Raw genomic sequence first — 144,179 nt, 5'->3', positions numbered from 1 at the left:
GACACTCTAACCACAATCATTTTACTGATAAGATTGTGGCAATTCAAAGCACAGAAAACCGCAAATATTTATTTCAGTTTGCAAAAATTTTGCAACTCCGCACTAAATCGCCACTTAATTGGCAATAAAGCTCTCAGTTGATAACTACGGAAGTGATTATAAAGAATTATATAGAAGAAGTCTATTTCTCATATGGGATGTAATGCTATAAAGAAGAAGAAGCAGAAGGATGAGACTGAATAGTAGAAAAAGATGTTGTTTGTTGTTTAATCTTTCTTGAAAAAAAAACAATGATCAGCTTTACCCACTTTCTAGTAGTTATTTTTACAAATATGACGTTTGATTATGATTATGATGCAAAGGACATTTATGTGATTCATTAATGAATGTTTGCCCTTTACTGGCATAAACCAGATTTGCTGGTATGTCTGAAACATAGTATTTGGAAACTTGCAATCAGAAGACACAGTGTGTTTGTTTGACAAATTGAGACATGAATTTGCGAAAAAATACGCATTCTAGTGAGACTCGAACTCACGACTCCGTGTACGCTAGACCGGCGCTTTAACCAACTAAGCTACAGAACACCTTATGATTCTGCGGAATAGAAAGCCAAACTGAATCCGAGTACTAGGGTGCCGGTGCCATTAGTGGACTACCTAAGCTATAAAAAATCTTAACAACATAACGAAAAGCCTTAGCAGAGATCTTTTGGCGTCAACAGAAAGATTTCAACCTCTACTATATGGGAAAAATATAAAAAGAGTGATAAAACTATTTTTTAACATAAAATCTCTTGAGCCACTATTGGTACACGTGTTCCAGTAGTTGCGCTAGTGCTCCAGTAGTAGACGTTTGGGAATTATACAAGGAATTTTAAACAAAAAGGCAAATTTTTACACAGGTTTAACATTTTTCCCTTCGAGCAGCAACTAATAACTTTCGAATGAGGCATTAAGAACATCTCTGGGACTTTTCTTCATTTTTATACATCCATTTTAAAAACTGCTTCCTTCCGTTGATCCACTACTGGAACACGACGGCAACTATTGGTACAAGGGAGCAAATTTTTTGCGTAAACTTAATTATTTATATGAATTTTTGATGAAATAAAATGCTGAAATTTGGCAAATCGACTAAACTAGAGGCGATCTATCCACCAAAAATAGCACATGTCGTTTTTATCAAAAAATGTACGTTTTATTCCTTAGTCCAATCTACTGGTACATTACAACCATTGGTACCGGCACCCTAACTATAAACACATCTCCTTTCGCAAATCCATGTCTCTTTCGGACTTAGATGCCAAACCACCAACACGCTCACGTTTGTATCTCCCGATCGCAAGTGAGAGCGAATTGTTTATGGATACTGAGTTCTTACGCTCTACCGCCGCATACCTATAAGCCGAATACTTGCCGGCACGAAATTAAGTATGCGTTGAGCTCTCAGTGCGGTCGCACGCTCTACGACCAACTGCGCCAGGAGGACGCAACTCGGGATACATTAATGAATGTTTGCCCTTTACTGGCATAAACCAGATTTGCTGGTATGTCTGAAACATAGTATTTGGAAACTTGCAATCAGAAGACACAGTGTGTTTGTTTGACAAATTGAGACATGAATTTGCGAAAAAATACGCGTTCTAGTGAGACTCGAACTCACGACTCCGTGTACGCTAGACCGGCGCTTTAACCAACTAAGCTACAGAACACCTTATGATTCTGCGGAATAGAACGTATTTTTTCGCAAATTCATGTCTCAATTTGTCAAACAAACACACTGTGTCTTCTGATTGCAAGTTTCCAAATACTATGTTTCAGACATACCAGCAAATCTGGTTTATGCCAGTAAAGGGCAAACATTCATTAATGTATCCCGAGTTGCGTCCTCCTGGCGCAGTTGGTCGTAGAGCGTGCGACCGCACTGAGAGCTCAATGCATACTGAATTTCGTGCCGGCAAGTATTCGGCTTATAGGTATGCGGCGGTAGAGCGTAAGAACTCAGTATCCATAAACAATGGATCATTGAAGGTAGTTTTTGTCAGTGCTCACCGCATCAAAACAAAGGCGCCACTGTATATGCAATTTAACATTGTGACAGCATTGTTGTTCTGTCAAACACACAAGGCTACGGTGGCGCTATCTATGCTTTCCATAGCGGCCGTTTTGGTTATTTTAATGATCCATTCGCTCTCACTTGCGATCGGGAGATACAAACGTGAGCGTGTTGGGGGTTTGGCATCTAAGTCCGAAAGAGACATGGATTTGCGAAAGGAGATGTGTTTATAGTTAGTACTCGGATTCAGTTTGACTTTCTATTCCGCAGAATCATAAGGTGTTCTGTAGCTTAGTTGGTTAAAGCGCCGGTATAGCGTACACGGAGTCGTGAGTTCGAGTCTCACTAGAACGCGTATTTTTTCGTAAATTCATGTCTCAATTTGTCAAACAAACACACTGTGTCTTCTGATTGCAAGTTTCCAAATACTATTTATGTGATTATCGTTTTAATATTCTATGTTACATTTATTGAAATTCTAACCAGGAACACTAAAACTAATTACGATTTATTACTTATTAATCATATTGATTGATAGGAGTCTGCAATCAACTTTCATTACCAATTTAGAAGAATGAATAATCTAAATGCTCATCACAGCTCCTGAACATCAATGATGTGAATTGATGTGATGAGAATGTATATTATCCTGACCAAACTGCAATTTTCTTTTCAAATTTGTAAAATATTTTGCCTAAGAAAATTATTCCGTTTTTGTCAACTGAAAATTGCCGATCGTGTTGATAAGAACGGAACATACCTGTACTTGAAATCAAATATAAAATTATACTTCCAATGCGGCCCGCATCTATAACGAAATAACAAGATTTGGATCGTAATATGTTGCAGCTTGTACACCACAGCATTATAGCATGTTCTTTCAGAAGAATGTGGGTCAGTGTCAGCCCGCTTTCTTTAGGCCCTTCTTGCGGCCTGATGAAGTTTTTGTTGGTGGGGCTATAGCAGTGCAAAAGGTCCAAATAGCATTCAAACGTAAAATGTGAAACCCACAGGGGCAAACTTGGTCGGAAAAGCAAAACGCAATCGTTGTGCGTCAAACCGTTTCCGTGCAGAGCTTTGTTGAGCAGGAAGTGTGAGGAAAAAGTAACGCCGCGTTCATTCTCGATACGTCCGTCAGTGAATAAACACGGTTTTATAATCAAAAGCGAAGTTAGCGTGCGCGATCCAAAAAATTGCCACAACTTATTCAGAAGTGGGATCAGCCCTAGTCCGAAAAGTTTTCGCGTTCCGGCTGACCTGAAAAGTGCGACAAATCGTGTTTGCGTGTATCGAGTTGTTGGGTACGAAAAAACCGGATTCGAGCGTCAAAACGAATCCATCGAAAAGCGCGTGGGAAGTTAGTGCCGACCAGTGAAAACGGGAGGCGTAATACCAGCCCCGTCCGGAGACAGCGATTTTGGACCTTCCAGCGAGCAAGCGAAAATGCCGCGGCGAAAGGTTGGCCGAAAGTCTCTTGGGCCGGAGGAGGACGACGACGAGAGCAGGGAGGAAGAAGAGACAGCGAAGGAGCAGATTGCGGAAGAAGAAACAAATGACGGCAACGTGCTGCTGCCATCTCGTGCTGCCGTAGGTTTCGAGCGATGTTTTCATCCGGAGGAGCTGAAGCAGCTAATTCCATTATTCAAGGAAGGCGGTGGAGTCTCGGATTGGCTTCAAACAATCGACCACTATCGTGGTATGTATTCGTGGTCATCTAAAACGACATTGTTGTACGCATCGTGCCGACTTTCGGGTGCGGCGTACCAGTGGTATCTCGGCGAGCGGCCATCGATTCTGGCGTGGGACGATTTCAAGGCGAAGATTTGTGTTGCTTTCCCGGACTACGAAGACGAGGCCGATGTGCACCGACGAATGGCGAAGTGCGTGAAGGATGGAAAGGAGTCGTACGACAACTATGTGTTCAGGATGAATGCCATCGGACAGAACGGAAAGTTGAGTAACTCAGCCATCATCAAATACATCATCAGTGGTCTGTCATTTGATCCGCTGTATGGGAGCATCGCTACACGGAAGTACGCAACCATCTACGAGCTGCTCGAACACATTCGTTACTGCGAGTCGAACCAGGAGATGTGCAAGCGGCGGAGTTATACAACAAAGGTAAACTTTGCCAAGGCTGCTACAGTGACGGGAGGTAGCAAGAAGCAACACGAAGATTCCCGTTCAAGCAACGATGGCGATGGACATCCGAAACGGAACTCGAAGGATGAATGTTTCAACTGCCACGGTTCCGGACATATATCGATAAATCGTCCGCAGCCCCAGCGGCGGCCCCGGTGCTCGGTGTGCTACAAAGTGGGTCATGGTGAGGAGACGTGTTACAAGCGACGAGGTGAACCAAATGCAAGATCTAGCGGCGAAGTAGCTGTACCGAAGCCGTCGGTGAGTACCAACAACCAGGTGTACCTAATTGCGACCGGGAGCAGTGGCGACAGCGGTGGCGTTGGAAAGTTTTTGGAGGTTGATTGTCAGTCGTTGGTCCCAGTGGAGCTTGATATTGGAGACCAGCTGCAGACGATCGAAGCGCTTGCGGATTCCGGATGCCCGGTGAGTCTTATCAAAACTAGTTGTTTCCCAGACAAGCAAACGTATTGCAAAGATAATAATGAGGCTCTAGTAGGGGCGAACGATTCGCAAATTGAAATAGTAGGGTCATACTCGACGAGAGCGAAGATTCGATCAGATGTTTTTGTAGCTAATCTAACTGTGGTCGCTAACAATACGATGAAAATGGGCATGATCTTGGGTCGAAAGTTTTTCGAAGAGAACGATATTCGTGGTTTGATATTTGAGCGCGATCGAAGTGTAAAAGCAAGCTTCGATATTGAAGCGATGCAAGATGTTTTTGACGGCGAAGACGAATCGTTGTTCGTGAACGCAAACTGCACTTTAGATGTGGGTGACTCAGATGAAACCAGATCGTTAAGCGGTACAGTGTGTAAACTTTTCGAAACTGAGTACTTGTCTCGCGAGAAACCGATCGAACCGTTAGTGAAACACTGTGTTGAGATAAAGCTCAAGGATAACCGATATTTTAATTCAACTCCTCAACGATTAAGCGAGTATGAGAGAAAGGAACAAAACAAAAGCATAGAGGATTTACTAGCAAAGGGTATTATTCGTGAGAGTGAATCGCCTTACACCAGTCGGGTAGTGTTAACGCGAAAGAAGAATGGAGAGTATCGTCTCTGCGTCAACTATAAACCGTTGAACAAACTTGTCGAACGTAACCATTTCCCGCTCCCAATAATTGAAGATCAGATTTGTAAGCTTCAAGGTCGAAAGTATTTTACCTCGCTTGATATGAAAAACGGCTTCTATCATGTCGATATCGAGGAGGACTCGAGAAAATACACGTCGTTCATAACGGAAAGCGGTCAATATGAGTTCAACAAACTACCGTTCGGTTACGCGAACTCGCCTGCCATATTTTCGCGGTACGTTTCCAAAGTTTTGGACCCGTTCATAAAAAGTGATGAAGTAGTAGTTTTTATCGATGATATTATGGCAAGCTCGGAGACTATTGAAGAGCATTTAGATTTACTGAAGAGGCTTTTCCGTGTGTTATCCGATAATCACATTCGTTGAACGTTGTATTTCTTGGTTACGAGGTAACTTTCAATCAAATCCGGCCGTGTAATATGCATATCGAAAACGTCGAGAAGTTTCCGGTACCGACAAGCGAAAAAGCATTGCAAAGATTTCTCGGTTTAATGAGCTACTTTCGAAAGTTCATCTATCGGTATAATCAGATCGCGAATCCGCTGTATGAACTGGTGAACAGTCACGATAAGAACTTTAAGTTCAAGTCGCGACATTACGGAGCGTTTGAGAAGTTGAAAGACGCTCTAATTTCAAAACCCGTTTTGAGCATCTACTCGCCGGCGTTGGAAACACAGCTGCATACTGACGCGTCAGCTAGCGGTTTCGGTGGAATACTAATGCAGCGACAATTGATTGATAATGAATTCCATCCGGTAATGTTCTATTCGCGTAAAACGACTGCGGCAGAGTCGGTTTTACACTCGTTTGAACTCGAAACATTGGCTATCGTGTACAGCGTTAAACGGTTCCGCGTTTATCTTTTCGGCATTCCGTTCAAGATCGTAACGGACTGCAATTCGTTAAAAGCGACATTGGCGAAGAAAGATGTCAACTCGAAAATTGCGCGATGGGCTTTGTATTTAGATCAATTCGATTTTGAAATTGAACATCGCGCCGGTACGAAGATGCAGCATGTGGATGCATTATCTCGAATGCACTGCTACGCTATCGATCGCGAAACGGATTCCATATTTGATAATGCGCTTTATGTTAACCAGATACGGGACTCAAACATCGTCAGAATAAAAGCTGATTTAGAAAATCGTGGAAGCAAGTTCTATGAAGTCAGGGATAATCTGTTCCGGAAATACAAAGACCGTCTTCTGTTGTATGTTCCTGTTAGTATGGAGCAGTCGGTGATGTTCAAATATCACAATGGTTTAGGGCATTTCGGTATCGACAAAATAAGTGAACTGATAAAGCGGTCGTATTGGTTTCCGCAAATGCAGTCAAAACTCAAGGACCATATTTCCAAATGTATTACGTGTATCGCGTTCAATCCGAAGCTGAAGAAGTTGGATGGACCACTGCTTATCGTCGACAAGATAAGCATTCCATTCCATACGATTCACGCAGATCATCTCGGATCGTTAACATTGACCAAAGGAAAGAACGTACATATTCTCGCGATCGTTGATGCATTCACGAAGTTTTTGAAGCTTTATGCGACAAAGACAACGAACTCTCGCGAAGTAATGAAGCATCTTAAATCGTTTCACATTGCATATTCGGTACCCGAGGTTTTAGTTACCGACAGGGGAGCAGCGTTTACTTCTAAGCAATTCGCGTCGTTTGTGAAGGATCATGGTATACGTCATCAGCTCGTAGCAACCGCGTGCCCGCAGGCGAATGGGCAAATTGAGCGATACAACCGAACACTGATCCCGTTGTTGAGCAAGTTAGTCGAAGAACGTTCACAAGATTGGGACACGGTATTGGTTGAGGCGGAATATTTGCTAAACAATACGTATAACCGATCGATTGGTGATGTACCCTCACGATTGTTGTTTGGTGTAGTTCAAAAACGAAATGTTCCGGCAGATCTTACGGCTTACGTTGATGTATTGAACGAGAAATTTGACCGGGATTTGCCTGCAATCAGAGATGCAGCATCACGAAATATCCGTAAATTGCAAGAGTACAACAAAGACCAGTACGATATGCGGAGTAAAGCGGACACTCTGTATCGTGAAGGTGATCTCGTTTCTGTTCGGACCGTTAAGCAAGTAGGAGAAAGAAGCAAGTTGAACCCCAAATTTAAAGGGCCCTACGTCGTCAAGAAGGTATTGGATCGTAATCGGTACGTAATATCGGACATTGAAGGTTATCAGGTTTCGAATCGTAAATTCGAAGGTATTTTCGATCCGAGTAACATGCGATTGTATCAGAAGAACCCAGAGGAAGAAATCTCTAAATTTTCAGATTCCGAAGAAGAGTACGAAGACGTTGAGTATCTAGATCAGTCGGAGATAGGAAGTTATGTAGATGAAGAGGATCTAGATGAAGAAAAAGCAATCTAAAATGTAAATAAAACGAAAATGTAAACATTAGAAATAAGAGAGAAAAATGTAATTTTTTTTTGAACGAGAATGAGCGCAAACGATAGACAATCTGTCGAGGGCAACAGAAAGGTCAGGATGGACGAGCTATAGCAGTGTAAAAGGTCCAAATAGCATTCAAACGTAAAATGTGAAACCCACAGGGGCAAACTTGGTCGGAAAAGCAAAACGCAATCGTTGTGCGTCAAACCGTTTCCGTGCAGAGCTTTGTCGAGCAGGAAGTGTGAGGAAAAAGTAACGCCGCGTTCATTCTCGATACGTCCGTCAGTGAATAAACACGGTTTTATAATCAAAAGCGAAGTTAGCGTGCGCGATCCGAAAAATTGCCACAGGGCTGGGAATCAAACCCATGGCCATCCGCTTATGAAGCGAACGTGCAGCCAACAAAACCCTCCACCCTCCCGAAAAAAATATAGTCTAATTCTCGCGAAATATTACTAAAGGACCTATGCACAAATGAGAGATTCTCTCCTCTCTCGCTCTCTTTCGATTATAACAGTGGAATACTAAGGCTTAAGGGATCACCAGGATATATTAAATTCTTCACAGATGGTTCAAAAATAAATAATCTGACAGGGTCTGGAGTATACGGACCGAAAACCAAAATCTCTGTCTCGCTTGGACAGTGGCCTACAGTATTTCAAGCAGAAGTCTATGCAATCAAGGAATGTGCGCAGCTGTGTCTGGAAAGAAATTACAGACATGCCACCATCTGTATTTTCTCTGATAGTCAAGCAGCGCTTCAATCTTTGAAGGCTTTCACTTGCAACTCAAAACTTGTGTGGGAATGCATTCTTGCACTGAAATCCCTAGCTGAACGCAATCGAGTTAAACTATATTGGATCCCATGACATACGGGTCTAGAGGGTAACGAAATTGCCGATCAGCTAACAAGGAATGGATCAACCAATATGTTCATTAGACCAGAGCCATTCCTTGGCATTTCAAACTCTGCACTAAACACGGAATTGAACAACTGGTTGTTCGGTCAAATTAAATCAAATTGGAATACAGTTTCCAATGCGAATCAGTCCAAAAGGTTTGTAACAATAAACACGACACAAACACAAAAACTTATAGGTCTCAACAAAAGGGATCTCAGAACATACATCGGTCTAATAACTGGTCACTGCCCAAGCAGATACCACTTATACAAGATCGGTGTCGTCCAAAACACAAATTGCCGTTTCTGTGACGAGACGAACGAAACCTCACAACACCTTCTCTGCTCTTACAGTGCACATATCCATCGTAGGTTCAAAATATTTGGCAAGCACTACTTACAGCCAGCTGATATTTGGAACGCATCCCCCAGTTAGCTTTATTAGGTGGTGGGAGGTGGTTAGCTTTATTAGGCTGATCACGCCAGATTGGGGGAACTACAACACTGCAACCTAGGACTTCTGTCCATCAATGGCAGATGGTTCAAAGTTCAGTCAAATGCGCAAAGTATTCCGGAGGCACATTTGCTACTAGAAAACATTGTGTACATAGAGTAATAGGGTATATCACAATAGTCCTAAAAAATGGACGCAGTGATCCCACACCCAACAGAAGAAGAAAAAAAAGAGAGAATAGCATAAGGGAAGTTTTTCACTACAGATCCATAGGCAATGTCCTTGACTAGCGTTTCATACAAAAAACGCAACAGAAGAGGTTAATGTGACTCAGTTATTGATCAAAGAGAAAGTAAATAAAGAGAGCCTCTCATTTGTACATAGGTCCTTTAGTAATGTTTCGCGAGAATCAAACAATGATTCGATGTAAACCAAAATTACGGTATACGCTGTGTGAATATTGTACATCCCCGATGCCTGTAATCATGTTTCAAAAAACTAATTTATTGTAATTCAACGAGCACAAATGTGTTTATGATTCCACAAGTTTTTATTAGTTGTGAATAAAACTTTTAATTTATTTTCATCGCATAGCCCTTGCCAGATGCTTTAACAAAATATATGTATATTGAAGGTGAAGCATATTTCATTTAATGGAGTGTAATGTATTTATCTCAAAATGTCATCTATCCAATTTGCAAAATATTTTAATTGACGACCCTTTTTTTTTCGCGCACTCTGCAGTTGGAAGACAAAGGATGTGGTGGATTTCTATGCCTCTTTTTGTCACCTCCATCTATTCTTCGGTGACGCACCAAATGTGAAAAGGCAACGGAAGAGAGGGGGTTTATAAAATGTGTATAAAATATCATTACAACCACCGACGTTCACATTGAGCAGTGGCACCCACAGATTCAACGCCACCAATGACGATGTCATGAAGGACTGTTCCACGCGATGTCAAAAAGGATTCTCTTCCATGAGATTATGAAAAAATCACGAAAAGGCAAACGTTTGCATCGTAGAACCGCTCGCGTCTCACCACTCAAAAACACGATGAACGAGAATGATAAATGGAAACGTGCCAACAAACAAAATCGCCCTGGGCATATTTCAATACAAATTTTAAGGACGAAGGAAATTGAGCTAATTTTAATTTTATTTATATAAATTAATCCGAAAATCATTCATTAAAAATCCTTTTAAAAACGTGCGTCACATAACAACAGAGGCGGCTTTTCCTCTTCATTCACAATGTCACACTTTGCAACAGTCAGGAGCAGCCTGGAGGACACACGTTCCATAACAGTCGTGGCAGTCGACCATAAAAAGTCGGTATCACGTGTCGCTATTGAGAAGAGTGTTGAATCCTGACACCCCTTTTGTTGATGCTTCTTGCCTAACGAGCCTATAGGTGTGGGACTCAGATTGACTCGTAAGGATCGCAAGTATAATGTTGGCGACACCGCGTATTTGTTGGCAAAATATAACCATTGTGTCATTATTACAGCGCGCTAATGGCGAAACTGCTGCGGAAACTTTTTTCATCTAGATTTTCACATTTTCGCCACAAGCGTTTGGGTTATCTGCTTATGCTGTTGAAGGGTTGCCTATACATTGGTATTTTGAGACACACACAGGAACCCTAATGGAAATGCATTATAGTCGGTCCTAGCTGAAGGCTAAGTGAGTCCTTGTACTTTTTTGTACGTGCTGCACACAAGATACGCATTGAATTCTGAGAAATTACCGATCCTGGAAAAAAATCAATTCAATTCATTCAAAGCAATAGTTGAGAAGAATTTGAATTAGAAATTGAAGTGTATGAAAAATATATATTGAAAAATACATTAACAAGCATTTGAGAGCAAATACATAAGTCGATTTTTACAGGGTGGTTACTATATCCTGTCAGTAAAATAAGTAATCATACAAAAAAGATGGTTGTATGAATTTTAATTACCAATGCATATCCAGTTTTGGACATCTATAACATTTGTCTTCGCTATACATAGATAACATATTATTTTTTTTACCTCAATTTCCAGCAACGAGCGTTGTTTCAGAAGCATTACAGTTAACACGCACGTTATTCAGAAGCATATATTTTAACCAAAAAAGACATATTTTTTTCGCTAAAATTTTCCATAATCTGTCTTATGCTATTCCCTAGTAAGTCTAGAAGATTGTGATAACATGCTGTTTCAATCAGGCAGTTTTTTCAGCGGAGTTTAGTATAAAATACATATATGTGGAAAACGTGCGTGCTAGGTGCAATGCCTTTAAAACAACACATATGACTAAAAACTAAGGTAAATGAAAAAATATTTAATCTTTACTTTGTTAAAACAAACTTTATAGATGTGCAAAACAGGATGTACACCGGAAATTAAAATTCATACATACATCTTTTTTCTACGGTGATTTACTTTACTGACAGGAATTAGTAATCACCCTGTAATGACCTCGTTTTTTGATATATTTTTTTCTTTCTACACGTTAAAAGTAATATTGAACGATTGGAACAAATCATTTTTTTTATTGGAAAAGTTGCTTTGCATATTTATGAAGAAACGTAAGCAAAAAATGGTATTCTATATAATTACCGCTGTATATGACAGAGCTTCAAAAGTAGATTATACAAAAGTGGCATTCTAAAACCGACCTTATTCCAATAATTGAGCTTTCTAGAGCAATAATATTTATTTTTTTGAAATCCGTTTTTCGTGCTGTATGAAGTAAACATATTTTCCGAGAGAATAAGCTTTTCATCATATTTTGTTTGATATAAATTTTGTTCAAAACAAACCATCGAATCTTCAGAAGACACTTCAAAAATGTAATTTTGTGCAAGTTTATTTTTCTATGCTTTAAAAACCTTCTTGTATGTACATAGAGACTGCATATTATTATATTTGTTTAGCTATTTCAATAGTTGATGACATGACGAAGATTTGCGTTGAAAAAGCTTTAAAAAATATAAACTATGCTCTGAGATGGACCGTTTTGAATGTTTGCGACTACTTTTCGATACACTCCTTATGGCTCGGATGTACCTTCACCTTAACATAAAATCGTTGCCAAAGCCTTTAAAAAACGCATTCTTAAAGTCATCAAATTTATCGGTCGTCTATGCACATTAGGGCGATTCAAAATTCAAAAAAGTTTGAACCTACCTTACTATCCGACCCTTGCGATATAAATAGTGTTCTGTGGAATTTTCAGCTTTTATGGTAATGATTCTAAGATGGCTCAAAAACGATGTAGGTTTATAAGGAAATTACTATGGAGAAATTTTGAAAAAAATATATGTAGCTAAATGATAGCAAACAAATTCATGAGTATTGTTAATTCAGGTGAAATTGATCAGTAGGGTGAAATTGATCAATGTGTCACACGATTTTATTTCTTCTTAATGGAGCACAAATATCAATGTAACATGCATAGAATGAACTTTGTTGGTTGTAATCATCATCCAATTGTGTTTTGTGAAGTTTTCTGCTTTAAAGAATGTTTATTTCTATGAAAATAATGTAAAATTTCAGAATCATGTACGGTGTAGCTTTCACAAACATGCATAAACTTCTAGTTCTAGACAATGATTTGAACATGGTATCAACCTGAAAGTTTGTGAAGATGCTCAAAATATATTCCAAAACCAGATTTTATCATCAACATTTGTATCAATGTGCTTATTTGGCTGGAATGATGAAATTTCTGGTAAACATAATGAAATTCCTAAAGAAATTGCCTACATTTAGGCTTTTTCCGCGTAGTTCTTGAAAGTTAATTATTCATTATTTCCATGAATATTGTATTGTCAAGAATCTTACAACCATAATCGGATTCAGGGAGCTCAAATTCAGTATGTAGAGTTGTTTCAAAAACTATTAATAATCATATTGTCAAGTCACTCCGAGATGGGATTCCTTGATTTTCTATTTTAGAGATGGTTTTTAGCACTAAAATTAAAGATGTAAGAAAATTTCGATACACGAACCAATTAGAGTCACCGTCGTACTAGTTTTCCAGCATTCATTTTTTTGGCATTGTCATCATTATAGAAAACAGACAAGAAAAAACGTTAAAACTGATCAATTTTACCCGAAATTACGGTACCGTAATCCGGGGTAACATTGATCAGCGGGGCAACATTGATCGGCATGACCCCTCTCGTTAGAAGTTCGAATCATCATGAAACATTTTCAAAGCTGAATAGTGCCAGTCTTTCTTACATTCATTAGCCAATAAAAATAGAGGTTTGTGCGAAAATTAAATTAAGTTCATGCTTAAATTTGGGACCTTTTTAAATCAATGATTTTTATCATTATGGATGACACTACCGAAGAATCATGTCTTACATAATTTCTGCAAATGGTAAGAGCAAGGAAAATGTGGGTATTACTAAAAATGGCATCGCCGAAAACGATTCCGTTGTCAAATCTTTCATAAGTTTATTCAATTAAGCTACATTTACGAACTACTATTAAGAATGCAGAATTTCCTTAGGAAATTGCCTACCTTTAGGCGTATTCCGTAGTTCAAAGTGTTTTTCTTTTTGAAATACCTCAAAAAGTAAATGGCTTGTAAGAGTTTGGTCTTCATATTCGGCTTCAGGGGCCATGATTTAAGTGAGTCACGACATTTTCAATATTACCGAACGTTGTTTACGTGGGTGATTAATGTTACCCCATATCAGCTAAATATAAAAATCACTTTAAACATTTATTTAAACATACTTAAATCTCTTGAAACCCAAAATACAATATATAGTCACGAGCGGTGGGTTCCAGTACTTGTTTTAAAAATATAAAACTTGCGACATTTGGGGTTTCAAATGAAAAACTTGAGAAATATCCCAAAAAGTGATCAATGTTACCCCGGATTACGGTACCTCTTTTCCCATCCAACCGGCCAAAATTCACGATTTAGATCTAGGCAACCGCATTTTTTTGTCATCTAAAATCTAAAATTATTCAAAATGAATTGCTAATGCAGGCGCAAGAGCCAAAATAGTAAATTGTAAGATAAGTACAGTTCATCCACTTTTGCTCGAAACGGAGTGAACTTTATCAAATGCAACTTTTTCTTGGAGTGTTTAACACATTCAGATAATAAAAGCTATCGCTATGGTGAGCACGGATTTTTCTTGATGATGACGGTCTGCCGAGCACCATGAATCAATCAATTTTGGCAGCTTTGAACCACGCGGACAATTTTTCAGTCAAAGACCTCCAAATCATTGCATTGAACTTTCAATAATATGACTGGCAATTCAACACATATATGAACACTACGTTGTGGAAAGACAAATGTTCACGGTTGTTCATAAGAAAAGGTTTTATGTGTACGTGGTATATGAACCGCCCTAGAGGTAGGAGTGAAAACTTATATCTTTGCTCGTAATATGTCCTTCATTATTCATTAGTGTCATAATCTGTTATCACGGGAAACGTAGATTGTGCAATAAAACTATTGTCCTTTACCAAGCTGATTCCCTCGTTAATCCTATCAACCATTTGCCACGTGTTTGGGATTATGCGTAGAAGGTATATTGGTACGGGCGGCGTTAGTTTGCTGCGTATCGAGAACGATTGACTTTACGATGGATAAGATTTTCTCAGCCGGGTAAATGTGAAGGGTGTGATAGCTTGATTGCTGACATATCCTCACAATTGCACGTGACAGTAGCAAATTCAACATGCGACATTACAACCCATCGAATTAATTTTCCTTTCTCATCAACGTCGAAGATGACGTATGCATTTCACTGGGCACCATTGCTAAAGTACCTACATTTCAATTTCAGAGAGCTAATCTGCTTCGTAGCAAATCAACTCGTGGTAAGATTGCTTAGCTGTACTAGCGTTGAATATGTATGATAAGGATAAGTGATATGCCGTAAATGATGGGTGCGGAGGCAAATTAACTAGGGCTTGAACTTGATTGATGATTATTGGAGTGCTACATACATTTTTCGAGTGTAAATGTCATACGAAACATGTGTTGTACATAGCGTAGGTTAGTTGATTTGATATTGATGTCAAATGAGAACAATTTCTCGTTCGCGGAATTATGTCACATCAAACCAATGGAAGATGATTTGTTACAGCCATGCAATAGAATCTCCTCTATTTGAAAGAACGGAACGGAATACGCAGCAGTTTAAAATTAATATAGCAAATTAAACCAACTGTCACCCCACACGTAACAAATCAGCGAATCGAATGCAGCTTGTACTTACAAGCTGTGTAATACACATAAGAATAGGGTGGCAGACCGAAATTCAACTCTATAGATAAATAAAGAAGAAAAAAAATACCTTAAAATTCTGTTTCGCAATAATAATCGAATCAAACTAAATGATTACTTTGGTTGGTATAGTTTTATTATTCCATTATTATACGATTTTCATCTTCAATCCACCACCCTATTTTGCTGGCATGAAAGAAAGACAAGCGAAAGGGTTCTGAATTTCGCGACTGCTTGCCACGGTGTGTTTGCAAGATTTTATCCCATTAGCGAGATAAAGTGTGCCACAGGTTTCGCCTATTGAGGTAATTGTAAAGCCGGTGTGTAGAATAGCTATACATAGTGTTGCAGTTGTAAAATATAAAATTTTATGTTGGTAACAACCCTCCTCAGGGATTCAAAACGACAGTGCAAAGTAATAAACATTAAAAACACTTGTTTTCCTTGTTATTTTTAGAGAGGTACAAATTCTAGAGAAAGGTGAAGAGTTTTCAATAAAATCAATAAAATTTGTTGTTATTTTGTTTGATGACTATCTACTCATGCAAACTTTGTACTGCATCCAATGATAAGATCATCATCATGATTTTAAGCTAGGATGGCCCATAAAGATCAAACTACAGAAACCTTAAACCACAGACAAACAGACGTAACAGCTGGAATTATTACCTATGTACAACATTGTCACGTGCTAGGTCACGCGCCCAATGCCTTAAAATACAGATCAGACTCGATAATACGGAGACTCGATTATCCGGGATTCGATTATCCGGAATTTTAGACACGATTATCCGATGTATGCTTTTTTATATTCTTGTTTTTCAGTTTTTATGCATAAATTTGAGATAATGCAGTATTGTAATATACAGTATGGATGGTCTAGGAGGTTTGGACGTACGTAGGATGATTGTGCTACTTTTCCCCGAATGTCGTTTCCCCGAATGTCGGTTCCCCGAACGCCAGTTCCCCGAATGACCCGTTTTCCCGAATGCCATTTCCCCGAATGGACCGTTTCCCCGAAAAGTGGCTGCAGTTCAAGTAGGGGCTAGAATAGGTTTCTGTGGCAGGATGGTGTATTAGAAAGAACGATAAGTAATCAAAAGAAGGAGATATTTGGTCATTCTCGTCTATACACATGTTGCCAAAAATGCTGAGAACGGTAAAACTCGTAAGAACCGCTAATCAAATAAAGAAGGGTGCATACCAGATGACCAGTACGTTCACCACCCTGAAATGTATGAAGATATAATAAATATGAGTGCCAAAATCTTTTCGGGGAAGTGGGCTATTCGGGGAAACGGGATATTCGGGGAACTGGCATTCGGGGAAATGGCGTTCGGGGAAACGACATTCGGGGAACCGACATTCGGGGAAAAGTAGCCCAACCACGTAGGATAAGGGGGTTTAAAAAAGGTTTTTTTTTGTATATGTTAACTAGCATTGTTTTTTTTTCTAGATCCCTAAAGTTCCTAGAAATAATTTCTGGCTACACCACTGCATCATATAAATAAAACATCGAAAAAAGATAATATTTAGGTTCTTTTATCGCAGGTTTTAATTTTTCTATTAGTGATTCGATTATCCTGAGGATTAGATAATCCGAAGTAAAAAAAAAATCGATGCTCCGGATAATCGAGTCCGACCTGTACTGTGTTTGGCCAGCCGGTAACTAGGTGGCGCAAACGTAAAACACGAAAAAAGTTATGCGTGCGCCACGAATGAGTCGTCGGCCAACTACCAAATGTTTGAATTGAGCGCTATTTTGAAGTACGATGAAAATAATTCGAGTGTTACGTCTATGCTTAAAGTTACGTCCCCTCAAATTGCTTCAGCTACTGTTAAATTTAGGTGATTATAAAACGAAGCCAAACTTTGAATTTTCAAGTGCACAAAACTGGCGAATCTGACAACAATTCGCGTTGAGAACCAATCAAATTGCTTGCGTGCTGGTGGTGACCAATGGGATAAATTTTCAAATCGGAACGCTGTTGGGTTCTCAAGTCTTGTGCTCTTGAAAATTTGAGGTGTGGCTTCGTTCTATAATCACCTTATACAGAATCCGTCAATTTTAAAGGTGGGAGCTGAACGAGCATGAAGTTTGTATGGAGAAAACCGACAAAATACCTATATGGGGAAAATGGGCTCCTATTATTTTATTGACCATTGATTGGGCTGTAATCAATTATTTTATTTTCATTAGGTCAGAACAAAATTGATCTTTTTTCTTTTTTACCCCCTCCCCTTTCAATTTTTTCCAAAAACCGGAGGGGGTAAATTAATAATATATCTCAGTTTTAGAGCTATACAGCCATTCCATTAAAATCAGATTTAGTGGGTCACCGAATTTGATTTTACGGCAACAGACCCGGCAACGAATAAAGGACAACGATTGGAAAGTTGGATCTTGGAACGTGAGAACTTTGAATGAACCCGCGCATGTTGGGCTCCTGGCTCGTGAACTGCGGAATGTCGGCGTGAACGTGGCAGCTATCCAGGAAATACGCTGGCCGAGAACCGGAGAACGCGAATTCCTAGCGGTGGACCCCATCGCCAACACTTCATTCAAGTACCACATCTACTACAGCGGTGGCGACAGAGCAGAACGTGGAGTTGGCTTCATAATGATTGGGAAGCAGATGAAGCGAATTATTCGGTGGAAACCGGTAAGCGACCGAATCTGTGTGTTGAGAATGAAGGGCAAGTTCTTCAACTACAGCCTGATCAGCATATATGCGCCAACGAACGATAAGCCCGATGACATGAAGGATGAGTTCTATGAGAGCCTGGATAAGGCCTACGGAGAGTGCCCAAAACAAGACGTCAAGATAGTCATCTGCGACGCAAATGCGCAGATCGGGAAAGAAGATTTCTTCCGACCCGTCATTGGAACGGAAAGCCTTCATTCCGTTACCAATGATAATGGCCTGCGGCTAGTAACCTTCGCTGCTGCTAGAGGGATGGCAATCAGCAGTACATACTTCGCACGAAAGAATATCCGCAAACACACCTGGCAACACCCGAGTGGCGATGCCTGCTCCCAAATAGACCACGTGCTGGTTGATGGGCGACATTTCTCAGATGTCATTGATGTCAGGACCTTCCGAGGCCCTAATATCGACTCGGATCATTATCTCGTTGTAGCAAAAATTCGGGCGCGGCTATCCAGCGTCACGAGTTCCGCAACATACAGAACGCTACGCTTCAATATACAACGCTTGTCGACTGATGGGGTAGCTGCGCAGTACCGTCAGCAGCTAGATGAGCAGTTGGGAAGAGTCAACGTTGCTGGAGACGTCGACAGCCTGTGGGACCCTATCCACGAAGCTGTGACAACAACGGCGCGGGAAATGATCGGCACTGGTCAACGACGAAGACGGAACGACTGGTTCGATGAAGAGTGCCAGAGGGTGACAGACATGAAGAATGTCGCCAGAAGCCGTATGCTTGTGGCCGGTACCAGACAGAACAGAGAGCGGTACAGGGCAGCGAGAGCCGAAGAAAAGCGAATCCACCGCAGAAAGAAAAGGCAGCACGAAGAAAGTGTGGTAGCTGACGCACAAGAAAGCATGAACCGGAATGATATGCGGAGATTTTATGCAACGGTCAATGGTGCGCGGCACAATACCGTTCCAGTGCCCGCCATGTGCAATGACCGAGAAGGGAATTTGCTGACCGATAAAACGGCGGTGGCTGCCAGGTGGAAGGAGCACTTCCAGCAATTGTTGAACGGTGAGAATGGAAATGTAGCGAGGAACAGGATGAACATTTATGATGACGATCAAGCTGTGGACCCACCGACCATAGGAGAAGTTAAAAAGGCTATCAGCGAGCTGAAGAACTGTAAGGCTGCTGGGAAGGACGAGATCCCGGTCGAGCTTCTCAAGCACGGAAGCGAGCAGCTTTCCCAAGTAACACAGAAAACATCTTCTTGGTCAGCTATCTGAAAATGATGTTATACTTAGGTGTTAAAGATAAAATCCAATACATCTTCTGTTTTAAACCCGTTCAGGCGATGTTTTAGAAAAACATATCTATTCGGCAAACGCAGTAAATACATTTGTGTCATATTCCTGATCCATGAATGTATATATTACTAAATAAAAGCACTCCTTAAAACTTAACTTCAGTCGATTTAAATCAAGTTATAAAGTTGCTTTTGGATACATATTTCGTACATATCTGTTTGATTGTTTTGATGAAGATGTTATAATAATGCATTCTCCTGTCAATTGAAAAACATATTTAGCATTTGTCTCTTTGACTCTCAGTTTCTCTACGAAGATGGATGCAGAGATATGTAGCAAAACACACTCTATAGCATATGATTAAGCGAAACGGTGAATAATGCAAGTAGGAAAGGAAAATGATTCACAATATAACAAAAATAATGCGCTCCTAAAAACTTTGTTAGGTGTGTTTTTTTCCAATGACAACAAGCGTTTAATCTGAACGCCGATTTATGTCATATTTGATGAATGCTTTAAATTGTTATATTCATTGTTTTGAACACGTACTAAATACGTATTTAAACTTTATTCAAACACATAACTTGTATCTTCTATCCCTTCTTGCCATGTTACAGAACCGATCATAAAAATTAATAAATGTTGAGCTTCTATTGCAAGCGATTTTTAGCACGGCAGGCCACATATGTGTTCGATTAAGCAAAAAGTTTGATGTATTTTTTTTAATATTATTCACAAAATACGCACTCTTTAATTAAAACATACAAACCAATTGTATTGTAATACCCATTACAAAGTGTTTTTACCTACCCTGTATGCATTTAGTAGAATCCTCCATTTTTCGCGTTTGTTCATTCAGTCGAAAATTTTACTCGATCGGTAATTTTTAGAGCAATTCTCGCTGAAACCAGGCCGCCATCGGCACCCATCGTTAGAATTCCAATTTTATGTCACTGATCGCTAGCTTTCGATAAAACTTAAGGGTGGTCCTTTTTGTTTTCTCAAATTGGTGGACCCCTCGTACGCCAGCTAGCTAAACAGTTTGCAAAAAAGCCCATTTTTTGATAAATCTTGGGTATTTCTTCACGTGATATGTCTCATATTTCCCTTGGAACACATACCAAACTTAATGGCATCGTATAGAGAAAGGATATAGCTTTCATTTGAAGTTAAAAAAAATCCGGCGGCCATTTTGAATTTGGCCGCCATCTTGAATTTTGTTAGAAAAATCGTTTTTTCACCATTAGCGCACCGCTCGTTTTGAATTCTGAGATCACCATCAGAAAGCTGAGGAAAAATTGCGTAAGATAGGCTACAGAAACTAGGTGTGCAATGATATTTACCCTATGAAATGAACGATTTTCTAAAACATGTTCCACGTTTTTGACGTATATGGCGAGTGCAATCAATGCAAACATCATTTTTTGTACAACAAAGATACAAGTTTTCAATAGTTGGTGTATTTTTCGAGTCAGATGAAGAATAGGAGTATTATTTAGAGTGATAAAATCTGGCGGCCATCTTGGATTTTGACGCCATCTTGATTTTGACTAGTAGAATGAATTTTTCACCTTGATAGCACTCAGCATGTCGAATTTAAAGGTTACCAATAAAAACAAGGTTACGTATACTCTTCTTCTTATTATTCTTCATTTTCCTGACGTTACGTCCCTAGTGGAACCGAGCCTGATACTCAGCTTTATTAGTTATAAATACAGGTTATTAAATAGGAATTTTCTTTTATAATACGATTTTTAATAACAGAATATTTCTTCGACATATCTTTGAATTCAGTTATTATGAATAAATAAATTTAATGAATAAAAACCGTCCAAAAACATTGATTGAAATAAACAATTTTTTTTTACCATATGCTTTTTTGTCATCGAATGAAGTTTATAAATTGTGCGTTGGGACATTAGTATGTTTTGTGGTAATATCTGTAGTTTTAACGTAAAACATTTCCAAAATGCATTAATTTAGACTGGAAATTAAATTTTTAAGCAAAAAAAATCCTTGATTTTCTGAATCATAAAGTATTATTTTTACTAACACCCAACATGCATGTGAAAAATAGCGAAATTGAAAGGTGAGAAGCAGGCTTTGTTCTAATGTGGACGTAATGCCGAAACTCAGGTGAATCATTTTGAGTTTGGAAAATCTGGTGGCCATCTTGGATTTCGATGCCATCTTAGTTTTTAGCAGTAGAATGATTTTTTACCATCTCAGCGCTCTTCATGTTTAATTAATTATAGATCTCCGTTAAAAAACAAACAGATTCTTTATTTCTTATCTTATTTTAGCTGTTCAACAGATTGTTCATTTCTATCAATGGTTTTATACCAAATAAATGAAAGAATTAATGCTATTTTTCAACTCGCAGATATGCAGAACAATCATTCAGGTGGCAAATAAGCGTTAAAAAATTCTACTTGTTAATTTATTTTTGAAGCTTAGGGGCTGGCTCTATTCCAGTAGGGACGTAACGTCAGGAAAAAGAAGAACAAGAAGAATAGTAAGTGTAACGGTGGCATTAAAATTCAACATGTTGAGTGTTATCAAGGTGAAAACTCATTCTACTACTTAAAACCAAGATGGCGTCAAAATCCAAGATGGCCGCCAGATTTTTTCACTCAAAATAATACTCCTATTCTTCATCTGACTCGCAAAATACATCAACTATTGAAAACTTGTATCTTTGTTGTACCAAAAATGATGTTTGCATTGATTGCACTCGCCATATACGTCAAAATCGTGGAACATGTTTTAGAAAATCGTTCATTTCATAGGGTAAATACCATTGCACACCTAGTTTCTGTAGCCTATCTTACGCAATTTTTTCTCAGCTTTCTGATGGTAATCTCAGAATTCAAAACGAGCGGTGCGCTAATGGTGAAAAAACGATTTTTCTAACAAAATTCAAGATGGCGGCCAAATTCAAAATGGCCGCCGGATTTTTTTTAACTTCAAATGAAAGCTATATCCTTTCTCTATACGATGCCATTAAGTTTGGTATGTGTTCCAAGGGAAATATGAGACATATCACGTGAAGAAATACCCAAGATTTATCAAAAAATGGGCTTTTTTACAAACTGTTTAGCTAGCTGGCGTACGAGGGGTCCACCAATTTGAGAAAACAAAAAGGACCACCCTTAAGTTTTATCGAAAGCTTGCGATCAGAGACATAAAATTGGAATTCTAACGATGGGTGCCGATGGCGGCCTGGTTTCAGCGAGAATTGCTCTTACGGAGCACGAATTGCAATTGCGCATCTTATTAATGGCGCATGAAAATATAAGAAGTACAGCCTTCAGATTCACCAAATATCTAACACGGCACATAGAAAACAATACACCATACATGCACAAAAGTTACTTTATTTTTTGAAACTCTTAAATTGATAATCCCGGCGATGTTTCTTGCAGTAAGACATTTGTTTTTCATCACGTTACTTGCACTACTTGAAATCAATGGTTAATCTGTTTTTGTTTTTATTTTTGAGCTGTCAAAACATTTCAAGCAATGCAGAATGTGAGCTTGTATTCTAGCACGACAAATTACGTCTCGATAACATGGTTATTACTTATTGGTCATAATGATGTATGGTATAACTTTGATATAACAAATCATACTGCTATGAAAAGTACGAAATAGGTATTGAAAAACATCCACTTCAACTAAAAGAGATGTTTTAAAACCTTCAGTTTCTGCGCTTTTTCGGTTATAAAGGTGTATGAAATGTAGTATTGATCATTAGAACCAGAACATCGGCGATGTATGAAAGATGTATTTTGACCTTATTTATGACAAATTGTGTTACTTGGGTTACCAGTCGATCCACCGAGTACTTCTGAAGGTATGGGAGGACGAAGAATTGCCCACCGGCTGGTTGGATGGCCTCATCCGCCCTATCTACAAGAAAGGGCACAGACTGGAGTGTGCCAATTACAGAGGAATTACCCTGCTGAATTCGGCGTACAAAATTCTGTCGCGCATCCTGTTTAACAGACTGAGACCGCTCGAGGAATCCTTCGTCGGCGAATACCAAGCTGGTTTTCGTGAGGGCCGTTCGACAACAGACCAGATGTTTAGCTTGCGAATGATCCTAGACAAATTCCGGGAGTATAACTTGCAGACTCACCATCTGTTTATTGATTTCAAGGCGGCGTACGACTCAGTGAAAAGAAATGAGCTTTGGCAGATAATGTCTGAAAATGGTTTTCCGGCGAAACTAATTAGGCTGATACGTGCTACGCTGAATGGTTCGAAATCAAGTGTTCGGATCGCAAACGAGGTGTCAACCTCGTTCGTGACGTTAGACGGATTGAAGCAGGGAGACGCACTTTCGAATTTACTGTTCAACATTGCACTTGAGGGTGCTATTAGGAGATCTGGCGTGCAGAGAAATGGCACTATTATCACAAGGTCGCACATGCTCCTTGGCTTTGCGGACGATATAGACCTGATTGGAATCGATCGCAGATCAGTGGAAGAGGCCTTCGTGCCTCTGAAGAGGGAGACAGCGAGGATAGGCCTGACCATCAATTCTGCCAAGACGAAGTACATGGTTGCAGGTAGAGATAGAGTCAGGCATGGTGGTGTAAGTGCTGAGGTAGTGTTTGATGGGGATGTGTTTGAAGTTGTTGAAGAATTTGTTTACCTTGGAACACTTGTGACATGTGACAACGACGTTTCCCGCGAAGTGAAAAGACGTGTTGCGGCTGCGAATAGGGCCTTTTACGGACTACGTAACCAGCTTAGGTCCCGCAGCTTGCAAACCGAAACAAAATTCGCCCTGTATAAAACATTGATTCTTCCGGTGGCTCTACGGGCACGAAGCGTGGACGTTGAAAGAGTCAGACCGGAAAGCTCTCGGTGTTTTCGAGCGTAAAGTGCTGCGGACAATACTCGGTGGGAAACTCGAAAATGGTGTGTGGCGCAGACGCATGAATCACGAGTTGTATCAAGTGTACAAAGATGCGAATATTATCAATCGTGTAAAATACGGCAGACTTCAGTGGGCTGGTCACTTAGTGCGAATGTCGGAAGAAAGAATTGCGAAAATAATATTCAGCAGGGAACCAGGTAGAGGTCGGCGGCTTCGGGGAAGACCACGAATACGCTGGCTGTACGCAGTGGAAGAAGACCTGGCGACCCTAAACGTTCGGGCAAATGGAGAAGTTTCGCCCAAGACCGACGAAGATGGAGCTCTACAATACGCCCGGCAATGGCGTGATGCTACGCTGTAGCCATCAAGGTAGGTAGGGTCACCGAATTCTGTTCCTTATCCGAAATAAGGATACACGTGTTTTTGATTTTTTTGATTAGGGTGACCATTTCCGAAATAGGGTGACCAGAAAAATTGCGACTTTGCACCATTTTTTATTTTTAAAAAAATCATAACTTTTGAACCGCTTGACCAATTTTCAATTTTCTTGGACGAAATGAAAGCTAAAGATTTTGACCTTTCAAGAAAAATATAAAATTTCACCAAATTTGGTTTTCTCCATAAAAAAAAAAACAATAATTTCCGTTTTTTCGAGTTTTGAATTCCTCGGGACCAAAGGGGATATTGCTGTTCTCATTTTTTCTTGAAAGTACACTAAATTTTAGGTTTACTGTCAAATTTTCAGCGATGTATGGTTTTTATTTTTTGAGATATATTTGTTTGAAAATAAAAAATTAGTTATTTTCCATCGGCACACACTGTAGGTCTCAGCGGAATAGATCTTTTATTTTAAAAAAAATCATAACTTTTAAACAGCTCAACCGATTTCCAATTTTTTTTTATAGAATTTCAACTTTTCAAAAAAAATATAAAATACAGATTTTTTTTTACATAAAAAAATCAAGCTTTTTTGGAATTTTTTATATGATTTCATGTAAAAATAAACTTTTTCAGAGTTTTATATTTTATTCTGAAAAGTTGAAATTTTAAGCTTTCATTCCATAAAAGAAGATTGGAAATTGGTTGAGCTGTTCAAAAGTTATGATTTTTTTTTTGAATAAAAAATCTTTTCCGCTGAGACCCACAGTGTGTGCTGATGAAAAATGACTGAGTTTTTATTTTCAAAGAAATATAACTCAAAAATGGGGTTTAGGGACAAAATGTCGAAAGCCAAAACGTCGAATGCCAAAATGTCGAATGCCAAAACGTCGAATCCCAAAACGTCGAAAGGGACAAAACGTCGAAGGGACAAAACGTCGAAAGCAGTCATTTTGGATAACTAGTGTTGCTAAGGAAAAAACGGTTGCGATGCGGACGGCGTTGGAAACAGCAAAATTTACAATTTTCATCGCAGTATGCATGGAATTTTATTTCAGAAAAATGTCACTCTTACATCCATTTCAGACGAAGACAGAAGAACTTTGTGAAGCAAATTGAATTTGAAGTACAGAAATGACCAAATCAACCAAGTCAACCATGATGTTGAGGATATAGGTTCGTGGGTTAAGTTTTATTTTCAGCAACGGATTCTGCAGATCCCCCCGTTATGTTAATAATCATGATCCTTTTCTTTCCCTGTGAACATCCTTTTTCAACTCTTCTTCTAGTCTTTTCCTTCCGATAAAAGCGTTCAACGGTTACATTCAATAAAACTTCTTTATTTTAGTGAAACAAGGCGCGCGAATTGCATGTCTATCGATTGGATTCTTACTGTCTAATCTATTGCTGTTGTTCAAACTGATCAGTTTCGTCTATCTTAGAGTTCCGTAAATGTGACATCATGCTATTGTTACTTTAGTGTTTGTAGTTCATGTTGTTTAGTATATAAATTAATATATAACATTTTGTGTAAAGTGGGATGATATTACCAAACATGATAATTTCAATAACTTAATTTCATTTGAATGTTTAACATTTCCAATGTGTTGTAAACTAATTACTAACAAATAACACATAATTAGTAAATTCTTTATTCTTTAAAAACTTACTCATTCTTTTGTCGAATACGTACAACTGAATCGATTATCTGTTCAGAAACGTTAGACGTTGTTTTTTTGGTGTAGAGAATTTATACAGTTTTATAATTTAAGCGATAGTGAGACAGTACCAAAATAGAAAGAACAATACAAGTATTAATTGAAAAAATTATGAAAACCGAATACGAAACAATTAATTTAATTAGAGTTTATTGATATTTTTATTTCAAAACACGCTAAATGTTTGACTAATATTAACACTTTGATGAGACACTCTAACACATGTTTTGTAACTTGATGATTTAAACTTAGATATTGTTTAAATCATCAATTTCAACAATTTGGCCAAGTCTTGGTAATTTTCAATTTGAATTTTTAATATACCATCAAATACCAACTAAAAATTACGGTACCACGGTAATAACATTGGAAAAAAAATTTCACTGCCTTAACTGTTCAAAACACTGTTTAATTTTTGAATCTTACGATACATTTTTATCGATTTTCTTGATATTCGTTCATATCTTTGAATAGATAGATGTTTTGTCAGACATTCGGTTTTTTGTCTGTTCCATGTTTTATCCCTCCGACGTTTTTTTCTTTCGACGTTTTGGCATTCGACGTTTTGGCATTCGACATTTTGGCATTCGACGTTTTGTCCCTTCGACGTTTTGTCCTTTCGACGTTTTGGCATTCGACGTTTTGGCATTCGACATTTTGTCTTTCGACGTTTTGTCACCCAACCCAACCCAAGAACAATAAAGCTGCTGGTAAGGATGGTATCGGAGCTGAACTCATAAAGATGGATCCGAAGAGGCTGGGTTGGGTGACAAAACGTCGAAAGACAAAATGTCGAATGCCAAGACGTCGAATGCCAAAACGTCGAAAGGACAAAACGTCGAAGGGACAAAACGTCGAATGGACAAAACGTCGAATGGACAAAATGTCGAATTCCAAAACGTCGAAGAGACAGAACGGCGAAGGGACAAAACGTCGAAAGTGCAGTATGTCGAAAAGAATAAAAATTCAAGTTTTTCTTGCAAAACGTTGACCTACTCAATCAATAAGAAATGCGGAGGTAATCGATAAAAATTTAGCTTCAATTCCAAACGCTTAACAATGTTTTAACAGTTAAGACCGTGGAAAATACTTTTCTGCCGATGTTATCATCGTAATTTTGTAATTTATGACTGGTCTTGGGGAGAATAATAAAAATATCAAATTGAAAATATTCAAAACTTATTATTCAGTGTTTATACGATATAAATATAGCCATTCTCTGCAAAAAAATCCTGCTGTTAAATGTATATAAATCAATTGAACAATACATACTAAATAAATGCTGAATGCTCATCAGGATGAAGAACATCTGTTTCGGTAAAGCAAGTTATTAAATCGATTCAATTGTACCTATTCGATAAAAGAATGAGTATTTTTTGAAAGAATAAAGAATTCATTAATTGACAAAAATTAAATTGTAAATATGATAAAAATAATGTCGAAGGTTTCCTTCAAAGAATGAGTGTGTTTAATAAAAATGAATAATTTATCAACAGATAGCTTAAAACAGTAACAAATTAAAATTACCTGCGAACAATTGTCACCTGGTACACCGATTTTTTGAGAAGTTATTTAACTGTAAAATATCTAATTTAACTTAAATGATGTTCAATAAGCAGTTTTTTCTCTGAAACATACTCTAAAAATCCCTTCCATAAATTTAATAAAAAAAAGTGTTGTAAAATACCACAAATTAAGTCTATTGATTAAGCCTATTGAGGTAAAAAGATATTGTTTTAATAAAAACAAAATAATCTATTGCAAAATTCTTACGATCCAAATATAGAAAACAGGTGTAATCCTACATTTCGAAACATATTGCTATGGTGGAAATTAAAATTTAGTTCACCCACGAATTGTAGAAAAAAGGAAAACTGTAAGCTCACCGGGGCGAGTTTAAACGGCTAAAGTAAGATGAATTGGCACGGTATCATACTGAAATATAATGAAAATGAGAATTTTGGAACACCAAATTACCAAACGAAACACACTTTTAGCGATGAAACACCTACTCAAATCTATAGAAAACATGTTCAAAACTTTTGCATTTCATTTTGCCCCACCAGTTTTTACTTGCCCCTGTGCCCCTCACACTGTTATCGAGTTCTCTTCATTAGCCTTTTTGAGCATCAAAAGGTGCAGCGAATTTGCTTCTTGAAGTGCTTCACTGCTTCTTCTCTGGTCAGAAATACCGTGCTGCATCAATACCCGGACGCCTAAGGAGATACAGATATTCAAATGCCTGTAGACAATTGGGTAGTCAGTATTCGTTCATGAATTAGTATAAAACGATAACTGTTAGGGTGGAATTTGATAATTTACACAAAATTTACAATGAATTTTATGAGAATATTGCGAAAAGAATATTAATTCTGGACCAAGTCGTGTTCACAAATTCGGACACTTGAATCAAAATTCGGACATCGATGTATCGAAATCCGGACATTCAAATCAATACAACTGTATTTCATATAAAACCATAAAAAAATGAAACTTACCTTGATGTTACGAGACATAAATTCAAGGATTTGTAATAAGTATTGCTGCTCATTTGTTATAGGCTCCTGGAACAGCTTTATACACTGTTTTTGAAGACTCCAAAATATAAAATGATGTGCGCATCGTTACCCCATTAATGACCCATAATTTGCACTCATTTGTAGTTTCCAATTTCCAGAATCACAATAATATCACTTTTAAACATTCCTTCATGCTTTTCTAGTAATTATAATGTTGTTTCAGTTGTTAAAACTTGTTAAATTTAATGCTTGACTACTGTGTCCGGATTCAGAACCACACGAATCAGTAGCCGGACAGTCTTGTTTTAATAGAGAAATAGGTTATTCTTCATTAATTTCACAAAACTATTCAATGTAACGAGAAGAAATCTTCAACAAATCACAGCAAAGCATGTATCAAATTCAATTATTACGTAACAAATGCCTAATGCATTGAGAAATTACGATAGTATAGTGCGTAGAATTCTCCCGGTTTCCGAAAATTTTCGAAACAAACGCGTCAGAGTGAAAATGATTTTTGTTTTTGTATTTAACAATATTTTACAAGGCTAACTAGATGTTATTTAACGTTACATTCGACAATGGTTGTTGAAATTCATCGTAGGAATGATATCGTTTCGTTAATACAGATATTTAACATTAAAATATATGAATTTCACTAGACTGTCCGGATATTGGTCCGTCCGGATTTTGATTCATCACGGTAGATGTGAAATTGACATCTCACTGAAATTTTTTCTCCATGCTAACTTTGATGAAAAGTGAAAATTTCCCTGTTTCGAACGCCGTTCGCATCGCAACCATTTTTTCCTTTAGCAACTATAGTCCTGAAAACCTTTGCTAGAAAAATAACTGCTTTCGACGTTTTGTCTTTTCGACGTTTTGTCCCTTTCGACGTTTTGGGATTCGACGTTTTGGCATTCGACATTTTGGGTTTCGACGTTTTGTCTTTCGACGTTTTGTCCCTAAACCTTGTTCTTGACGTCTCCTCCAGGCGGCGTTTTTTCTCCCGAAAGAGGCGGGTCTGCTTTTGCCGTTTCCGTCTATAGCGTTCCACGTTCTACCGGGTCCCTTGCTGCAGCATGACCGCCCGCGCTGTATTCTTCTCCTCCAAACCCTCCTGGCACTCCTTGTCGAACCAATCGTTCCGTCGACTCCGTCCCTTTACGTCGCTGTGGTCTTCGCCGATTGTCCCGGTTCGTATTATCTCGTTGATTATTCGTTGCTTGATTTTTTTACGGCTGGCTTGCAGGGCCACCCCAGTAAACACAAACTCGTATACGATAGCGCATAAGAGTACATATGTGGAGGCGATATACGTACATGCGCCATAAGACTGCGTGCAAGATGTACGTATATCGCCTCCACATTTGTACTCTTATATCCCATCATAAACGATGGTGTGTTTACTGGGACCAATCCCCTAGATTTCCGGAGGACCATTCCCCCTAAATGTTCGGAGGACCATAGTGCACAGTTTAGCTTAGAGTCCTTCTCTGGCACTCGGACGATGATCAGCCGCCCCTGACATGGGGAACAGACGCTTTTGTGAGCCGCTCCTAACATGGAGTACAGACGCTCAAGGTTTGCAGAAGCAAAAGCAAAAGCAAACCCCCCCCCTTCCCTGTCAGCATACGACCAAAGTTCCCACCGGTGGTTGGTTACCCGATCTTCCCTTAGGTTAATCGTACCCCGGCCAGGGATCTATGACATTTGGTCTAAATACATTTGGTCGAATGACATTTAGTCGAATGACATTTAGTCGAATGACGTTTGGTCGAAAGTACATTTGGTCGAACGGACATTTCGTCGAATTAACATTTGGTCGAAAAGGTTTAGTTGCAACAGAAAACATATGATATTTGGTCGAACCGACATTTCGTGGAAAGGATAGTGGTGAATCTTAATAGTATGAAAACAAAGGTTTACCTTTTTAGTGTCGCTTGATTAGGAATCACACCCATCAGGAAGATCATAATCATGCTCATTCACAAGCTAATTTTCATCCGTCGGGTAGCCGTTCGAATCTTTTAATTTCGAATGTATCTATCCACGGAAAATCCTTTGCCGATATCGTAGCAAGTAATTTGAACTCCTCCCCTGTTCGTACTATGAGTACCCATTCTACTTGTTTCAAATCAAATGGAAAAAAAAACCCTACCGCCACAGGTAACTCCTACTCCGCTTCTTCGTCTACCGAAAATTCTAATGGGAAATCATCAGATAATGTACCCACTTCAAGTGACATGTCTGCCTCTGATTTTAGATTTCTAACTGAACAATTGAATCTAATGATTGATGCAATGTTCAAAGCCACCACTATGACTGAAGCAGTCCAAGTTGGTGTTAAATTTACAAATCAAATTGTTATTGGATTACGTTTTTCTAATAGATCCAAATAATAATTTAAATATTTTAAATTGGAATGCTCGTTCTCTGAATAGTAAAGAGGACGAGCTGTTTAATTTTCTTACAGTTAATAACGTGCACATAGCAGTTATTACCGAAACGTATTCAAAACCTGGAACTCAAAAGAGATCCTAACTTTTTTGTTTATCGTAATGATCGACTTGATGGGGCATGTGGGGGAGTTGCAAGCATCATTCATAGACGTATAAAACATAAACTGTTTTCGTCATTTGAAACTAAAGTTTTTGAAACTTTAGGTGTTTCAGTTGAAACACAACTTGGAAAATATACTTTCATAGCTGCCTATTTGCCTTTTCAATGCTCTGGACAGCAAGTTAATTTGCTCTTAATTTGCGCAAACTGACTTGCGAAAATTAACTCGCAATAAGTCAAAAATTTTTGTCATTGGTGATTTTAATGCCAAACATCGGTCATGGAATAATTCTCAAAGTAATTCAAACGGCAGAATTTTATTTGATGAGTGCTCTTCAGGATATTTCTCAATTCAATACCCTGATAGCCCTACCTGTTTTTCCTCTTCTATAAATCCTTCTACGTTTGATTTGGTCTTAACCGACTCTAGTCATCTTTGTAGCCAATTAGTTACTCATGCTGATTTTGATTCTGATCATGTCCCTGTTACATTTCAAATATCCCATGAAGCGATTCTCAATCCTATCAGCTCCACTTTCAATTGTTTACGAGCCGACTGGAATATATATGAAACGTATGTTGACTCTAATCTTGATGTTAACATTTCTTTAGAAACTAAACTTGATATTGATAATGCTCTTGAAATACGATGAAAAATTTGTAGCCTGAGATATTTTCGTGAGTTATGGCTACGCGTCGGTCCCCCAAGGAATTTTGGATTATCTCCGGATCCAGATGACCAATTATCAATATCGACACATATTCTTAAACTAGAAGAGTTTTTTGAGGGCTTGTGAAAAAATGGTGCAAAAATATTGAGAAACAAAAAAGTTATCGCGATTAGAATATTTTTTTAGCGGTAAAAAATGAAGCTGCCGGTAGAGGGGTTAAAGTAAAGACTTCCGGTTTGTTTCAGTCTCTTCTATATTGATTGTAGATCTTCAAATCAGTTATGAGGAAAAAAACATCGACTATGGCGACTTAAGTACCTATGTGGTCAAAAATGTGTTTTTCACGTATTTTTGGTCGATTTTTTCATGCAAACTTCAAGCTTGATTAGCCCCCCTTAGAGTTGTTGAATTCCGCACAAATTTTCACAGTAACTTCTGGGGTCCACAAATTTGCGGGGTGTAACTTGGGATTTTTAAACTTTGATTTTTCTCATATAAAAATAAACCACCTATTCTAGACTCTACACAACTCTCAGTATGCTTATGATGATTTATAAATATAAGGCCATTTTCAATGTTGCATAACTCAACTTCACTACAATTCAAGTAAAGTCCTACAGTTGAGGTCGACATACGCGTAATTCGGATTCAAATTTCTATTTGAAATAAAATCTTACAGTACAAGAAGTACCGTTTTGACTCATATTCCGAACACTTAAGGCCAACAGGGACTTCAAATGCATCTGATTGGCATAAATTAGCTGATATTTGTGTAAATTTTAATTTCATCGCAAAGTCTACCTGTTAGCTGTTGGGTGTACCAATAATTATGTTGATTTTATTAGTTTTAATATTGTTTTTACGTAAAAGTATGGAACAACATTTTGACTCAAATGCCGAACACTGTGTTCGTTCTGTCTCATATTCCGAACACTCTGATTCAAATTCCGAACAGCACGAATAAATCGTATTCAAATGAATAATTTGGCAAATAAATCAATCTGAGCTTGTTCTATTGGTCTCAAACTAGAGAATCATCACTACTCCTGCGGTATAAATTATATTGGAGACGTTAAAATTGAATTGCAATTGACTGCCATTTCCTTGTTATTTGGTGACATATTTCAGCGAAACATTTCAACCAAGCCGCCATACAAAAACCGAGTGTTCGGAATATGAGTCTGTTCGGAATTTGAGACAAAACGGTACTAAAATTGATTTTATGTTCACTTATAGGTGTTCCTTTACCAAACTCAAGGATTCATTATTAACATTTAATTTACCTGATATAAAATGTATGAATACGTGCCATTTGTTTGTAGGTTATGATTTTACATGAGATTATGCTACCTGGGAATAATCAAATCTAAGTGGAGTTTGACAAAAAAAACTGTCTACTGATGAATTCAAACTTAACTTCAGGGAGATTGGTAATATAACATTACTTAAAAAAAAACCTTTCCAAAGTGCAAGAAATTTGAACCACTTAGTAACTGTCACTCAAATGTCATTCTCGAAAATATGCCTGCAATTGAGACAAGTATTTATTAGTTTTATTAAATTTCTTATGTTGGTTGAGTGGGTGACGTATACAAGCGATTGGCAAAAACAGAAATTGCGAAAATTTATATCGTAACGAGTTACTGAACAGATGTTATGGAGTTGTGCATTGACGAGACCAGAAAATCCTTAAGTTGCCCATTGCTTTACTCCCCTTCTCAACAAATGGCATTCGTTATGATGAGTGATAAACAGGGAAAAGTGCTTTCAATTCAACAAATGATACCGAAAACTGAATGTTCTGAGGTAATCACACATTTCTTCATGCTTCGAAGGATAAAAGCAGCTAATGTCGGCGAACCAGTCGGCTTATTGAGCATTGGTCGTCATCGTAAACGGAGAAGTCCTCACAGTATAATAACATGCTCAAGCCAAGCCTCTATGGATATACAAACACTTAGCATTGATTAGGGTTATGACATTGAAATAGAAATCTGTCGAGACGAGAGAAGGATCCTATTGTCTGGCAGTATTACTTACAATTGTTTCATATGTCGCCACTTCCTTTTCATGGCATGATGTGTTTGGTGAAACCAGCACTGATTTCACCCCAATGTATTCACACAAATCGTCCTTGCAATTTCTCATTTCAAATGACCATCGCATAGAGCAAAGGGTGGGTGGCAAGTTTGATAGACAGTGTTTCATTATGTTGCAAATGGGCTCTTTCAAAGTGAAACGAGAAATGCACATGAATCATATGCGTTTTAGTATGATTTATGCCACGATAATTGGTATGTAAGTCAACCGCACAAACATGGAGTGGTTAAGGCCGCACGGGACGTCATCATAATCACCCTATCCATTTCAAGAAGCAAATCCCAAAAACCACTCCATATATCGATGCGAAAATGTATCACTATGATTCTATATATGTAGTGCACAACCCGATAAATTTTCAGCTTCATCGGTTCATTAAAACTCGAGATTTGCTTCCACAAAGTATTGATGATAATTGTTAGAGTGAGACGAAAGATAGGGAAAATAACACGGTCTCCCGTGTCCCCTTAATAGGTGGACATAAATCTTTTTCTTCACCTATACTTGGAGACTATCGGTCAGTTTTACGGTCAATTAATTTTGTGAGAAAGTAATACGAAGTGATTGGCAGGATTACTGGCTCAAACATTTTGTTACATGAATAGGAGATTTTGTAATTCACCTTGATTTTTCAAAACTTGTCTTCTTCATGTCAATCATATTATTTAAAAAATATTTCCTTTTCGATTCTCTTCCCGGTTTTGAAAACAAATCGTCAACAAGTCGTCCAGTCATTTGTGTTTATTATTATACAATGGGGCTTTTCTTAGCCTAGTGGTAAACTTCATGTCTACAAAGCAAAACCATGCTGACGGTGTCTGGGTTCTATTCCCGTTCGGTCCAGGTACTTTTAAAATGGAAAATTCTTTGACTTCCTTGGGCATAAATTATCATCGAACACGATACAAGAATAAATTGGCGATGAAAGCTCTTAAATAAATTAAAAGACATTAAAATTAGGTTGCAATTTATTAGCAAACCTGCAAATTTAATGACAAATTCAAGTTAAAATTTCTGCAAATTTTTCATACGAATTCTAGTGATCAAAAAATTATTCTTTTCGGAATTTGAGACAAAACGGTAATATCCTTAAAATCGAGTGTTATATTCCTTTAGCAATACATTTGCTGCATCAACAACAGATTATCAGGTATGGAATCACTGTGGGCAGTTTCCATATGGAATGGCGGCCAGTAATAGTTTTGCCATCTTATGTTATATTTATGAGTTTTGTGATGCAAATTTGATGTTATGTTTTCAAAAAAACAAGTTTTCGAGGCAAACTTTTGAAAAAGGGCCTATAGCGAAATACACCCCAACCTCTTTTTACGACCGTTATCGGGGGGTCGTAAAAAAAATCGGTCGTAAAAAAAATCAGGGTTATAATTATGTTTTTCAAAAATGCAACGTCTAGATGCGGAAATACTGATTCGACATATTCGGCAAAGTTGAAGCATGGTTTGAGAACTTTCCATAATGGCCGTTCAAGTTTTCATATTTTGGTAATAGATGGCAACACTGATCGATTGTTATCAAAAGAGCCAATTTTATGGGGGTGTGATATGCAAATACCAAAAAAATTTAAAGATAACAATACCGAATGTTCACCAAAGTTGAAGGAAGTGTTGCGTGCCATACAGTCAGCCGAATCACAAATGTTCATATGGCTGGCAACACTGTTTAGGAAGAATAAAGTAAAGATCAAAACCATTCAACTTGAGCGGAACAGAAAAATATAATGCTTAGCAACATAGCAATACTCTTCATCTGTAATCCAGTTTTTCATGAAGGGTCGAAAATTGTTTTCGTAGCTGGCAACACTGCTTAAGTGAAATTGCGCCACCAGGCAGTTGCGGATATCTCAGGATCCTGACCACTTAGAAAGATGGCGTCTTCAGCAAAGTTGTTCAGTAGCTCAAGCGCTATCATTATAAAAGTTATGAGATTCGAAACTTTGCCACCAGGCGGCGCTAGTGAGCAAAGAATTTTTGTTTTGCGGATAGCTCAGGATCCTGGCCACTTAGAAAAATGGCGTCTTCGGCAAAGTTGTTCAGTAGCTCAAGGACTATCATTTTTCTACCCAAGAGATTCGAGATTTGGCCACCAGGCGGCGCTAGTGAGCATAGAATTTTTGTTTTGTGGATATCTCAGGATCCTGACCACTTAGAGGGATGGCGTCTTCGGCAAAGTTGTTCAGTAGCTCAAGCGCTATCATTATAAAGGTTATGAGATTCGAAATTTTACCACCAGGCGGCGTTAGTGAGCATAGATTTTTTGTTTTCCGGATAGCTCAGGATCCTGACCTCTTAGAAAGATGGCGTCTTCGGCAAAGTTGTTCAGTAGCTCAAGGACTACCATTATTCTCGCCAAGAGATTCCAGATTTTGCCACCAGGCGGCGCTAGTGAGCATAGAATTTTTGTTTTGCGAATAGCTCAGGATCCTGACCACTTAGAGGGATGGCGTCTTCGGCAAAGTTGTTCAGTAGCTCAAGCAATATCATTATAAAGGTTATGAGATTCGAAATTTTGCCACCAGGCGGCGCTAGTGAGCATAGAATTTTTGTTTTGCGGATAGCTCAGTATCCTGGCCACTTAGAAAGGTGGCGTCTTCGGCAAAGTTGTTCAGTAGCTCAAGGACTATCATTATTCTAGCCAAATGATTTGAGATTTGGCCACCAGGCGGCGCTAGTGGGCATAGAATTTTTGTTTTGCGGATAGCTCAGGATCCTGACCACTTAGAGAGATGGCGTCTTCGACAAAGTTGTTCAGTAGCTCAAGCAATATCATTATAAAGGTTATGAGATTCGTAATTTTGCTACCAGGCGGCGCTAGTGAGCATATAATTTTTGTTTTGCGGATAGCTCAGTATCCTGGCCACTTAGAAAGGTGGCGTCTTCGGCAAAGTTGTTCAGTAGCTCAAGCAATATCATTATAAAGGTTATAAGATTCGAAATTTTGCCACCAGGCGGCGCTAGTGAGCATATAATTTTTGTTTTGCGGATAGCTCAGGATCCCGGCCACTTTTTTTTTCTGTTCGGAACATAAACCACTGCGACCAAGATTTGATCTATTGTAGTATATTCCGCGTCCTTTATTTAGTGCATGTCGTGTTACCTTATCACTATTGAGAAGTAATAAAGTATTCGGTTTTCTTACAGTTGTAATTCCTAACTTGATCGCAGGAAAGCATTCTAATTGAAGGGTTCCGCTATTTATACCCTTTGAAGAATGTGGTGGGTACACTCTCCACAGGTGCGCCCCTTTATCAGTCAAAATCGGATCCCTTGATAAAGCCAAGAAATTACACCGATATTGTCCATGCATCAGAATCCTAGTCCTTACTTCTTCAAACTAAAGAACTAAATAAATAAAAGATTAGAAAACAAATTGTTGTATTCGACTCATTTTTTTTCCTTGTCTCAAGATCATTCTCGGCAACCGGGAAAACCGAGACTTGTCACTTTCAGCAAGGTTTACAATTGTAATAAGGACTAAAAAATGTTCCTTTGATTACTATAATATCCTGTTATCTTCGTTTGAAGCAGTCAGGACTAGGGTTCACTGGTAGATCTTTACCCCATAACGCACCACGAAAAGGTGGCGTCTTCGGCAAAGTTGTTCAGTAGCTCAAGCGCTATCATTATAAAAGATATAAGATTCGAAATTTTGCCACCAGGCGGCGCTATTGAGCATATAATTTTTGTTTTGCGGATAGCTCAGGATCCTATCCTGGCCACTTAGAAAGATGGCGTCTTCGGCAAAGTTGTTCAGTAGCTCAAAGACTATCATTTTTCTAGCCAAGATATTCGAGATTTGGCCACCAGGCGGCGCTAGTGAGCATAGATTATTTGTTTTCCGGATAGCTCAGGATCCTGACCACTTAGAAAGATGGCGTCTTCAGCAAAGTTGTTCAGTAGCTCAATGACTATCATTATTCTAGCCAAGAGATTCGAGATTTTGCCATCAGCCGGCGCTAGTGAGCGGATCCTGATATACCTAAAAACAAAAGTTTCATGCTCATTAGCGCCGCCTGGTGCCAAATTTTGAATCTCATAGCTTTTATAATGATAGTCCTTGAGCTACTGAACAGTTCTGCCGAAGACGCTATCTTTGTAAGTGGTCAGGATCCGGAGCTATCCGCAAAACAAAAGTTCTATGCTCACTAGCGCCACCTGGTGGCGGAATTTTGAATCTAATAGCTTCTATAAGTATAGCACTTGAGCTCCTGAAAACTTTGCCGAAGGCGCCATCTTTCTAAGTGGCTAGGATCATTAGATAACCGCAAAACAAAAGTTTCATGGTTATCAGCGCCCCATGGTGGCAAAATTTTGAATCTCATAGCTTTTATAATGACTACTTTGTCGAAGGCGCCATCTTTCTAAGTGGTCAGGATCCTGAGCTATCCGCAAAACAAAAATTCTATGCTCACTAGCGCCGCCTGGTGGCAAAATCTGGAATCCTTGAGCTACTGAACAGCTTTGCCGAAGACGCCATCTTTCTAAGAGGTCAGGATCCTGAGCTATCGGAAAACAAAAAATCTATGCTCACTAGCGCTGTCTGGTGGCAAAATTTCGAATCTCATAACTTTTATAATGACAACGCTTGAGCTACTGAACAACTTTTCCGAAGGCGCCATCTTTCTAAGTAGGAAGGATCCTGAGATATCCGCAAAACAAAAGTTTCATGCTCACTAGTGCCGCCTGGTGGCAAATCTCGAATCTTTTAGCTAGAATAATGATAGTTCTTGAGCTACTAAATAACTTTGCCGAAGACGCCAACTTTCTAAGTGGCCTATCCGCAAAACAAAAGTTTCATGCTTACTAGCGCCGCCTGGTAGCAAAATTCTGAACCTCATAGCGTTTATAATGATAGTCCTTGATCTACTGAACAACTTTGTCGAAAACGCCATCTCTCTTAGTGGTCAGGATCCTGAGATATCCTCAAAACAAAAATTCTATGCCCAAAAGCGCCGCCTGGTGGCCAAATTCTGAATCTCATAGCTTTTATAATGATAGTCCTTGAGCTACTGAACAACTTTGCCGAAGACGCCATCTCTCTAAGTGGTCAGGATCCTGAGCTATCTGGAAAACAAAAATTCTATGCTCACTAGCGCCGCCTGGTAGCCAAATCTCGAATCTCTTAGCTAGAATAATGATAGTCCTTGATCTACTGAACAACTTTGCCGAAGACGCCATCTTTCTAAGTGGTCAGGATCCTGAGCTATCCGGAAAACAAAAAATCTATGCTCACTGGCGCCGCCTGGTGGCAAAATCTCGAATCTCTTATCTTTTATAATGATAGTCCTTGAGCTACTGAATAACTTTGCCGAAGACGCCATCTTTCTAAGTGGTCAGGACCCTGAGCTATCCGGAAAACAAAAATTCTATGCTCACTAGCGCCACCTGATGGCGAAATCTCGAATCTCTTGGCTAGAATAATGATAGTCCTTGAGCTACTGAACAACTTTGCCGAAGACGCCATCTTTCTAAGTGGTCAGGATCCTGAGCTATCCGGAAAACAAAAAATCTATGCTCACTAGCGCCGCCTGGTGGCAAAATCTCGAATCCCTTAGCTAGAATAATGATAGTCCTTGAGCTACTGAATAACTTTGCCGAAGACGCCATCTTTCTAAGTGGTCAGGATCCTGAGCTATCCGGAAAACAAAAATTCTATGCTCACTAGCGCCGCCTGGTGGCAAAATTTTGAACCTCATAGCGTTTATAATGATAGTCCTTGAGCTACTGAACAACTTTGTCGAAGACGCCATCTGTCTAAGTGGTCAGGATCCTGATATCCGCAAAACAAAAGTTCTATGCCCAAAAGCGCCGCCTGGTGGCGAAATCTCGAATCTCTTGGCGAGAATAATGATAGTACTTGAGCTACTGAACAACTTTGCCGAAGACGCCATCTTTCTAAGTGGTCAGGATCCTGAGCTATCCAGAAAACAAAAAATCTATGCTCACTAGCGCCGCCTGGTGGCAAAATTTTGAACCTCATAGCGTTTATAATGATAGTCCTTGAGCTACTGAACAACTTTGTCGAAGACGCCATCTCTCTATGTGGTCAGGATCCAGAGCTATCCGCAAAACAAAAGTTCTATGCTCACTAGCGCGGAATAATAGTAGAATTGGCACTTGAAACAAGGGTAAAAAGCTCTATTATGAACAGTAAAAAAAAAGATATTGGGATGGGGCCTTGCGGAAGGTGTCAGGATTCGATTCCCGGTCGATTCAGGATCTTTTCGGAAATTTCTTTGACTACCCTGGGCATATAGTATCATCGTACCTGCCACACAATATAAGAATGCAAAAATGGCAACATGGGCAAAGAAAGCTCTCAGTTAACAACTGAGAAAGTACTCATAAGAAGCTGAGAAGCAGGCTCTGTCCCAGTGGGGACGTAATGCCAAGAAGAAGAAGAAGAAGAAGAAGAAGAAGAAGAAGAAGAAGAAGAAGACGAAAGGATATAAGGAATGGAACAATTCATAATACTTGGCGCTTTTTAGATAGTTTACACTTACAGAAGAAATAGCATATTTGCTGTAGGAATAACTTGCTGCTTAAATATCATATGCTTTTCGACTCTTGATGTCGTAAGCGTTTTATCCTTGCTGCTTTTGCCAAGAAACGCCAAGTCAAATATTGGAAATGACAGAAAAGTACTGTGTTTGGACTTGATCTTAGAAAGCCAAGGTTTCCTGGTCCATACTGTAGTTCTTATCAGTGTTGTGAAAAATTCAATTTCTAACAACTCACGCCTGAGATTTTTCATGCGTGAGTTGTCAATCACGCAACTCAGCAGTCAAAAAATCATAGATGAGTTGGCTCACCTTTTTGACTCATTGTCTCGTATTTCCACAGTTTACTCACGCACGGCAATAAATTCTTGTTAGTCTGGTAAAATTATAGTAATCCTTTCTAACGTAAACAAAAACATTCGGGTTTCACGAGTTTTTACCGGGTTTTGTGACTGAATCATTTTTTACGGTTTGAGTTGATTTAGTTGATTTTGCATCAATATCTTAAGCGTGAGATTTGCGAAGCAGATCTCCAATGAGTTTGCTCTCACGGGAGAGCGTATTGATTGACATTTGAGTGTAAGTCTATCAACACTGGTTCTTATGTAGGAACTGCTAATATTTAGAATTAAGAATTCTGAATCAAGCAATGCCAATGTTTTGAGTGTAAAAAACGAATTTGAACACTAAAGTGATCCATAACTGTGTGTTATCTGAAAGTCGCTAACAACTTCAGAAATATTCAATGCTTAAAATCATTGTACTGTTCTTTGGTAAGGTCTATTCTTGAATATTCGTCAGTTGTTTGGGCGCCGTACTATCAAATTAACATATTTCGTATTGAAGCAATTCAACGGAAATTTCTGCGCTTTGATCTGCGACATCTCCCATGGAACGATCCAATTAACTTGCCCAGTTATGAAGATCGTTGCAAGTATCGTGGTTTTGCCTAATGGTGGAGAAGGACTACGAATGGATACCGGTGATGCATCACTTTGTAATTATAACACTTTGCTTTAGTTCTAAAGATGGTCACGGAAGGTGAACCTTCTTCATCAATGTCCGAAGTTGGAATCGTCTTTATTCAATCATATACTTCAAACGTAAACATAACAATCAAGAAAAGACCGAAAGTTCCTGGTTCATAGTTTACCAAAACTAGGTTAAACAACATCGGCACCAAATTCCAATGTGTCAAATATTTATAAACTTTCGCGTGGTGTTGTTCCACACATGCTACGTTTGAGTAACATGTTATTGAACAAAACGCACTTCAGCGACTTCCTATGAATTTGATCAATTCATCTACTAATATTGAATACATTACTCAACACCTTCCCCTTTTAGGAGAATGATGTTATATCATTCTATGACCAAGTACTTTTTGTCTTAAATTTTTATTAGTCGATTTTTGTGTACAATTTGGTTTTGATTTGTAAGCATATTTTCTATAGTAACATTTGGGTCTATAATATTTTCAACAATGTATGGTCCTGAATATAAAGCATCTAATTTTTTTCTATTTTCGACTGTCAACCCTACTTTATCTCCTACTATTATTTCAATCGGTTTTACATTTTTTTGATTTTGTATCGTTTTCAATTTTGTTTGTTCCAAATAGTCTTTAGCTCTGTTGTAAGCAATTTTTAATCTGTGTTGAAATTCTTGATTGTAATCATCTACGTTATAAATTGGATTTATTTTTGTTGATAATAGTTCCTTATTAATTTTTTCTGATCTGCCAAATACTAGTTCAAAAGGTGTATAATTTGTTGAGAAATTTGGCGTTGTATTATAAGAGAAACAATAATAATTTGTCCATTCATCCCAATCATTTCTGTGTTCATTGGAAAAGATTCTTAAATATTCGTTTAAACATTTATGATTCCTTTCCAGTGAGCCAATTGTTTGGGGATGATATGCTGTTGAGGTGATATGATTAATTTCAAAAAAATTGTTTATTTTTGTAAATAATTCGTTTTTATATTCTGTCCCTAAATCTGTTCTTATTGCCTTTATTGTAGTTCCATATATCAACATAAAATGTTCAACTATTGCTTTTGCGATTGTATGTGCTTCTTTATTTGGTGTTGGAATAATGACTATGTATTTACTAAGATCACATTGTATTGTGACTGCGTATCTATTGTTGTTTATTGTTTTGACAAATGGTCCAACGGTATCTATACTTATAATTTCAAATGGTTTAAGTGGTGTAGTTGTTTTAACAAATTTTTCACAAGTTTTTTGCTGGTTTTTATTCATTTTACACGCGTTACATTTTCTTACGAACTCTGCGATTGTTCGTTTCATTTGCTTCCATTCATATTCTTTCCTAAGTTTTTTATATAATTTGTTCTGTCCTATATGACCTCCGGTTGGTGTGTTATGGTTTTTCTCGAGAATCTCGGATATCATATGGGAATCAATAATTATTTTTGGTCGTTCAAATAGTACGATGTTTAGTTTTTTGAGTATTTTGCTTGCAAGTTTCTTCAATATATCGACGTCTAATAATTTCATAAACGTTGTGTTAACATCAAGACCTATTTTGTGCATGCTTTTATTTTCAGCAGCTATTTCAATATCTCGAACCATGTACTCTAATGCGACAGGTTCTTGGAGACAAATTCTGTACTCTCCTACTAATAGAAGAGATTTCTTGTAGTTTTTATTCATAATATATACTACACATTGTACGAATTTCTTGTTTCTTTTTATAACTTCGATTTCAAGCTTTGGAATACCTCTAACCTCCTCATTTGACAACGAGTCATACATCTTGAGTTGATCAGGCTGCAAGGTGACTGTTTGATTTGGGTTTGGGTTGTCTTGTTCTTTGACCATGCTTCTAGTTAAAACGAACATGGATTTTAAATCATCTGAATTCAACTTTATTCGTGATAAAGCATCAGCGACTATGTTTTCTTTTCCTGCCATATATTCAATTGTAAAATCGAATTCTTCAAGATCCAATCGGATTCTGGTTAGTTTAGAAGTTGGATTTTTCATTCCAAACAAATAAACTAATGGTCTGTGGTCTGTTCTAATTTTGAATTTACGTCCATATAAATATGATTTAAAGTAATTTATAGACCAGTGTATAGCAGCTAATTCTTTTTCAATTACAGCTTTGTTCTCTTCACCTTTTGTAAAAGTTCTACTAGCAAATGCTATAGGTAGATCTTTTCCATTGTGGTTTTGAGACAAAACTGCACCACATGCGAAGGATGAAGCATCAGTGGTTAAAGTAAAATTTTTCGAAAAGTCGGGAAATTGTAAAATTTGAGGTGAAAGTAGTTTTTTCTTCAAATTTTCAAATGACTCCTGGCATTCTGATGTCCATAAAAATTTTACATCTTTTCGTAATAATTTATTTAACGGTCGTGCTATTAAAGCAAAATTTTGAATGAATTTCCTATAATAGTTACAAAACGCGACGAATCTTCTAACTTCATCAGCATTTTGTGGTGCTGGATATTTTTCGATGATTGAAAATTTTGCGTCATCAGGTGTTATACCTTTATCTGAAATTTTGTGACCTAAATATGTGACTTCACTTTTGAAAAAATCACATTTTTCAGGATTTAATTTTAAATTATACATTCTTAAACGTTCGAAGACATTTTCTAGATTTCTAAGATGATGATTTTCTGAACAGCCTATCACAACAATATCATCTACGTAAATAAATGCACATTCCGGTGATAGTCCAGCCATTGCAATAGTCATCATCCTTTGAAAACTATTAGGAGAAATATTTAGTCCAAAGGGTAATCTTGTATATTGATAATGACCATCGCTAGTGGAAAAAGCAGTATACTTTTTTGAATTATTTTCCAAAGGTATCTGGTGAAATCCAGACATTAAATCTAATGTAGTAAAATAGCGTGCTCTACCCAGTTGATCAAGAATGGTTTCAATCCTTGGCAGTGGAAATTTATCGGGTAAGATTTTTCTATTCAATTGACGAAAATCTATAACTAGACGCCATTTTTTACCAGAGTCAGATTTCTTTGGTACTAATAATATGGGTGAGTTAAAATGCGAAACAGATGGTTCAATGATACCATCATCGAGCATTTTCTTAACTTGGCTATTTATTTCAGTTTGTTGGGAATGAATCTGTTTGTAGTTAGGAATGTAAACGGAGGTATTATCAATTAATTCTATTGATTGTTCGTAAAAATTATTTGCTGTTAGCCTATCCTCTGATATATGAAATACATCATTATAGTTCATCATAAATTTGTAAAGATTTTTCTGAGTTTTGTGTGAAATATTCCCAATTTTCACTTTAGTAATTAATTCTTCAATCCTATTACTATGCTTAATGTTCGAATTTGAGACGTTCATTATTTTATAACAACTTAGTTGTTCTAAAGTAGGTTTGAAGGGTTTTACTACTACATGCTCATTTAATGTATTAATAAATTTTACGTAAGGATTTTTCTTATTTATAATGGAGTTTCCTATAAAAATTCCATGCTGAACTTCTTGTGAGCAAACAAGTAGTTCATCTTCTTCATTATCTGGAACGTCAATTCTTTTCACCATTTCACATCTTCCAGGTATAATAAATTTTCCATCTACGTTATCTTCTATGGGAATGGTAAAAACTTCGTTACTTATACTGATATTAAGCAACCATAAATCATAATCTATTGTACAACGATTATTTACAAAAAAATCTCTTCCTATTATACCATCTGTCGGTATTGGAAAGTCGTTTTCAACTATGTGAAAAATTTGATCTATCATATGTTCACTAATATTTATTGTACTTTTGGTACTACCTAGAGAGGCTATTGTACCTTCACCTATACCTACTATATTACAATTTTGGTTTGGGAAGTATGTTTTGGTGGGCTTAACACATTTCGCTTTGATCACTGATATATCAGAACCACAGTCTACAATAAATGTACACTGAGTGTCTGACAGATCAGTTTTGAGCAAGACAAAATTTGATGCTGAAACTCTTATTGAGTACGCCCGTACTGTACCTCTAAAAAGGATTGTTTGTCACTTGTTGTTGGTTTGATTGGTTTGTTGATTGTTGTTGACTAGAATTTTCCTGTGCAACATACACACGAGAATTTGTACCTCTTATACCTCGGTTATTTGATTGATGACTGTGGTTTCTATCAGGGAAACTGTTTGTTTGCGGTCGTGGCTGATACTGGAAACGATTTGCAGTATTTGTGTTTCGTCCCCTATAAGTTGATCTTCTACCTCGATAAGTAGAAGTTATCATCCTAGGCTGGTGATTTGAAAAGGTTGGACGTGGTTGATAACGTGGTTGGTGGCCATTGGTCCAGAAAACTTGTTTCTGTTGACTTTGATCAGCCTCCAATTCAGTTACCTTGGTGATTGCAGAAGTAAGGTTTTCAAATTGTCCGGCTTTAAGTATTAGTTGGATTTCGGAGTTCTTTACTCCATTGGTCAACGCTTTTACGGCAGCTTTAGATGCTAACCTGGTTGCGGATGCTAATGGAACGTTTTCTGTTAAATAAGTTTTTTCCAACTCCAAAGCGAGTTTTTCAATTTTGTCAGTAAAATCTACGATAGTGGAAGTCTGTCTAGTTGCGTTCAATTTTGCAACTACAGCTTCAGGAGACTGCGTAATTCTGCATCTCTGTTCCAAACTTGTAATGATTTCGTTGACAGTTGCAGGAGCAGCATTAACAGCTGATCGTGCTTTGCCTTCCAATCTTGAGAGTATCACCTGAATGGCGATAGCTCTATTATTATCGTTTACCATCGTATCAATAGCTCTCAAGGCGGCGGTCGTACCTTCAAGCTTATCTGCATTGCCATTGAATTGAGGCAAAAGCGTAGCAATAAGCTTCACAATTTCCATATTATTTGCCATGGTAACTTTTCGACTCCCTTTTTTAAGAATTTCAATTGCAAGTACTACTTGTGCTACTTGTTTGAACTTCAACAGATGAATACCTGTATCAAGCCTGGTATCAATAAAAATTTTAATCTGGCTGTAAATATCACGTACAGCTTTGGTTAAAAATCTTTGTCTTGTTTGATCAATTAATTGAAATAATTCTATAAGATTGTCATAAATTTGTCGACTTTAACTTGCTTTAGCTTGCAAAGTACTCTTTAGATATTTTCGGTTTGGACACTTTTTTAGATTTCTCAAAATATTGGAAAGTTTTTTAATTAATGGATCGATATCTTCATCCATTGAATTTTAAAACACGAAAAACCATTACACACTTTGTTCAAAGATTACCGGTTTTACACATTTACAATTTAACACCTTTAACACAATGATTTATACTACGTCAAACGCATTTTACAAATTTACAACATATTACTTAACACTATCTATTTCTACTAACCTTTGATTATAATTATCCACTCCATTACTTTGTATGTGTAGTTTGATGCGCTCAATCCTGGATCAACAACAGCCGTATCAGCAACAGTAGCGGGTTTACAGTTAATCATTCTACCACTCAACGGCTCTACCGTGGGTTGTGCGGGGGACTCTGCTTTGTTGATGCCTTTGGTTCGCAATGATGTGACGCTATCCATAAGCGCAGTGTGGTTGAATTTGACGATATTGTTAACTTTCGCGCACTTCGCGATGACATTACGATTTTCACACTCTACCACATTCGCTATAGCGATTGCAACAGCTAATTTAAATGATTCAGTTCAATGTTCAAACGTTTTGCACTTTATTTGCGGTGCTTAATGCTTTAAGAGTTTGCTTCTTACAGCATTTCCACATCATTCTCACTAATTTTAATGTTAATAAGGCACTCGTTATAAATAAAATTATCCACAGTTTTATATCGTGCTGGTTATGAAGCTGTGTGCTAATTTGCTGATTTTCAATAATAGTGACTTGCTGGTCACCTAACTGTTTAACGTGTGTGTTTTGGTCGTTACTTTCCGTATTTCCCATTTCGTTCGTTTAGGTGGCACTTTTTTCGAACGAGGCCGGACAATGGAATCGCACTTTAACTGTGTCGGTTACAGGTTGTGGAAGGTAATGTTTTCTCTGGCAATGTTCTTCGCTTCACTTTCTTACGCGAACGTAATTCTTCTTGCTTACCAATGAGCAAACAGATGGGCGAATTTAGCCTTATCGGTCACTTCTTTCTGCTCGATTATTAATTGCATTACTATTTTACACATTAATGCCATTAGTACAAGTCCAATAATCAGTACCACACACGGCACTTTGCCTGAAGGCCGCCAATTATCGGTCATGACGAATATATTTTTTGGTTACCGATTAATGGCACATTTTTGCTCACTGTTACACCAACTTCACTTTTTCGATAACTACGAAGACTGTAGGCTTAGGGCACGTGTCGCCATATCGTGGTTTTGCCTAATGGTGGAGAAGGACTACGAATGGATACCGGTGATGCATCACTTTGTAATTATAACACTTTGCTTTAGTTCTAAAGATGGTCACGGAAGGTGAACCTTCTTCATCAATGTCCGAAGTTGGAATCGTCTTTATTCAATCATATACTTCAAACGTAAACATAACAATCAAGAAAAGACCGAAAGTTCCTGGTTTATAGTTTACCAAAACTAGGTTAAACAACATCGGCACCAAATTCCAATGTGTCAAATATTTATAAACTTTCGCGTGGTGTTGTTCCACACATGCTACGTTTGAGTAACATGTTATTGAACAAAACGCACTTCAGCGACTCCCTATGAATTTGATCAATTCATCTACTAATATTGAATACATTACTCAACACAAGTTAATCGGCTTATAAGCGGTTTCTTCACCACCGCTTAGGCCTTAAACCTGGTTTAATCGTATGGGTAAACGTGGTTTACAGCTTAAGCGAAGGTGAAGAAATCGGCCCTTAGAGTTGTTGAGTGTTCGCCGTGAAGTTTCAAAAAGTCTCTTTGTTTCCGACCTTCTCCAATCGAGAATAGATTGCGCTCAACTATTATCTCTCCTCAATATAAATGTTCCATACCGTCAACTTCGATCGAACTCCATCCTATTTTTGCACGGTGCTCGCACAAACTACGGGCATCACGAACCATTTAAAAGTATGTGCCAATTGTTCAACCGTTGTATCAATGAATTTGATTTTCATCTTTCCCGTTCAACTCTTCGTAAAAAAAATTCATCTGGTTCTAGCAAGATAGGTTTATATTAGTCATAGTTTATTAAGTAGATTTAAGTAATCTTTGTATCAGTTGGAAACAAATGTAATAGTCTGTTGATACGAAAAGAAGAGGAGGTTTTGCGCCTATTTGAGAAAGAGCTCAATATTGCTCAGCTCAAATGGGCTTTTCCCAGCTCCAAATAAACAAATAAACAAAGCGTGTAGGCATGGTAATTGTAGACAGATTTGAAGAGAAAATATTTGAAGAAATCTGTTAAGAAGTTTCTGGATCGATGGATAAGTGCCACTAATTTAAAGGAGGCTTTGAATGATTTCTTGAGAAGAGTTTGTGAGAAGTCTTTGCAAAAAGTCTCAAAAATATGCAAAAATATAACTGATAAAGTGATTATATTGAAAGCAAAGTATTTGATGCAATTACTCTGAGGAATTTCTAGAGTGCCAACAACCCGGAGTAATATAAGAAAAAAAATCTTGGAGGCAGCTGTAGGAATTCCGAGATATTTTCCTCGGAAATTTCTAGTAAATTCCTTAAAGATTGTTTTCCTTTGAAAATTCTTTCATAAATTGCCTATTTTACAAAATTCTTAGAGGATTTATACAATAAGAAACTCAGGATAATCTCGGGTTTCTAACTGTCCAAGGAAAATGGATAAACTGTATTTCTACGAAGCTATACCGATTCAAATATTTAAAACACTACCACATTACCAACGGTCTCCTTTGCCATCACTAAAGCAGCTCGCTGAAATAATCCTTAAAGCGCCAACAGCTGTCGCCTCAATCGTGTTCAAACAAAACTTATATTCCACTCTACCTTCACAACACAGACTCCCGGTTGATGTTTCAGTACAAATTTAACAAGCGTGTCATTCGGTAGCGAAAACACGAATCGAATCGACTTCTCACTCAGTAGCCATACAACATCTCCCCCATCGAGCTCAAACCTACCCTCCAACACAACCTGTTCGCAATATCAGTAGGTATCACGCCACGTATTCAAAATGAAGCCGTCGCGTAAAACACGACGGCGGGAAAAGTTGATTTAATTTTCATTCCTCCAATTAGGCAGAATATCAAAAAGACATAGCCCGAACAATATCCTAGGATATTGAAACTTTCATGCTTATTGGCCTTTCCTCATTTCCGACAACTGCTAACAGTTGCGTGTTTTTGCACTTAATAAATTAAGTTCACCCTGTTCAGTCCGGTCATGTTCCAAAACCTTTGTTAGTTTATTGATTTGATATAAACAAAGGAAACGTTTGACTTAGAGAACAGCACAATTGGACCAGCCGAAAACCCCCTCTTTCCACTTCCAGCGGGAGAAATTGATATAGATTTACATTCAAAGCGAATGAAACAAATTGCGTGCAAATTTTAGAAACAAAAATTCTCCATTCTGGTGTAGCGATGGTATAAACTATGCAACCGGTCAAAGCACTACTAAATGCTGCTTTCTGTGGGGGAAAAGGGAACGATTAAAATGACGGGTTTGCTAAATAAATAACAAACTTCTGTTATATTAAACGTTATTTATGTAGCTCGCCTGTATTTTTAATTTATGCAATTAATATTCGTGTGACGCCATTCTTAGAACAATACAACAATTTGAGCAGGGGACGGACCTGGTGTAGTGGTTAGAACACACGCCTCTCACGCCGAGGACCTGGGATCGAATCCCATCCCCGAGATATAGTCACTAAAAATTTCAGTGACGACTTCCTTCGGAAGGGAAGTGAAGCCGTTGGTCCCGAGATGAACTAGCCCAGGGCTAAAAATCTCGTTAATAAAGATAGAAAAAAAAAAAAAAAAACAATTTGAGCAAATGCTCGGTACCGCCGAAAAACAACCGCTGCACTGTGTTTTGTTTTCTCGATTTCATGCGCTTTTTGAATAGCGCCCATACCGTTGATTCTAGCGATATAGTTTGTTCGGAGAAGTTTCTTGGTATATTAAAGCGCAACTTTTGAGGAATAAAGTTTTGTGATCAATCCACCTAGCAGTGAGATAGAAAAACTATTTTTTCAAAACATTTAGATAGGCATATGGTGTCTTCGGCAAAGTTGTAGAATTGGCAATTTGAAACAACTTTGTCGAAGACACGATTTTTCTATCTCTTATACTTTTTGAGATATATGCCGTTGTATGTGAATGACCCCTAAAAATCATATTTTTTATCATAACTTTTTTCCAAGATTTTTAACATTTTTTGTGTTTTGTACAAAGTTGTTTGTCATAGTAAAACCCGTGTTTTTGCTGAACATATCATTACCCTATCTTTTGAAGTAACAAAGTTATTCATGAATAACTCTTTTTTCAAGGGGCAGTTTAGGCCTCTATAACTGGCTTCGGCGCAAAATGGCGCAGACACCTCTTACAAATCATGAAAGTATCATATCTCCCCTTTCGGCAGTTGATAAAAACTTTTGTCTATAAGCGTCTTTGCATGGGTTTTTACTATCAAACAAATAAGCCTTATTTAAATGAATTCGACTGATAATTTTTTAACTTTAAGAGATAGAGAGGTGCGATGTTCAGCAAAAACACGCGTTTTAAGATGTTCAACAACTTTGTAGAATACATGAAAAATGTTAAAAATTTAAGTATAAAGTTATTAACAAAAATGATTTTAAACGAGTTTTTTCATACAAATTTGTGTACTTTATGTTAAAAAACCGTAACTCTTTTACACGATTTTTAACATTTTTCATGTATTCTATAAAGTTGTTGAACATCTTAAAACGCGTGTTTTTGCTTGCACCTTTCTATCTCTTAAAGTTAAAGAATTATCAGTCGAATTCGTTTTAATAAGGCTTATTTGTTTGATAGTAAAAACCCATGCAAAGACGCTTATAGAAAAAAGTTTTTATCAACTGCCAAAAGGGGAGATATGATACTTTCATGATTTGTAAGAGGTGTCTGCGCCATTTTGCGCCGAACCCAGTTATAGAGGCCTAAACTACCCCTTGAAAAAAGAGTTATTCATGAATAACTTCGTTACTTCAAAAGATAGGGTGATGATATGTTCAGCAAAAACACGGGTTTTACTATGACAAACAACTTTGTAGAAAACACAAAAAATGTTAAAAATCTTGGAAAAAAGTTGTGATAAAAAATATGATTTTCAGGGATCATTCACATACAACGGCATATATCTCAAAAAGTATAAGAGATAGAAAAATCGTGTCTTCGACAAAGTTGTTTCAAATTGCCAATTCTACAACTTTGCCGAAGACACCATATGCCTATCTAAATGTTTTGAAAAAATAGTTTTTCTATCTCACTGCTAGGTGGATTGATCACAAAACTTTTTTCCTCAAAAGTTGCGCTTTAATATACCAAGAAACTTCTCCGAACAAACTATATCGCTAAAATCAACGGTTTGGGCGCTATTCAAAAAGCGCATGAAATCGAGAAAATAAAACACAGTGCGCTGTGTTTTTTATATCGGAATTTTATTGTCTGTATAGTTTTTCTCTTTAATTTGGAAATGGAAACAAATCAATTTACGGTAGCTTTTCGCTGTTATTGTGTTTATTTATGCTCGATATAAAATTTTCAGCTTGGTACAGCAAAATGAAATAGGCGTGGGTGTTTCTCCGCAACTTTTTTTAGCTTCTGTTTTGGTAGGTTTGCACAATTTTCTATCATTTTCAAAAGATAATAATAAAAATAAAATTTGGTTACCTTCATCGTTTAAACTTCTAGATACAATGCATAATTTGCACACTAGTTATGTTACAATATGAAACAAAGTTCAAAACGTTGTTAATAGAAGTCGATCAATTAAACCAGCAAGTCTTGTTCTTTTCTTCGGCACTACGTCCCCCACTAAGACAGAGCCTTCTTTTCAGTTTAGTGTTTCATGAAAACTTCAGCAGTTGTAAGAGATTAGTTTGCCAATTTGCATCCGTACGTCGTGTGACAAACACTCTTATTGACCAAGGAAGTCGACTAACTACCCATTACTACTGCTGATTGAACTCACCTTCAGCAATGTGTGAATAGTAGTTTACGCAACACGTTGCAGAATGATGGTTTTTACAGCACGAGTCGTAAATTTATCCAACGAGGCTTGCCGAGTTGAATAATTACGACGAGTGCTGTAAAAATCGACTTCTGCAACAAGTTGCGTACTAGTAGTTTACGGAACAAGTTGCAGAATGATGATTTTTACAGCACGAGTCGTAAATTTATCCTACGAGGCTTGCCGATGGCTTGCGTAATGACTATTCCCGCACTGCATACTTCAGTGCAGGAAAGTAGGCAGTTTTATGGCAGTTTTATGGCAGATTGGCGTGATGAAAAACAGCCTGTTACGATGAGAAATTGCAAAAATAAAATTACCGTACTCAATCTACAATTTACAGAATAACTGATGTTACGGTAATCATCTAGCTTTCGACAGACTGAATTTCTGTGAACTGGCGTGGATCTGACAAAACAGTACCGAAACTTCTGTAATTTTTCAATCTCATAAATATTTGTAAAATATTTTACGGAAATTTCGGTAATCGATGTGTTAGATCACTGAGATCGGTAATTTGGCTAGATGTCAGTTATTTGTCTTTATTTTTACTTTTTCTGACATTGCTGTGAAATTGACGGCGCATACGCATTCATTTTTTTTTTTCGAATTCAAAGTGTTGCAAGTGTGTTATTACGATGAGGGTAAATAAAAATATTTTGTTTTTATTATTGAGATTTTCAGCTCTAGGCTGGTTCATGTCATAAAGTAAAAATAGTTTTCGGATGTTCAACGTTAGCAGAATTATTTGCGGCTCGTGCATTGTCGACAACAGATTTTTCAGATCTTTGTGCACCTTTAATAGCAACCCATGTCTCTCCGGCAGAATCCCATGCCGTTCCTAGCAAAATTGAATGTGCTGCCTGAATCGCCATACTCTTCATTTTAATACGATTCATTTTATTCAGTCCTCCAGCCAAGTAAAAAAATGTGATTAATTAATTTCGTCGCTTTTTCATTTTTCACATGAGAAGTTAAATCTCAGACAAAACATCATGAGGACCGAAACTACAGATTTTTGGTGATCGATTACACAGCGTAACAAAAAGGACACTTTTGCGTGTGTCAAGGATCAATTTACCGTTTTGACTCATATTCCGAACACTTAAGGTGATTATAGAACGAAGCCACACCTCAAATTTTCAAGAGCACAAGACGAGCACAAGACGAGAGAACCGAACAGCGCTCCGCGTTGAAAATTTATTCCATTGGTCACCACCATCAAGCAAGCAATTTGATTGATTTTCAACGCGAACTGTTGTCAGATTCTCCAGTCTTGTGAACTTGAAAATTCAATGTTTGGCTTCGTTTTATAATCACCTTAAGGCCAACATTGACTTCAAATGCATCTGATAGGCATAAATAAACTGATATTTGTGAAAATTTTAATTTCTCCGTAATGTCTAACTGTTAGCTGCTAGGTGTGTCGATAAAATTGTTAGTTTAAAGTTGGAACAACATTTTGATTCAAATGCCGAACAATGTGCTCATTCTGTCTCATATTCCAAACACCTTGATTCAAATTCCGAACAACGCGAAAAAATCGTATTCAAATGAATAATTTCGCAAATACATCTGTCTGAGCTGGTTCTTCTTCTTCTTTCTGGCGTTACGTCCCAACTGGGACAAAGCCTGCTTCTCAGATTAGTGTTCTTATGAGCACTTCCACAGTTATTAACTGAGAGCTTTCTTTGCCGATTGACCATTTTTGCATGCGTATATCGTGTGGCAGGTACGAAGATACTCTATGCCCTGGGAATCGAGAAAATTTCCATTACGAAAAGTTCCTCGACCAGCGGGATTCGAACCCACGAACCCTCAGCATGGTCATGCTGAATAGCTGTGCGTTTACCGCTACGGCTATCTGGGCCCCTGGAATGAGACTGGTTTCGAACTAGAGAATCATAACTACTCCCGAGGTATAAAATAGATTGGAAGACGTTAGAATTGAATTGCAATTGACTGCCATTTGCTGGTAATATGATGACATACTTCAGCGAAACATTTCAACCACCGCCATACAAAAACCGAGTGTTCGGAATATGAGTCTGTTCGGAATTTGAGACAAAACGGTGTGTGCCTCTAGTAGATTTAGGGTCGCTGAATCTGATGCCGTTCTCAGAAATGTTCCAGCACGTCACAATTTTTAGCTACAGGTCGTCAAAGTTATATAAAACACTGGTTTCATTGAGGTTTACATAATATTTAAAGTATGATTTACCAAACTTTTTTGTGGTCTAATCCACCAAGCAAGTGAAATAGGATATGAACTTTTATTTCAGATATAATTTGGGTAAAAATATTTGTACGTAACTCGTTAAGCAACGATTTGTCGTTTCGATTGTGTTGTTCATACATATGGCCCTCTGTTAAAACAAATTTTCAACTTCTATTCATTTCTCTCGTCGCTCGCTTGCGATTCTATCCATCTTGTCATTTCATTACTTTCGTTACTCGATTTCACTCTGAGTATAGCCAAAAAAAATTCATAATATTCAAATCATTTAACGAAAACGATTAAATTTAGAATAAATCGATTTTTTCAACATGCTGGCAGTCTCCATACTAAATTCTTCGTTTCTCATATATGGCAAAATACAATACTTTTCTAAACCATCAAAAAATAACTTTTAAGCATCGAAAGTATTATGAACTTTGTTGATAAAGATTGTTATAAGGGGGTTGGGGGCAAGAAGGACTCCTTAAGATATATAGGTTCAAGTCATGGTTAATTAGCACAATTTTTGAAGATTATTCCAGTGTATGGGGCAAGCTCACCTCTTGTTCTAAATTATGTTATCGATAGATTTCATAAATATTAGAAACACATGATGATTTGAGATTTTTGTAATTGTCCTTCCTTATGAGGTTTTTAAATGAGGCACGGTGCAAGATTGCCACTCGTATGGGGCAAGAAGACCACCAGAGTAAAATGCCGCAAATTTTGTATATTATTATTTCCCCGCCTAAACGATTAATTCTAGAGTAAGTAAAGATAAAAACTGGGGGATAAAAGTTGACTTATAGTTGAACAGTAATTTTACGAAATTAATTTAGTTCTCATCTTATTTGACTGTAACAATAATAGCAAACAATTTCAGAAACCATTTTGAATGTCCAAGATGGTTTATTTTAATTTTATTTAGTAGGAAACATTGATTTACTGCAATATTAAACAAGAAAAAATAAAAGTTGATTTAATTTTATATTAGAAAATTGCGGTGTCCTTCTTGCCCCATAAGACATACTGTTTTTAAATATGTAAAACTTAATTTCAAAAGGACTTTTTCGAAAAAAAAAATCCTCACAGCTATATTAAACAATTGAAAATCATCAATACTGTGCGGAAAAATCAATATGTTTTTTATTTATTGGGAATCAAACCTTGTTTTCCACTCTTACATTTTTATAATATTTCGCATTTTTTCCGTTGATGAGTTACAAACATTTTTCTAATTTTTTTTACTAAACTACCTTATTGCCGGTGATTTCAACATTAATTGGAAAAATAGCAGTGACAGTAGAAACCTTCGCAGTGTAATGGAGTGTTTTAATCTAGACCAAAAAGTAAAAGAAATGACAAGATGTACTATAAGATCACAGACTATTATAGACTTAGTTTTCTGTAACGACGATCAGCTGAATGTTACTGTTGATCACGATAACAAGATTTCAGATCATGAAACAATAACAATTCAGTTTAACGAATGTTTCCAACCAGTAGAGAACCACATTACTATTAAATGTTGGAAGAAGTATTCAAAAAGTGCATTTATTGCATTACTAAGAAATTGTATGCCAAATCACAGCGAAAGACAATTAGACGAAAAATCTGAGGTATTGAAAATTGTATTGAAGGAGAATATAAACAAACTGGTAGTTGTGAGAAACATAAAATGTAGAAACCGGAAAAAATGGTACACATTAGAATTAAAACCCTACAAGAAGCAAGAGATGTCGCGTACAAGAAAGCTAGTGTAAGTTGGGATGAAGTTGATTGGCAAAGATACAAAGTTTTGAGAAATGAATATACATATTCGATTAGAATAGCAAAAGCAGAATACACGCAGAGAAAAATAGAGCAAAATAGAAGAAACAGCAAACAACTCTGGAAAACATTGAAGTCGCTGTGGAAGAGTAAAGAAAAACCGGAAAGTAAAATTAGTTTCAATGGAGTTGATGTTGATAACGATCAAGACATTTGTGAAAACTTTAACAGCTATTTCGTTAACAGCGTACAAGAAATAAATGAAAGCATAGATGATGTTTACGACTGCTTTGGAAACTATGAAGGTCATGTCACAAATTGTTGGAACGTTTTTCATCGAGTTTCTTATGAAACTTTGATAAAAGCTATTGCCAAGATTGGTAGTTCATCGGGCATTGATAATGTAAATTTACAGGTCCTTAAGGATTCTTTAGAAATTACTGGAGAATATTTACTAGGAATAATTAATGATTCACTTGAGCAGGGCAAATTCCCTAGTAGTTGGAAACAATCCACAGTGATTCCGATACCAAAAGTATCCGGTACAACGAAATCTGAGGAGTATAGGCCGATTAACATGTTACCTATTTACGAGAAGGTGTTAGAGATCATTGTCAAAGACCAATTGCTGGAGTACCTGAACGAGCATAAAATTATAATAAATGAAAAATCAGGATTTAGGCAAAACCATTCATGTGAGTCTGCATTAAATTTATTGTTGTACAAATGGAAGCGAATGATCGAAGAAAAGAAAACTATTATTGTTTTGTTCTTAGACCTTAAGCGAGCATTTGAAACTATATCACGGCCGGAAATGATAAAGACTTTGGGTAAATATGGTATGGGAGGAAATGTCCTCAAATGGTTTGAGTCTTATTTAGCTGATCGCACTCAAGTATGTCAATACGGAAATCATATTTCTTCGCCAAAATCAGTGCCGCTTGGAGTTCCACAGGGTAGCGTTTTAGGACCGATTCTGTTTATTTTATATATCAATGACATGAAGAAAGCTATTCAGCATTGTGATATTAATTTATTCGCAGACGATACTGTCATTTTTATTGCAGATAAAGACGAAAAGATAGCAATTAATAAAATTAGAAGTGATATAAAATTATTGAATAAGTGGTTGAAAATAAAAAAGCTTAAATTAAACGTCCAAAAAACTAAGTCGATGGTAATAAGTAATAGGAAGCAATTAAATTATTCTGAATTAAAAATTTGTATCGAAGGAGATGAAATTGAGAGAGTTGATGTTTTTAAATACCTTGGGGTCCTAATTGACCAAAAATTAACATTTAAAGCGCATATAGATAACGTAGTAAAAAAAGTAGCACAAAAATATGGTTTGCTGATCCGTTTAAATAGTCAACTCACGTTTTGGAGCAAAATATTTTTATATAAAACCTTAGTGGCCCCACATATCGATTATTGCTCTTCAGTGCTATTCTTGGCAAGTAAAACGCACCTGAATAGACTGCAAAGACTACAAAATAAAATAATGAGATTCATTTTAAATTGTAACAGGTATACTCCAATATTAAACATGTTAGAGGCGCTTCAATGGCTTTCTGTGAAAGAGCGTATAATTTTCAATGTGCTTACTATTATTTTCAAATTGACCAATGAACTCTTGCCAGAATACTTGACGAATATTATCATACGAGGACGAAATATACATAACCATAGAACTAGACGAAGAGATGATTTACGTGTTGTGCCGTTTACTATGACAAGTACTCAAAAATCGATTTATTATAATGGAATTAGAATTTTTAATGAATTACCGATTGAAGTTAGAAATGCAAGATCTGTCTCAGAATTTAAAAGAAATTGTGCAATGTGGATAAAGAATAAGTATAGATAATTAGGTGAATTTGTATGTATTTAATGTATATTATCAAAAGATAAATAAATGGATTATTATTATTTGATCTAAGTGTGTATCCTTACCATAAAATAGTATGCTGTGAAATTTTGAGCTTTCTAAATGGTGATTTAAAGGTGGCCCAAAGACGATGTAGGTTTATATGGAATCCACGTAATACAGTCTCACATAATTAACATTATTATTACTATTATTATCATCTTTATTGGCGAGATTTGCAGCCCAAGAATGGCTCATCTCGGAGTATTAACATTCTTTAATTCATTTAGTAGCTGGTTCCAGTAATGAATTTCGCTTATACATATGATGTTACCGAAATAAGATGTGTTGTAATTACACACTTAAAATAAATCACAGTATCCTGTGAAATAAATCACCGAATTTGAACTGTAAACAATCAATATATAGATTTACCTGTGAAATCTACTATTTTACCGACAAAATCCATGAAATCAGCTATTTTACCGGAAAAAAATCGACAAAATCTAATGTTTTACCGGAAAAAACCGCGAAAGAAACAATTTTACTGTAACCCTGTGAAATACTAACGAACAGTTCGGTAAAAGTATTATTTTCACCAAACTTCTGTGAAATCGTGTACAGTCGCTCTGGCAGGCATGAGCTTCCATTTATTTCAGTTTTTGCACACCACTATCAAGCAGTGAAAGCTGGTTTAGTGGTAATAAGGCTGCTTCCTGATCGGTAGGTCGGTAGTTCGATTCCAGGGCGAACCTTGTTCTGGTTTTTCTTTATGATTTTGTTCAATGATTTTACAGATTGTTCGGTGATTTGATTTGCTGTTGAGATTACGGTTAAATTCCACCGTTATCCGTATTTTTTTTAAGTGTGTAGGAATAAGAAAATTAAGATTTCTGTCACTTTGAAAGCAATCTAACTTTTCAAACAACTATGCTGGAAAAGATCTAATAACAATTTTAAATAAAACAGGAACAGCTTAGCAAACTCGTAAAAAGGACAACCTAATTTCTGTGACTGTAGATGACATATTTTAGAGTAACCATTTAGATAAAATACACATCAATTTAGAGCTACTCTTAAACAATTCAAGAACCTCAGCGACATTCAATAGAAGTTCCGCGGCACACATAACATGAGGCAAAAAAGACTCTTGAATAGCTGCAAGCATGCTTGAAGATAACATAAGCTGTCGAAGACCAATATCGGTTTTCTTACACTGGATATTTACATGAGAATCCCATTCAAGATTCTGTTGTACAACGAAGCCAAGAAGAGTGGCTTCCGTCACATAATCAATGATATCATGTCTCAAATATATTCGGGTAAAATATGCTCAGATCAATATTTTGAAAGAAGACTTTGTTTTTGTCTGCATTTATATGAAGAAAATTTGTCTGTGACCAATGAGTCTTTTTAGGTCTAAATTATTAGCTCAGACATCGCAGCAACAGAAAGTTCAGTAAAACATAAATATATCTTATCAAATATGAGGACGCTGCAATATTGTAACACGGTTGGAAGATCATATGGAAAAGAGAAGAAATCCTAATATTGACCCTTGAAGCACTCCAAAAATAATAGGAATAGGTAATGAACAATATGCACTCTTTGAGGTCGACCAGACAAATAAGATCGCACTAAATTTGATGCATTTTGTAAGAAGTAGAACTGAGTGGTTAGCTTATTTATAACTTTTGCTTGCACAATTGGATTGTTACGAAATCTTATTTTGATTTCGTCCAGTGTCGATGTTGAAATAATGTTTTTTGTTAAAATCTTTCTACTAACATGTATTTTAAGCAACATAATTATTGAAGAAATCAAAGTAAATTTTAATTAGAGAAAACGCATGTCTTGATTTCGAACAAACATAATATTTATTGAATTTAAAAAGAAAATACCTTAAAACAACCAAACCAGCAACCTTGTATCAAACAAAGGTGATGAATTAAAAACAACAAATTAAAGTTTAGGAACAACCTTTTTTTTTGGGTTGAATATTATTAACAAAATTAGTTGTTTCTAACTTGTCTTTTTTCTCTCCTTGAAATACTCAATCACATGCTTTTCGACGCGTTAAGTACGTTTTCACTTATCTACATAAAAATTTCACCGTTGCTGATCTAGTGCAATATTATACAATCCTGCCGTAATCCATAATAATACTTATTTCGCATGGAATGGAGACAAAAATAACTATCTCAGTCATTCTAATTGACAGTTAAGTACCGCATGTGATAAACCAAGCCTTAGCCGAGTGGTTAGAGTCCGCGGCTTTAAAGCAATGCCATGCTGAGGGTGTCTGGGTTCGATTCCTTGTCGGTCCAGGATCTTTTCGTAATGGAAAATTCCTTGACTTCCCTGGGCATAAAATGTCATCGTACCAGCCACACGATATACGATATACGAATGGTAAAATGACAACTTTGGCACAGAAGCTCTCTGTTTATAACTGTGGAAGTGCTCATAAGAACACTAAGCTGAGAAGCAGGCTCTGCCCCAGTGAGGACGTAATGCCAAAACAAAAGAAAAAATAACTCACGATCGTGGAGAATTTGGATTAATGAAAAATTTATTATCCGCAGGTGTTATAAAATACACACAACGAATACTTATCCGTTATCTATGCTAACCTAAAGAATGTTGAAAGGGTTAAAGACATCCCCCAGAAAGTTTTGATGAGAACCGGTGCATTCGGATGGCAAATAATTCATCCAGTTGTCATGTTTCCATGTACTCGGAAAATTAAAGTACCATATAAATCAATAAACCGTTGCCTATCTACAATGTATCAACGCACATATGATTTCAATCAATAAATTTTGACGAACAAGGTCCATCCCAAAACAGCGGAAACGTCCAACTTGTTTTCGTTTTCCTTTGCCAACCTTGATAATTGAATCCTAATCGGACTTGTTTAAATTTAAGACGCATTCGTACGAACCGTGTCTAAATGCAACGGGCAACGAAAAAGAAACATGTTTTCCTTCGGTTGCGCATAAATCAAATTATGTTGGTCAGTTGGAGCATGTTTCGTCTCACTTTTATCCCTTGGTCCCTAAAGGCAACCGACAAAGAACTTGAAGAAAAACGGTTGCACGTTCGCTGTTAGGGAACCCCTATCTGTTCGACATGCAAAAAGATCCTATGAGTATGAAAGTGTTTGCGTTGGCTCTGTTTTTGGTTTAAATTCGCACTTTTTAATAACAGTCCTGTCCGGGCGCTGGCTATCTAACGAAATAATATTATACCGATGCTAATTTAGCACTACGTACAAAACGCCACTAAACCTTGTAATTTCGCCCAACGAGGCTGTTATATAGGTGAGTGGTAAATGAGTCTCACAACATGTTCATTCGCAAAGATAGCGTCTTAATCCGAAAAACAGGCATTGATTAACATTCTTCTGGCGAATGAGGATATTTCTGCTGAAAGTAGAATCCTGCAAAGCAAGTTGAAACGATCAGTTTGCAGTGATACCTCGAGGTGTGAAGGTTGATACATTATGCTTGGCAGCATTATTCGCGATGAGTTTGTTAGCAAGATCAGTAATAATCCTGGCTACGCGCAAAATTCTGGAAAATAGTTTGAAAAAGGTTGTTGCAGTAATATGAGTGAAAATTATATGTTGAGCTGGTGTACATTACAAAATTTCGATGGAGGAAACTAATATCTAGTGGCCAAAAATTGTCTATTTACCTATAAACAAAATAAGAAAACAGGCACGTAATGGATTCTGTTACTGTTTCCAACCAACAATCAAATGCTGTTCTTAGATACGTGCCATTGATACTATGTGATCTTTCTGGCTGGTTACTAGACCACCTTGAAGATGTGCCTCTGCTTCAAATGTATAGGAGGAGTTGCCCCACATCCGAACAGCACCAAATACCGGACATTGTTGAAAAATTGAGAAATCATTACCCAATTATGATGCTGTTCTATTAGAGCAGCGAAGTAAGTGAACTATCTCAGAAAGCAGTGTTTGCTTAGAATAACACCTCGCCTTTCCCGGAAATTACAAATGTTTGAGATTCGATGAAAATCGACGTATCGCCTTATATTTGAACTTAATAATCAATTATATATACAAAATAAAAAATAAAAACAAAATAACTTTAAATAAACAAAAGATCAAAAACCTTCACATTTTGGTTATGTGAATACATCTTACATCACATTTGAAATACCTGTGGAAAAATATGATCCTCCAGTTTCAGACAACTTGATTTGCTGAGGGATATGTTATATTGTTATGTTTGCACTAGAGTGTCCATTTTCCGGCCGTTTTGCTCGTCCCGGGATTTATCAAATTTTCAATAAAACTAGCATTTCTGTTGGAATGGAAGTACAAATGTAACAATACATTTTTTTTTTCAATTGAATAAACAGATAATGTAACATAAGTTAATTATAGGAAATCACATTTCAGATAAGTCTTTCTTATTCTGCTAACAAAAATTAAAACTTAGCTTGACTAATTACGGGTTTGCCATGGATTTTTCTTGAATTCTCTATAACACTTATGAATGGAGGTATGATAAAAACTTTAATCACACTTTTAAAGCAATTTGCTTCAAACGTTTGAAAAGTCATAAAAAATTTAGAACTAAAGAAACTATTGAAGATCATTGAAGGTATTGTAGACCATGCTAAAAGTTAATTACTGAAAATTATTAACAGAAGTTTACTGCCGTGAATCGCAAGTCAGTCCCATCTGCATTTTGGTAAAAATTAAGTTGATATCAGTTTTTATTATATCTTCTAATGATCTTTCAGCTGCACTGACAAGAAATCACTTTTTGTTCGGTAAAATTAGGAAAAACAACAAGTCAAATTGTCCCATAATGGAAAGTAAACGCATATTAGTCCCACTGTAAATTTTCACATCGTGTAACACAAAAATGAAACGTTATTTGGTCATCTTTATATTTTTCTTGAAAAGGTAATGGAGTGAAAAGCAAAAGTTTCTTTGTGATCGAAACATGTTCCAATCTCCTGGAATTTTTTGAATATTTGTTTAAAAGCCAAATTGAAAACTTCCCAGTCAATTTTCTCGAAGCCTTTTTTATACAGTACTGACTTGTGATTTGCGGCAACTTAGGTGTACTTTCAAATTTGTTATCTCAGCATAGGCTTATAAAAACGGCTAATGTTGGAAAGAGAAGCATTAAAACTTTGCAACTAGATAAATAAAAATATGTGTTTCTTACTTGGTAAATTGATCTTTTCATGAAAATAATTACTCGTTTATTCTCTTTTTCATTTATTGAGGAAAAATGTCATTGTTTTTCATTGAAATTCAGTGATTTTCATCAAATTCTACGTACATTTCGGGAATCCCGGGATTCTCGGGATGTCAAAAATAAAATCCCGGGAAACGGGAAATCCCGAAATTTGTCAAATTCCAGGATTTTTTGTCGGGATGGACACTCTAGTTTGCACTAATGTTTACAAATACATTCTCTTTTCATTGTTTTTGATGACCAAGGTATAATAATTGCAATAAAAATGAGAAGATTGAACATTCGGAACAACATCGTTCATTTCATTTATTTAGTTAACATATAAACAGATAACACTGAATTAACAATTTCACGCCACAATACTCGGATCGTGGCCGCATCTCTCCATCCTCGGTTCTGCCCCACGCTCGCCAAATCGATACGCACTTGATCCACCCACCTAGCTTGCTGTGCTCCACGCCTTCTTGTACCAACCGGATCCGAAACGAACACCATCTTTGAAGAGTTTCTGTCCGGCATTCTTGCAACATACCCTACCCATCGTATCCTTTCAGCTTTGGTCACCTTCTGGATACTGGGTTCGCCGTAGAGTTGGGCAAGCTCGTGGTTCATCCTTCGCCGCCACACACCGTTTTTCTGCACACCGCCGTCCTAAGCATCCGACGGTCGAAGACTCCAAGCGCTTGCAAGTCCTCCTCGAGCATCGTCTACGTTTCATGCCCGTAGGAACTACCGGACTTCAGTGTCATTCAGATGTTCGTCGAAGTGCTACTTCCACTTCTCGATCACCTCACGCTCGTCCGTCAAAATACTCTCATCCTTATCCCTGCACTTCTCGGCTCGCGGCACATTTTTTTTTATTTTATTTTATTTTTTAGTGTCATTCCAAACATTACATTCATTTCTTATATCTAGGTGTTCTGTGTTATCAGACAGCACTATCATCCTAATTTGGTAAAACAAGTTTAAGATTTTATTAACATTTTGTTAACAACATATTACATTTCATTTGCCGTAGCAGTTCAGATTTTGTACAGGTGAGTTGATTTCACCTGCTTATAAGAGTAAAAAAACACGTTTTCAATTTACTTAACCTAACTCTACCTAAACATATAACGCATTAATCGTGGCAATACAAGATTGTAACGATTTTTGCCTGAAATTATTAATTATTTTATTTGACATTTGTTCCAATGTTTCAACATTGGATATTCTTTGTAGCTCATTGGTACTATACCAGGGAGGAAGCTTCAGAATCATTTTCAAAATTTTATTTTGAACTCTCTGCAGAGCTTTCTTCCTGGCATTACAACAGCTAGTCCATATTGGTACAGCATACAACATGGCTGGCCTGAACATTTGTTTGAATATCAAGAGCCTGTTCTTACGACAAAGTTTTGATTTTCTATTAATAAGGGGATAGAGACATTTTACATATATAGTACATTTGGCTTGAATGCCCTCAATGTGATATTTGAATGTTAAATTCTTATCTAGCATGAGCCCTGGATACTTAACTTCATCTGACCAATTTATTGGAACCCCTCTCATCGTGACAACATGTCTACTTGAAGGTTTCAAATAAAGAGCTTTTGGTTTATGTGGGTATTAGTTGAGTTTAAGAAGCATTAGGAGAAATCTTCTATTTTTGCAAGTATGAAGAAAAAATATCCAAACTTTTTTGCAATCGACTACAGATGACACGCAGACTTCGTCCTTTGGCGGAGAGGCCTGTGTCATCCGCAAACAAAGATTTTTGACATCCCTGAGGTAACTCAGGTAAGTCAGATGTGAGAATATTGTATAATATTGGTCCCAAAATGCTGCCTTTGGGAACACCAGCTCTTACAGGAAGTCTTTCAGACCTGGAGTTCTGGTAATCAACCTGAAGTGTACAATTTTACAGATAACTTTGAATTATTCTAACAATGTATGTTGGAAAATTAAAGTTTTTTAATTTAACGATTAAACCTTCATGCCAAACACTGTCGAATGCTTTTTCAATGTCTAGAAGAGCAAAACCAGTAGAATAGCCTTCAGATTTGTTGGAACGGATCCAATTTATTACATGTCCATGGCGGAATCCGAACTGTTCATTGGCAAAAATTGAATTTTCGTTGATGTGGGCCATCATTCTGTTCAAAACGACCTTTCAAAAAGTTTACTGATGGAGGAAAGCAAACTGATTGGACGATAGCTAGAAGCCTCTGAAGGATTTTTGTCTGGTTTTAAAATTGGAACAACCTTAGCATTTTCCCATTTGTCAAGAAAACATGCTAATTGAAAACATTTGTTAAGTATATCAACTAAAAATGATAAGCTACTTTCTGGAAGTTTCTTGATGAGGATGTAGAAAATTCCATCATCGCCAGGAGCTTTCATATTTTTGAATTTTTTAATAATAGTTCTCACTTCTTCCAAATCAGTCTCCCAAGCGTTTCCGAAAACGTTCTTTTGATTGAGAATATTTTCGAAGTTCTGAGTAACTTGATTTTCAATTGGACTAGTAAGTCCTTTTTCGCAATTGGTTAGTAATAATTTATTTTCCTCTTTCAATGCCGGTATTGGCTTCTGGGTAATTTTTTTTTTTTCAAAATTGTAGATAATTCCCAAAAGGGCTTAGAGCCAGGGTCCAATTGAGAAATCTTATTTTCAAAATTTTTGTTTCTTAATTGTGCAAAATGTTTCTTGATTTCTTTCTGCAAATCCTGCCATATAATTTTCATAGCAGGATCGCGAGTGCTTTAAAATTGCCTTCTCCTCACGTTTTAAAGACGGATAAAGAGTTTAAGATCATCGTCTATAATCACGGATTCAAATTTTACTTCACATTTTGGAATTGCAATGCTCCTGGCTTCAACAATGGAATTTGTTAATGATTCAAGAGCATTGTCCATATCATGTTTTATTTGTAAAGAAATGTTAACATTAAGATTAGAGTCAATATACGTTTCATATATGTATATTCCAGTCGGCTCGACAATAATTGAAAGTGGAGTTGATAGGATTGAGAATCGCTTCATGGGATATATGAAATGTAACAGGGCCGCCATGATCAGAATCAACATCAGCATGAGTAACTAATTGGCTACAAAGATGACTAGAGTCGGTTAAGACTGAGTCAATCATAGATGGATTTCTAGAAGAGGAAAAACATGTAGGGCTATCCTTGAATTGAGAAATATCCTGAAGAGCACTCATCAAATAAAATTCTGCCGATGGAATTACTTTGAAAATTATTTTAATTTAATTTAATTTATTTATTTCGTCAAGCATAGGTAGACTACATACAATAATTACAATACTTTCTTACATGCTATGGATTACTTCTATTGTTCTTTAGCTGTGTTTTAAGATGCTCTTTGGACATAGTAATGCCAATGAATTCGCAATGTACATTATACTGACGCATCATACGGTTTATTGGTCCGTTTTGAGCATAATGCGTTCTGCATGATTTTTCTGGAAATAATTTTCTTGTTCTTAAATGCCGAGAGGGTGTGTAGAAGTTTAGTTGAGAAAGAAGTGCAGCAGAGTCTACACGGTTCGAAATAATGTTGTTTATAAAGAGAATCATTGCGAATTCCCGGCGTTGCTTAAGTGTTTCCAAGTTGATGAGCATGCAGCGTGCTTCATACGACGGAAGTGGCAGTACAGTCCAACTCAATTTCCGAAGGGCGTATAAAAGGAATTGCTTCTGTACTGATTCTATGCGTTCTTCGTGTACGACATGATACGGGTTCCATACTAGGTGACAGTATTCCAAAATTGGTCTTACATATGTAGTATACAGTAGTTTAATAGTATATGGGTCTTGAAAATTGTTGCTGAACCTCTTAATGAAGCCAAGCATGCTGTTTGCTTTGTTTATTATGGAATTATAATGTTCTACAAAAGTGAGTTTAGAGTCTAGGATTACGCCCAAATCCCTTACAATTTTACACTTCTGCACTACTTGATTTCCTAAAAATACTTCAATTGGTGGTGTTACATATTTTCGACTAAATGCTATTGAATTACATTTTTTGATATTGAGCTGAAGTAAACTTTTTTGGCACCAAGTGAAGAATAAGTTAATGTCATTCTGGAATTCTTCTGCTTCGCTAGAATTACTTACTTCCATGACCGATGTTTGGCAATAAAGTCACCAATGACAACAAAATTTGAAAAGGCAAATAGGCAGCTATGAAAGTATATTTACCAAGCTGTGTTTCAACTGAAATACCTAAAGTTTTAAAAACTTTATTTTCAAACGACGAAAACAGTTGGTGTTTCATACGCCTATGAATTATGATTGCAACTCCCCCACATGCCCCATCAAGTCGATCATTACGATAAACAAAAAAGTTAGGATCTCTTTTGAGTTTAGATCCAGGTTTCAAATACGTTTCAGTAATAACTGCTATATGGGCACGATGCCGTTACAACATCGTTATACTTAGGTAAAATATTTCATCATATGATAAGGCATGTTTTGCTAGCCGTCCAACAAGATATTTTCAAAGGAAATCCCCCATGTCAAAGCCCAACATTCAAAATAGGGGTACCTAAGGCAGTAAATACATGTAGATTAAATCACTCTAAAACTTCAAGTAAATCAATACATGATAGATATTTAGATATAAAGATAATAGCCTGAGCCATTTAAGACCATATAGGACCATTGTAGCCAAATGGTTATTCCGTAAGGTTCCTATAGGAAGCTCATGGGGACACATAGGGAATTCCACATATTGGTAGCGTTCGACGGCCCAAAGTTCATGATTTTTCATCCACTATTTATTTATTTATTTGACGTCCAACAAATATTATAAATTTAAAAGATATCTCAGGAGCCTGACCACTTAGAAAGATGGGGTCTTCAACAAAGTTGTTCAGTAGCTCAAGGACTATCATTATTCAAGTCAAGCCATTTGAGATTTTTAAATAATGATAGCCTTTGAGCTACTGAACAACTTTTCCGAAGACGTGGTGGTCAGGATTCTGAGATATCTGCAAAACAAAAGTTTCATGCTCATTAGCGCCACCTAGTGGAAAAATCTCGAATCTTTTGGCTTGAATAATGATAACTATTGGCTTATTAAATAACTTTGCTAAAAACGCCATCTTACTAAATGGTCAGGCTCCTGAGATATCGGAAAACCAAATGTTTCATGTTCACTATTCACTATTCACTATTCACACTATTTATTGAACTATTTCATTTTTATCAGGATCAGTTTTGCATAGAAATATTCACACTTTTTGAAGGTGTAAGCAATACAGTTGGAAACGTCGGTGCTAAACAATACACCGGTGCTATGCCTACATGTCAACTTTGAGTTTTTAAAATGTTGTGTAAGCTTAAGTATGAACTACTTAACTCATTTTTGATATCATACAGCATATCGTTTATTTTCAAATAATATGCATATTTCAAGAGAAATTGCCTCCATTTAGGCGCATTTGGTAGATTTTCAAAGTTTAATTTTGCAATAAAATTATCAAATACTCGAGTTGTAAGAATTTTGACTTAATTTTCAGATTCAGGCGACCCGAATTTAGTAGATAGCGATTTTTTTTATTCTTAAACCTGCTTTGTTATAATATGATGATCGATTTCGCCCAGCGTGTAATTTTAATTTTTTGATATCAAAACTATTTTTATGATATGTTAAATATTGTTTCATGAAAAGTCGATTACATAAATTGATAAAGATCAATGGAGTACTGATTTTGTCGAAATTTATTTGACAATATTTGAATTCCGAAGGATAACACAACAAAAAGTTGTAAAAAAGTGATCAATTCGCCCCCGGATTACGGTACCTTGCGACAACGTAAAATACTTGGTTTTGCACAACGAAGAGATCTGACATAATATCACTAGTCGAGTGAAAATCACACCCCGATCTTCTTCTTATTTTTTCCGGCATTCTTTTCCAACTGGTACAAAGCCTGCTTCTTAGCAACTTATTGCTAAAAAGCATTAAAAGCAGAGATATTTAAACCATGCAACTATGTTCACTAATTTCCGTTCAAGTATTACATAGATGCATGCGTTCGAAGTTTGTACGGACTTATGCGGACATCCTTAAGCATTGCGTTTATTTTGATAAAACCTGCTTTGACGAAAAAAATGCAATAATCATTTATCATCGAAATAAAACAATATTTATTAATCAATTTATCATTCATTGAACAACCTTAATCATTAACAATCGCTACTGCATGTTTTCACATGCATTGTTTCTCCCTCTATCATTTTTTTTGCTCCGCCTCAAAGTAGTAACAATACCATGTTTTGTACCGGAAGTGGGTTGTTCTACGCGGTCACGTGATCCACCTTGTATAACTTATGGCTGATGAAAGAGCCAAAAAAGTGGCAAAATGCATAGTACCGTTCAGTAGCATGCAATTTTCACCTTTCCATGAAATTCTATCAACTTTCTTGCTTGCTCGCCATCATACTTCCACATAAGAAATAGAAAGGTAGGTAGGGTGAATGCTCCTGGCATTTATCCCTGTGTTCTATACATTCATTCTAAATTATCAAGTATTGAAACCGCAATGTGAATTGTTTTCGATTTATTCCTTTTAAATCTCATGCTCCAACTTGGCGATTATTGAAGAGCATATTACTACTAAGTTTCAGACATTTTGACCTACAGAAACCTCGATGCCAAAAATAAGCATAGAGGTGCATGGAACTTTACCTATACGAAAAAACATGCTCATACGGTGCACAAATCATTTGCTTTCATATGGTTACAGTTACCCTATGTAGTTTCGTCACGCACGGTTGAATTTCGTGGCCATTATGGAACATTTAATGGGCAACTATAGCTGAATACATTACATACTACATAGGATACGTCGCAGTCGCAGACGAACAACATATTATACAGTCAACCCTCCATGAGTCGATATTGAAGGGACCATCGACTCATGGAAATATCGAGTCATGGAACGGCAATGCTATGGAAAGCCGTTTGAAGGGACCATCTTAGTAACCATGAAATTAGGTTTTCAATATGATTCCATGAGTCGATATCGAGTAATGGAACATCGACTCATGGAGGTTTAGCTGTAGTTTGAAGGCAGTTGCTCGCCATACTAGCGATTTTTAGTATTTTCTTTGGCAAAATGAAATGAAGTGTTAAATTTCACTTATGTTTTCACTTATGATCAATGAGATGTGTCAAACTTCCTGTGAGTGAGGTTTTCAAACCGGAAAATCAGGTCTGGACATGTTTTTCAACCGGAAATAAGTGTTCCCTAGTTACATTTTTTACAACTTCAACAATCACACCAATATTTAACGATAGGTTTTATCCATTTTTAGCATAGCTTAGACTGACTACACATATCAAAGGTTGCTATTCCGTGATTGACCGAAGACAGTGAAAATGCACAAAGAATCAACTAGGAGTTCGGCTGGGATTGGCCATAATCTTCTTCAATGTGCATAATTCAGTGCCTCTATTTATACAGGGTCAATAACGGCGCCGGCCACGTCCTTGCAGTCAGGTGGGATTGGGGGAAGGAATGTTAGTGTGTAACCTTTGCTATTTGGAGACCGTGTTTGCCTCTGCATCTCCACAAAGGTTACTGGGAGGGATGTTTGTTAATGGGAAGGATCGTTGGGTCACAGGATTCACTTTGATAAGCGATTAGACCATGATAAACAATGATTTGTGAGATATATACATGCTTATATGTAAATATAATATTTTCATTGATATGAACAATTTCTATGTAGAGGAAAACTATGCCGACACTTGAGGTGACAAACCATTCAAAGTTTGTTGAACAAATTCCTAAATGTAACATTCCTACAGCTGTCAGGACGAAAGCATGTGTTATTATATTATTACTCATTTGAAAAGAAAAAAAAAACTCGATTGGTTGGGACATCATAGAACACTCTTTTTCTTATGCCGACACTTACAGTGGCGAACCATCCAAAGTTTGTTGAATAAAGTGAACCTTTCGCAAGTCTACACTTGTATTGTCGAACCATTCAAAGTTTTTTTTTTAATTACAAAAATAAAGGTTAATTAGAGGTGTTCTGAAAAAAATGTAAAACATAAATAAATCATGAATAAGAGTTTGTGTTGACACTCACAGTGACGAACCATCCATAGTTTGTTGAAAAATCATATTTACGTCCCACCATTGTAACGATTAAATGTGCAGTCATACATATTTTACAGATTAGAAATAGTAGCATGAAACGAGCTCACCAATTGATCCGTTATCCTTGACTGAGCAGCCACAATCCACTTTCAGCTTCACTCGTTTGCTCGGCTGTATAATAGCACTCAGAAAAAAAAATACTAGACTAGACTTACTAGACCGACGCGCGACATGTATGATCCTGCCCTCGTCGCTCGCCCCGGCAAAAGCAAGCGTCAAGGTCAAAAGATTAAACAGAACTCTTAACGATAGGTTTTATCCATTTTTAAGCTTTAAGTAACGGGCCAATTCAAGAATACATTATTTGGTTTATTTTCTCCGGAAGTGGCCTTTGCCTGTCCAACTTGACGAAAAGTTAATAAAGACATGAAGCATGTTCCAGCAGCTACCAGATGTATTCTTGCCTTGGTCCGTTACTTTAAGTCTAAAAATGGCTAAAACCTATCGTTAAACATTGGTTTCGTTGTAAATTGTAAAAAATGTGACTAGGGAACACTTATTTCCGGTTGAAAAACATGTCCAGAACTGAACTTCCGGTTTGAAAACCCCAGTCGCAGGAAGTCTAACTCACCCCATCGATCATAGTGAAAACCGCATTTCGTTAAACGTATTTGTTTCTGAGCACAAGAAAGGGCAGCAACTGGAGTGCGCCAATTGAGTTTTGAGGGGCGTTGAGATCTTTTAATTTTCAGATTCGTCGTTTAAAATTAACTCCAAAACCAGATTTTGAATCAAGTTAAGCAAAACGAATACGATATAAATAGTATAAGTATAACACTCAATTGCAAGACTATTTGCATTGGAATCGAGAGCGTGTTTTAGGCGTGCTTACGGAAATGGCCAGAAAACACCAGTACGATTGGAAAAATTACTGCGATTGCTTTATTGTCTTTGCTTTTCGACACTACGAATTACAATGATGTTGTGGTGCGAATGAATGTGCTACTAGCAGAGTCGGCCGTAGTTAATCTACAAAAACGTCGGGGCTCTGTTGGTAGTCCGAGCAAAAATTACGTCTGCTACAGCTCGGCCGTCCTGCTGTTATCGCCCTCGATAGCTTGATTTAGGAATCTAATCACTGTCCGATGACTTAAACAAAAATAATCAATATAATGTGTGAAACTTTAGTGGTTCGATCATTGCTGAAGTATGGTTGCCAAATGAATTGCGAATTTGGCAATGACATCACTGGACTATTCCTCATCAGGAAACCCGTAGAAATCAGACTCATCTTCAGAATACCCTTTGAAACTTAAATCTTCGGATGAACAGCTTGATGAAAAAGTCTCAGTAGCGCGAGTGACAGCCTTCTTGTACAGTCGCAGATTAAGTGGATCAAAAGTTCCGTCGAAGTACGTACTTGTCACCTGATAGTCTTCTAGGTCAGTAACGATGTATCGATTGTTATCTAATACCCTCTTAATCTGATACGGACCTCTATACTTAGCCTTGAGCTTACTATTCTCGCCTGATACTTTGACAGTTCTGATCGCAACTAAATCGCCTTGTTTAAAAACGGTATTTCGTTTACATTTAGCGTCGTACTTTTTCTTATTGTATTCCTGTAGCTGGTTAATCTTCTCTACAGCATCGCTTCTGATACAGTCAATATCGCGATCAACCTCTTTGTTAAGATTCTGTAAAAATCGCTCCAGATCTGACTCAAATGGTTTCTCTGTCTAACACCGAAGAGCAATACTGCCGGAGAATTCGCTATTGAACGATCATAACTGTTATTGAGAAGGTATTCAGCTTCGAACAGAACATTGTCCCAAGAAGTTTTTCTTTCTTCTACCAATTTAGCTAGCAAATGTACTAGTGTTCTGTTGTAACGCTCAATTTGTCCATTTGCCTTTGGACATCCAGTCGCAATCAACACGTGCTCTATTCCGCGTGTTACACAAAACGATTCAAATTCCTTAGACGTAAAAGCAGTTCGGCGGTCTGAAATGATTCTTCGTGGCTTTAAACAATAAGAAATGTAGGATCGTAACGATTTCAAAACTTCATAAGTTTTTGTTGACCGCGTCGCGTAAAGTTTAATGAACTTTCTGAACCCATCAATTACGGCGAAAATATGCACGTTTTTACTTTTCGTTGTTTCTAGCGGACCTAAGTGGTCAACATTAGACCTGTTCATATTAGAAAAAATGTCTGAAAATCTACCGGTCAAGCAGTATTCGGAATTCTCATGCAAAGAACAATGGCTGGTCAAATTTTCAGCTCATTCGATAAAGATTTAAATATGCTTCAAGTTAAAAATGTGTCTTAGGGCTTATTTTAAGATTTGAAAAATCATAACTAGCATGTGGAACATCACAATCACTTGTTATTACCACTATTTGAAAGCTCAATCTATGCTGTTGAATTTTGTCGAACACGCTATTGAGATTAAATTGAGTTTTAACATTGTTTGAGCGAGATTTGTTCTCCATTGTACCCAGAAATCACAGTTTTCTGAATATATATGGTTAAATAAACACACATTGACATTAGTTTTTCAGGCCCTAGTAAACGGGAATCGGAAGTAATAAATCTATGAATTCATTAACCATCAACAGCTTACATGTTGCTTGAGGCAATAAATTACAGAAAATGCCCAAAGGTCGAACACCGCATCGCAACCTGATGATTGATAAATCGCGCATGACGCATGTACCGACGAATGAAAGAATTCTCGAAAACTTATTCATACAGACTCAAGTCAAAAAAGTATACAAACTTACTTTATCGATCCTACGTGTTAAGCAGGCGGAATTCTACACGTACCGCTCTGTACCAACTCAACTTTTCACTTTTAGAACGTTTGATTTCCGGATTTACAAAACGACGAAAGTAACATTTTCAACTTTCGCAACCTAACCACTACTTTCGCCGCCCCGCTGTATGGAGAGACAAAGTGACTTAACCACGAATCAAAACAAAACACTACTTGAGCCGATTTTACACTGGTAGAAAAACGTCGAAAGTAACTGAATGAAACGGCTTATCATTTTCTTATAATTATTTTTGTGGGAAATAATAGAAACTACCTAGTTTTTGAACGTGAGCTGAGTGTATGCAAAATTTGAGCGAAGTACACGGCAAAAAATGTTAAAAAAAAAAAATGATTCATTTTAAAACAGTTTTAGAAGATAGATTGTGATTTTTCCTAATTAATTTTCTCAAAACCGTATAAAAGTTACTTACGTCGATTTGAAAAAGTAATCGAGAATTGAACAAGTTAGCATTGCTTTTTCTTTCCGAGTGATGATTGTTTTGATCGCATTTCATTGACGATTCAGAACGATTTGAAAACAATCATCATCATCGACTGAGAAAAAGCAGTGCTAACGTGTTCATTTTTTAAATTTTTCAAAGCTCACGGTGGTTCTCTTGGCTCACCCACAGTGAATTTACAAATGTGCTTCCTAATTTCTCATTTTTTACAATTTCTTTTCATTAGATAAACTGTAACTTTAAACGTGATTGAGTTTTAGATGTGTAAAGTTATCATGTTCTGGAAATTGAAAATCAAAAATTTTCATGCAGATATGTTTTTCTGAGAGAACACTCCCCAAAATTGGTGATTTTCAAGAGCCTCGAAGCGCAAACCTCAACCAAACTATGTTAAGGGGACACGGGAGACCGTGTTATTTTCCCTATCTTTCGTCTCACTCTAACAATTATCATCAATACTTTGTGGAAGCAAATCTCGAGTTTTAATGAACCGATGAAGCTGAAAATTTATCGGGTTGTGCACTACATATATAGAATCATAGTGATACATTTTCGCATCGATATATGGAGTGGTTTTTGGGATTTGCTTCTTGAAATGGATAGGGTGATTATGATGACGTCCCGTGCGGCCTTAAAACTTGCTCCAATCATAAAATTGTGTTCGGCAAAAGTTCGTAGAATTGAATCAACTACTATGTAGAGGAATTTTCGATAATTTTCGTTGTTCCGTTTGGTAGTTATGAACTTTTAAAGCTTGAAATTAGCCCAAAAACATATAATTGATTTGAAGCACACCTAAATTGTCTCCAAATTGACTGAAATTTTGACCAGAAGTTCATTTTGACATGAAAAGTCGAAATATTGGTTGACTGGGAAATTTCCAGACATTTTCTAATATATGAATAGGTCTAGTCAACATGGACGGTATCGAAAGGAATAGTGCCCTTATCGATGTTATGCAAATATCCGTCATATTTCTTATCGCGAGGATTGAACGTTACACATGTAATGCACGACTTCCCATGTTCAAGAACCTTCTTTTTTACCGTTGAACGACGGAATCATTCGTTCGACCTCTATCGGATGAAGAAACATTTCACGAGAAGATTGACGCAAATGAGCTCTACCACGGTCGCTGGATTCAGTCACGGTTGATCCACGAGAGCATACGCTCACGGTCGCTTCACTTCCTTCGTCGGATTCTTCTTCCATTAGGTCGTACACTTTAACGTTCGAGAATCTTCTTTCCATCCCTGGAGACAACGGTTCTTGCTTCGCTTGCTCTACAAACTGGGTAAAGAATGTCTCCGATGCAGACAATTGTTGTCGGCCATTTTCCTGCTTCACGACGACGGTGCGTTTTTTCGGCGACGCCATGTTTCCGAAAAACAAGATGGCGTTGAAAACGTTGAGTTCCGTCGAATCAGCAATTCCTTCACAATTCGTTTTCCAGTGAAAATTGAATGATACGGATTGGTCAAATTAAACACTGAACATCCGCGTACTAATTGCAATCATTTTTCGGTCAAATCGCACTTCTGAGCTTTAGGCGTGCTTACGGGAATGGCCAGAAAACACCAGTACGATTGGCAAAATTACTGCGATTGCTTTATTGTCTTTGCTCTTCGACACTACGAATTACAATGATGATGTGGGGCGAATGAATGTGCTACTAGCAGAGTCGGCCGTAGTTAATCTACAAAAACGTCGGGGCTCTGTTGGTAGCCCGAGCAAAAATTACGTCTGCTACAGTGTGAAGTCACAATTTCGTGCTACAGGTCTTTAATGTTGTATAAAATACTCAATAAATGTTCAAATGAGATTTAAACTGACATATTGTTTTTTTTTTCGTTATTTGATCCACTATGCTTGCTCTTGATATTGATGAATTGATCTATGAAACATAGTTTGATCAAAATTTCCCGATTTAATATTATTTTAATCGAATTAACGAACATACTTGCAGCGTCAATACAAAATTAGTCGATTCTTTTATATGGCCAGATACAATATTTTTCAAAATCATCGAAAAGTACGACGAAAATATTACAAACTTCGTTGGTTCGAATTCTTTAGTTCAGAAATATTGATGTCTGTAGTAAATAAACCGAGTTCGATCGGTCTAGGATCTACTCGTAATGGAAAAAATAGATAAATAATGCATTTTTACACTCAAGATCCAGATAACCGAACATTCTATGATATTATTAGAAACGGCTATAAGTTCAGCGACCTCAAATTAAGAGAATAGTGATATTTTGGTGCTTGAGATAAAACTTGTTCCGCAGTGTACATTTGTGAGTATTAACCCGCACTCAATTTGTACATCGACTGAAATTTGTGGAATGTACTTGAAAACTACAAACGTTTGCCAACAGCTCAAGTAAATCTGACCATCTGTGAAACAATCAGGGCCAACAATTTCATACTTACAACATTTAAGCGCGAAGAGGTATACAACAACATATTTACTTAATTCATTTGATTTTATTCGAAATATCTTCTTCTTTCTTCTTCTCAGCATTACGACCTCAATGGGACAGAGCCTGCATCTCAGCTAATTTTAGTTGTGTTCTTATGAACAGTTCCACAGTTGTTAACTGAGAGCTTTCATTGCCAAAGTTGCCATTTTCGCCATCGTATGGCAGGTACGATGATACTCGATGCCCAGGGAAGTCAAGGAAATTTCTATTACGAAAAGATCCTGGACCGACCGGGTATCGAACCCAGACACCTTCAGCATGGCTTCGCTTTGTAGCCGCGGACTAAGAAAGACCCCTTTATTCGAAATATATCCATTTCTATTCCTAAAAAAATCTCATGCCCTTCAATATCATTAAAATCAATGCAAAACATAAGAATCTATCGATATCTACACAGAAATTTGTATTTGTACAAATATGTATAGACATATAATGGTTTTTGGTCAGGTTTGGGGATTTTTTTTCATTACCGTACGGGTTTGGGCCGAAGGGTCTCAGATTTTCATGAAACTTTCTCCACAGGCAGGGCTCATGGATATATGAATAAAAAAAATGAGAAAAATTCAGGGTCGCCTATTTTTCCGGAAAACTCAGGTGGAAATTTTTTGTTTTCCCTTGACACTACTTACTTTGAAAAATCATAACTCAAGAACGAAGCATTGTAGAAACAAAGTTTTTATATGAAAATTTAAGCAAATTTTCTCAAAAAACCAAAAAAAATATGAACTGGAAAAAGTTTTCCATAAATTTTTTTACAGTTGGGAAAATTCGTAGAGAAAAGCCGGAAAAACTATGCCCGAACTCGTGGAAAATTTTCAAAAAAATATTTTCGAGAAGATAATTTTATAAGCTTTAATCACTGAAATTTTTGGAATGCACTTTTTTTTCGTTTTTTTGAGTTATGGCCAATTTTGTGAAAAATGTCCAGATGTGCCATATAAGACTTTTCTTTGAAAAATCATAGCTCAAGAACGAAACATTGTAGAAACAAAGTTTTTATATGAAAATTTAAGCAAATTTTCTCAGAAATCCAAAAAAATATGAACTGGAAAAAGTTTTCCACAAAATTTTCCACCGTTGGGGAAATTCATAAAAAAAGCTGGAAAATCTATGTCCGAACTCGCGGAAATTTTTTAATAAAATATTTTTAAGAAAGAAACTTTATAAACTTCAATTCTGGTAACTTTTAGGATGTACTTTTCTTTAGTTCCTGATCTATGGTCAATTTTGTAAAAAATGCAAAGATTTGCCATACATGCCTTTTCGTTTAAAAATCATGACTCAAGACTCATCATGACTTATCGAACCGGATTCAAATTATCTCAAAAATATGAAAATGGAATCAGTTTCCCAGGACATTTTTCACTGTTTATGAAAACAAATAATGAAAACCCGATTAGCTATTCCAGCTTTCAAACAAAGTATATTTGAAAAGAGGGATCAATAAGATCCAATCCTACAATATTTTTCAATACGCTCATTTTTCGTTCCTAAAACATGATCAAATATTGCTAGGATGAGCTGTTTGAACCATATATTTACAAATTTATAAGTTCATAAACAAAATTTCTTAAGAACGAAACTACATAGAAACAAAGTTTTCTTCAATCAGAATGTAGGCAATTTTTTCCTGTTAGTTAACTACAAAATTGACAGTTAGACAATATGACAAATAGGTATTTACCAATTCAAGTTTAAAGCGTTGAAATGGCTTGAGAATCATAAGTTTACCAAAAACTAACAAAGAGCAGTGAGAAAGTGCAAGTGTTGTCTATCAGCTGTATATTCCTCGTTATTATTTTTTGTAAAGTGAATAAGTTTTCCCGAAGCTGTTGAAATGGACAAAGTTCAATAAATATTACAAATACAATTCTTTATGCTGTAACCCCTTCGGACTGGACGGCCACAAATCAGTAAGGACAAATCTACGATCGATCAGCCAAGGCCTCATCAGTAAGCTTCATTCGAATGGAGTTCGGTGGATTACGGAAAAGATGAAAATTTGCGTGAAGTGCTCCATTACCGGTGACCAGAAGGCTCTCGTAACGGATCTTCCACAAGCAATGGCGTTTGAGGAACAAGTTTCACCACTATCTTCGTTTGCGTCGCCAAAGGAAACTCCTTTCTCGGGTGAGTCAGTTGGTTCTATAAATAATGTACAAAAATACAAGAGCTTGCTAAATTCTTGGAAATTTCTTTTCAAGTAAAATCTTCACGTTTGGATGCTTCTAGTAGTAACTATCGCAATGCTTCTATGGACGAAATGTTCAATCAAATTTTGAGTAAAATAAAGACTTGGTTTCCGCCTAATATTGTCGATGTTACAGAGGATTTTAATTCCGTTTTATTAAATTTGAACTCAGCTGTTACAAAAGCCGAACCTGACAAGCAAATTGAACTTCTAAAATTACTTCCTAGGAATTGGTCATATGCCAAAGTTAATGCTCATTTTGACGTGTCTCAACACGTTATAACTGAATCAAAAAAATACAATTTAGGGATTCAACCACTTTCAAAAGTAGGACGACCCTCGCATGGATCAGATGTCCAAGACATAGTTTCAAATTTTTACCTAACGGATGATATCAGTCGGCCATTTCCTGGCTTGAAAGATACCATATCTATTAAGTTACCCAATGGAGTGCGCCAAAATGTTCAAAAACGCCTTTTGCTTGACCCTTTGGATACTTTATATAAACAATATTTGGAAACCTGTAAGAGTGAACAGGAATCTGTCTCATTCACATCGTTCTGGAAACTTAAACCAAAACAATGTGTTTATACAAAGGATTCATCGGCCATGAATGTTTGTGTTTGCATGATACATGAGAATATGAAATTCATGGTTGATGCATTGAAAAAAACTAATTGCTTTGAAGTTCATAATACAGAAAAAAAAACTTTACACCTTTTTGACTAGTCAGATGATTGTTACTTGAGGTCCTGTGAGGATTGTAAATTAAAGAAATTAGATTTTGTTGCCAATCGCTTAGATGAAAACAACATTGAAGAAGTTAAGTATTGTTTTTGGATTATTTCTCCTCGTTGTGAAATTATCAACAAAGAGGAAAATGTAAATGATTTTATAGAAAACTTGAAAAATCTCACAGAGAAGTTTCTTGTGCATCAATTCAAAATAGATAAACAAAATAAATTTATAAGAGCTAAAAAGGAATCACTAGTTGAAAACAAAGAAATAATGTGCCAGATGGATTTCGCGGAAAATTATTCGTGCGTGATACAAGATTCCATTCAGAGCCATTACTTTGTACGACCTCAAGTAACAATACATCCATTTGTAATTTATTACAAAGACAAATCTTCGATCAAAGTCTTAAATTTTGTTGTAATTGCTGACATAAAAAAGCATAACACGACATCAGTTTATGCTTTTCAAACAAAACTAATTTCAAGATTGAAAAATAAATTTCCTGAGCTTGAAAAAATCATATATCTTTCTGATGGTTGCGGAGAGCAGTACAAAAATAAATCAAATTTCAAAAATGTATGCAACCATGAAAATTTAAAATTAGAGCAGAATGACACTTTTTCCCAACCTCACATGGAAAAGGTCCATGTGATGGTATCGGTGGCAATATTAAACGAATGGCTAGAGATGCTAGTATTAGAAAGTCAGGGGAAATTAATAACGCCAAACAATTTTTTGACTGGGCTGTGTCGCAAAAGGTGAAAGACCAATTTAAAAAGGATTGGGAATTCATCTATGCAACTGAAAATGACTATTCAGAGGCTGAAAAATTACTTCAGGAGAGATTTTCTAACCTTGTTCCAATTCCTGGAACAAAAAAATATCATTCATTTATTCCAAAAGACGAACGAAGCATTTTTGCGAGTGAATTCTCAGATGCACATGAAAACCAAGAAAATACAGCATGCTTTGTTCTTAATACTATAAAGAAACGAAAATCTTCTGGTGGTAGCAACCAAAAGCAATCTTCCCGGTTGAAAAAATAGATAGTTTTAAGATAAAATGTAAGTTATGTACTGAATAATTGAATAAATAAAATTAAAGAAAAATATAAAAAGAATCTTATTTGTTCCATAGGAAAGAAAGAATCCCTTGGAATGGAAAAGAAACAGTTTTTTCAGCTTTGCTTAACGGTGTAATGTTTCATGAAAAATATAATCCAATCCGACTTATACTTCATTAAAACCAATCCCATATCGTTTCTTTCAGATCTTTTAGAAAATTTGCAATTGCTTTGATAAAAAAAAAACCTTGTTTTTCTGATGCTTCGATTGAAATATGGGTTTTCAAAGAAAAGGCTAATATGGTCATTTTTCACAAAATTGACCATAACTCAGGAACAAAAAAAAAGTACATCCTAAAAGTTACTAGAATTGAAGTTCATAAAGTTTCCTTCTCAAAAATATTTTAATAAAAATTTTCCGCGAGTTCGGGCATAGATTTTCCAGCTTTTCTTTCGGTGGAAAATTTTGTGGAAAACTTTTTCCAGTTCATATTTTTTTGGATTTCTGAGAAAATTTGCTTAAATTTTCATATAAAAACTTTGTTTCTACAATGTTTCGTTCTTGAGTTATGATTTTTCAAAGAAAAGTCTTATATGGCACATCTGGACATTTTTCACAAAATTGGCCATAACTCAAAAACAAAAAACAAGTGCATTCCAAACATTTCAGTGATTAAAGCTTATAAAATTACCTTCTCGAAAATATTTTTTTGAAAATTTTCCACGAGTTCGGGCATTGTTTTTCCGGCTTTTCTTTACGAATTTTCCCAACGGTGAAAAATTTTGTGGAAAACTTTTTCCAGTTCATTTTTTTTTTTTGGTTTTTTGAGAAAATTTGCTTAAATTTTCATATAAAAACTTTGTTTCTACGATGCTTCGTTCTTGAGTTATGATTTTTCAAAGTAAGTAGTGTCAAGGGAAAACAAAAAATTTCCACCTGAGTTTTCCGGAAAAATAGGCGACCCTGAATTTTTCTCATTTTTTTTATTCATATATCCATGAGCCCTGCCTGTGGAAAAAGTTTCATGAAAATATGAGACCCTTTGGCCCAATTTGTACGATAATAAAAAAAAATCCCCGTTTGTGCGAACTGGTAACAGTGTTGTAGGTAATATTTTCTATAATTTATGTATTTTTATGAGTAAAATCTAAGTAATGTTGTTTATTGATATTCCTCAATTCGATTCTAACCATAATTATGTGAAACTGTAGTTTGGTTATGGATATTAATGTGGTTACATACACATTACCAAAGATACCCTAAAACAGAAAATTAATTTTCAATTCTGTGAACAATTTCAAAGTGCATTCAAAATAAATTGTTACGCAATCTTTCAACTGCAATCGATAACTGAAATATCAGTATTTGTTTTACGGTAACAACAATAAACATAAATTGAAAGAACCGTAACCTAAATGCGCTCCTCATGTGCTATGAATGCGAGGAGCATGAGTTTAAATCTAGGACAGTGCACCATAAGGAGTTATCGCTATCGGCGATATCATATTGATTAAATATCGGTATCGACAATATATCGAATTTGGTTCAGGGACAAAATGTCGAAAGACAAAACTTCGAAACCCAAAATGTCGAATGCCAAAACGTCGAATCCCAAAACGTCGAAAGGGACAAAACTTCGAAAAGACAAAACGTCGAAAGCACTCATTTTTCTACCAAAGTTGTTTTGTTGCTAAGGAAAAAATGGTTGCGATGCGGACCGCATTGGAAACAGCAAAATTTAAAATTAACATCACAGTAAGCTCGGAACAAATTCTCAGAAATATGTCACTCTTACATCAATTTCTGACGAAGAAAGAAGCACCTAATAAACAAATTGAAATTGAAGCCTCAGATATGCAGAAGTGATTAAACCAGTTCAGCATGATATTGGGGGATATAGGTTCGTGAGTTGAGGTATACCTATAGCAACGCAGTCCGCAGATCCTTACGTTCTGTGGGAAATCGTGTTCCTTTTCATTCCCAATAACTCCTTATCGAGGTGTTTAAATTTCCTTCAACCCTAGACCTTTCCTTTCGATAATAAAGTTCATTTCAAACATCCAATTAAACCACTTTATTTTAGTGTAACAACGTGAAATCTTGCCTATTGATTGGATACTAACTGACTGATCTATTACTGTTGTACAAATTGATCAGTTTCGTCTCTCTTCATGTTCCGTAAATATGTTATTGTGCGGTTGTTACAGTCGTGTTTATAGTTTATGTCACACATAATTTTTGACAACGAGTGAATTCTTTATTCTTTAAAAATTTACTCATTCTTTTATCGAATAAGTACAATTTAATAGATTGATAGAATCGATTCCTGTTTTTTTTTTCAAAGCACGCCCTCTGCATCCTCATTTCAACATTTGACTAAAATTAGCACTTTGAATGTTGTTACCTGAGGATTATAAGAATTATCTAAAGCAATTCCGACGAGTTTTGGCAGTTTGAAATTTGTTTTTTTTTTTTACTTTCCTACCAAGACTAACTTAAAATTACGTTAACAAAGATTGACTGGACTTTGATGATGATAATTGGATTTCGGCTTTCAGTCACGAATTAAGCGTTGATTATTTTAAATCATTGCCAACGTTTCGATCCAGTTGTTGGGATCTTCTTCAGGGCCTGTTGTTTATTGTGTAAATTAAAAAAGGTAGTGTCGTGTTACATGGATTTGTGTTTCTTCTACTCACTCGATATGAATCAACTTGTCGTTTATTCGTGTAGCGCACACGGTGTTTGTCTCGATTGGGTATCGCACGGGTCTTACTGTAGGGTCATAATAGCTATTAGGATTTAGTTTTGTATTATAATTGGGTTGGGCTAGCTTACTTCATCACCAGCACCCTATATCGGATGGTGGGTGGGTGGTACGGAACAAGAATTTTACACTAGAAAATTTGGCGAAATACAACACTGTGCCTGTTGTCTATTGCCGTCTGCTAATCACTGTGGGGTATGCATATTCGGTGTAGTTTGGGTGGTGGTGTGTGTATGTGTTTGTGAAGTGTCAATATGATTCTGGTTATGTCTGCTATAACGATTTGTTGACGACGCATTTCTCTCCTCTCTTCGATTCTTAATCGATACGAGGAGGTGAGCGTACGCACAGCTTAAGTTGTCGGTGTCTGTCCGACGGTTGACCGTATTGGAGGTGGTCGCTATGTGACACATCTCCAACACTTGCAGAGCCTGTTTCTTATATGTTATATCGACGATGGAAGGGTTGTTGATGTTGAACCGGTGATGGTGCGTGATACAGTGGTCCATTAATGCAGTTTTTCCGCGAAGCTGATCTATTTCTGGATCCGTGTATAGATGGCCCTCAGACAGACATTTCTCCAGCGTATTCACGTGTGTTTGATGTCCGTACATTCGGTTTTTGAGTTTGTTTGTGGTCATACCGATGTATTTACTTGGACAATCTTGACAGTCGATTCTGTAGATTATGTTGCTTTTTCTGAGGTGGGGTACCGGATCCTTAGCATTCTTGTAGAGATGTCCCACTGTGTTTCTATAGTTGTGTGAGACTCCTATGTCTGTGTTGCTGTGTATTATTCTCTTTATGCTGGGAGCCAGACCATGGATGTATGGGATTGATCGATAGATGGTGGGTTTCGGTGGGTTGTCTATACGAGGTGGTTGATGCAAAAGTCGGTTGATGAGAGTGTGGGGGTAATCATTCTTGCTCAGGTGTTGGTGGATGAGTTCTACTTGCTCTTCGCTACTTCGAGTGGTGCTCAATTTACGGACGCGATCAATGAAATTGTTGACTACCGCAAGTTTTTGATCATTGGGATGGAAAGAGAAATAGTTGAGGATCCTGCCTGATGATATTGGTTTGGCGTACCAATCGGTTTTAAAGCCCCAAGCAGAATGTGAGCGGCAGCGCGGTACAACGGCAAAACGGCAAGCCCATATTGAGCTACACTCTACTTGTCAAGTCAATGTTGAAAAGGATTTAGTCAACATGGGATGGATAAGTAAAGTGTAGATCAAGATGGGCATTCCGTTTTGCCGTTGTACCGCGCTGCCGCTCACATTCTGCTTGGGGCTTAACGCTTCCGTCTTCGTTCCGCATTACCAGTAGATCAAGGAATGGCAATTGTCTATTCTCTTCGACTTCACATGTAAATGTTATGTTAGGGTTCAGGGAATTGAATGTGGCCAGAACCATATTAATGTTGTCTTTATGTAACACCAAAAATAGGTCATCAACATATTTGCGGATATACAGCGGTGAGATGTTGGTCAACTTAATTGCTCTGGTTAATATATTTTCCATCACAATATCGGCAAGAATGGGAGAAAGTGGGCTTCCCATTGCTGTTCCTGATATTTGGACGAAATATTTTTGCCGAAAACAGAAAAAACTCGCACTATGCAAAATTCGACGATTTCAAGGAAGAGATCCAAATTTATGCTTGTGTCATCTCTTATGTAATCCCACATTGAAATTATGTCGTGGATAACTACATCCTTGGTCACATTTGTGAAAAGTGACACCGCGTCGAATGACACCAGCACGTGGTCGGGTGGTATTGTTAGCTGATTGACATATTCGCAGAACGTATTGGAGTCCACGGCGTTGTACTGGCTTTTGAATGATTTTCGGAGTATATCGGCAATGTACTTACACAAATGGTACGTTGGAGAAGTTGTGTTGGGAACTACTGGTCGGAGAGGCAAGTTTGGTTTGTGTGCCGATACAGGTCGGACTTGATTAGCCGGAGTGTCGATTTTTTTTCACTCCGAATAATCGAATTACTAAAAGAAAAATTCAAACCTGCTATAAAAAAAAACTTAAAAATATATATTTTCGTTGTTTTATTTATAAGTTATAGTGGTGTAGCCAGAAATTATTTCTAGGAATATTACGGGGTTTGGTTCCTTGTGTAAGTGCAGAAGATAGTGGAGTAGTAACCACGGGCGGCCAATCAAGCTCAAGCAGCTCAAGCTCAATCAGAATAAAAATTGCTCTAGTGACATTACTTTTGTAGAAATGATTCTCATTCTATTTTTGTCACTTTCAATGAACTGCAAAAATATATGTTGTCAATTACGAGCCTTTGCCATGTTTATCCATTTTCCGGTTTGTCCATGTTCAAAATCTCGGCTCATAGTGACAATTTGTGACAGCAGAATCTCGACTCACCTTGACGTTCAGAAATGTCGTATTGGTGTGAACCTCGAGCAGAGAGATATCGGATATCGTATCGATAAAATTTAGTCGATAATATCGATATTTACACATCCCTAGTAATTTTTTTCGGCTTTCCAAATCATTGAGTATTTTCGTTGCCACACGATATAAACATATATAAAAAGCTGAGGATTGTGGGTTGGACTCCCACTGATTGAGGACGTTTTTCGTAAAGCAAAAGGCATAGAATATCTTCGTACCTGCCAAACGATATATACATGCAGAAATGGTCAATCGGAAAGGAAGCCCTTTGATAATAACTTGAATAAGAAAACGACGATATAAAAATATACACGATAGGGTAGAAGCACCGGTTTTGACCAAAGGGTATATTGTACCCATTAAGCGTTATACACTATTTTACCCAGACAAGTAAAATAAAACATTTTGTGTTTAGTAGAACACATTAACATCAGAAAGCTATATTTGTTCTCGCAAATTGATTGAAAAAAAAAGAAAACCAAACGCTTTTAATTTTAACTCTTCTTCTTCTTTTTGGCATTACGCCCCCACTGGGACAGAGCCTGCTTCTCAGCTTAGTGTTCTTATGAGCACTTTCACAGTTATTAACTGAGAGCTTTCTTTGCCACAGTTGCCATTTTCGCATTCGTATATCGTGTGGCAGGTACAATGATACTCTATGCCCAGGGAAGTCAAGGAAATTTCCTTTACGAAAAGATCCTGGACCGACCGGGATTCGAACCCAGACACCTTCAGCATGGCTGTGCTTTGCGGACTCTAACCACTCGGCTAAGGAAGTTTTAACTCTGGTGTAGCTAATTTGGCGACTCCCAAAATAAATCAATGTAATTGTCAAATTTAGGAATCGGAGTTAAGGTGAAGGTGAATCGAAGCCAAAGTTCAAATTTTCAAGAGCACGGATCTGGAGAACCATACATCCGTTTGAGCTGAAAACCTAATCGATTGGTCACCACCAGCTAGTGACCAATCGATTAGGTTTTCAGCTCAAACGGATGTTTGGTTCTCCAGATCCGTGCTTTTGAAAATTTGAACTTTGGCTTCGATTCATCTTCACCTTAACCTTCCAGTCGTCGCGCGGTTTGCCACCGTCAGAACCACCACGCTGCTGTTGTGAACGAAAAGCGTGTTGTACAAAATACAACAGCGCGACGACTGAAGTGTTAAGAATGTATCCGAAACTGGTTCTGGTGGCCAGTATTGACCAAGGCGATTTTATGCTCAGTTCCAATATTTTCAAACATCATATGGATTGAAAGCTTTCATTTGACGTATTTGCAGTAAATTGCAGTAGGGTTTCGCAATATTTTCTCTTAAGGTTAGGATGCATCGCAGCCAAACCTCGAATTTTCAAGAGCGCAAATTTACACTGAAAATAATCCACACGTTCGATATCAATTCTTTTTAACGTGAATCTGTCGTGTCGATTGGCAACGTGAAATAACGTGTAAAATCTATGAATCTGTTAAGGATTGTCTTTGGTTCGATATCAAAGACTTTTTCTTATGATTTGAACGTGTTTTACAATGGCGATATGCATCACTAGTAGAACTAGTTTACCTATCATGACAAGGACTCACATTTGCCATCCACGCGTGACATGTTACACAACATGTTAATTTTGGATTTCCCGGGCGCTCGTCATGGGTGCCTGGTATCAGAAAATCAAGGAATCGCTAACAAACAGTACACCGATAATTTGTGAATTAACGTGTTTCACATTTGAATTTCGATTGTCGATAGCAACTGGTTTTGCACCATCGATTAACGTGTTTTACAATTAGTGAAAATTCACGTGTGAAACACATTGGTCGAGCTTGTAGAATGTTTTCAGTGTAGAGAAACATATAACCGTTTGTGTTGAAAATTTAACTTATTGGTCAGCACCAGCAAGTGACCAGTGAGTTAAATTTTCAGCACAAACGATTGTCTGGTTCTCCAGATTTGTGCTCTTGAAAATTCCAGGTTTGACTTCGATGCATCTTTACCTTAAGCAGACCAAAACTGGTGGCTTTTGGTTAATCAACTAATATTTTACTATGGAAAGGCTCATATAACACTACTGAGCATCAGGCTCTTTGATTTTTATGCGATTTTGAAGCAATTTCGTACGAATAAATTGAAACCATGAATAATGTGAAAACAATATTATTGAAACAAAATAATAATTTACTTTGTCCAGTAAGATTTATTCGACAATATTGGCATTCGGTTATTGTAGATTTCGATTTTTTCGTGACTTTTCAAACATTGCAACCGTTTCTGGGCACTTTCAAATAATTGACGAACATATGTAGAAGGCTGACGACCAACCTAGCTCAAAGTGAAAAGTCAAACTAGAATTGAAAAATTTCAAACAATGGCTGTTGAATGAATTACTTCTTCCCTTTATGTCTTATACAAGAAAAAGGAGGAGGAATTTCATTGAATGTCATTTCTTTTCAAGAAACTCCACCAGTAAAGCGAAACGGAGAAAGAAATTTCATATGAGAATTGTTGGGACAACTTTGTTAAATAAAAAGCGTTAGTATGCATGCAATGAAACGTGTCTTCCAATGCTGGAGCTTCCACTATGGTGTGATTTAAGACCACCCAGGATTTTTATGATTGTAGCTTTGTGTTCTGATAATATCGACGACTATAATAAAAACTGGATCTTGATTAGGGATAATTTGTTAGCTCATATGTTTCAAGCAAGCGAGCTGCCAAATACATACTGTAGACCTCCACATATTATAAAAGATGTTGTTTCAAAAGGCTCGGCTTTTTGAACTGTAATAATCGTAAACCGCAATCGCCTTTATTAGTCCCCGACCTTTTTTTTTGTTGTTGCTAACTGGCATCGGTAGTTTGGCGTTATATTTTTGGTTTGCTAAGAAACTTCAAACTGTGATGTTCCCGTATTACGTTAAATTCAAACACAATTGTGGCATGTGTGTTTTTATATTGAAATATGATTGTTGCGACGGAAAAGGTGTTCGTTTGGAAATTAATTCACTGTTCTATTCGCGCAATTCTGTTTTTTTTGTCTTTAAGGTGATTTTAAAACGAAGTCAAACTTTAAATTTTCATGTTTGCAGATATAGAGTACCTGACAACCGTTTGCGTTGAAAACCCGTTTGCGTACAAAATATAAAGTGAGCATGAGCATGAGCATTGATATACCGTCGTAATTGCTGCTTCGTAATTAAAAAGGATAATCGAAATTGCACTAGACATTAACAGACAGAGCTCATAATCTTCGGTGTACAATTTCAAGAATTCCAAACAAAAACAGCATACTACGGTGAGAAATTGCAAAAAATTCTATTATAATTTTTTGCTATTTCTCATCATAGTAGGCTGTTTTTCATAACGCCAATCTGTTATGAAACAGCCTACTTTCCTGCACTGAACTATGCAGCGCGGTAATAGTCATTACGCAATTGGAACCAATTGTTTAATGACTATTACGCAATTCTTTCTCATTACGCAACTGTTTTGAGTTGCGTAATAAATCAGTACACCAATTTTTTAACAAATTGCAATTTTTTTCCTCACGGCAATCTGTCATGAAACGGCCTACTTTCCAGCACTGAAGTATGCAGTGCGGGAATAGTCATTACGCAACTGAAACCAGTGCTGTAATGATTAATTACGCAACGCTTTCTTATTATGCAATTGTTTTGAGTTGCGTAATGAATCATAACATAACATTTTTTCAGAAATTGTGAAATGATGGTGATTGCATTCCGATATAACTTCTGATACGTCAAGTGGTCTTCTACGAAATTGCATTTTTTGCAATTGTACGTCACTCGTTGCAGAACTCAATTTTTACAGCACTCGTTGTAATTATCCTACTTAGCAAGCCTCGTAGGATAAATTTACGACTAGTGCTGTGAAAATCATCATTCTGCAACTTGTTCCGTAAACTACTATTACTTTTAAGCGAACTACGGTACCTACAGTCACTTTAGTCAAACCGTTACTACTTTTCAACTTGTTATTGGAAAAATCACTCAAAAATATATGTTAAAATTCAATTTATGTCTGATATTCTGTGAAAATTTCATTCAAATCGGTCCATAAATAACTGAGATATAGTTTATCAAAGTTGGTCATTTTGTATGGAAAATCGAAAAAGTTGCAAATGTTTTGTCCAATACTGTAGCTGTCAGACCCATTTCAATATTGCAACATTATCGAACAGGCCGAAAACTCAGTAAAAATAATTACTGACTATTCAGTAGTTGAAGTATTTTACTGACTTGTGTCAAAATCAAATCAAAACAAACTGATGCACATGCCGGAATGTGTCAAACGAGAATCTCCTACTGTAGAATCATCCGGCATCAGGACACACGTCTGTGAGGACCAAACTTTTCCTGCACCTATTTTGCGCTTTCTCGTAGTAAGTAATCGAAATATAGTGACAAAGTTACCCATTTCAAACAACCAAATTAATTTTTAACCGTTCACACTGGTAAATTTTGTCGGTTTCCATACAAGAGGAGACGGAGTGCGAGGAGCTGAAACAGCTGTGCTGGTCTCAAGAAACACATACGTTCTATCAGAAGCTCAACGCATCCCGCAGAGATAAGGATGGTTGCAAGGTGAAAGGTGGAAGCAGCACTTTGACGAACACCTGTATGGCGCGGAGAGCACAGGCAATGAAGGTCGGGACAATGTAGGAAATACCTTCGTCAGTGCTGCGGACGATGGAAACTAACTAGCCCCCACTTTGAGGGAGGTTAAGGATGCCATTCACCAGCTCAAGGACAATAAAGCTACTGGTAAGGATGCTATCGGAGTTGAACTCAAAAAGATGGGCCCGGAGAACCTGACCCTTTTTCTGCGCCAGCTTATAGGCAAAATCTGGCAAACAGAACAGTAACCGGAGGAGTGCAAGGAAAGGGTAATATTCCACATCTACAAGAAAAGCGACAAGTTAGATTGTGAGAACTTTCGAGCGATCACCATTCCAAATGCGGCCTACAAAGTATTATCCCAGTCCCAGATCATCTTCCGTCGTCTGTCATCTGTAGTAAACGAACTCGTGGGAAGTTATCAAGCCGGGATCGTTGACGGCCGATCGACAACGGACCATATCTTCACTGTACGACAAATCCTCCAGAAATGTCGTGAATACCATGTCCCAACGCATCACCTTTTCATCGTTTTCAAAGCGGTATACGATAGTATACGATAATAGAGCTATGGAAAATCATGGACGAGAACAGCTTTCCCGAGAAGCTCACGAGACTGATAAGAGCGACGATGTGCTAAATTGTGTGAAGGTTTCTGGCGAACACTTTAGTTCGCCGGGGACTACGTCAATGTGACGGACCTTCATGCCTGTTGTTCAATATTGCGCTAGAAGGTGTTAAGCGGAGTGCCGGGGTACATTTTTTACGAGATCCAGATAATTCGTTTGCTTCGCGGATGATATGGACATTGTCGGCCGAACATTTGAAAAGGTGGCAGACTGGTACACCCACCTGAAACTCGAGGCAGAAAAGGTTGGACTGGTGGTGAATGCGACCAAGACAAAGAACATGCTAGCTGGTGGGGCCGAACGCGACAGGGCTCGCCTAGGTAGCAGTGTTACGATAGACGGGGATACGTTCGAGGTGGTCGACGAGTTCATCTACCTTGGATCCTTGCTGACGGCTGACAATAACGTTAGTCGTGAAATACGGAGACGCATCATCAGTGGAAGTCGGGCCTCCACAAGAAGCTGCTGTCAAAAAAGATTCACACCCGCACCAAATGTACCATGTATTAGCGCATTTGCTCAAAAGGACACGCGGCGTTTCCCTGAGGAAAGGAACGACCGCGAGTTTGCTCCTTGCCTGGACCATTCGCCGCGTGGAATTTTGGGCAAATGCGCGTTTTTGGAAACTTTACAACAGCCGCGCGGTGTATCATATCCAGCGCACCAGTCAATACAAAACGCTCGTAAGGCCGGTTATCCTCTACGGGCATGAAACGTAGATGATGCTCGAGGAGGACTTGCAAGCACTTTGAGCGGTATGCAGGAAAACAGTGTGTGGCGACGAAAGATGAACCACGAGCTCGCCCAACTCTACGGCGAACCCTGTATCCAGCAGGTGGCTAAAGCTTGAAGGATACGGTGGGCAGGGCTTGTTGCATGAATGCCGGACAACAACCCTGCAAAGATGGTGTTCGCTTCGGATCCGTTTGATACAAGAAGGCGTGGAGCGCAGCGAGCTAGGTGGGCGGATCAAGTGCGCATCGATTTGGCGAGCGTGGGCAGAACCGAGTATTGTGGTGTGAAATTGTTGATTCAGTGTTTAGATGGATTGTATAACACTTCGCGGTGTACCATGTCGCGGTTTGTCATTTCGCGATTAGTATCATTTGGCGGCATGTCAATTCGTGGTTAGTACCATTTCGCGGTGTACCGTTTCGCGGACCGAGATGTTTCATCTATCTTAACAGTGCAATTTGAAGGACAGCCTGTGTTCAAAAGAAGGGTGAATCACCGATGAAAATATTATTAGTGATAATGCTAACAATTTTCAGCGCATCTCATAGGAAAAGCCACACTGCGAAATAGACCGTGAAATGGTACTAACCGCAAAAAGGTAAACCGCCAAACGATACACACCGCGAAATGGTACACTGCGAATTGGTTGACCACGGAATAGTTTACCGCGAAATGTCGGACAACCGTTTAGATGCTAATTAAATGAATGAAATAAACAAGAGGTAAATTCGTCACCATCATTAATGGAAACCAACGAATTAATAAATAAAAAAATCCGAAGTTCAAACACCAAGTAAAATTTTACTGGTGTCGGGTTTTTGAATTGGCAAGCGGTCTTCTACGAAATTGCAAAAAATGTTATACGCAATTCGTTGCAGAACTTGATTTTTCAGCACTCGTCGAAATTATTTATTATTAAAATGTACGACTCGTGCTGTAAAAATTATCATTCGGCTACTTGTTACTCCAAGCATGTTGAGCATTTATCGATTTTAATTAAATTTGAACAGTAGCTTTGAAGGGTTCAAAGTAATTAAACCAGGGGTACCTACCTTGATGGCTACGCCATTGCCGGGCGTATTGTAGGGCTCCATCTCCGTTGGTTTTTGGCGATACTTCTCCAGCTGCCCGAACGTTTATGGTCGCCAGGTCTTCTTCCACAGCCAGCGTATTCGTGGTCTTCCACAAAGTCACCGACATTTAGCTGGTAGCTATTTTCGCAATTCTTTCTTCCGACATTCGTACTAAGTGACCAGCTTACTGAAGTCTGCCGTATTTCACACGCTTGATAATATTCGAATCTTTGTACACGTGCTAGAACTCGTGATTCATGCGTCTGCGCCACACACTATTCTCGAATATTGTACGCAGACCTTTACGATCGAAAACACCCAAGGCTTTCCGGTCTGCTTCCTTTGACGTCGACGCTTCGCGCCCGTAGGCTCTCTACGGTATCAGAGGGATACTTGCTGGTACCAATTGATACTTGCTGAAAGCGTGATGGGAACCCCTGCTTCAAGGGAAATCAATGGGACAGGGGTTATCAACACACTTTTTCTCAGGGTCTTTTTTATGGTTCTCCCGGACAATCTTCCCTATTATACTTGGTGACAAAGTGGACAATACAATCACAAAATGACGGAAAGAAGATTAAGGGGTAACTACCAATGGATTTCAACAAAAATGTAGCGTAAGTATATCAAGATTTGTTACAAATAACGAGTTTTGTTTCATTTTTGTTAGAAGCACTTTGAGTTGATGGAGGAAATTATAACATAATTAAAACTAAATTAAATATAATAACGAAGGCTGTTTCAAATTTGTTTCAATTTCTAACAGAATTATAAAACAATTTGCAACAAAAATAAAAATAATGCTTATAACAAATTTTGTTATAATTCAGTTATGGAAAATAATGAAACGAGTAATAGTTTTATTTTATTTGGAACATAATGTGTTACACTTTTATTTGACTTATAACATATTTTGTTTCAATTTTGTTTAGTGTAGAGGAAATTGTGTTATAATTTTTGTTATTTTAACTCCCAACTAGCCAAAATTATAACATAACATAACATAACGCGCTAACCGATCTGTTACAACTCTGTTGTAATCCACTGGTCGGGATTATTTTAATAAATGAAAACGATGTCAGACAGCTTCATTTGAATGTTACTAGAGAGCGAAAAAATATTGTATTTATACACGAAAAATCCGTTTTTGCACTAGGGAGCGGTAATAGGGGCATGAATGAGCGATTACTGGTGCACTAATGGTAGTTCAGTGACCATTTTTATTTTTTGAATGTGGGAATACTTTTTTTGTCTTACGTAATTAACCCGTATAGGCCTGAGTGAAAGCAAAAATACTAAGACCCTCACCGCTCAGCGAATACTAAAAGGATTCAAATAATATTTTGTCAGTATACTGGCTCACATATCTAGTTTCTAAAAGTGGCCAGAGGAGCTCGGGAATATTCCTGTGGCCGGAGTTATTCTAGTGGGTCACTGGGTCAAGTCGGGTAAAAAAAAAGCGATTTTTTGGGACATGCCAAGTTAGCTTTACTTATTTGTAATGGAAATCATTTTAATTTGCATAAATCATTAAGATCTGATAATCAACATCTCAACTGAAGAGTTTTTCACCGTTTAGATGGTAATAGATGTGGCTATAGCCAAGTAAGTATACTCGGAATCAATGCCCGGAGAACCGGCTATAGATTTGTTGGATGTTAAACCGTTTCAATTCTCTTGAAGTAGAGATCAAACATAGTCGTTCATTGAAATGCGTTCCAATAATCTTGAAACAGATGATTAGATACAAATTGGCCACTTTATCGTAAATTTGAGGCACCCGGGGACCTGAAAATGATTATTTGAAGGATTAAACAAATGCAGGACATATGGTTATCCAATTCAATTGTTTCTTAAAAGTTTTACGCTGATGCGTTTTACTTAAAATTGCTCGATATAGTGGCCACTTGTCGTATATGAAGGAAATTATTTGTGACTTGAAATTTGCCTACTTACAGGGGCACAAAACCACGGCATCCTTTTCACCCGACCTGACCCAGTGACCCACCGGAATAACTCCGGCCACAGGAACATTTCCGAAATCCTCTGGCCACTTTTAGAAACTAGATATGTCAGCCAGTATACTGACAAAATATTATTTGAATCCTTTTAGTATTCGCTGAGCGGTGAGGCTTTTAGTATTTTTTCTTTCACTCAGGCCTATACGGGTTAAAGGACCGCCTCTAATTATAACACAATTTGTTTTTATAAAATGAGAGAAATTGCTTATAACAAATTTTGTTATAACTCAGTTATGGAAAATAACAAAACGAGTAATATTTTTATTTTATTTGAAACATAATGAGTTACACTTATGTTTAATTATAACATATTTTGTTTAGTGTATAGGAAATTGTGTTATAATTTTTGTTATTTTAACTACTAACTAGCCAAAATTATAACATATTTTGTTGAAAAAAAAACTCGCTAATCGAGTAACAAAATCTGTTACAACTCTGTTGTAATCCACTGGTCGGGTATATTTTTAGATCAACTAAAATTTAAATTTTAGATATAATATAAATATATACTTACCCCTTTAATACTAAGACATTTAATAACGTTGGAAACCGAGACAGCTTTCCCCTATTCTTCCATGTGGCTTACTCATCTTTCTTTTTGCCTGCGAATGCCTAATAGCTGTGAGCTATCCCAGCAGAGAAACCAGTTGATAATATTCTCTGCTATGGTTTGCACTCGGAATCAGCTGTAGTGCGGACTGATTGCGTTATCAATCAGTTGTAATTGTGCTATTGTGTGTTCCAAAGGGTGTTTGTGTGATGATAAGAGTTTAGTCAGCTCTTCCAGGAGGCTGCAATTCAACTTCAATTTAGTGTTGTTTTTATTGACCGGTTGTACGAAGCGTACATTGTTTGGAGCAGCAAAATTACTGAGAGGACCCATTATTTTTGTCGATAATTCTGTTTACGTTTTCGTTTCTCTTTACTGCTCGAAATCCACGTCGATATGGACAACAGCGACACCTCTGTCCATGTACTGGAAGCAATTCCGGATAGCAGTCGAGTGTCCCAGCTGAAAGCGCATTTTGTAGAAGCATTTAATCGAAATCCAAGCTTTTTTGTACGATGCAGTGGAAGGTAGGTAGCAAAAGAACAAATGAATCTATTTAGTAAAATTTGATTTATTACCAAACTACTCTTATGGATTTTCCCATAAACTCGTTTTAAATTTGTTTTCTCAACATTTGTGACAACAATACGTGATATTTCTACTGTTATCTTTTTTGTTGTATGACACTCAGATAACTATTATGCATCTTGTCACGTATGGCATTTTTCGTCATGCTGTTAAATACAGGTGCGGGCTCATTTTCTGTTATGGTCATTTGCCTATTTATTTACCTCATCAACAGGCAATAACAAGCCCCAATGATGGTATACTCAAAACTAGATACTAAAAGAATGATAGAAAACTAGATAATAATATTATTACAGATTACACAGTGGAGCAAAACAATATTATTAACGAGAGTTCTACATTTCATCATACAACAATCATAAATTAGTTGAAAATCGATATAGGGGGAGATCCCCCAGTGCCGGACAGCACCTAATACCGGACAAAGTCGAAACATTGAGAAATCATGGTCCAATCAAGATGGTGTATTAGTAGAAAAGAAAGCTATTATGTAGACTAATGTTTGCGTAGAATAACACATCCTTGAAACATGCATCCCTCTTTAAAAAAAAGTAGAAAAGTTTGGCAATCTTTAAAAAATCGACGTATCTTCTTAATTTTGAGCCTATTTAGTAATTATTTTGAATATGAAAAAATACTTTGGATCCCGCAAGCATGATCGAACATAATCCTAATTTGATAGTATGAATGTATTTTGTACCATAATTGAAGTAAATATGGACAAATTACAATTTTGGTTAAGCACCTCCTGTCCCTCAGTTTCGGACAGCTTGATTTGTTATATGATATCTTTGTAATTATTGCATCAGTGTCTCTAAATACTTTCATTTTTCATGGGTTCCGTCGACCATGGTATCGAACATGCAATAAAATTAAGAAGAATGAACATTCATAACAACATCGTAAAATGTGCTATTTTTCATCATATATGAAAGAGGTTTTTGATAGGCATCTTGCAAACTAAGAAAAACTCAAATTATTTTTGTAAATGATGCAATTGCATTGAATTGGTAATTATAAACTATTTGTATAGTGTACACATTCAATGATGTTCAAATTTACAGAATTCGAGGCATTTCCAGACCGTGTCCGGTATTCGGTGCCACCTTTCAAGATCGATCAATTTGGTACTAAAATCCATCATCAAAACTCTATGTCAAAATTCATATTTATTTTTTTAAATTTATTTTTGTACACTATAAAAATGATAATATTTATCATACATGGGTAACACGTGCCCATCAAATCAATATTTTTCGAATTATGAATTTAGTGGCTTAAGTGTCCGGTACTGGGGGATCTCCCCCTATAGCTATTATCAATTATCAATCGAAAATTGAAAAAAAAAGCAAAAAATAGGTAATATAAGCTTTTGCGCAAGACTGCCCAACCTTCTTAAGCCGCACACCAAATCCTAAAACTGATATTTTTTAAACACAAACCATTTTAACGTTTTCGTTGTATCCATTAATTTTGTGTAATGGTTATTGTTACTGAGCATCCTGATCAGAGTCGTATAAGAATCCCTGTCAGGATTATGTGATAAACTTGTCCAGGACACTGTGAAAGCTTTGATCTGGATAACGTCAGTATGTAGGTAACCCAGGATTCTTTAGGCACCACGCTAATGTTAAGTTGAACAAGTGAGGTTTCACCATCAGTGTTTCAAAATAGAACAGCACATTGAAATGTTCCAAATTCTGCTCTGGAATCTATTAGAATCTTGCTTAGAATTCTGTTAGTAGATTATGTGAAAACCCTGCCCTCGAGTAGCTTGAATTATGTTCCGAATTTGATGGTAATTCCTGCCAGCCTGTGGAATCGTTCTAAAGATTCTTCGAGAACTCTTTACAACATTATGTGAGCACCCTGCCCAATTTTTCCTCAAAGAGCATGTCCAGAATTTTGTGAGAATCATGCCAAAGATGATGAATCTACTTAATATTTGTCAAAATCCTGCCCAGGATTTTGTTTAAACCTCTCCAAGAGTTGTATAAAATCATGTCAAGAATTTTGTGAGAACCCGGCATATGGTTTTGGCACAGTCTGATTGGCCACTTTATCTTTAATCAACTACATCCTATTCAAGCTTGACGAAAGTTCAGTTAACCTTTCAGTCGTCGCGCGGTTTGCCAACGCCAGAAGCACCACGCTGATGCTGTGTACGATAAGCGAGCTTTTTTCACCACTGTTGTACAAAATACAACAGCGCGACGACTGAAGTGTTAATCAAATTATTTTGCATCATTCATGTATTATTGAATATAGGTCGAATTGAATAGCAAAAAAAAAATATCAAAGTGAAATTTCAGCTTAAAATTCAATCTTAAATTGAAAACAACCCTTGCTATGATCTCACTTTACATTGGTAGAGCTGTTAACGGGCCAGATATAAGGATCTTCAAATTCTTCGCAGGCCGCACCAAATGAAGCCACGGGCCGTACTTTGGGCAGCCTGCTCCAGCGTGAACGTAGCATGAATTGAATTAAAGTCTGAACGTAGAGGCTACGGTTTATATAACGTTATATATACTCTCTTTTCATATCAGAAATCATGCATCTATATTTCACTGGAAATAACAAGTATGACATCTTATATCAAGCTAGACTATATTACGTAACATAACCTCAAGTCTGAACGTAGCACGACATAATCATTTCGAACGATTGTCGATAGTAACTATTATAGAACTGCAGCTTTGTAAGCTTCCATGTTCACTAAGCATAGTCGAAGAATTCCCATATATAATACCTCATATAATTTCGATCTGACAAAATAATTTTCTCAGTTTCCTCGTTTATTTCAAGCGATTCCTCAATCATGTTCATTAACATTAGACGCTGCCATCAATATATATGAAAAAGTGTTGCCTTTATCTAACGAAACGCTATTTAAACCGTTAGATGAATAAGCTATAGACAAGACATTGAACGTTGAGCTAAACAGAAGCGAGGTCCTTGCGAGACGTTTGAAACGTGATTAAACAGAAGGCAACATCCGTTATAGTAGCAAACTTTTCTTTGTTATCGATTATTTCCATTCCAATATTACTATGCAGTTGATGAAAGACATGCCCTAATCGAAATGCGCAATTAAAGTACCGTTTTGATTCATATTACGGACACTTAAGGCCTCAGTGAAGAATAACCCAGCATAGAGCATACAAAATAAATCATTCTCTATGTTATCGTGCGTCGGAAAGCCTTAACTTTCGAATGGTGGGTAAAGAATACGCTTGTAGGGGTAATCGGGGCAATATGGGCCACCTAAGGAAAACTCCATGGAATGCATAGAAAAACAGCAAAAACTATCGTTTAAATGCAAGTGACTTATACTATAAACTGTTTTCTTCCATGTTATGTCGGTGATTAATGTTAACATTAACTTGCAAATTATTTTAGGAACGTTTTTGAAAACCATGGTTTTCTGCGTGTTCACCAACCATATGGGGCATTATGAGCCACCCAACGGGGCAGTATGAGCCACCTCATTCAATCATATGATTTATTTTAACAATGTAGAGAAGAGCTAATGATAAACAGTATTGGAAAGGAAATTTGAGTAGCTTTGTTTGAAATTATTAATTCTAACGGCTTATTTTGATAGATACATAACACATAGTAAATATACCATGTATTTCTAGTATTAAATTGCAACACTTAGTTCAACCTATTTTCTAGCTAATTGTTTCTCTTGTAATGGTGCACCAAGATTATTATTATTATTATTATTATCTTTATTAAGGAGATTTTCAGCCCTATGGCTGGTTCATCTCCGTACGAGAGAGCGTCATAGTGAGTGGCTCCCCTGGGCTAACTATAAATAACATTAGTATTACATAGTTGGTTTCAATTTGAAGACAAAGCTTTAAAAGTTGATTAATTTAAATGTTCTAGTGTGATGTTGAAATACAATTTTCCTTTCTCGTTGTCAGGTTTCGATGCGAGGTCCAGTTGATTGGAGAGGGATGATTATCAGATTTGGTGGTACAGATCGATGTGTTTTAGGTAATTCATCAGCCGAATTATGCTATCGGAGTCGTTATTGAGCGCGGAGCGGATGCTTTCAGCAATGCCATGTGATGCTCGTGCCGCTAGGTATTGCGGGCAGTTTATGTGAAAGTGTTCTACAGTGTTTGGAACATTACATGCAGAACAGATTTTTCTAAAGGGTCCGTCAGACCCCATGTTATGCGAAACTTTGGTGTGCCCAGTTCTCAATCTAGAGAGGATCCTCTGGTCGCGATGCTTTTTTGGGTATTCCCAGCGTGATATATCGTTTTTAATTTTTCGCAGGAAAGGTGTTCGCATATTGTGCCAACTCACTGCCCAAGAACTTTTTAAAGATGAGGAGATCCATCGTCTTATATCATGTCCAGGAACTTTTCTTGTGTAAAACGTAGCGCTTCTACCAGATGCTGCAAGCCGGTCTGCTTCCACATTTCCACGTATTCCACAGTGGCCCGGAATCCATATAAATACCGTTTCAGGAGGTGCTTGCATTTGGATTGCCTGAATCCAAGGATGTCGTACTACATCGGATGATAAGGCTATGACGACACTGGCTGAATCAGTCAGTATGGCAATTGGATTTGGTGATGGGATAGTGCAAGCGATTAGGACAGCCGCGGCTTCCGCGGAGAAAATAGAACATGGATCAGGAAGACGATAGAAACGGCTGTTCTCATGGTCGGTAATACCCATGCCTACATTGTCCTGTACTTTGGAACCGTCCGTGTAGCGGTGTGTATAGTTTTGATATTTACTACCAAGAAGCTCAGCTACACTAGTCGTCACCGCCTGGGAGTTTGCACCAGCTCTAAAACGAGTTTTTATTGACATTTCCACCTTGAGACGTGGCGAATTCCAACTCCTGGCTCCATTCCAATGAGTTTCCGCCACTGGAGGGAGCACTTTGTTGGCGTGTACTTGGAGGAGTCGGTTCGCCTCATTAAGGAGAAGAACTCCACCACTGCATGGTGTCGTCTTTTCTAGAAAACTTACTGTCCGTTTGCATACCGTCTCCGTAACTAAGCGTTCGAAAGGAAGCCTGCCGCTTTCTACGCACGCGGCATCAGCAGGTGTAGACGGCAACAACCCGGAAATGATACGGATTGATCGGTGATACACAGGGGCAAGCGTGGTTGTGAGTGCATCAGTTGATAAACATGTTAGTTCAATTCCGTAGAGGAGTCTGCTGTCTAGAATTGCACTGGCTACCCGAAGACGTACATCACGATTAGCCATTTTGTGGCGCTTGGATAAAATTCGTAGGAGGTTCAACCAAGTTTTACAGCTCTGTTTCACTTTCTTAAAGTGATCGTGGAAAGTCAGATGGCGATCTATGTTAATTCCTAGAACCCTCACTGATTTTTTTCAAAGGGATTGGCAGGCCATTTGCTGAAACTATTGAATGGATTGGACGGTGAGACGCTTTACACAGATGCATAATGGCACTTTTATCGGTCGATATTACAAAGCCCGACTTAGTTGCCCATTTGGCCACTGCGTTCACGGATGCCTGTAGTTTTCGGCGGAGGGCCTTTTCAGTTGATCCTACAGCGATGAGCATAATGTCGTCCGCATAGACGAAAATGTAAATTTCCTTTGGGAGGCTCGTGAATATATCATTCATCGCCACCAAGAAGATGGTGACGGCTATAACTGAGCCTTGTGGCACGCCAGTTTGTTCCGAAAAGTGTTTGGAACGATGATTTCCAATACAAACTTGAAAAGTTCTATTCTGGAGAAAATTTCGCAGGAAATGCAAAATGTGCCCTGATAGACCCCATTTGTTGAGCTGTTGAATGACTCCAGGTGTCCAGGCGCGGTTGTATGCTTTCGCCAAATCTAATGCGGCGAGTTCGACGTGCTGATCTTTAGTTTTGCCGTCGCTTAGAACTTGCGCCAGAGTAGCAAAGTACGTACCTGTGCCGTGGCCGGAACGAAAGGCGTGCTGCCTGTGATCGAGGAGTTCATTGGATTCTAGGAAGTGGGTTAGTCGCCGGTTTACCATTCTCTCCATTACCTTGCTGATACAAAATGTTAAGGAGATCGGACGAAAATCTTCAGGTGCAGAGGTAGAAGATCCATTTTTCGGAAGGGGGATCACCAAGCTACTCTTCCATTCTTGTGGTAGGGTGTTTCCTGACCACTCCTTATTTAGCAGTCGAAGGAGGGTAACTTTTCCTCTAGGTGTAAGGTTTTTTAGCATGGGGTAGCCTATCTCGTCCGCACCTGCGGATTTACCTTTACATTTGGCTAAAGCCATTTCGAGCTCAATTAAACGGAAAGGTTCGTTAATGGGTAGGCCTGCAGTGCCATCAGGAATTTGTATTCTATCGAGATCGTCTACGGTGGCTTGATTTTGGCGGATGAAGTTGTCGCTGTATTTGTCGAATGCTGACAGGGTTGCAAAATAATAGCCTAGTGCATCAGCGATGATACCAGGATCTCTGGTAATAACCCCCTCATGGCGGATAGCCATGCCGCGGGTTTTGCGCTTTCCGCTGAGAGCATTAACTTTTCCCCATATCTCAGATGAAGATTGATTGGAAATTATTCCATCTAAGAAATTTTCCCAACTCTGATCTTTCGCGTCTCGAATAACCTGCCGACATTCATTCCGTTTGATTTTATATAACAAAATGGCTGACTCTTTGTCAGGGTGATCTACAGGCAGACGCTTCGCAGCTCGTAACGCCTTTCTCCTTGCTTTTGTTGCTTTTTTGTCTCCGGGGACCACCAGGGCAAAGCTTTGCGGCCGGGTTTTGCGCTAGTCCTTGGAATACATGTTGTGGCAGCCTGATAAATAGCTTGTATGAAGTCTTGAAGATTGTTATGTTCGGAGATGCAGAGATATTCGTCGATTGCTGTTTGGAAGGAGGTCCAATCCGCTTGATCGTATATCCATCGAGGGCGGCGCGTTGTCTCCGGAGGTAATTGGCAAAGTGAGATAGTGATTGGATGGTGATCGCTGCCGAGCGGGTCGTCGCCAATACTCCAGAGTAATCGATTGACTATGCTAGGGCTTGCTAGCGACACATCAACAGCGGACTCGTGTTGACTCTTAGTGAACGTTGTTGGCATCACACGCCTACATGATACAGATTCGGGAACAACAGGAACCGCCAGCAGCCGGTAGCCGATCCACTTCCAATCACCACGTACCAAACAACTCAGAGAACCTTCTGCTTGAATTATAACCGAGTTGGGCAAAACTACCAGTGAATCTTCAACGTTTACCTCCTTGCTAATCAGTTCTGAAAAGAACTACTATTTCCTCACAACTCATAAAAGGAAGGTAACGAGAACGAATAACACCTGATAGCTGCCACGGCCAAAAAGGCAAAGCACACGAAGGCAGAAAGGCTCTCCAAAATGTTGGCGAATTCCAATGGACGCGATCGGCGGCTGGGCAAATGGAACGAATAGCAGCGGATCTCAAGTGCAGCAGCGACTAGACGAGCAGCGGTAGCTGCATCCCTCAGGGCTCGGCTTGATTAGTGATACACTTCACACTAAATACTTTTACTTGTTTATTGCTCTTCACTGCATAAATTGCAAAATACTTCTCACCAATTTTCGACAATGCAAGTATATTTATACTCTTGACGGTTAGAAAAAAAAATCATTGAAAACAAACTCCTTCCTGATTGGTCCACCACTCAGCGTCGTCGGTTTATAGTGGTTGCACAAAGCAAAGTTCGTTTCTTGGTTTGGATGACTGTACCGCCATGGCTTTCGTTGGTGTTGGTGTGGTCGCGTTCATTAACAGGAAAGGATGGGAAAAGGAAAGGGAAACAAAAGGGATGTTTGTCGTGCGCTGTACAGGGTTGAAGTCAGGGACGTTGGGAAAGGGTTGCAACCACTTCGCTGTCGCGAACATACTCCCGCCGCGCACGGGACGCGTAATTTCTACTCTCCGGTAGCAGAATCCTGGTCGGATGACCGATTGTCTTCTATTGGTAGTAGAGAAAGCTTGTTAATAGGTCGTCGAAACACTGATTCACCCACGCGAACATCTACTGCTCTCACAAGTTTGTCACTTCCAGGGTACACTGTGACAATTCTGGCCATCTTCCATTGTTGCGTAGGTAGATTCTTGTCTTCCAGTAGAACAACTTGCCCCGGAACAACATTTTGAACCCGGAAATAGTTTTTGCCTCTCGGTTGTAGGCTGACCAAATAATCCCGCACCCACGATTTCCAAAAGTGTTCCCTCATTAGTTGCAAATGCTGCAAACGGCTTAAACGATTCACCCCAACCGAGTCATAAGAAGGTTCTGGAATGGCATTCATCGGCCGCCCAATCAGGAAATGGGATGGTGTTATCACTTCACCATCTGAAGGGTCATCGGAGAGGGAGAACAGTGGACGTGAATTAAGTATGGCCTCCACTTGCGCCAACAACGTACCGAACTCTTCGAAAGTTAATGGAGTTTCCCCCAGAATACGTTTCAGGTGGTGTTTCGTACTCTTTACTGCCGCCTCCCAGAGGCCCCCAAACTCTGGAGCCTCAGGCGGAATAAAGTTCCAATCAATCTTCTTCGATTGACAATAGGAACCAATATCATTGACAGCGACTTGATCATTAAACAGCAAAAACAAACTATGCAGTTCTGCCTTGGCACCACGGAAATTTGATCCGTTGTCGGAATGTATTTCACGAGGAACCCCCCTTCGACTGACGAACCTTTGTAAAGCTGCTACGAAAGCAGCTGCAGACATGTCCGAAACAAGTTCGAGATGTATTGCTTTTGTTACTAAACATACAAAAACAGATATGTATGCCTTTATAACAACAGGTTTTCTTGCGCCTTGTTTCACCAAAAAAGGACCAGCATAATCTACACCGGTAACCTCAAAAGGAGCTGCACAAGTTACTCGGGCTGGTGGCAAATTGCCCATGTATTGTTTAACACCCTTGGGCTTCGAGCGGAAGCAGCGGACGCAACGTCTTGTGATTTTACGAACAGCAGATCTGGATCCCAATAGCCAAAAACGTTGACGTAATGTGGACAACAGACCTGACGGCCCTACGTGCATATTTTCCTCATGATAAGCACGAATAATGAGATCAGTGATGTAATGTTTTGGAAGAATGTACTGGTGTTTCATCTGCACCGGCAATCGAGAGTTTTGAAGCCTGCCTCCTACTCTCAATGCACCATCTTGGAGAAACGGACCCAGCATACCAACAACCTTGCATGGTTCCCCATGCTCCACACGCTGAACTTCATCGAACAAAGCCTCGTGTTGAATAAGAATCACAATGGTATGTAATGCGATTCTGAGCTCAGATATTGTAGGTGAAAATTGTTTGATGCGGTTCTCAACGACCTTCTCGCGACAATTCCTAATAAAACGTTGGACATAAGCCAGAACGCGCTGAAGCTTTCTAAACGAACTGAAGCGCTTGAAAAGCGGAAGATCATCGACATTAAGAACATCAACCACAACTAATGCAGAAGATTTGATTTCTGGTAATTCGAAGTCATTAATTTCTTCGATAACGGTTGGTTCATAGTTCGGTAAGTGAAGGAACGGCGGACCATTCCACCACAGCACGTTGCTCTTTAGAAGATATGGAGATTGACCCCGAGAAACCACATCTGCGGGGTTATCTTTAGAGCGAACATAGCTCCACTGAGTATGCTGGTTTTCGTTGACAATCTCGACGACTCGATTTCGCACAAATGGCTGAAGCATGTTGGGTGGCTTACGTAACCATGCCAGCACTATTTGACTATCTGACCACAAGTGAACAGCAGAAATAGCAACACGGAGAATAGGAAATACCTTGCGAACCAAACGTGAAAGTAATAGTGCAGCGCAAAGTTCCTTTCGTGCAATCGTCACATCTTGTAGAGGAGCAATTTTACTTTTGCTGCATAGCAAACGCACATTGCATTCATTCTCAGCATTTACACAGCGAATGTAAATACATGCACCGTAAGCTAAACCAGAGGCATCCGCGAAGCCGTGTAGCTCCAACGTGATGTATGGGAAACACAAAACCGGCCTCGGGACTTTTATTTCATTCACACCTGCCAAACATTCACTAAAACGTAGCCAGTCAGCCAGTAAATCTCCTTCTAATGGAGAATCCCAATCAATTTTAGCCGACCATGTACGCTGCATCAATTGTTTTGCCAAAACAACGATAGGAGACAGAAACCCTACAGGATCGAACAGCTTTGCACATTTTGAAAAAACCTGTCTTTTGGTCACCAATGTAGGTTCAGCAGGGGACTGATCAACTGCGTAGAGAAATTCATCGCTTGATGGATCCCATATTAAACCGAGAGTTTTTATGACCTCATTGGCAGATAGCTGGTCGAGTTGCAACAATTTTTCTCGCTTAGACTCGGGAATTTCACCTAGGGTCAACTCATTATTAGCACACCACTTGTGTACTGGAAAACCACCCTTTCCGAGAAGAACTTGAAGCTGTCGACAGCAATCAACAGCTTCTTCGATTGTGTCAGCACCGGAAATAATGTCGTCTACATAACAATCCTCAAGGATGATGCGAGCTGCTAGTGGAAAATCAGACCCTTCGTCCTCACACAACTGGACTAATGAACGGGTGGCCAGAAAGGGAGCTGCAGCCGTACCATATGTGACTGTTTGCAGCTCGAGAATTCTCAGCCTCTCTGCAGGATTGGTACGCCAAAAAATACGCTGGACTGAAGTCTGATCCGGATGGACACGAACCTGTCTGTACATCTTTGTGATGTCAGCAGTGAAGACAAAACGATGCATTCGAAATCTAAGCAAGATACTGAATAAATCGCTCTGAACAGTCGCACCAACTTGAAGCACATCGTTGAGTGACATTGCTGAAGGGCTTGACTTTGCTGATGCATCGAAGACAACCCTTAATTTGGTGCTCGAACTGTCCGGACGGAGCACGGCATGATGCGGCATGTAATATTTTATCATGTCAGGACGATCTTCGGACTCGCGAATTTCTTTGCAATGTCCCAAGTGCTCATATTCATCAATGAAGGATGAGTATTGAACTTGCAAGTTCGGCTGTTTACGTAGGCGTCTTTCAAGGAATAGAAAACGACGGAGGGCCAACGACCTATTATCTTCGAGCTGGTGTAAGTTGCTTCGAAATGGAAGCTTCACTACAAATCTACCAGCGGAATCCCTCTGATAAGACTTACGGAAGAGTTCCTCACATTCTTGTTCTTCCGTAGCAGAAGAGGATTGAGCGTTCACCTCTTCAATTTCCCAAAACCGTTTAATAGCGTCGTTGAGGGTCTCTATTGTTACGGAACTCACTTGTTGCGAGTTAATGATTGCCGAAGATTCGTCTTGGATCTCTCCAGCGACGACCCAACCCAACTCAGTTTCACGCAATTCGGGCAGACCGTCACCAATTACCAAATGACCTGGTTTCAGAAGACGGAAGAACTCAGTAACACCTATCAACAGGTCTATCTCGGCTGGAGTCCCAAACTTTGGATCAGCCAACGGAAATCCTGAAGGAATTTTCCATTCAGAAACATTCACGGCTTTGCACGGTAGAGCATTCGTAATTTTAGACGTGACCAGACATTTCAAAATCGAACTGTATTCGGTATTCACCGAACGGACGTTAACCTCTACCAATCGAGTGGATTTACTACGCGCGCCACTTACGCCGACAATATCAGCGTTGACAGGCGTACTGTCGATTCCCAATTTCTGGAACATCGCGGCAGACAAGAGGTTTGTCTGTGCGCCGCAATCCAAAAACGCTTGACAACGAACGGCACTGCCATTTTTATCCATGAGGTTCACAACGGCAGTCAGAAGCAACACATTCGGAAGAACAGCTGAACAAGAAGCTGAAGAAACATTCGTTGACACGGAACTCACTGGGACCGACGGTTGTGGCGGAGGAGATGCCGCGGCTTGGATTGGAACATTCTGCTCCTGCGACTTTGAATCCGCGTGCTCAGAAGAATCGAGTTTTTGCTTGTCTTCGTGGAGCAGCGAATGATGGCGTTTGTGACACTTGGAGCAAGTACTCTTAGACTGACAATTTAACGACCGATGCCCACGGCGAAGGCAATTAAAACACACTCGAGATTCCTTCACCTTTGCAATTCGGTCTGGCATCGACAACTTGCGAAAATCGGAACATTGGTAATTGAAATGATTACCACAGCAGAACTGACACGATTCATTGGTTTCTCCAGAAGTAGACGCATGTACTTTAACATTAACAGATTTCGACGCAGGCTGAGAGGATTTACCGACTGTAGACTTCGCAACGGCTGATTGATCAGTTTCGCATCGCTCCAGAACGCGACACTGATCCTTGAGAAATTTTAAAGTTTCATCCAAGTCGGGCAACTCTCCGTGAGTGAGAGACCGTTCCCAATACTTCCGAGTGACTGAATCCAGACAAGAAGTAACAATTTTTGTAATAATCAACCCAGATGTATCATCGATTTCTTGACCCATGTACTTTAGACCCTCGACGTGTCGCGTGCACGTATCCAACAACTCACGTAACTCACAATAAGACTCCTTGTTCATACGTTTCAGCGACAAAAGGCCCCCAATGTGCGTATCAATGATTACCCGTTTATTTTCAAACCGCTCGGTCAGGATTTCCCAAGCATGGTGGTAATTATTGTCAGCAAGAGTTTTCGCGTCAATAATACCTGCGGCTGAACCAACTAGCGCTTTATCAAGGTGATGCAATTTAATTGCATCGGAATCGGAACACTTGTCAACGATGTCTTGGAACATCATTTTGAAGCGCGGCCAATTTTCGTAGCGCCCATCAAAGGTTGGAATGGGAGCTCGAAGTGGCTGCTGCTGAACAATCACCTGAGGAGAGTTTTGTTGCGACAGAGTTGGTACAGTAGTGGAAAAAGGTTTTGTAATTGCTTCAATCAGAATCTCTACACGAATCAAAGCGTCGGTGTGGAGATCTTCAAATTCGGAAAGTTTCTCATCCTGCTCATCAAGCTTTCCGGATGGAGTGCAAGCTAAAATTTCCTTGTGCAAACTAACATACGTGTTGTAAAAGCTTTCAAGCTTTTTCGAATACACTCGCAGAATCGGAAGACTCACCTGGCTCGGATCATCTTCCGCCTTTTCCAACGCTCTGACGATGGTGGTTACGCTGCCTTTCACTTGGCCGCGTTGATGGACGAGCGCCTTCACCTCCTCCATTTTCACTTTCTTTGCTGTTTCTGGTGTACGTGGAAGTGTCATCGGACAGGAAAATGCTGCTACGGTAGAGCAACCCACACAAACTCACGATGATGACACTGCTCGAACGAAAGGACGCCACCAGTTTTCTTCTCGAAATTCACTCACTTTCTGTTCAGTTTTTCGAATTTTTACTTTACACACTTGATCATTTTTCCACTGTCAGTTGCAGAAGGATTCCAGTTCACAAATCCAAAGTTTTTTGCACAGTACTTCAGTTCATTTTTCACTTCACTTGGACTGTAGTTCTTGTTCGATGTTCTTCATCCGGTTCGGACGGACCACTATGTTGGCATCACACGCCAACATGATACAGATTCGGGAACAACAGGAACCGCCAGCAGCCGGTAGCCGATCCACTTCCAATCACCACGTACCAAACAACTCAGAGAACATTCTGCTTGAATTATAACCGAGTTGGGCAAAACTACCAGTGAATCTTCAACGTTTACCTCCTTGCTAATCAGTTCTGAAAAGAACTACTATTTCCTCACAACTCATAAAAGGAAGGTAACGAGAACGAATAACACCTGATAGCTGCCACGGCCAAAAAGGCAAAGCACACGAAGGCAGAAAGGCTCTCCAAAATGTTGGCGAATTCCAATGGACGCGATCGGCGGCTGGGCAAATGGAACGAATAGCAGCGGATCTCAACTGCAGCAGCGACTAGACGAGCAGCGGTAGCTGCATCCCTCAGGGCTCGGCTTGATTAGTGATACACTTCACACTAAATATTTTTACTTGTTTATTGCTCTTCACTGCATAAATTGCAAAATACTTCTCACCAATTTTCGACAATGCAAGTATATTTATACTCTTGACGGTTAGAAAAAAAAATCATTGAAAACAAACTCCTTCCTGATTGGTCCACCACTCAGCGTCGTCGGTTTATAGAGGTTGCACAAAGCAAAGTTCGTTGCTTGGTTTGGATGACTGTACCGCCATGGCTTTCGTTGGTGTTGGTGTGGTCGCGTTCATTAACAGGAAAGGATGGGAAAAGGAAAGGGAAACAAAAGGGATGTTTGTCGTGCGCTGTACAGGGTTGAAGTCAGGCACGTTGGGAAAGGGTTGCAACCACTTCGCTGTCGCGAACAAACGTGATGGAGCCATCGTTGAGTATTACCAGGTCCATAGCTTCTGTGAGCTCAAGTAAGGTTTCTCCTCGCTTGTCTGATCTAGGGCTTCCGCATGCAGCATGATGACCGTTGATATCGCCGAGAATCAGTTTTGGGCCTTGTATAGATTCCAAAACTTGTGAGAATGCATTTTTCAAATTTGGTATTTTGCCGCATGGCAGATAAACACTAACCACCGTTACTGGAAACGGCAACGATGGGAAGGATTGTATCTAATTGTATTGTAGAGAACTGAATGGATTCTAGTACTCCAATGGCAACTGAGTGGTAAACATTTGAATTCCTTTTGTATGTCCAACGGTAGCGACCGCCAAGCGATCGGTTCATTTTATCCACGGTGGTACGGTGAACTTCTTGGATAGCCAGGATAACTGGTGGGTTGCTTTGTATAAGGCATTCTAGGTCGCTGATGTTATTATGGAATCCGTTCATATTCCATTGTAAAACGAAAGAGGTCCGTTTGGTAGCGTTGATGGTGGCCATGCTGTTTGAAGATCCACTATTTGTCGAAGTTGTCGTTCTGTTCTTTCTTGGTGATGATGTAGTTGATGATGAGCTAATCGTTTTGGCAGACGGAGTTTCGGAAGATGGGGAGGACACAGGGTTATCTTGGGTTACTGCTGCTCCAACGTTGTCCTTTAACGGGGGACGAGTACGAATACCCTTGTGCGTCCCGTTGACAAAAGATGTTGAGGTTGATGTAGTCTTGACTCCCACGTTGTCCACAGGGGGATAGGCATTTCTGCCCTTGTGCGTCCCTCTTCCGGAACTTCCAGGATGACGAAGGTTGTCCGCCGGTTCCGGTGGTGGTGTGGCTTCCGCACCGACGGGGCCTCGACTGTCCTGAAAGATAACCAGGGAACACGTTGGCATGTCGCTGCATTTACGGTTACCGGCCTTGTTGACTTCGACACATCTTTGTTCGGGTTTGGTGGTATTTAGCGTTGAAATGGTACCAGTAGGCTACTCTCTTGTGTTTAGCGCGCTATTATGGACAGAATTACAATCGATGATTGGGATTAGAGACTTGCTGTACTCAATTATACTGCATGTTGTATGAGGAGCACTGGTTGGTTGAAGCGTGTTTTAATCATTCTGACATGCCCTCGTCACCACAAAATGGGGAGACGTTGGCATAGAAATCGCTATCAGGAGTAGTTATTTTTGTTTTTGGCCGATCGAAGGAGTCATCGGAATCAGTCGTAGAGTGATCTCTCTTTGGTGTTCTCTCCGAAATTTGACGAGGTGGTATTGGGCTGGTGTCGCTTTCATACATCAGGGTCGGCTGCCATTCTTTTTTCTTCTGCTTCTTTTCTTTTTTTTGGGAGAGTTGTTGCGTTTTTTCTGCAGTCTGAATTCGATCTTGTGTTGACGGTATTTCGCTAGATGAACGAGCATCCTTGGAATCAGCCAGTTGATTTTTCCGATTGAAAATGGTTCGGAGCACGTTCACTTCTCGCTCTTTGTGGCTGAGCTGCTCTTCCAAATGAGTAACCTTAGAAACTAGTTCCTCAATGGTGCCGTGTTTTCGAACCAATCCCATGCGCGAATTGTTATGCAGATCCGATTCAAGTGCCTGGATGCGATCATCTTTTCTCTTCATTTCGCTGCTCAGCAAGTCTACCTTTTGCAGTAGATCCGCAATCATGCTACTGTTGTCGGTGCTTAGGCTAGATTCGAGAGTCACGATTCTTCTATCCTTCTTTTCCATCTCCTGCTGGAGCTGGTCCACCTTTGAGGATAACTCAGCGATTTGCTGATCCTTTCCGGCTGTAGTTACATTTGAGAAACTACTTTGCCCGTGTGCCTGTTCGTATCGTCTCCTCGCTTGCGGGTATGATATACCAAGATCAACTCGGATCCTTTGGATATCATTTTCTTTGCAGTATACCGGGCATTTACGGCTTGACAAGGAGTGGCTGTGCCTGTCACAACGTTTGCAAAAAACTTCAGCTGTGCAGCGGGTTTCTTTATCGATGACGTGGTCCTTAGAGCATGTTCCACAAGTTGGACGTGTTTGTTGGCAACGCTTACTGGTGTGCCCGAAATTCCAGCAATTATAGCACAACATTGGTGCTGGATAGTACGGTCGGGTTTTGCACCGTATCCAACCGAAATCCACGTTTGGGGGGATCACCGTTCCACTGATCGTAAGAACAATTGTTGACGTGTTTTCGACTTTGTCTCCGTTTCGTCTGGTGATACGGCGAATGTTGCGAACTCCCTGGTCAGCTAGGCCTTCTTCAATCGTTTTATCGTCAAGGCCGGCAACCGACTGGCAATTTACGACGCAACGGCAGACATTGAGGGTCGGGTGTTCAATAATTTTGATTCCGGTTCCGTCAGATAGCGAAGTCAGTCTCAGGAGCTTTGTGATCTGATTTTTGCTACGAATTTTCAAAGCGTAGGTTATGCCATCTTTCCCTTCCGGGAAAGCACCGTCAATTTTAGCACCCACACATTTCTCCACCGATGAGCGTAATAGGAAAGGGTCATTCGGTAATCTTCCGCTAGTTGCTTCCATGCGCAGAACCTGTATTGCTCCATATGTGCCTTCGGGATCCATGTAATTCGGCAGTCGTGCTCCAGCAAAGTCGTCATCGAAAAAATTGGATGAACCTCCTCCAGGGTCCCCGAAGGAGGGAAATTCATCCGGTGCCAACGCCATGGTTGGCCACCCGGGGGTTGTTTTTATGAAAACAGCCTCAGCTCTGAGCTTCTTGTTGGCACCGCAGGCAACAGATCAGTGTAGCTCCACTATACGGTATCGCGCACTCACTACGAAAACACTGTCAGATTTTGTGGGCGATATCCCTTGAAAATCGCTCGTGTCGCGTCCGAAAGACGCGGTTGTCTGACCACGGGGAAAGACTTTTAGTTCGATATCCGGATAGTCGTGAAATTGGCTCCGAAATAGGCCGCGATAATGAAAAACTTGATAAAACTCGAAAACTATTGTTATTTGGATGTAAACAATCCCGCGTGTTGCAAAAACGTCTGTTCGACCAAGATGAATATACAGTAAAAAACATAATCTAACATATTTAGGCAATGCAATTTCATGTTCAAAATACCGTTTTTTTACCTTAAATCTAGGTGGCTCATTTTGCCCCGCCATTTCACTTTTTAAATAATATTCTGATTTCTAATAATTTTGTTTACGAACAAATCTGATTTAGCGCACGAATTGTTCAGTATTATCAGAAGTTTGAATGGATTGATAAAATTTACCAGAATAATAAATATAATTGTCTTAAAGCCTTAATTGAAAACTGCCAAAGTTATAAGCTTTTTATGACAAACGACAAATTTGTACATTTTTGTGAATATTTCGAGTACTAAAACGAATATTTTTACGTTTTTTATTATGCTGGCTATTCGAAGTATCCTCTAGCAGATCATAATGACACTAGACATTAAAACACTGTTTTTGACCTTAAATCCGGGGTGGCTCATATTTCCCCGTATGTTCATATTGCCCCCATTGCCCCTATGGCTTTTTCGTGATTCTGATTACGGACGCTTCCTCACTTTTGCCTCTTATTCCGGACACTTTGATTCGAATTCCGGACAGCTCATGATAATCATCAATGAACGGCAAAAAATGAAACATTTCGTGTGAAATGTTTCCCATACAAAGTAGAGTGTCCGGAATTTAAAGCTGTCCGTAATATGAATCAAAACGGTACAACAGCATCTATTATGCCTTACTAGTCTTATGGTAAAGTCCGCTATGAAGCAAAGCCATATTCATGCTGTTTGAAGATCACCATAACTTTTCGACAAATTCAATATTGGAATATTTTTATATCCCTGTATGGGAGATCAGATTTTCGAACTTTTTTTTAAATTTCAACCAGCCTAATGTAAACGCGATGTAATTGCCCAAAATCAAAGGAATTTTTGTTTTTTTTTTGTAAATAAATTACCCTTAGAAGAATGTTGGTAAAAGGAAACTTCCTTGGCTAAAAAAACCTGGCCACCCGGGAATCAAACCCAGGCTCCTTCAGCATGGGTTTGAAGTGTAGCCACACAACCATGAAGAACCTTTTTTTAATTTCTTTATTAGTATCATTCCTAACATTACATTCATTTCTTATATCTAGGTGTTCTGTGTTATTAGACAACACTATCATCCTAATTTGGTTAAACAAATTTAAGATTTTATTAACATTATGTTAACAACATATTACATTTCTTTGCCGTAGCAGTTCAGATTTTTTACAGGTGAGTTGATTTCACCTGCTTATAAGAGAGAAAATACAAAATAACGTTTTTAATTTACTTAACCTAACTTAACCTATAACGCATTAATCGTGGCAATAGAAGATTGCAACGATTTTTGCCTGAAATTATTAATTATTTCATTTGACATTTGTTCCAATGTTTCAACATTGGATATTCTATGTAACTCATTGGTACTATACCAGGGTGGAAGCCTCAGAATCATTTTCAAAATTTTATTTTGAATTCTCTGCAGAACTTTTTTTCCTGGTATTACAACAGCTAATCCATATTGGTACAGCATACAACATGGCTGGCCTGAAAATTTGTTTGAATATCAAAAGCTTGTTCTTAAGACAAAGTTTTGATTTTCTATTAATAAGGGGATAGAGACATTTTACATATTTATTACATTTGGCTTGAATGTCCTCAATGTGATTTTTGAAAGTTAAATTCTTATCTAGCATGAGCCCTAGATACTTAACTTCATCTGACCAATTTATTGGAACCCCTCTCATCGTGACAACATGTCTACTTGAAGGTTTCAAATAAAGAGCTTTTGATTTATGTGGGAATATTATTAGTTGAGTTTTGGAAGCATTAGGAGAATTCTTACATTTTTGCAATTATGAAGAAAAAATAGCCAAACTTTTTTGCAATCGACTATAGATGACACGCAGGCTTCGTCCTTTGGCGGAGAGGCCTGTGTCATCCGCAAACAACCATGAAGAACCTGTTTAACTACTTTACTGAATATTGTTCACGTTGTTATTTTCAGAGTCAACATCATCGGAGAACATGTGGATTACTGCGGCTACCCAGTGCTACCCATGGCAATCGAGCAGACTATTCTTTTGGCAATGGCGCCGTCCGACGATAATTTGGTCCATTTGAAAAATGTCGACCCAAAATATAAGCCATTCAAATGTAATATTAATACTTTTACGTAAGTAGCCCTGGTTTTAGCTCTCAGTTAAGGCCCAAGTAAAAATCTAGCAAATGTCAATACTGAATCATTAGGTAATTAGATAAAATCTGAATTTTATAATAAAAAGATTGACATTGCTTTGAAACTCATCCGACTTCTAAGCAAAACTACTAACCAAAGCGATCAAACATCAAAAATCATCACTCCTTGGAAAATATAATCCCAAACTCATGGCTAACAATTACCTATAACTAAAAATAATAACTAAAATATGCTCCTAAACTAACACGATAATAGCAAATTAAGTTCTTTAAAATACCTTATTTTTCTATAATTATGTTATTCCAGGAGCAAATTTTAGTTATCATTTTTGGTTACTTTAACACATCATTATTGCCATTTGATATTTACTTCTATCCGGGATTAGTTATGATTGGAAAATTTAATATTAGGTTGTTAAAATGTATGTTAAGTGTATGAAAATAACTTATCAAATATCAAAATGACTATTTTACTTTTACGGCAAAGTTTAACTGATAATAAATAAAATTGTATTTCTTTTTGTATTTTCGCCCAAATAATGAATCTAATCTAATAAGGAAGTACATATTGTTATTGTAACTAACCAATAACAAAATGTACTTCGATGATTTTCTAAGATATCAAACCCAAACAAATTTAGCTATGATTGCATGTTTTGATATTGAATATAGTATAAATAATATAATAATGGTAAAACTAGATATAATTGCAAAACTTTTATTCACCTGGGTGATGATTTTACATTTGGCAGGATAGATCATAAAATATATCTACTTACAGTATTGACTTGCCCGACTCAACCGGCCCTGAGTGGTACAAATACTTTTTATGTGGTGTTAAAGGTATTATGGAGTTCGCAAATCCCCCTCAACCCAGAGGAATGATGGTAGTTTTATCAGGCAATATTCCGCCAGCTTCCGGCTTATCAAGCTCAAGCGCAGTAGTAAGCGCCTCCGTTCTTGGCTCTGCTTTTATCCATAATGTAAGTTTATTTTCCATGATTGTTGATACATTGAAGTATTTGAAGTATTTCTTCCTTATGCAGATAACTTTAGACAAACAAGCCTTGGCAACAATTTCAGCAGACTGCGAGAGATTTATTGGTACCCAAGGAGGTGGCATGGACCAAGCGATTGCGTATCTCGCGAAACAGGGCTGTGCACAATTTATTGAATGGAATCCATTGAGAGCCACATCAATTAATCTGCCAAGCAATGCAGTTTTTGTGATTGCCAATAGCTTGACAGAAGCTAACAAAGCAGCTACGTCTGATTTTAATCAAAGAGTTGTTGAATGCCGACTAGCATGCAGGTATTATACATTCACACATATTTTGACTGTTATAATGATACAAGCTCTCAACAGATTTCTAGCAAAAAAGATGCAGATAAATTGGCGTGATATTTGGCGCTTTTCGGCTTTGCAAAATGTACTTAGCTATTCTCTTGAGGAAATGGAAGATATTACAAATAAATATTTGACTCAACTGGCATATACCAGAGATGAACTTTTGAACTTTTTTGAAATATCCGCTGATGATTTTGCCGAAAACTTACTCACTCCAAACACAAAAGATGCTCAAGTCTTCAAGCTACGCCAAAGAGCTCTGCATGTATTCCAAGGTTCTTAGATGAAAATATCACTTGAAATCCAAAGTATTAATTAATAACATAATCACATTTTAGAGGCTATACGCGTTAGCACCTTTGTGGAGGTCGCGAAGCAACAAACACCAGACGCAATCCATTCGATGAAGCAGTTGATGAGACAATCCCATGAGAGCCTCAAAACATTGTACGAATGCTCGCATCCGAACCTTGACAAACTCGTACAGATCTCGGACTCACTTAATGTGGGGGCTAGATTGACTGGCGCCGGGTAAGTCAATGCATATTCCCATCCTAATGCTAAGGGCAAAGTCCTGTCTGGCCGGACAGTTTTCATGGTTGGACACTAGACGTTTTCCAGGAAACAAATGTAATTCTAAAAATGTAAGATCATAATACAGTACCTATATATGACCTACATATTATGACGTTTATGTCCGCACAGATTATGAAATTATAGATAGGTCATCTATGGGTCTGAGTAAAATAAGTATATATTTTATATCCCGTTTTTTTATAATTCATTGTTTTTTTTTTATGAATTGAAACTATAGTTTTCTTTTAATCTCATGGTGATATCTTCATTGTGGTGTATTGGTTTGAATTTCCATCAGATAGTTAACGATAGTTACGAGCTTATAATGGATTTAGTGTCCGGGTGTAGAGGACACCTCAAAATTAATGCCGTAATAACACACACTTAAATTATTTTACAGGAATCCGTGAATTTCAATGTAATCTCAACATAATAGTGCATCTTTTTCTTATATTCATTAGCTAACAAAAAATAAGATTTTTGTGAAAATTGAGTTTTGTTCGTGGGTAAACTCACATAAGTTCTGCAAATGATATAAGCAAGATAAATGCGCTGTTTACTAAAAATGGTATAGCCGAAAACGATTCCGTTATCAAAATTTTCATAAGTATTTCCAATTCAGCTAAAACCCTTAGGAAATTGCCTATCTTTAGGCGTATTCCGTGGTTCAAAGTGTTTTTAATTTTAAAGTAACTATTTCAGCTTAATATAAAAAGAGACATAAAACATGTTTTGAAACATGCTCAAAACTATCAGTAAACTAAATACGGTATATAGTCAAAAGCGATGGGTGCCAGTACTTGTTTTAAAAATGTAACACTTGCAACATTTGCATTATTTACTGAAAATTTCAATAAATACCCAAAAAACTAATCAATGTTACCCCGGATTACGGTACATATTTGTACACAAAGTCTGATAGCTTTCAAATTCAAGTTTGAACGTTTGACATGTAACTTTTTTGTTTTGCTTGTCCAATCGTGAAACTTTCAGTTAGTATAACGCCAAAACACAAAGCATAGAGGACTTGCCCCTATATCTACTAATTTAACTATTATTTTTTTCGTTTTCAGATGGGGCGGCTGCATTGTGGCTCTTTGCGATGGATCGAATCAAAGTATTGACTACATAAACTATTTGAAACAGTCCTATTACGCAGACTTGAAGCAGGCTGAAGGGAAGAATTTGGACGAAATTGTATTTGCCACTAGTCCCCAGCGCGGTGCGGAAATATACTTGATGGACGGTACAAAAAACTTCATTGAATAGGGCTGTCATGAAGGATAATTGGATGAAGTTACCAATAAATAATATAGCTAAGTAGAAGTAACAATATTGTCTAGCAAAATGAAAATGTAGTCTAAGTCTTACATAAAGGACTGAAGAAATCGCTGTCAAGCGGTTTGTTCTAATAAAATATGAGATCAAGCAAGCTGCACTAAAATAAATCGAACAGAATATTTTATTTGAAATATCATATTACCTGTTGCCATAAACTGTGAAGAGTATTTCTGACAGCGGCTTCAGATTCAGCGACACAAAATTTACTAACGATACATGATTTGATTTTTCAGACTAGCAAAAATGTTGTTTTTGTTACGCTTTTGGTTACGAATTGGTTATGACTTACTCAAATTAAAACTTAAAACTTATAGGTATATATTCCTGTGCAAAAAAAAACAATTCTAGCTGTCGTTTTGAAAATGTTCAAAACCATATTCTTAAATTTATGTTAAAACATATATAAACCAATCCTCGCTCGTTCGATTAGAAGTAATTGCTCCTCTTGCCTACCCTTGACAGTTCAGAACGAGTTGATGTAAATTATTATCTTTAAAGTTTGAAGCAACTATATAAACGAGGTATTCTCACCATTGTCAGAATAAAAATGTAGTTATTCGAAATAAAAGCATGGAACGAGCCAAACCAATTGATAATTCATCCTCGGTGCTTCGTTACTGTACTAATTTAAAAGGATTTCTCTATAATTAAAAACAAGTACCACAAAAAATATGTCATCAAAGTTATAATTCTTGCACCAATCAATGCCGGAAGGAATAATTCAGTTAAAAATGACTTACGTTTAAAGAATTGTCTTTGTCTCGCTGTGCTACGGGAGATTAAATGATCAAGCTTTTTTTGATCGTGAGAATTTGATCTTTGTCGTCGTTCAGTTCGTTCATCAGTTCCAGAAGCTGAATTAGAGCTAGAAGTTCAAACAGAAGAGGTAAGAATACAATAGTTGCGGTGTCTAAATATATGAATGAATGAACTCACCATGTTTGTCTTTTTCGCCAAGCATCATGATTAGTATTCCAGATTCTTTGTTCATTGCAATTTCGCTGAGAATTTTCATTGGTGAAGTTTTGTCCTGTAGACAGAATTGTTTAAGTACTTGTAGAATATCCGACAACATGTCACTGCCCAAGTTTACTCCCAACAGTTTGTGTAGCGGTGCGTTTTCAAGTGTCTGCCGAATTGAAACAAAAAACAGAATTAGGAAACGAATTTTACATGTAACAAATATTACCTTCAAATATTGGTATTTCTCTTCGGCTGTCTTCAAGTTACACCAGGAATGGTAAAACTTGACGCTACTCGACGGAATAGAAGGGAATGGATTTGACGTGCCTGACAAGCCAGACGCTTTAATATTAGATCTTTCTTCTTGTTTTTCTTCGGGTGACATCTTTGCTTGTGTGTTTGCCGTTTGAGAGGATTCTCCGGATTTGCATTCGGTTCCTTGAGCAATTCCCGATGGGCACTGAAAATAAATCGTTCGATATTCTTGATTCTTTACTGTCAAAAGGTCCACTGAGTAGTGTATGTACAAACTTATTATTTTTTTTTTAATCGTATTTTCGTTGACTCAGAATTTTAAGGTTTTAACAACAGAGCCATTCGTCTCCAGGGAAAAATAAAAAATAATCCCGCTGATGCAACTTTCGACCCACTTAGTTTAAGATAGCATGTTGAGCTCTTACTTTACTTGTTTCCAAATTCTTACCTACTAAAAAAATGAGAGACTCAAACGCAATATAACCCTTTGCGTGACATTTTGATCGTTTTGGAGTTAAGTATACTGAAAAATTCTATTGTTTCCAAATTCTCCGACGGTATACAAAAAAAAAGAGATTGGCTTATTGGCTTGTTATTTTGGCTCCTACAATTTTTTTTTTTCAAATATTTTTACGATGTTAGTCACAAAAATCAGACTTTCCCAAAAATCCCCTGTCCTCTTAACATCATTTCTATTAGTTTACTTATACAAAATATTGTTTGTGACTATCTAAGCTCCATCTGGAGGTTGAACCGCCAACTTTTCTGACAAAACTAAATTTTGGGACACCCCATTGCACGATATACGAATGCGAAAATGGCAACTTTAGCAAAGAAAGCTCTCAGTTAATAACTGTGGAAGTGCTCATAAGAACAGTAAGCTGAGAAGCAGGCTTTTTGCCAGTGAGGACATAACGCCAAGAAGAAGAAGAATTCTGTCAAGAAAAAATAAGTTTTTCGGTATTTTACACCATTTAGATGCGCAGTGATGAACTAGCCAAACGAGTTAAAAATCACTTTAATAAAGAAAAAAAAACATTTAGATGCAAGGAAAATATTCAACATCCAAAAAATCAAGCAAGAGTAGGCTCGCTGATTCGACTTATTGTCTTGTTTTTTTAAGTTTGCTGCATGTTTAGTAAAATTATATCAAATCCTTCTGGAGCAAACATTCAAATTTGATTGTGACGGATTTCCGCTAGATTCTACGCCTGAAACATTTTGAACATGAGCTGTCTATAGAATGATTTTGCATCAGAATTTCAAGCGTGTGAATTATGAGACAGATATCAAATAATACTGCTCTTGTTAATTGATGTAGAGTTGTATGTGGGATCTTTCCACGTCGATTACATCCTACCACATTTAAGTACCGTAAAACGGGTTTAATAATGCGGGTAACTTCGATAGTGCGGGACCACAACATACAAAACGAAATAAGATAGTATATGTTAATCAGTTAAGCAAAACGAATGCAACAGTAACGAATATTACTATGACACTTCATATCAGAGCTATTTTCATTTGAATCGCAAAATTTTAGACTTATTATACGAATATTGAAAATTGATGCAACTTTAGTAATTTTGAAACGTTCACGAACAACCTGTTCTACAATCATTATTTGATATAGTTTTGAATAGTTCGTCACTTATATTTGACAGCCTAGTTATAATAGAACTTGAATGTGGTCTTAAATCTCTTAGCGAGAACCATTTTTACAAACTGTGACCATTTTTGTAATCTAAGTTAGAAATTACCATATAACGATAAACGCCTAGAGGTATGCAAAGCCCTTCAAATGTTCGCAAATCATTCAATTTTGTTTAATTTATGCTCCATTACCAAAGTTACCCCAAAACAGAAAACTGACTTTCGATTATATGAAAAATTATATATCCATTCAAAATAAAATTTTTGGTAATCTATCAACTGCAATCGATAGCTAGGATGCCAGTACTTGTTTTAAAAATAAAAATTGAAATTCTTTGAAGCGGCATGCATAAATATTCAAGATTTCTTCGAAAAAACTATCATAGTTACGATTTTCAAAAACTTTTTAGTGATGGAACCGGACACTATTCAAGATTGATGTTCATTTTTAGGTTTTTGAAATAGATGCGTCTACCCAAAGTTATTGAGCAAAAGACACGCATTTTTCACAAATTTAACAATTAAACAAAATTCAAAGCGATGACATGAAGTTTTTCGACATAAATTTGCTTGTTTGAGTGGAATCAACATGTTTGAGCAGAAATTGAAATTTTTGATAACACTCAAAATTTCTTTTACTCAAAAACACATATTTTAGGAACCCGTTTGCCTGTAACCTAAAATTCAAAGCGATAACAGTTTTTTGAAATTGATTGTGAAAGCCAAGTCACCATGTTTTAGTAAAAAAAAATAACTTCCGATAAACTCAACATTTATTTTACCCAGAAAACCACACAAAAAACGAATTTCCTGAGCTTTTTGGTCAGTAAATCAAAATTGGAGGCTATGACATGTAGTTTTTTCGACATAAATTTGCTTGTTTTAGTGAAATGAAGATGTTTGAGCAGAAATTTTAATTTTTGATTACACTCAAAATTTATTTTACTTAAAATATAACACTCAAAATTTGAGCTTTTTTGTCGGTAAATCAAAATTGAAGGCTATGACATGTAGTGTTTTCGGCATGAATTTACTTGTACACGGAAAAACCATTTTACCTAATTTTTGAGTAGACTTTACCCAAAATTAAGTAGGGTAAATGATGGCTTCGGCACCCTGAGGGTATTTTCGGCAGCACTAACTTATCGTCCTTGTTTCAATTTATCTACGGAACAAGAGTTAACTTCACTGTACTCAACATATTCCTTGAACTATAATCTTCCATGTAAATCACATCTTTCACAAAAATATTGTATAACATGGGTTTTATCGTTAAATGAAATAAATGCTTACGAAATTTTCGTCATTCGTGAGCTGCCGAAAAAAACAACACAAGAACAGCATACAAAAACTTACCACTTTAAAAAGTCCAATTTTCCGCTCCAATGCCGATTTTTTCACAACAGCTACGCACCGATCACTTATGCACTATTGAACTTTGTATTTGTGCATAAAGCACTCGCAAATACTTATTTTTTATGCTTTAAATCACAAATTAAAATTAATGCACTTTGATTTCCTCGGCAATCACTTTTTATTACGGGAACAGGTTGCCAGAAAACCATATTCAATTGCGGTGTATTTTTTATTCACGATTTAAATTCACAGAAAAAAACGAACATGACTAATTAATTTATTGGAATTAGGCAACAAAGCATGCATTGGTAACAATTGAACCTTTTAATACTTTCTTATTTGAAGATTGTAGTGCATAATCTTCAGTATACTGAGAAGCACATAAAATATACGTCTTTCAATAGTTGAACTATATTGGCAACACTCCTGTTGTTTTACAGGCAATCAGAGCATGATGTTTTTTTTGTCAAGTCATAAGTGAATTGATTTGCAAAGGGCCAATTCTGATTTTCTCATACACTGAGAAAAATAGGAACGCAAATAAATTTTATTGGCAAAGTTTAGATTTTTCCGAATCCGAAAAATTCGTGGAACATCGCAATCGGTATTTTTTTATGTTACCATTCATTCTCTCGATAACATGATGATAGAGCAGCAACCTTCACAGACCACAACCATATCGAGCCATTCAGCGGGTCAGTTCAATTCACGGTGAAATTATTTACCTTTCGAATTTAAAGAAGTTTGAAAACAAATGTGCAAGTACCGTCGTTGGGGGTGAGTTTTGGCAAAAAATGCGTAAGTCCTCATTTATTTTTCAACAAATTTCGCAATTTGACTTGATATGTTCGGCTAAATATGAGAATACATTGCAAATTCTGAACAAATAAATAAAATTTGATTATTTTCCTTTAAATTGGAGACGTAAAATTAGCCCAAATTCACCCCTTCGAGAGGAAGTGACATTGGTCCAAACAAACTTCACTCAGAAAATTGAACTATCGATAAACATAGGAAACCCTTATGAAGATTCGCCGCAAGAAAAAGGATTGAAATTCATAAATTTACGTTATAAAATCAAATTTGAAAACAAAAATATATTTTTACCATTATCACGTCTATCTTTTGATACTATGAGTAGTAATAGGGATACTATCACTTCTTGAAAAAAGATGGATACCTCTATCACACTATCTGCAAAATTTTATAGCTATCCCTATCTATCCTATCATTGATACAAAAACTGAAACCAAAATCTTGCGCATAATGGGAAAAAGCTAATAGAAATAACTCAAGGTATGTTCTCATGGATATTTTCGGAACGGGCACGACGAGGGAATAACGGAAATCGATGTCCGACGCCATTTTGAAATCTAAGATGGCGGCCTCCGGTTAAGGAAAATCGTTGAAAACTCATGCAATATGGGTATTTTCGAAACGGGTGCGATGAGAGGATGACGGAAATCGATGTCCGACGCCATTTTTAATCTAAGATGGTGACCTCCGGTTAAAGAAAATCGTTGAAAACTCATGCAATATGGGTATTTTAGGAACGGGCGCGATGAGGGGATGAAGGAAATCGATGTGCGACGCCATTTTGAAATCTAAGATGGCGGGCTCCGGTTTGGTAAAATCAGGTCCGTCACACTCGGGCTCAGATTCGGTACCACTTCTAGTACTGCATTTGGTCCGTCGGTAGTACAAAAGGTACCCAAGTTTGACAGATCGCAGTACACTTTTCACGGCATTCTAGATTACCTTATGAGCCATAAAATTTTGGGCAACTGCAAGGGACATGGAGGTCTTTAATTTGTCTTTGGTAAAATCATTAAAAACCGATGCAATATGAGTATTTTCAGAACGAGTACAATGAGGGGATGACGGAAATCGATATCCGACGCTATTTTGGAATCCAAGATGGCGGCCTCCGGTTAAGGAAAATCGTTGAAAACCCATGCAGTATGGATTTTTTCGAAACGGGTGCGACGAGAGGATGACGGAATTCGATGTCCGATGCCATTTTGAAATCCAAGATGGCGGCCTCGAGTTAAGGAAAATTTTTGAAAACTCATGCAATATGGGTATTTTTAGAACTGGCGCGACGAGGGGATGACGGAAATCGATGTGCGACGCCATTTTGAAATCTAAGATGTTCCGAAAATACCCATATCGCATGGGTTTTGAACAAAAAATCTAACGTTCCGAAAATACCCATATCGCATGGGTTTTGAACAATTTTCCTTGACCAGAGGCCGCCATCTTGGATTTTAAAATGGCGTCGGATATCGATGTTCGTCATCCCCTTGTTGTGCTCGTTCCGAAAATACCTATATTGCATGGGTTTTCAGCAATTTTCCTTGACCGGATGCCGCCATCTTTGATTTCATAGCGTCGAACATCGATTTTCGTCATTCCCTCGTCGCGCCCGTTCTGAAAATACCCATACTGCATGGGTTTCCAACAATTCTTACACTCCTGAAGCCGCCACTTTGGATTGCTATATATGGAATTTAGTTAATTTTCTATATCCATCGTCCAACAATTTTTATTCTATAATATTATCAATTGATAAAGACAGACCCTCTATCATTGTTATTTGAGAGGTGTTGTACTGATAGTATCATCATCATCATGAGAATTTTTTGGGATAGGGATACTATCACTCTATCGTCTATCTCTGATAGAAACCATTCTCTCAGTGATACTATCAGGATAGTTTTGATGCCTGAACCTGGAATCGAACCTAGATCCTTGCGATCGATAGGCTCGTGCGCACTCCCCTCGTCTATCGACGCTTTGATGTGGGGTGATGCTAAAACGATACATAAAGCTTTCGTATTGCAATAATCGTTCCATCTTTCTTAAGGCAAGATGTATGAATTTCTATAGCCCAGATCGCCGCGTGTAGAATTGATACGCAATAAGAACAAATCAAGAGAATCGTGTTCGACCATTCCCCTCTCCGCAAGGGTCTTTGTATGAAAAAATAAATTTTGTGTTTGAGCCTACTCCCCCTCCCCCTAGAGCGTTACGTAATTTGTGGACGGTGCCTTAGTCTGCACAAATTTAGTGGCGTTGTGTATTCAATATGACTCCCAGCTATTCTATTTATAACTGCAGTTGCATGCAATGCTGTTCTCAGTGTAGTCTGTTTTTTCTGCATTGGCCCTTTCAACGGGTAGAATATAATGAGTGACGTTTAAATTCAGGCATTGTCAACAAATACGAAAAGTTACCAATACATAACCTAGTTTTTGTTAAGTTTTGGATTGCCGAAGTGAACATTTTTGTTGCCGACAATAGTAAATGCATTGCCGATAAAAGAACAAGTGCCTCGTGACTTTGGTGAGGGAAAATAGATGATTTAGAGAACAAAATAGTGTTTTGTGCATAATAATTACTAAATAAAGAGTGCTCAAGTGCAGTTCAGGTGTATCCTGCTAATTGTTGTGCTTCATTGTTCTGTATAATTGTGTTCTTCAAAGTTCAGCTGCTTAGGCTGCCGACAATACGTAAGTTCCCCTATATCGATTATTCTCTCAACCCAAAATCTCTCGATATTCTCTCTTTTCCCCACCAATGTTGTCAAAAAAAGAGAGAGCTGCACCTACCTAATGGGGGTAGTTTGCCCAATGATCTATTCAGCCATTACCCAAAACATGATGAATGCAACCTGACAATACGAAACCATTAGATCCGTTAAACCTTCCCGAAGACCTAACCCCGAATTTTGACCAAATTGAATGCTCATATTTTTGCGATCTTCCTTGTTCGTTGGGGTATTTCTATAAATTGTCGAATGTATACGCAAAAAAATCAAATTCAAGTAGAATCTATTGACCTTCCCTCTCCTCAATATAAGAGGTCTAGTAAGAAATGAATACAATTTACTTGATTTTAGTAATTCTTTTTATAAGTTATTAATTTATTTGTATGCTGTGCACTTATTCTACGAATTGTAGGGTACTGAATTTTCCATATATGACTCCCGCCCACTTTCAAACGGGAATAGACAACTTATTCTGGAATGGCACTAGACTTTATACTGACAACAATTATAAATGCATCGCTAAAGAACAGCCGATGATAAAAGAAGAAAAAATCATTGATGAAAACGTTAAAAAATTATGATGCCGAATAGTCCATACAAGCGCAACTTTTGGAAGAATAGTCGATAATTAAAAGAAGGACAATTCTCTTGTTGGAAGTTGTAATACGTACAAGATGTAATACTGACAAGTAATGCAGGAGCTTATTTTCAAGGTCCCCGTCTGAAGTCACTGTCAAACTTTTGAATTCCGCCTCAAGACAAATTGTGCCAGTCGATTTTTTTTGGCGGCTATCGCTCAAATTCAACTAAAACAGTACAACTCGGCTGTTCTATTAACTCAAAGAAGGGAAAATCATTGGTTAAAAGTACACTCTGGCATTATACAACCTCGAAAGAACAGCCGATGATTTGAAAGAATAAAAAATTACAGATAGAAATGTTAGTAGTTATTACGCCGACAATGCCCAATGAGCCAAATTTGGGTAAAATGCATTATTCTCAAGCTTGGGTTGATTGAACTCAATTTTGCGTTGAACCAAACCAAATTTAAGTAAATTTTTATTATGGCTTTAAAGGCAAAGTACCTAATGGTGGCCTTGGAAATTTAGCCAAATTTGGGTTATTGGACTCAACTACGGTTTTGCGTCGAAACAACTCAAATTTGAGTAGATCCGCGTTGCCGTGTAGATGTCAAGTGAACATGTTTGAGCAGAAATAGTAATTTTCGATAACACTCAAAATTTATTTTACCTAATATACTAGGAAAACCCCTATTTTTTACTCCCATTTGCCTGTAACTCAAAATTCAATGTGATGACATGTATTTTTTGGACATGAAACTGATTGTAAAAGTCAAGTGAACATGTTTGAGTAAAAAAACTAATTTCCGATAACACTCTAAATTTATTTTACCCAGAAAACCACACAAAAATCGAATCTCCTGAGCTTTTTTGTTGGTAAATGAAAACAGCAGTATATGCCATGTAGTTTTTACGGCATGAATTTACTTGTAGGTTTCAAGTAAACATGTTTGAGTAAAAATAGAAATTTTCGATAGCACCCAAAATTTTCTTATACCTAGGAAAACTCCTATTTATGGACCCAACTCAAAACTCAATGTGATGACATGTACATGGTGTCCATTCTAAATCAGTTTTTCAATTCCCGGATTTTTCCCGGATGCCTAAAAATTTAAAACCGGGCTACATTATAATCCTAGGACCTAATACTTTCCGTAATTTTCAGACCTTTTGGTTTGGATAGTTGATTTGACTTTCAAAATATTAATTTCATTTAGTCATAATTTTATTTTGTGGAAAATAATAGTAGTTTAATAGAACGCTAGCTGATTGTATGCAAAATATGAGCGATGTACACGGCGAAAAAATGTTGAAAATATGATTCATTTCAAAATAGTTCAAAAATACAGGTTGTGATTCTTCTTAATTAACTTTCTCAAAACTGTATGAAATTACTTACGTCGATTTGAAAAAGTAATCGAAAATTGTCATAAATGGATCATTAAAATAACCAAAACGGCTGCTATGGAAAGCATAGATAGCGCCACGGTAGCCTTGTGTTTGACAGAACAGCACTGCTGTCACAATGTTAAATCAATTTAACTTTACAGTGGCGCCTTTGTTATGATGCGGTGAGCACTTGCAAAAACTATCTCAATGATCCATTCATAACAGCATCTTTCCATCAATCTAAGATTTTTTTAAGAATCTCGAAAAGAAATAAACAAAAATTGGCCCAACAATACATAAAGGATCTCACCATTTATTCATCCACCAAAGATCTCACCATGAATTTATTAGGGATATTTTAAGAGAATATCGCTGAAAGAATTCACTGCAAATATGCAGATATCCATTCAAATACCAGGGACCTCATAAGGACCTTGCCATAGTACAAACAACCCAAACAAGTCTTAACCATGAATAACTATATCCAGGAATCTGTCAAACAGTGACAGCAATAAATTTGCATAGGTTTTCAGTTTCCTTAGAAAGTTCACCAAAAATCATGCTAGATAAGTTTTTACCAATCGTTCGTAATTTGCTAAAAATTAAAAGAAAAATAGCCAGAGATCTACTTGAAATTTTATTAGTAATACTCTTATTAACTTTTCAGTGATTTTATAAAGCACCTTCGAGTATATGCCTAGAGTCTTGTTATGATTACTGCAATGATCTTTTCAATAATGTGCCAAGAATCTTTATAGATATCTATCAAGCATTTAAACAAGAACCTTGTCGACAATCTCTAGGGATCCTAGAATTTGTTCAAGGATGTTTCGTACGATCTCCTTTGAATCGGCTGAATATCCCTCCGCCAGAAATGTTCAAATCATCTCACAAGAAATGAATATAAATTTCATTTTCATTTTCATTTTGCAGCGTTTGGTGGGGCAATGAGAGCGCAAGTCAGTCCAAAGCCGGGGTAAGGGATAGGTAATGGCCGTAATAGTCTATGCGGACCACTTGAACACCATCGGAAAGGATAAGAAGGGTTGGGGTAGGGTATAGGGAATGGAGAAGACTTGACACAGTAATGCGATTAATGCTGCAAAATGTAAATGTGCTGAAAGCAATTTAATTTGAGTTTTGAAGTTTGATTTGACTTATTAAAATTCCAAATAGATCGGCCATTGTACAAGTAAGAAAGAATATGCTGATCGCTTTCTAGAAATTTTATAAACAACAAAATAATAACAATATGAGAGTGATGCTAAGGGCTGCTGATGGCACAATGCGACGCTTTAGGAGATTTTGATACTGATTGAACATTACTATACAGAGCGCAATTTAATCGATGGTGATAACTTTACAAACTTTATCTGTTTTTACACTGATTGACGATGCTGATTTATATAAAAATATTTAAAAAATATTTGATATTAGTTCATTTGTTTGTGTGATCTAGGTGTTAATAATGGAAAAATTTTACATACCCTTGATGAAATACTTCCCTGACCAGAAATATTATATTTTGAGCGCCCTTTTCGAAGCTATTCTATCCAGGTATCCATGTACTGCTTTCAATCCTGAAATTATTCTTATTGTGCATGCTCATGCATTATATTAGTGATGCTCATAATCATGCAACAGATAAGAAGAAGAGAAAAAGAGAATATAGGAACAGTGATTAGTAATGAGTTAATTATGTAGTTTTGTTAGAATTATAAACAATTAAACAGCAGTAATGAATAACTTATAAAATTACTTTGCAGCATAGCTGAGCCTTTCGGAACGTAAGACCGATGTATAAAAATAATTTGTTTCGAAATTGTCCGCGTGGTCTTCTAGTGCCCCTATTAGATCAGAATCAGTCATAGACATACATATCGAATGCTCGCCATGACCCTATGACCAACATTTGTATATGTATATACTTAGCTGATGTGGCTGTTCTAATAGGTAGTTCTTTCACTCATTGATTGTCTTCAAAACCTTGTCAAGTATAGAAAATTGATTTTATTTCATTTATAACTACATTAAAGCTACATTGTACTTATTAAGTATTAGGTATCATTTTATGTTTTTATCACTATTGATATTATCAAGGCCAGAATTCCCAGTGAGTGAAGAATTTTATAGAACTAGAACACCATAGAAGATCGCTTAACATTACCTAATCATGGAACGGCTTTTTGCTCTATTATTTTAGGTAGATGCTATTGATCTCCCTTTGCTCCTATCCGCAACCCGGTGCACGCGCCCTGTTGGTTTTCGAAAACCTCGTAGAAGATTACAAACCGTCAATGGCATTCCCAATTACTACCCCACATTGCACATTCAAGGGTCTGATTGTGCTCCTAACCCACCCTCAGTCTGTAATCTTCTCGCCAGTTTGAAATTATATTTTCCCGAAGTGAAAGTAATTTTGATGAGTGATAGCGTAGTGCAGCCCAACTGCATAGTACAGTAGTTTAACCAGAATCTTTAGGTCAGAAGATAAAATCTAAATTTTGTAATAAAAAGGTTGCCATTGCTTTGAAATTTACCCAACATCTAATCAAAACTACTAACAACAGCGATCAATTATCAAAATTCATCGCTCCCTGGAAAATATAATCCCAAGCCCAGGGAAGAAATGAATATAAATTGCAGAAAAAAATTGCCAAGAATCTCTCCAAGAAAGCAACAATTTTTTAGCTTAAAACTGTTAAGTATCCCTTTAGCATCTCACCAAAAGTAAGTTTTCATTCGAAGTTAGAGTACTCTGGGAGTCGTTGTGCCATTTTTTTTCTGTTTCGTTCACCTAATTTTCAAAATTAAAACAAATTGATACTCTTATGTTTCGAACACATATTTTTCCCGGTGTGTTCTACAATTTCCCGGGTATTTCCCGTATTTTTTCCCGGTCATTTGGAATTCCCGGGTTTTTCCCGCTTTTCCCGGATGGATGGACACCCTGCATGTAGATTTTTCATCATTAAATTAATTATGAAAGTCAAATGAACATGTTTCAGTAAAAATAGAAAAAAATTCCGATCTCTTTCAAAATGTATTTTATTCTACAACACAAAAACGGATTTTTCCTTAGCTTTTTTTCGTTTGTTTCGTTGGCGATAACGTCTGTTAAAAATTAAGGCGATAACGTGTAGTTTTTCCATAATTAATTTGCGTGTTAAAGTGAAATGAACATATTTGAGTTGAAAAAAATGTATTGATTGCACTTAAAATTGATTTTACCACGAAAACTACACAAAAACGTATTCACAGAGCTAGATCGTTTGTAAATCAACTTTGAAGGATATGACATGTAGATTTTTTCCGGCATGAATTTGCTCTAGTGAACATATTTGAGAACTTTGAGAAAGGCTCCGTTGCTTGTAAATTGCAATTCAACATGAATTTGATTGTAGAAGTCAAGTGAACGTGTTGGGAAGGTATATACATTTTGGACTACACTCAAAATTTATTTTACCAAAACTACTAAGGAAGGCCCTATTTTTTAACCAGTTTTCTGTTACTCAAAACTCAAAGCAATGACATATATTTTTTGTTTCAACATAAAATTGATTGTGAATGTCAAATAAACATGTTTAAGTAAAAAAAACAAATTTCCAATTGCATTAAAAATTTATTTTGCAAAGAAAACACACATAAAACGTATATTCTGTGCTTGTTTTGTCTATAAACCAAAATTGAAGCTTATGGCATGTAGCATTTTCAGCATTAATTCACTTTTAGAAGTCAAGTGAACATGTTTGAGTAGAAAATGAAATTTGTGACTACAAACACAATTGTTTTTACTTAGAAAACAACACAAAAAAAACTTATGTCCTGAGTTTGTTCGTTTATAAATCAAAGCTGAAGGTTACTCAAGGTTATGTAGTTACATGTAGTTTTCTCGGCATGAATTTACTTGTAGAAGTCAAGTAAACATGTTTGAGCAGATATGAAATTTTTGATCACAATCCAAATTTCTTTTATTAAATATACTACGAAAACCCTATTTTCTGGATCAGTTTAAATTCAAATCTAGGATATGTTTTTTCGACATTGATGTACTTGTTTAAAAAAGTGGGCATGTTTGAGAACAGTGAACAGTGAGTGAAAAACTACAAAACAATCTTTTCTAAACTTTTCTGCCTGTAAATCAATATCGAAGACTATATGTTTTTTTCTGCACGAGGTTGCTTAAAGAAGTCTAGAGAACATATTTCGGTATAGACTTCTACAAGTAAATTCTTGCCGAAAAAACTATATGCCTACAACCTTTAGTTTTAATTTACAGACAAAAAAAGCTCAGGAATCACGTTATATGTGTTGTTTTCCGGGTAAAATAAATGTTGAGTGTTAGCAAACATTATTTTTTTTTTGCTCGAACATGTTCACTTGACTGTAATAATCGATTTTTTGTCGGAAAAACTATATGTCATCGCATTGAATTTTGTTTTATTGTTGAATTCGTGAAAAAATGCGTTTTTCAAAAAACTAGGAAGTGACTTTTGCTTAAAAACTTTGGGTAGACGCATCTGAGACTCCGGCTAGCGCAGCCTAGTCTGTTCATTTTTGTGCTACTGATAAATATGTAACTCTAGCTATGGTTTGACCATACAAAATATCAGGATGAAGGGAGAAAGCATATTATAAATAAATACAATCGCAAAACCAAACTGTCGCTACTAACGAAGCAACCAATACTACAAAACAACACGACAGAAGAAAAACATATCATTGTTTTTTAAAGAAGAACATATAATTGTTTTCCAAAAAAAAAAAACATGTCATTGTTTTTCTTAAAAAAACACTCATTGATTTTTGAAGAAAAACATATGTCAAATATAGAAAATTGATGGTATCAGATTGATTACTGCAGTAAGGGTGCTCTGTTTTTATTAGGTATCATTTTTGTATTATTTTTCAAGTGAAAAATTAATATCAAGGCCAGAATTCCCAGAGAGTGAATTAACATCACCTAGTCATAGAACGGCATTTTGCTTTATTATTTAAGTCGATGCTGCTGATCTCCATTTGTTCCTATCCGCAACCCGGTGCACGCGCCCTGTTGGGTCTCGAAATACCTCGTGGAAGATTACAAATCGTCAATGGCATTCCCATATACTAAACCACATTGCACATTCAAGGGTCTAACTGGGTCTTAACCCTCCCTCAGTGTGTAATCTTCTCACCAACTCGAAATTATATTTTCCTGTAGTATACATGATTTCAATGAATGGTAACCGTATTATGCAGTAGGATAGAATACCCCAAAAAATCTGATTGTAAAATAAAACTGCCATTGTTTTAAAGTTCATGCAACCTCCAATCAACACCACAAAATACAGCGATCAATTATCTGGAATCAACGCTCGCTGCGAAATTCCAAGCCCAGGGATGTTACACAAGCTGCTGTTTATGCATGTAAACGGTTTACAAGAGGCTAGCATTACTGAATAAGTACAATTGAAGTTGATTTAAAGTGGGAAAGACCCCACTAGAGCAACAGATGTTATAATTTAATTATAACATTACCACGACATTTGTAAGACTCTTTCCTACTAAAAATGAACTTAAATTGAAAATTCAACTTATACAATAACTGTTTATATGCAGCAATTGCAGATTAAGTACCATCAACCACGAAAGACCTCCATGTTCTTTGCAGTTGCCCAAAATGTTATGGCACATACGGTAATAGAGCAATATCTAGAATACCGTGAAAAGTGTAGTATCAAACTTGGGTATCTTTTGCAGTACCAAGGGACCAAATGCAATACTAGAAGTCTTTGGTGCATAACCATGACATGTGTGGTAAAAAGTTAGAAATGGTTCCTCGCCGAAGTTGGATTTTTCTTCGAACCTATGCGAGATACCTAACTTCGGAAGCAGGGTGCAATCGATTCGCATCTGGATGCGCTCGAATTTGGGTATCATTTTCTAACAATTTACCGAACTTACAATACTTAGGTATTGTACAATCTTTCGGAGGCCTATTGAGTAATCTTTTTTAGTTTGCATATAAACACTTCGAACCAAACGATGAGCATATATTAACAAGAAAACACGCCGATAGCATGTTGTAGATCAACGCACAAAAAAAAAACAATCATGCAATGCAACAATGGTTTCGCAAACTTACGTTTCCTTGATTAATCTTTTCTTTCTCTTGTTTCACTTGTTCTGCTGGCTGCGGCATACTGGAGCGGTTCTTTGAATCCAAGATCGGCTTAATAGTCGTTGCTCCTTTTTCATGCAACTCAGGACAGCTAGGCACTTTGTTACTGTTGTTACCAAAGGAATTGGATTCACAACTTGCTGTTGGTTTACCGAATGGTTCACTAGGTGGACTTGATGGTGTAGTGGGAGGCGAAAAAAGTTGCATTAACTTGGACTTCGCAGACGATGGAAACAGATGTTCCAACTTGTTTTCCACTTTTGGTTCCACTACACGTTCACCGGTATTATTGTTGAATATTTTGTCAATGACTGAGTCTGGAATTGTTTCGTAATTGGATGCGATGACATAGTTGGAAGGATTTGATTTTGGATCGACAGAGCAAGAAACTTCAGAGATAGCAATCCTTTTCAGTGGTTTCTGTAAAGATATTGTGCTTTTTAGTATAATGCTTAGATAATAATCAATAAATTTACCTTAGAACGTAGATGAGGAGCTTTTTGGGTGAAATTAATAACGGACGTATTCTTCCGTAGTTCATCCCAATTATGAGGCTCAGGGTTTTTCTCTTTATGGAGAAGCTGTTGCAAACGTTCCAAATCTCTTACCGCGGTTTGCCTTTGTTTCTCGTCCTTCACTAATTCAAGGAACTTTTTCAAGTCTCTTATGGCTTCTTGGTAGTTTCCACGATGCTCTTGAACGCATGCTCGCCGGTAGTAAGGGCGAAAGTAATTATTATCCAGCTCAATGGCTTTATTACAATCTTCCAAACAGCTGTCATAATTCTTTAGGTGATAATAAGCTAAGCCACGATTGTTATAATAGATAGGTTCATTAGGAAAGACGGAAACGGCCTTCGTGAAACAGTCACATGCTTGTTCATAGTCCTTACTTGAGAGATACTTATTTCCCAAAGCCTTATGCTTGTCTGCTTCAGTTCTCAATCGTCCTTCAATCCTCTGCATGTCTTGTTTGGTTCTTGTTATATCAGAAGCATCTTTCGTCATTTTCAAAATTCTTTGACATTCTGTGTAGGCTGTTGCACTATTGCCCATGTATTCATACGCCAACATTCTACGGTAGTATGTATTGGTATACGTATTATCCAGATCAATTGCAGAATTACAATCAGAAATGCATTCTTCATATCGCTCTAGCTTGAAATAACAATAGGCTCGGTTAAGATAATAATCTGGCTTGTGACTGTTGAGTTCAATAGCTTGGGTATACATTTCGATAGCATCAAGGTCGAGCTTTTCATTGTACGAGCTTGCATCTGCTCCACCTTTAGCCATTCTACAAAACTCATTTCCTTTCCTGTTATAATGCTCTGCTTCATTGACATCCTTCGAAATAGTTGATTCGCTGAATAATTCCTGTTTTTCTGAAGCTAGTTGATCTTCCGCAAACTTATTCATTTTATCAACATGACTTCTGATCGGTGTCGTAAATCCTTCCTGTGAAACGTACCCGAAAACCACATTTCAGTTATGCTGCACCATTGAGCGTTTCCCATTTAAAACACAACTACAAATAAAGCCACACGAAAAACATACTATTTCTACAGTCGAAGTTTACTATAACGTTCAGGCAACAAATTTTCTGCTGAGACGTTTGTTGGTCCCTAGTTGAATAGTTCATTGTTAAGATTACACAGATGACTCGATTTAGTCAGTACTATTTTCATAACGATTTTCAGCTCCCTTTTAAAAATTAGTCCAATCTTTACAATATAATGAAGTAAGAAGATAATACACAATTTGAGTTGACTTTTTTTGTTTCTAGAAAAAAAATTAGTTTCACACATTAAGAATGAAAAGTTAAAAAAAAGTTTGATATCCACCTTTTAACGAGCATTTTTAGGAACGCATGCTTAAACTATAATTTGAAACTCAAGGGAAAAATGGGTCAGGACCCACGTATCTTCTAATACACAATTTGAGTTGACCTTTTTTGTTTCTAGAACAAAAAATAATTTCACACATTAATAAGATATGATAATAAGCGAATGAAAAGTTAAAAAAAAGTTTGATATCCGCCTTTTAACGAGCATTTTCAGGAACGCATGCTTGAACTATTATTTGAACCCAAGGGAAAAATGGGTCACCCTGTGTTGAATTAATTTTTTCTCTGAACAAATAGGTATGCAGTACACACAATTTTTTCTACTCACTTTGTCTTTAGAAATGTAATGAATCGCTTACGAAAATTAGCGGTTTTCATTAATATTTTGAAGAATCAATAAAACCAACACGTATTCCTCAAGTAGCTATACGTTTGTCATCGAAAAAATATTCATGTCACAAAAAAATATAAATTGCGCTTCAAAATGACACTGACCTATTTTGCAACCTGACCCATCGTGCCACTTTTTACCCTACATAGAGCAAAGAAAAAGAACTACTTAGACACTCCCATGATTCACTTTGGCATGGAGATTTTTTTTTGTATGGTATTCAGTTGGAGCTGCCTGACAGCTTAACTTGTCAAGGCTGAACCCTCGGTCTGGCTTTTGCCAAGTTTCCCCTCTACCAGGACCAATACTCAGACGGACTAGGCAATGGCGCCCACATGAACACTGCTTTTTTTATTAGTATTGTGACGTGGTAGTTTTTGAAAAGTACCCATATTCCCTTACTTCTGAGAAAAGAAAGCATTGTGCAAATCAGCAGCTCCATCAGAAATTGTTTGAAATAGTAGTGTAGTAGTGTCATTACTAATACTGTCTAGTCGAAATGGTTTTGAATATTTTGTCATTCAAGTGCTATTCTGATTACTCCTGTCTTTTACGTAAGAATAGAGTCTTAAATGTCAATTGTCGTCAAGTCTTAACAATATTAGGCTGTTTAGTAAGAGTTCTAGTTAATTTCATTTTTTGTTGTTAAAAGTATTTATTGGTCATTCCGTTCATATATCCTTAAAGAAAAAAGTCGCTTTCCTTGTATGTTCAACATTTTCTCGAAACTAGCAAGTGTACCCTAATGATCGATCTCAGCGTCTTACTTTCCATAGTTATTTTTATAGTGAATATTGAAGAGTAAAGTTACCTCAGGCTTCTATTACAGTCTCCTACAAGATTCACTTTTCGGTGGCAAATGCAATGCTTCACAACGCCTTCTTTCTACTTGTAAATTTTGCGAAAATGAAGCTGGAATTAGATTATTTTTACCGCTGTTACAAAAGAGGTATTTCTTATTATGGCAATGTAAAAACCATATTAAAATAAGATTGTCGCCATTTATTTCTACTCAGTGAATCTACTAGTGCATAGGTTCCCAAACTTTTTGGTTTCGCGACCCACCTAGCCAATAAGCATATTTCTTGCGACCCACCAGAGGAAAATTGTCCATAGACAAGTTGTGTACTGTAGCTTCTGATGTCACTTATTTGTTAATTCGGATTGGGATATGATCACAAGACGTAATTGATATTGGCATGCGCTATGCTTGATTGAAACTACAGTGAATAAAAATCTATTTGTTAACACGCACCTTCTCGTTACAAGATGAAAACATTAACATAGGAAACTTTTATAACAACATGAATTGTTTGAATGTCTCGACATCTATCAAAATTCCATATAGAACTGATTATATTCTTGCAAAATTTAAAATTTTCCAATTATGTGAAACTTCCACGAGTAGATGTCCTATTGCTCAACATTGGCTCTCGGAACCACACGGGATCAATATTTCTATTATAATCTTTGTTGCATGCACTTGCAAATTTCTTTCACACCCTGAAAGTTTAAAAATATTCTGTCGGAGAAAATGAAATATTTTCAAATTTAAGGGTTATTTTACATACAAAATACAAGCAAAGCAAATTTTGCAGCTAAAACAGTCCCATACCAAATGCATGGGAAATTTTCTTCGACAGAATATGTTATGTTCTTCCAACCATAAAGTCATGGAGCATGAAAGTTTGATAATAATTGAGATATTGACACCGTGAATCACACTAAAAAAAAAAGAGTGCTATGATATTCCTCTCAAACAGTTTATTAAAAATATTTGTTACATTACTCGCTATATCCATGGGCTGATAATCTCTTTGACTCATGGAAGCTCGATTATAGACCCTTTTTTTTAATAATTATTCAAATATTTTAGCCTTAGATTAGTTTTGATAGTGCCGGCTGACCCATGCCTAATCACTGGAAGAAACAATTCTAGTGATTCTATGATGAATAATTTCTAGCCAGTGGTCAAAGTTTTTGGAAACTTTAAAAAAGCTTGGAAATAAATTAATATTTTGGATTTTTTTCGCGACCCACCAAATACAGACTCACGACCCCCCAGGGGGTCGCGACCCACAGTTTGGGAAACTATGTACTAGTCATTTTCCTAAGAGTTCCTAAGTATTCCCTGCGTCGTATATGATAACGATGTATCTAGCTAGCTAATAGTAAGAGTGGCTACGGATCATTCTGGTTAGCAAAAGGCAAACTGAACGTCACCAATAGTATTAATGTCCACTTCGAATAGATTGATTATTTGAAATGGGCATCAATTCTATCAATTACGCAGAATGTCCGTTGGATCACATCCGAGATATTATTGCGTCTATGCCATATGAATTAGGACGCGGCTTTAAGCAAAAAATGCCAAAATGTGATACCACCACTACAGGTTACGCCTTTGGTTTCCATCATATGGGCTAATGGATTATGCCCTCCCATCGCGGCAAGGTCGCATAACCAAGGGGAGGGTACTTTGGCATGAAGATTTTTCTCGGTCAAATTGTCTGAATCTTTGTATTAAGATACACTTTCAATAAAAATAAATAAATAAATAGATTTGATTAGATTCAGCTTCTTACTAGGAGGATCATTCCGATTAATGTTACCCGGCTGATCAATGTTACAATGTTGAAATATGCTTCATATAGAAGTGAATCTTACCGCCGGATTTCAGATAATTCTATAGAGGAAATTTGCCCAAAATTAATCATGGAGGTGTTCATGTTTTTTTGTACAGGTAATGTACTGTATACATGAATAAATAATATTCGAAAAAGATGTTGGAACAAGTCGGAAAATGTTGGATTATTATAAATCCAGCAAAAATAAGGAAAAACTTTTATTTTATTTATTTTTTCTCAATCTTCAAGCATTGCGACTAATATTTGAACAGTACGCTGTGTTCATAAGCATCGTAAGAATGCAGCGGCCCACTTAAAGACTGATTTTAAAAAGCGGCGAATTGAGGTGTGTCGCGATTCACACTGGCGCGATCTAGTTTGGTAGCGACGCAACAATTCTAAAAAGTTTGGCTTCATAAGCACCGAATACCTGGTCCTTCGGATGGAAAGTAAAGCCGTTAGTCCCGAGATGAACTAGCCCAGGGCTAAAAAACTCGTTAATAAAGATAGAAACAAACTGGTTGGATATCAATATTTGATACTTACTGTAGATGTGTTTCTATAATAAACTTGGGACATGGTGCAATCTGAGGAGTATTATAGAATAGATTTTTTATAGAGGTCAATGGGCGACCTCTGACGAGTTTTCTTTGAAAATGTAAGTTTATCAATAGTAAATCCCATATAAACTTTGAAAAGCTTGTGATAAATTATAGTTCCACCAATCGAACTGAAATATTACACAGGTGTCATGGGACCAAAATATGGAACCCAAAATAGGACTGGAGTGAGACTTTACATTTTCCATATAATAGTGTCCCAGGCTACTGCTTATATTTACGAGACTTCAATTTATAAAACATTTCTGACTGTTGTTTTGTATAGTCTTTAGTGCTTAAAATCCCCAAACTACCCTAGAAAATGGAGAATGGCAGCTTTAAACTATTCGGAGAAGGGAGCGATTTCTTTATTTTTTAAATACTGATTTGAAAAGTTGAAAACAGTAACACATCTACAAAATAACAAACACTTCAAACTACATTATATTCCAAAGGATACCACCCTTTTCCTTACCGTACGTTTCTTAGAAACAAAGTGGTATCCAATTGGGGACTTTTCCAGATAAAACTAACCTCTTTATCTTGCTGTCGAGACTGGGCCTCCTTCTGCTTCACTTCCTGCTCCCAATCATACAGCCCTTTGATGGTATGCTGCGCTTGTTCGCACTTGGATTTCACTTCCAGCTGAGCCTTGACCGCCTGCGACATATTGGTAATACTTTCGGATTCTTTCTGAACAGACAATGAATAAAATAATGACGAATTTCACTGCTAGGAAAATCTCAAACGAAACACCAAGAAAAAGCTAACAATAACAATCAGTCGACTCAACACATTTGATGTTTACAAAAGGGATGTCCATGTCCAATCGCTACGAGCCTATGCATGCTATAAAACGTTTGACTTTTACTGTGCGCCCTGTTTTCAAGTTGCCCGTGAGAGAGAGCGAGACAGCACCAACACACGGCGCACAGTAAAAGTCATGAGAACAAAAGAATTTATGGCACGTACAGAGGCTCACAGTCGATCATGAGCCTCTGTACGTGCCATAAATTCTTTTGTTCTCATGACTTTTACTGTGCGCCGTGTGTTGGTGCTGTCTCGCTCTCTCTCACGGGCAACTTGAAAACAGGGCGCACAGTAAAAGTCAAACGTTTTATAGCATGCATAGGCTCATTTATACCTACACAGGAAAAAAAAGCGGAAAAAATGCCTACACGCAAAAAATTTGTGCGGTAAAAACCTGAGAGAGACTCGCGAAGAGGAAAAATATCAACGTCATATGCAGCCCAGATTCCCCTCTCACGAAACGTCAAATGCAGCCCACCGTTTTTATGGCTGAACAAGTGAAAAGTATTGTGTTCAAAGTAAACTGTTGTTAAAAACCTCAGTCGGCGGAGCAGTTTTTTCCAAAGTTGCTGATAAATCTAAGCAGAGGATTAATTATTTCTAATGTCTGCTACGTTTGCTGGCATGAAATTTCACTCAAACGGCTATTTGTGATTCGATGTGATGCAAACTCAATCATTTTTTGCTGAGAGGTTTATGTGAGGGTTTGAACAGCATGTGCATAATTGGTATAAACGCAAAGTGGAATAAGAAAAAAACTCAGCAATCACAGAAAAAGAAGACCGTCTTCGCGAGTCTCGTCTCAGGTAAAAACTACCATTTTAGGGGGTAAACTTAAGCGTGCTTAAGCGCTCGCACCGGCATTTTTCAGCAGACCAGAAATGCGCTTGATTTTACCATGTCTGTAGTTGGAATCAGATTGATGTAAATTATATCTGTCAAATGTATTGATGTGTGCATTTGAAATGCAAAAATCAAATGCGAGAACACCAAACGCGGTAAGATTTTTTATAAGCAATGCGATGTCAAAGATATGTTTTTCTTGCTAGGGTGGCGGTGATTTATATAATCGTTGCTAGGTGTCCTTTGATTGTTTTATGTTACCGCATTCGAAAGACAATTAGTCGAGATTTGCATCTCAAATGCAAACAGCAATACCAGTACACGGAGCCACAAATCAACTCAACTTTGACTTCTTTTGACGCAATTCGGCTCTTCCGTGGGATAACCCAAATTTGGGTTAACTGACATATACCTATCAGTAGGTAGTTTCCGTTTGACAACAGCAAAACAAACAACTCAGTGCTAAAAAAAGTCTACCCAGCGTTAGCTTTCGAAGTCCCCGTAGTGGGTAAAAACAACTTAACGTTAGGTAAACTCAAAATAACCCAAATTTGGCCTATTCCATTGAACTTCGACGATGGGTCGGTGTCTGGGAGGGAGATACCAATACAAAATTTCTCTACGTCACAGTGAGCCGAGATTTTGCTGTCACGAACTATCACTGTGAGCCCGGATCTTAAACAATGGACAAACATGATAAAAGCGCGTAATTAGCCTAAGTATATTTTTGCATTTCATCAAAAGTAGCAAAAATCGAATTAGAATCAATTGGGTCCTAAAATTTTTATTAAAATCTTGTTTTTATGTAATAACACGAAAAAGCATGTTACTGCAACTACTTTAGCAATTTTCCCCGCTCAAATAACGGCTATATCATGTTTAAACTTTAATTTAAAAGTTGGGTCCATTAATGAAGCTTGACACTTGTGATCATGCACGCAGCGAACTGGACTATCGAATTTCATACATTTTGCCTTATGAAAGATGGAACGATTATCGCAATACGAACGCTTTATGTATCGTTTAAGCATCTTTTCGCACCAAGGCGTCGATAGGCGCGGGGTGTATGCACGAACCTATCGATCTCAAGGTCCTTGGTTCGATTCCAGGTTGCCGCGGAAACTATTTTTGTTTTAAAA

At 37.5% G+C, this 144,179-nt stretch overlaps 2 protein-coding genes and 1 long non-coding RNA gene across 4 annotated transcripts; 1 reads left to right on the top strand and 2 right to left on the bottom strand.

Moving 5' to 3' along the window:
• Positions 1-84,318: 84,318 nt before the first annotated feature.
• LOC110675544 lies at positions 84,319-85,081 on the bottom strand. Its single transcript, XR_002499584.1, has 3 exons — positions 84,624-85,081; positions 84,485-84,560; positions 84,319-84,416 (listed from the first exon to the last, which is right to left on the bottom strand). It is a non-coding gene; the product is annotated as an uncharacterized LOC110675544 (long non-coding RNA).
• Positions 85,082-96,626: 11,545 nt separating this feature from the next.
• LOC5565716 (N-acetylgalactosamine kinase) lies at positions 96,627-120,122 on the top strand. The gene is made up of 7 exons (XM_001650025.2): positions 96,627-97,136; positions 116,560-116,727; positions 117,532-117,733; positions 117,797-118,062; positions 118,117-118,373; positions 118,437-118,629; positions 119,748-120,122. The coding sequence occupies exons 1-7, from the start codon at positions 97,006-97,008 to the stop codon at positions 119,941-119,943; spliced, it is 1,413 nt and encodes a 470-aa protein (XP_001650075.2). The 5' UTR covers positions 96,627-97,005; the 3' UTR covers positions 119,944-120,122.
• A 562-nt stretch (positions 120,123-120,684) lies between these two features.
• On the bottom strand, positions 120,685-142,219 carry LOC5565717 (RNA polymerase II-associated protein 3). Of its 2 annotated transcripts, XM_021844133.1 has the most exons (6): positions 141,922-142,219; positions 136,402-137,382; positions 135,890-136,345; positions 121,205-121,438; positions 120,952-121,144; positions 120,685-120,880 (listed from the first exon to the last, which is right to left on the bottom strand). In XM_021844133.1, exons 1-6 carry the CDS (start codon positions 142,054-142,056, stop codon positions 120,795-120,797), a joined length of 2,085 nt encoding a protein of 694 aa, XP_021699825.1. In that variant the 5' UTR covers positions 142,057-142,219; the 3' UTR covers positions 120,685-120,794. The 2 variants fall into 2 exon arrangements, with proteins under 2 accessions (XP_021699825.1, XP_021699827.1); XM_021844135.1 differs by lacking the exons at positions 135,890-136,345; positions 136,402-137,382 and having other exon boundaries at positions 141,922-142,209.
• Between the last annotated feature and the right edge of the window lie 1,960 nt (positions 142,220-144,179).

The sequence above is a fragment of the Aedes aegypti genome, chromosome 2 (genome assembly GCF_002204515.2).
Source record: "Aedes aegypti strain LVP_AGWG chromosome 2, AaegL5.0 Primary Assembly, whole genome shotgun sequence".
Taxonomy (NCBI): Eukaryota; Metazoa; Arthropoda; class Insecta; order Diptera; family Culicidae; genus Aedes; species Aedes aegypti.
Note: the sequence above shows the minus strand (reverse complement) of the source record. Positions and strands in the feature narration are given on the sequence as shown.

Coding starts and splice junctions, on each gene's coding strand:
- LOC5565716 (XM_001650025.2), top strand. CDS start 97,006: ATGGACAACAGCGACACCTCTGTCCATGTACTGGAAGCAATTCCGGAT. Junction 118,063..118,116: donor GAATGCCGACTAGCATGCAG/GTATTATACATT, acceptor AGCTCTCAACAG/ATTTCTAGCAAAAAAGATGC. Junction 118,374..118,436: donor AGCTCTGCATGTATTCCAAG/GTTCTTAGATGA, acceptor ATCACATTTTAG/AGGCTATACGCGTTAGCACC.
- LOC5565717 (XM_021844133.1), bottom strand. CDS start 142,056: ATGTCGCAGGCGGTCAAGGCTCAGCTGGAAGTGAAATCCAAGTGCGAA. Junction 121,439..135,889: donor AAAAGATTAATCAAGGAAAC/GTAAGTTTGCGA, acceptor ATTTATTTTCAG/TGCCCATCGGGAATTGCTCA. Junction 120,881..120,951: donor TGGCGAAAAAGACAAACATG/GTGAGTTCATTC, acceptor TTGAACTTCTAG/CTCTAATTCAGCTTCTGGAA.